Source organism: Chiroxiphia lanceolata, chromosome 12 (assembly GCF_009829145.1).
Source record: "Chiroxiphia lanceolata isolate bChiLan1 chromosome 12, bChiLan1.pri, whole genome shotgun sequence".
In the NCBI taxonomy this organism is placed as follows: Eukaryota; Metazoa; Chordata; class Aves; order Passeriformes; family Pipridae; genus Chiroxiphia; species Chiroxiphia lanceolata.
Genome location: NC_045648.1, coordinates 13,759,103 through 13,890,540, shown reverse-complemented (window position 1 = coordinate 13,890,540; position 131,438 = coordinate 13,759,103). Strand labels below are relative to the sequence as shown.

General features: G+C 39.8%; 3 protein-coding genes and 2 long non-coding RNA genes across 13 annotated transcripts; 4 read left to right on the top strand and 1 right to left on the bottom strand.

Moving 5' to 3' along the window:
* Positions 1–5,604: 5,604 nt before the first annotated feature.
* Positions 5,605–47,276, top strand: ZNF280D (zinc finger protein 280D). Of its 6 annotated transcripts, none has more exons than XM_032700143.1 (16): positions 5,605–5,666; positions 10,559–10,719; positions 14,667–15,022; positions 17,755–17,872; positions 23,462–23,571; positions 25,219–25,448; positions 27,446–27,603; positions 28,090–28,190; positions 28,287–28,433; positions 29,011–29,145; positions 30,594–30,838; positions 31,779–31,919; positions 33,553–33,615; positions 34,171–34,289; positions 34,466–34,502; positions 44,391–47,276. In XM_032700143.1, the coding sequence occupies exons 2-16, from the start codon at positions 10,566–10,568 to the stop codon at positions 45,025–45,027; spliced, it is 2,751 nt and encodes a 916-aa protein (XP_032556034.1). In that variant the 5' UTR covers positions 5,605–5,666; positions 10,559–10,565; the 3' UTR covers positions 45,028–47,276. The 6 variants fall into 6 exon arrangements, 5 of the variants coding, with proteins under 5 accessions (XP_032556034.1, XP_032556036.1, XP_032556035.1 ...); XM_032700145.1 differs by lacking the exon at positions 5,605–5,666 and adding an exon at positions 6,295–6,312; XM_032700144.1 differs by lacking the exon at positions 5,605–5,666 and adding an exon at positions 7,353–9,308.
* A 25,850-nt stretch (positions 47,277–73,126) lies between these two features.
* Positions 73,127–74,411, top strand: LOC116792660. The gene is made up of 3 exons (XR_004359218.1): positions 73,127–73,221; positions 73,382–73,496; positions 74,317–74,411. It is a non-coding gene; the product is annotated as an uncharacterized LOC116792660 (long non-coding RNA).
* Positions 74,412–76,061: 1,650 nt separating this feature from the next.
* On the top strand, positions 76,062–83,232 carry MNS1 (meiosis specific nuclear structural 1). Its single transcript, XM_032699800.1, has 10 exons — positions 76,062–76,217; positions 76,298–76,387; positions 76,576–76,703; positions 77,236–77,338; positions 78,153–78,382; positions 79,009–79,225; positions 79,306–79,413; positions 80,216–80,473; positions 81,227–81,352; positions 82,921–83,232. The coding sequence occupies exons 1-10, from the start codon at positions 76,077–76,079 to the stop codon at positions 83,017–83,019; spliced, it is 1,500 nt and encodes a 499-aa protein (XP_032555691.1). The 5' UTR covers positions 76,062–76,076; the 3' UTR covers positions 83,020–83,232.
* Positions 82,019–106,919, bottom strand: TEX9 (testis expressed 9). 2 transcript variants are annotated; one of them, XM_032699801.1, is made up of 12 exons: positions 106,854–106,919; positions 106,686–106,771; positions 105,822–105,885; positions 104,588–104,658; positions 100,846–100,903; positions 99,766–99,851; positions 98,112–98,290; positions 94,197–94,279; positions 91,701–91,874; positions 87,814–87,948; positions 87,237–87,371; positions 82,019–84,516 (listed from the first exon to the last, which is right to left on the bottom strand). In XM_032699801.1, exons 1-12 carry the CDS (start codon positions 106,902–106,904, stop codon positions 84,439–84,441), a joined length of 1,200 nt encoding a protein of 399 aa, XP_032555692.1. In that variant the 5' UTR covers positions 106,905–106,919; the 3' UTR covers positions 82,019–84,438. The 2 variants fall into 2 exon arrangements, with proteins under 2 accessions (XP_032555692.1, XP_032555693.1); XM_032699802.1 differs by lacking the exons at positions 106,686–106,771; positions 106,854–106,919 and adding an exon at positions 106,223–106,240.
* On the top strand, positions 106,838–130,946 carry LOC116792659. 3 transcript variants are annotated; one of them, XR_004359216.1, is made up of 5 exons: positions 106,838–107,095; positions 107,774–107,841; positions 110,467–110,688; positions 111,046–111,096; positions 128,229–130,946. It is a non-coding gene; the product is annotated as an uncharacterized LOC116792659 (long non-coding RNA). The 3 variants fall into 3 exon arrangements; XR_004359217.1 differs by lacking the exon at positions 128,229–130,946 and adding an exon at positions 112,421–113,758; XR_004359215.1 differs by lacking the exon at positions 128,229–130,946 and adding an exon at positions 121,104–121,208 and having other exon boundaries at positions 106,839–107,095.
* The last annotated feature ends 492 nt before the right edge of the window (positions 130,947–131,438 follow it).

The window sequence follows — 131,438 nt, the reverse complement described above, 5'->3', positions numbered from 1 at the left end:
TTTCTTTCTCTGACAAGGCTTGTGAGAGGGGGAAACCAATCTAGCAGTAGGACTCTTGCAGTGCAGCTGTTGTCAGTATGACCTGGCAATTGCTGTAAATAAGACATGACTGTAAACTTTACCCAGGAGTGTAATTTTTCAGCAAGAGTCTCCAGGTCATGGGATGCGTTGGTATTATGTCACCTTTCATGCTATTTAAGGCTTCTGCCAATATAAAAATGTCTGGCATCAACCCAGTGGAACAGTGTTCTTACTACTGAATTACTTAACTGAGTAGAAGGGGATGCAAAGGCTAAACCAAGTAGCTGTTTGCTTGGATTTTCTTTACTATGTGGATTACACACAGTACCATTTTTCTAAAATCAATTTCTTAAATAAAAACTAAATTATTGCAAGGCTTATTTATTTTATGTTAATCTACTAAATTTATTTTAACTTAATGTCACCACAAAAAGCTTCTAGAAATTAATTTTTTTAAAGAATTATTTTTCTTTTGCTTCCAAATAAACAAACTGGATTTGTGAGGGCTCTGTAGCCACTTTTACCCTGATACAGCTCATCCAAGTCAAACATTTCTTGTAACTTTAAGCAGTTTAGAATGTGTTCTCACCTGAGAGTCTGAGTAATGTTGACAGGAGAAACACATACACATTGATGAGACTGACTCTCCCAGGTGCTATTTTTTTATTATTCCAGGTGCTATTTTTTTACTATTCTCCATAATGATATATTGGAAGTTATTAAAAAGACAATGTATGGTTTGGGTTGGGGTTTTTTTCTTCCATTCTTTTAAAGTTTAAAAGACTGGAAGCTTATGCTTTTTTCAGGGTTGCATGTTTGAGACTTTTCATATTGTCTCAATAAGGATACTATAAACATGTTATATGTGCCTAACAAACATTATGAAATAATGTTATAAACAGATTAGATCACCCCTCAGTGTTTATACTTGTGCCAAATTCCTGAAGTATGATACTGTAACAACAAACCACAGCAGACTAAATGCAATCAATTTTACAAGCATACCTTATGGAATACTTCAGTAAACCACACATGTGTTGAATAGTGTTTGTTTTGCAGATGTTCATTTAGTATCTATTTGTGCATTCATAGTTACAGGCTTCCCATCTGAACATATCTATCCTAATAAAGTTTTGGCAGCAGCTCCAGTTGCACAGTCATACGGGTTGGTACTTGCTCTGTGTGCAGTGTCTCTAAGAATAACAAACAATATTAAACAAACCCATAACTTCAGTGCTAATGAGCAAGACCTCCCCACTGTCAGAGGTTTTGTACTGATGTGTAAAATCAGAACTAGACAATTGCACTCTGATTCCCAGATCACGTTTTAATAGTGACCAGACACAACATGGAGTACTCATTCAGTAGAGTTTAAAATAAAAATAAATTAAAAAATCATCATTAGGTATATTTGTCACAGTAGTTCAGTAGTGCTTCCCTCAGGTAATTTTTAACCTACAGCAAGCAATAGAAGCAGTTTGGACCATTGAGAGATACTGCAATCAATTGAGTTCTCTGGCACAGACTGTGTTTTTGAGGCAAAAACCCCAGAAACTCATGAGATTGCTGTCAATAACTCTCTGGGGGGAAAGAAATGTCTCTTTAGTAATTAAGTCACAGGCCAGTAGGTCTAGGATGAAGTAATTCAGACTAGTTAACTTTCAGGCTTAGCTGTACTGCTCCAGCCAAGAGTGCATGCCTGCAGGAAATACAATGGTTCTCTCAAATCAGCTGCTGCTACATTTCTCTTTACAGTGTATCACATGTTTGTGCTTTTCTCAGTAAGTTTTTTGTATTATGGGGACTATTTACTCTCCCTCATTAATTTGTGTTTCCCAGTTAGGAATGCTTATTAATTCTCACTCGGTAAACTTTGGCTTGCTTCTGTGGCTTTGTTGGATCGTGCAATCATGATACTCAAACCAATTTGTCCAAGGACTTAGGGGTTCTGCAGAACAGTAGGCAATTGTGCACCGTTGGAATGCACAAATTTAATAAAATCGGTGTGCAGAGTTGATCTTACTTTTGTTATTTCACACTCTTTCAATGTTTTACCTTGTAATCTTAATACTGTCTTTATATTTATCTTGCTTTAGAAGGAACGTAAACACCTGCAAATGTAGTAGGTAGTAGGTAAATTAGTAGTTGAAAATACGTGTTTCAAGCAACTGTACTATATCCCAGTCACTTGTGTCTAAAATAACTTGCACTCTCTGGTTTCCATCCTTTTGTCCCATTTTCTGCCAAATACCAAGACTATTTTTTTTTCTCCTTCCTTTTTCTTCCTTCTTTGGCAGAAGGGCACAGTTTAGTAATTGTTTAACTACTAAAGTGTAATAACCAAATTATTTAATGGTATAATCACTAAGCAGCAATTATTTAATTACTAATGTTGGGTTTTTTCTTCACTTCTCTGAGGTTCCAAAGTACTCTGGAAACATCTCAAGGCTAAAGATGTTAGTTAAAAGGAACAGAATATTTTCCAAGCTAAACACAGTAGTTACGTCTTCAGAGATTAAGTTCACAAGGAGAAGGACACTTCACTTATTCATATGAAAAAATATCTCTATTTGAGAGAGAATTCACACTAAATAAATTGATTATTTCTGAAGGCAGCTATGGCAGATAGTATAACAGTAAGTTGTGAGTAGCATGGGCTGAAAACGTTGAGATATAGATTACATATGTTTATGTACTTCTCCACTATTTATCTTCAGAATTCACCAGAAATATTTTCATATTTTACTAGAGGAAGAATCATACTTTGGTGTTGTTTTTTTTTAAATTAGGGTAGAATGAACAACAAAACTGAGAAAAAAAACATCTAAACTCGGGAGCATTCTTAGATGTTGGCCAGGGTGAGACAGCACTATGGACAAAAAGGTATGAGAAAAACTGAATTTCTTAGTCACATTTTGGTTCAGAGATTTTCATATGCAAATTCTGAGGCGAGTGAAACCGCAGCTCTTGGCAGTACTGTGCTACAGGGCTGTTTCCTCCAGCAACTGTGGCTTCAATGCCCAGGTAAGGCCGTGTCCAGCTGTTCTGCAATGTCCCACTGAAAATAATGGGAATGTTTTACTCAGCAAAGCTTTAGGACAGTTAATCACGTATTTGACTGATATTTAACCCAGAGGGTAAACAAGAAAACAGGTGCACAATGAACCTCCAGTCTGCACAGTGCTCAGTTTAGTAGCTCTTGCTCCAGTGATTCCAGCAGCACGCTGTGCGTTATATTGTCCAGTGTTTGTATTCGATGTTAACTCTGGGTACAGCTGTCCCTGGCTTTGTTTGGCCACACGGCTGGGGGGAGGTGCTGGTGATCCACTGCATGGTGAGGGAAAGGCCTGGCTGCCCAGCCCGGGCTGTGCCCGCAGGCCCTGCACAGCACCAGCAACTCATGGGGCACCACTGGGGAGAACAGTGCTGGGCCCTGCGGCTGCTGTGGCCCAGGTGTGTCGTGCAGGAATCCACTCAGTGCAGGTAGCTCAGGGTGCAGCTGCAGGTTGAGCTCTAGGGGGCAGAAGGCCAAGGCAAGAGGCCATGAACTTCTGACTCTTGGCACAATTAAGGGCCCAGGGATCTGCGGCCTGGCCAAGTGAGGGAAATTTGGAGATGCGGCAGGAGCTGTCGACTTCTAGACTTTCACACACTTGAACTGTGAGGGGATAAAAGCATCCCTCCTCAGAGGCATCAGCCTGAGCTGTTATTTTGTTATTTAGCTATTGCACTATGATTAAATTTTTTTTAAGGATCGGGAGACCAAGACTCTCCTATGGGAAACTTGAGGCCAAGCCAGTAAGGAAACCTGGTCTGACTGTGAGTATGGGGGGTGCAGCTGTGAAGGGGCTTTGGTCCCAGCTCAGGTGGTGTAAGTGTGACTGCTGGAGTGCCTCCTAGATGGTTGAGCAGGGAAGTTTCATAGAATCATAGAACGGTTTGGGTTGGAAGGGGACCTTGAAGATCAGCTAGTTCCAGCCCTGCTGCTGTGGGCAGGGACACCTTCAACTAGACCAGGTTGCTCAGAGGCCCATCCAGCCTGGCCTTGAACACCTTCAGGGATGGAGCATACTAAACTTTCCTGGGCAACTTGTTCCAGTGCCTCACCACTCTCATAGCAAAGATTTTTTTCCTAATATCTAGGTTAAACCTACTCTTTCAATTTGAACCGATTCCCCCTTGTCCTGTATCTACATGTTCTTGTAAATAGTCTTGTCCCATCTTTCCTGTGAATTCCCTTCCGGTACTGGAAGGCCACAATTATTTCTAGGCTGAACAAATTCAATTCTCTTACCCTTTTCTCACAGGAGAGGTGCTCCATCCCTCTGATCACCTTGGTGGCCTCCTCTGGACTCCCTCCAACAGGTCAGTGTCCTTCCTGTGCTGAGGACCCCAGAGCTGGGTGCAGCACTACAGGTGGGGTCTCACCAGAGTGGAGTAGAGGGGCACAAACACCTCTCTTGACCTGCTGGCCACACTGCTTTTGATGCAGCCCAGGACACGGTTTGCTCTCTGGGCTGCAAGTGCATGTTGCCAAGTCACATTCTGCCTCTCATCCACCAGCACTCCAAGTCCTTCTGGGTCGGGCTGCTCTGTTTTCCATCTGTTCATCCCCCAGCCCGTATAGACACTGTTTCATAGCCTCCTTAACAGTATGGTCCTGACTCTGTGTGCCCCCCAAGGCGGAAGGTGGGCAGTGCAGGCTGAGCTGGGCCTGCTGTGGGGCTGAGTGTGAGGCCGGCACACGGCAGCAGCACTGGACTGGAGTGTGAGGCCTGGTACGTGGCAGTGATGTGGTACCAGGGTACGAGGCCCAGCACATGGCCATGTGGTACCAGTGTGTGAGGCCATTCGCGTGGTGGTGGTGGTGGTAGTGGTGGTGGTGCTTTCCTGGGGTGTGAGGCCGGCACATGGCAGCAGTGCGGTACTGCGGTGTGAGGCCTGTGGTGTACCAGCGGTGCTGTACTGACCTGTGCTGCTGGCACGTGGTGGTGCAGTCCCTGGGTGGTACTGGGATGTGAGGCTGGCAGATGGCAGTGCTGTACCAGGGTGTGAGGCTGACACGTGGCACTGTAGCAGCAGGGTGTGAGGCCAGCACACAGTGGTGATGTGCTATCAGGCTGTGAGGCCAGCTCGTAGTGGTGGTGCTGTAGTAGAGTGTGAGGCCCGGCACAGAGCAGCGGTGCAGCATCAGGCTGTGAGGCAGCACGTGGCGGCGATGCGGTACTGGGGTGTGAGGCCCAGCACACAGCGATGATGTATGGGGTGTGAGGCTGGCACATGGCAGAGTTACACCGGGGTATGAGGCCGGCACACAGCAGTCTTACGCCGCGGTGCTAGGCCGGCACATGGCGGTGCTGTGCAGGGTGTGAGGCCCGGCACATGGCGCCGGCCCCGCCCCTCCGCGGCCCCGCCCCGATCTCGGGCGCCGCGGTGTGTCCGACCCGCAGTTCCCGTCAGGCAGCGCGCGGGGCCGCGGCCGCCCCCGCCTCCCGCCCGCGCTCCCCCGGCGGCGGCGGCGGCGCTGAGGTGGCGCCGCGCCCCGGTGAGGTGAGCGAGGCGCCTCCGCGGGCGCTGCCCCATCCCCCGCCGGCCCGGGCGGACGGGAGCGGCGGCCCCGCCGCGGCCCTTCCGATCGCAGCACGGTAAGGCCAGACCGCCCCGTGCTCCGGGCCCGCCCCGCCGCGCTCCCCGGGCGGCGGGCGCGGCGCTCGGCGGCGGCGGGCGCGGGGGAATTGTCGCCGGCGAGACCGGCGCCATCTTAGGTCGGAGCGCGGCCTGGCGGCCCGGAGCGGGGACCCCGCGCCTTGAGGGCTCCCCCGGGCCGCCCGCGGGCCCCGCTGGCACCGGGGGGCTCTGCCCGCGGGGGCGGCCCGGGCAGGGCTCGCTCCGCCCGGCCCCGGCCGTGCAGGGCCCGCCGCGGCCCCGGGCATTGGCGGCGAGCGCGAGGCTGCCGGCCCGGCCTCCTTCCCGCCCGCCGCCGCTCTGGCGGGCGGCCTCTCCCGAACCGCGCCCGCAGCCCGAGGGCCCCGCGGTCACCCGGCGCGGGGGGCGGGACGCGGGGCGGGCGGGCGGGAGCAGCAGCTACTCCAGCGCCCTCGGGACTCAGCTTCTCCCCCGGCCTGGCACCGCCGCGGCTTGGCGGTGTGAGCTGCTGGCGGGCTGGCACAGGCCGTATTGCCCTTCCTTAGGCGGAGCTTGTGCCTTCTCCTGGCAGGGAGGGCAGCGCTGGCTGTTGAGGTTTGGGTTTGAGGGAAGTTGTTTTACGCCGTGGCTTTTTACAACGTGCAGGTACAGTTTCATCTTGGTCATTGTTTCTTCGCTGCTGAAACAAATGCAGCGCTCAGTAATAGCCCAGTTGTTTGCAGACCCGGCGGTGCTGTGGATTGCACATCCTTTGATAACTAATGTGGTGCAAAGTCATGTGCCTCTGTGGGAAGTTGTCTGAGAAATATAACGTGGTGCCTACTGTGTGATCTATGTTGTAAATAAGACAACTTTCCTGGGCATTTGAAGTGTGGTTGTTAAAGAGGAGGAAAACCTTATTTGAGTAACTCACAGATAATGGCCATGTGAGGAGTGGCTGAGGTCACTTGCTCTGTCCAGCCTGAAAAGGAGACTGAGGGGAGACCTCATCCTCTTTCTTGAGAAAAAAGAGGAGGGGCAGACACTGACCTTTTCTTTCTGGTGACCAGTGATAGGACCCAATGAATGGCCTGAAGTTGTGTCAGGGGAGGTTTAGGTTGGATATTAGGAAAAGGTGCTTCACCAAAAGAGTACTTGGGCACTGAAAGAGGCTTCCCAGGGAAGTGGTCACAGCACCAAGTCTGCCAGAGTTCCAGAATAGTTTAGGCAATGCTCTGAGGCACCTTTGGGCTGTCCTGTGCAGGGCTAAGAGTTGAACTTGATGATCCATGTGGGTCCCTTCCAACTCAGAATATTCTATGATTTTATAATACTGTTATGGAAAGATGACCAGGTTAGTCTGAAACTTCCAGGTTAATGTAAATGTCCTCACTCTTTAAGCTCACTACCAGTTTCCTATCAGTGATATGATTTTGGTTGTTTTAAGCTAATCCAAAGTATTGGAAGGCTCAGTTAAGCTTAACAGTGGAACAGGTGAATTGCATCTGAAGTAATACATGGGGCATTTGCCCCATGATTTTCTGTAGTACTGACTTCTGTCCATCTTCAAGGCACTCTTCTACAGTTTATGAAACGTAATTGCCTTGATAAGGATGTCCTAGTTAGTGCTTTTAATGAAGTTGTTTCATCAGAAGTTTATTGCTGTTTTGTGTAATGATTTCAAATTTTCTCTCTGTCTTGTGTCAAGATGTTAGTTCATCACTTTTGTAAGAACTAAAATAGGGTACCAAGGATTTGTGTTTTTGCAGGTTGTTGGTTATCCGTGCCTGCCTAATGAACTTTCATGGCTACCCTTAGTTTTTGATGGAAAGTTGCCTTTTAAAACAGTATCTTCGTATAGTCTAATGACATTTTTAAAATGTTTTAAAGAACTTGTTCACAATTTTGACACTTTAGCCTACAGTAATGATTTCAACACTTTCTTTGAGTATATACATATAGCATTTCATTGGAGTTTTGGACCTCTCAGATCCATGGACTACCCTTAAGGAAATGTGTGTACAAACACGTGTACATGTTTATGCATATTAAAAAATGAGGAAGATGAAGTCTATTGTCAGTAGGTTTTACTTTTCTTATACTAGTGCCTGCACCTCCTCTGGGAAGTATTTGAGGAGAGTGGGGGAAGGATTCACTGTTGGTTTTGTCTTTGAGAGCGACTGCCAGCAGGATTCCCAGAATGCATTTTCTACATTAAATAAGCTAAAAATTTGGAAGCTACTTGTACTCTAAAAATGGATGTAGATATTTGCTTTGGCAGTGGAGACCGTTTGCAGGAGCTGTTCCTGCACACCTCCCCTAATCAAATCCGTTTCCCCTTACTGCAGTTTTAATTGTTCAGGCCACAGGTTTTTTGACCTCTCAGTTGTTAGATAGAACTGTTAGTGGGCCAGGTTATTTTTAACCTGCCCTAGTTCAAGTCAGAGTCCCGTGCAAAGTTGTGCTAGCACAACTGAGGAAGCAGTGAAGGAGCAGGGTGGGAACTCATTAGGCTGGCCTTCTTCCCAGGAAAAAAAAGTCAGTGAAAGCTTGGCTTCAAATTATAGCATTAAAATTTAAAAAAAAAATTAGGTTAGAAGATGCGAAATTAATCTTGATATTTGCCTTTTAAAAGCTGCCCTGCATTTTGATTCACCTTTGAGAATACCTTAATGTGTACCTCCTGATTCATAAAATGAAATGTGAGGTGTCACCAGTTGGTGTCACTTTCTAAAAGTCCATTCCTATTTTATCAAATTACTCTTAACTATATTTAAGAAAAAATTCAGCTGCATTATAGTGTAGATGAGGTTATCACATGTCTCTTGCTAGAATTCTGCTAACATACAGATTGTTTGTGCTTATTTTGTGTTTTAATATAAAGCATTGTCTGAGCACGTGTTATAATCTATTACTTTTTTTCCCTGGAGGTCAAACAGAACTACATTTTTAAAATAAAAACACAGCTCATTTATGTTGTCAGTTCCATAAAAGAAGTCCCTGAAATAGTCCTTGCTTTTGTGTTGAAGTCTATTAAACTCGGTGTTATTAACAAAAGAGTGTCTTTCTACAGAGAAGAAAAAATTAGAGAGTTAGGCTTGATTCTCTTTGCCAGACCTGGCACATGACCTGTGTTGTCTCTGTCAAGTGGAAATTTGCTTCATAATCTTCCTCTTTTTCTCAGTACAAGAGTCCACTTTAGTGTCCTGTTCTCTTTCCCAGCACCATGGCTAACTCCAAAAAGCTGATGGAGGAAGGAAAGGAGCACAGCTTTGCTACTTTATTTTATTGCAAACCTTAACCAACACCAGCAGCCCCGTTCTCTTACAGAGGATGATGCTGCTCCCTTGTGATGAGCTATTACAGACTAATTATTTCCACAGTCCATCACCAAATCTACCAGCTCATTACTCCTGTCCTGAAATTGTCTTCTCTCAGATATTAGACAGCTTTCTCACTGTGTCTGTGCTGAAGACTTACATTTTCAAACTGTTGATGGATAATGAGGGGTGTTCTTACTTTTGTGTAAGTACACTTTCAAGAAAGAAACTTGTCCAAATGTTTAGTATGTATGTTGCTCTTGAAATATTTTTAGAAAGGAGAAAATAAGGGGAAACTGTACAGAAAAATGTGTTCAATAAACACCCTCTTCATCTTGCAAGGTAAATATTTTAAGAAATATCAGCTCCTGATATGAATGTAATCTTGATTTTGTCACCTTATGTGAAATATTTGGTAGTCTTTGCTGACATAATTTTGTACATTAGTGCTGGTCTGATGCCCTGGCTATTGGGTTCAGGGAGTTAAAGGGTCAGAGAACTATCATTGCATAATAGTAGGAAGTGAAGCTTTGTCAGGTAAATATTGCATCACCACAAGAGTGAGGGAAGTATTGTTAACGGTTTTTGTTGGGAGTAGCCTGGTAGTAAGACTAGAAATATTCTTGTACTGATTGTGGGCTTGTAAAAGGAACTGTTGCTTGGATATTCTTCACTTTTTGTCAGAGCAGTCTGATGATGAATTTAATGTGCTTTACTGCTCATTGGTTAGAAGGAATTCTTGACAGAGTCACTCTTGGATTCCTCATGCAAAACTATATTGTTTCCCTCTGATTTACAAAAGGATGAAGACACTGAATTTTGTGAAGCTCCATGTCTTAGGTGAAGCAAACACTGTTGTTATTGGATCCTGAGCCTGGTTGTTGCTGAGACAGCCCTGTGGTTGTATGAAATTAGAAATGATCTTATTAGAAATTAGATTATTGATACGGTGTATAAAGAAACAGCACAGTTTCTTGTTTATTGTGTTGTTCAGAAATACTTTGAAGATTGTGTTAAAAGAATGTGAAAAGAAAGACGAAAACTTTATTGGCCATCACAGTTTATTTAAAAAACAAACTCAGTTGCGATAAGAGATGTGAAGATAATTTGTTAAATTCCAAAAGCTGCTTATTTTTCATTACTATTTTTGTACATGGCTTTTCTTAGTGCAAGAGGAAGTCTACAAGCATGAGGGACTCACTCTAATGACATCCATGCAATATTTTTATCAGGTCCTAATTGATAATGAGAACACTGCAGTGCATTGTGGGTATGGCTTGGGGTTTTTGCTGTTGTGGAGCTTTTTGTTGCTTGGTTTTGTTAATATTTTGTGGGTTTGGAGGAATTTTTTGTAAATTTTATTTACCACAAAGATGAGAATTCAAGAAATTATCAAAATGGCATCAATCTTTGAAGGTCTCCTATATGAGATCAGATTGAACCTGTACAGAACACGGAGAGGGAGGGGGACCGTTGTGTGGGAATTACTGACAAGTGCAGTGTTCTTTACTCAACAGTGAAACACTTCATGAAAGTAGTGAATGTTTTGGTATGTGTGATTTTATTAATTTTATTCTTTTTTTACTACCTAGTTCCAAGATGGCAGAATTATTTATGGAATGTGAAGAAGAGGAGCTGGAACCATGGCAAAAGACAGTGACGGAAGTGGAGGAGGATGACGATGATGACGATGATGATGATGATGAGCCAATCTTTGTTGGGGAAATCACAAGCTCAAAGGCAGCTACTACATGTAAGATAACTTTTTCATCATTTAAAAAAGAGATATTTTAAGGTATTGAAAGTTAAACTCAGTTTGAAAAGATAGAATTTTTAACAGTAAGACTTAAGAAATTCTAAATCTTAAAGCTGTACATCTCTGTCATGCTGAAAATAATAATTCTTAAGAAATTCTATCCTAAAACCCAGGTTATGGCCAGTTCTATTTACATCTAACCTTAGTTCTCTGGAATCAAAACAAGGACATTTGAAGGTTTTAGCATTAACAACATCATTTCAAAATCAGTCTATATGATGCTGAAACCATACATGCAATTGCTCTCAGTATAGTTGGTATTTAGTTACATACTTGAAAGTGTCTCCCCACTAAAAGAATGTGCATGAATTCAAGTTTTCGTGTTACAGTCACTTTTTTTTTTCTCCACCCCACGTTTTGCATGTTGGTGGACACCATTCTGACAAAACCTGGGTAACTGTCTTAAGTGTCTATAATAAAAGCACAATCTGGAGAAGTGATTAATGTGAAAATGCTAGAAGCCTGTCTGGGAAGTAGGAGATATTTATTAATCATTTTACTCATCCCTTGTGAAATAGGGAGGTTTTTTCATCAAGTTCTGTGGTTTTCTCCTAACGCAGTCAGTGCAGGGAGTGAGGTTAGGTGGTTATGCTGACAGCAGATGTGTCAGGATTCCACTGTTTGTCTATGCTTGGGCTTTGGCAGGTAAGTAAAGAAGAACTGCTTTTTTGTTAGTTTAATTAATTTTAGTAATGAAACTTTTTGATTTCTGTGTATCCATTTGGTAGTCAGTTGTTAAGAGGTTTGACCTGATGTTTCTCTAGCAGTCAAATACACGAGACGTTGCCTGGTGAGGTTTGCTGCTCTCAGTTTGTGCCTCATCTCTCCTATGCTTGTATCCAAGATTTCCAGAGTTGTTTTCTGAAGGTGTATAGTTTGCAGTGGGGAATCTCAAGACAAAAGGTTAAACTATGCTGTCAGTCACACTCTGCTACATGGATTTTGGAGCTGTTAGTAACTTTTCAGTCATTGTAGTTCACAATGCTTTCATCTTGCAACTTTTTTACTTTGTTGCTCACTGGGATAGTTTGTTGCTTCTTACACTGGATTGAAAAGGTGGACTATTATTTTTTAAATATTAAAGAAATCCTGAGATTGATATTAAAGTTCTCTCACCTGAAAATAGTTTTCAAGGGTGAATATTTTAAAAATATTCTGGATATTCTTAAAAATTTGAAGGATATTTTAAAATTATTAAAATAAGTTTTCTGCAGTTACAAACTTCTAGAAAGACTGAAAAATACCTTTACTGTATTCTGGAAGGTCTAGAGACCTCTGGATTGCTGTTTGTATTTGGCAGTAGGTCATGGCATAGAACAATTATTAGGGCACTTGGGCATATGTTGGATCAACAAGTATGCTAAGATTCATTGCAGTTGCTTTAGTCTCAACATCTTTTTGTAGTCAAAGGTTAGAAGTAGTTCAGGTGAAAACTATAATTTTGATATGGTTCTGTGAACTTTAAGGACTTTGGTAAAAGGTAGAGACTTGAAATGTTTGCATCTTACTCTAGCGCTGTCCATGCACAAGTAAAATCACATACGGTATAACTTTTTACTTTATCTCTTTTCCTTCCCTCTCCTCAACTTTCCTCTTTGTAATCTTCTACTTCACTATCAAAAACAGCTCAGGAAGAATGACCTCAGTTCTTCTCTGGCTTGTAAGTAGGACCACCTGGCAGCAGTCAGGCTTCAGTTCGTTATCGGCGACAGGCAAGACACTGTGAACTCAACTTGGCTTATCACTGCTGAGAGTGTACCTGAGAAAGCTCCTGTCTGATCAGATGAAAAACTGATGACAAATGGCAACTCACGTGTAGTTCTTAATTTTTTTGGAAGTATGCAGTGCATTGCATTTTCTTAACCTTTTCCTGACAGTGCAGTTAGCAGTTTTTGTACAGACTGGCGTGGCTAATTTGAAGGAAATAGTTAAAAAGCCAACTTCGACCTGCTGGCACAGTGTCATGTAGAATCAAGTGCCCCTTCTGATGTACTGGAGCATTGTTTTGACTGAGATGAAAAGTAATTCACACTTTGTTCCCTTTATCATTTCCTGCAACTGCTCCTTTTTCCTACATTATGCCTCTTTCTTGCTTTGGTTTTCATGATGTTACAAACCTGTAATTTGTTACTACTTTACAATGTTACTGTGTGTGTCAGCTTTCTGCTGCTTCAGTGCTCTTTTACCTAAGCAGGACAAATAACACTTTGATGGAAGAGGGAAAACGGCACATTGGGTCTATGATGAATCAGTTGAGTCATGTAAGAGTAGTTTATAATTTCAAATAACTGACTTCCTGAAATGTTCTTTTTAAAAGCAGTAAACTCTGCCTTTGTATTTTAGGATGTAAATTGTGTGCTCATCACTGTCTGTCTATACTATGTGAGACATAACTTTTAGGATAGCTTTTTTGGAGGTAGATGATGCTTTAGTTTCATTTCACTCTGGAATTCAAATGTGAGGTATAGATTTATTAACAATCACAAAATGTGTGTGTTGAGCTAAATCCAGAATTTAATCCTTGTTGGTAGTTACTGCTGTGTTGAAGTAAAAATGGTATTACTATTAGGGGATGAAATATTGTTCTATCTTAAAAAATGCAAACCTGTTTGAATTTGTTGGTTGCAGCTGCTTTTTATTAGTATGATCTAAATGCAGGTGGCAGGTGATCTAAATGATCTACATGCAGCTGTGATCTTCTGAGCTCCACTGCTATTAGGTTTACTTACCAACTGGAGAAGTGTGTAATAATGAGCTATTGCTCGTGGAAACAGCCTTAAGGTTGTTAAACACAGTGTGTAGATAGTCTTAAGATCTATTGTTTGAAAACATGATGTAACTTGACCCTGGTTTGAGAAGTAACTTCAAACCTTGGTGGTTAGATACTGGAGAATCAATCTAATTTCATATGCATATTTTCACAGGTCAGAGCACAAAACTGGTCAGCAACACTAATGGAGAATCTGGGAGTTGAAAAATATTTTGATTTGATGAATATTTTTGTAACTTTCTGGGATGATTGGAAACCCCAGACTAAGACAAAAAAAGTCAAGGAATATCGATGGCATTAGTTAGGGTGTAAACATCAAATTTGAAAAATTCCCAGTGTTTCTGACGAGCAGAGCTCTGGACACAGATTACCATGCAGGATATGTAAGGAAATTAGTTCTCTTGTAATGCAATTCTAGCATGACTCCTTTGATTGCTGATCTGTTGATTTTCCTTTCACATTGGAAAATGAATATCGTGAAGTCTAAACCCAAGTTTGTCAGTGCTGTATTTTCCTGTTAATACAGAAGCAGATTGTGTCATTACTGGTTTAGAGAAAATACTTCCTTTAGTGTAGCAGTTTCTGGTATTTGAGAACTTATGATGTATATGAGAAAGAGAAGTAAATAAATGCACTATAATTAGCAAATTTAAATGTTAATGAATTTGTTTGTTTGCACTCTTATTTGTGTGTTGTCTACAAGAAAAAAACCCCTGAGACTCTTCTGTGAACTAGCTTAACTGAAGAAGAGTGGAAGAACATACCTTAACTTGCACATATTATAGTTTGGCTTGCCAGGTATTTGTTTTAGGAATAGTATTCTAATTTATAAGTCAAATCTTGGTTGGCTTAATTAGTGGATATGAATGTTACTTTTAATTTGAAGAGCAATGGAGCTATTAATTTATTTGCAATTAAGATAAAGGTAACTTTTGACAGACAAATTGAACAGAGTCAACCTCAGCTCATCACGAAGGGGGGTACAGGATGGTGCACCCAGTAGAGGTACTTTATTGTCCTAATATGGCAATTAAAAGCAAAAAAAATCCACAACACTTATGAAACATTTGACTGTAAAATTGCATAAAGATAACTTTGGAATGCTTTGCAACAGGTCCAGTTACTACGTTCAAGACCGAGAGTCACCATTATGCGACCGCTGCCTCCAGCCCCAGTGCCGTGCCCGTCCCATCAGTCTTCCAGGCTGCACCCAGACCTTTGAGCAGCTCGGGAGCAGTGCAGCCACTGTCTGTACAAGTGAATGTTTCAGGAACTTCACAGACGCTGCAGAGACCAGTCGCTGGATGTTTATCAACACAGCAGCTGCCTGGGTCAAGTTCTGGAATAACACAGCCTGTAACCATTCCAGTGACAACACAGCCAGCATCAAGGAATATCACAGTTCCTGCAGTGGCTCAACCTGTGTCCAGGTCAGAGACTGGAACAGCACAACCTGTGATGCTCAATCAGGTAAATCTTTATTCACTTAACGGGTACCATTACTTTTGAATAGATTAATGAAGAACATACTGACTCAGTCTAGTGATTTGGAGAGCTGGACTAGGTTACAGACTGGCATTATGTAAAGCCATAAAGATCCTAGGACCATAACCTTGCACTAGTAAATTAAAATGTGTATTTGGAAATACCAATTTGCCAGACTCAAAGATGATAGCTTTAGTCACAGTAAAATGACATTAAATGAAAATTACATTAGAGAAATTAGTACTGTTTAGATTCTTTATGTTGTTTGGAAAAGTGATGGAAATCCATTCTCTAAATTCTGCAGATTTCTTCACTCGGAGATGGATCCTCTGTATTGATAAATGAATTTAATTTTTAAATAGCTTGCATTTGGTGTGTAAAGTAACTTAGTGGTTTTTCCACCTGTTTTTTACAGTACCTTGCTTGGCCTTTTTGGTTAAGAGAATGCTGCAGTGGTACCTCCTTGGGGGGTTTTGCATTTTGATTCGTGAGACAGTTGTGAAACACTAGTATGGTAAGGAGGGTTTAAGCAACCAAAAGTTGCAGGACCAGCAGGTGAAACAATTTGGCAACATATTTGTATTGCTTGAAAAGCCCCAGGGGGTAACTTTCCTAGATCACATATCATTGATCTTCCTGGATTGCCACAGAACCTTAGAAAGTTGGTGTGAGGGAGTCAAGTTAGATGCTGTTTTCGTTGCCTTATCTGTTGGACATATGTGAGAGAGAAAGAATGAGGATTAAAATTCCCTATCTGTATGAGGTGAACTATGATGTGATACCTTTATTGAAAAGAATTGACACTGAAACTGTTTAGACAATGTGCCTGTAATATTAGCTTCTACTGTCAGGTTAAGATGAAGCCTGACAGTGACACCATCTCCATTGGCCATGCAAATACACATACCTGTGGTTGTCCCAGCTGCCTGTCTTTTGGTGTAAATAAAAATCATGCAACCAAATGGATTCTGCTTAACTTTTCTAGATTCAGAACTGTATTTCCAGTTTCAGCTTTAGAATAATTTTTCTTGTTTTTTTATTGTTCTTGCCACTTGATTAGATTACCCTTTTTATGGAGAAAGAAGCTTATTTGCTGTGCTTTTTTCTTAGGGAGGTTGTATAGTTTAACTTCTTGGGCAAAGTTCTATGATTTTTAATTACTCCTGTCACATTATGTCGTTTACTGTTCCTAGAGTCATATGTATACAACCTGTATTTTGGTTCATGTCCTTGGTTTGAATTGTCTTCATTCAAGAGCTCCTTAGGTTTTTTTGGATTCCTCACCTCCTCCCTATCTAGTGTTTAGTTCACTTGGGGCTGCTTTTTTATAATGATGATTTTCTGTCTTGGCTTTCTGTGATATTTTAGTTCACGCATGTTCTGTTTCTTCCCAGCTTGATTCTTCCTAAGTGACAAAGGCTTCAAATAAGTTTTTCTGGGAAATGTTTGACATTTGAATCTTCAACTTCCAGATGTTGAAACTTACCCTTGAAATTAAAATATCATGTTATGAAGATGACTGTGAGGTGTGACTAGACACTGTGACAGGACTCCTTTTTAGCTGAACATCCTTCAGAGTGTCTTCTCATTCTAATAAAGACCAAGTGCCAATATTGTGCCATTTATACCTTAATGTTAAAATTAAACCTAACTCTGTTATGTTTTTCTTAACTGCTTATTGCTGTTCCTGAAAATATTTCATGTTTCAGTTTGTGCTAGGGTGAATGGCCTATTAAGATATAAGCAGTATTGATGAATCTTGGAAAATGTTTCTCCTACCTCACCCTCTGACTTTGAATATTTGTAAAGAGAACTAAATATCATGTTTGTTTTCCCTCAGAATGTTACCCACTGAGTGAAGCTGTTCAGCTTTAACAGTCTACAGTGTTAGAGCCAAGAAATGTGGACTATTGAATTGTGTAGGTTATATCTAGTACTAGAGGGCAAGCTGTTTAAACTGAAGGCTAAAAGAGTACTTGTACTTGGAGATGTGCAAAACTTAATTTAACAGGGTACTTGGAGACATGAACCAACCTTTAGGTTAGCTGTGCTTTGAAAAGAGAGTTTGATTATTATTGTTTTCAGAAATCCTTACAAAATATACTTTACATAAAAGAAAACAAAAAACTTAGTGACATTGGGAATTAGTGCTCTTCCCAGTCAACATGCTGGAGATACCTCTTACTTTCATTAAAACTTGACCACTTAGAATTTGAATTTAATATCATCTTGCTTTGAGAAGCTTCTGCAAATCTGTGCTACTTCTGAGTCCTGGTTTTTGATCTTTTAAAATGCAGCTAGCTTTTATGCAAGAGAAACAGGCAAATACCTAAGTTTAGGTTAAAGGAAGAAAGTAATAGTTTTTTTGAAAAACAATTCAAGTATAATTTGTAACATCATCAGACTTTTTGAACAATTAGCAATTTCAACAGATTAGTAATACTTCATAAAAGGGACTTTATGCCCAGGTCATAGGATTTTTTTTTTTTTACTGTTCTGATACACAACTGTGAATGAATTAAGAAGCACTGATGAGAGTTGCAAACTTATTAGAATGTCAAACTATTTTGGGGAGATTGTAATGGACTTGATTTTCAGCTGAGTACTTACGAGTGCTTTTAAGTGATCGTGTTTTTAAAATAAAGCTTTTGAAGTCTGCAAGTAAAAAGAAATATTAAACCTCCAATTTCTTTTCCTTCTTGAAAATACCTTATTAGGATTATATTATGGATTCTCCACCAGATGCACCAGATAATACATCTGATTTACTGTTTGGTGTGAGACAGAACTCGGGAGTTCCACAGTACCAGCCTGGGCCAGCAGTGAATGTAACAGGTGGGTGTAACTGTAGTTGTTGATAAGAGAAAGAAACAACCTAATGTCATTTCATTGTAGTGCAGGTCCTTTGGTTATAGCTTTAAATAGAATTTCTGGAACATAGTACAGCTGCTTTTTTCTTCCCCCCTGTGGGTAACTTTGTGTAATGTTTGATGAAATAATCTCTGGAGCCTTGTGTTGTCAGGCTTTGCTTTTCAGTGCTTTAGACTGACTGTAATATCAAGAGATGTCATCTTATAATGCTCTTATAATTCATCTTATGCATCTTATAATGGGAAAAGGCACTGCCAGATCCACTGTAATTTTATTGACAGGTGAAGGTTTGTTTCATCACTCTTTGGCTCGTGGGAATAGGAGTGACTGTGAACAAGAGAGGGGCTGTGAACAGCACCTGGAGAGCTGAATCTGCTGGGGGAATTCTCTGGGATGATGATCTGGGTTTCCTGACTGTTATATGCAGGACTTGGAGTAGATAGGATCAAAAGGATCCTTCCTGACAAGGAAGAGAAAGGAAAAAGAGTATGTAGTTTGACAACTAAAATACTTTTTTTTCAACGATCTAAATTGCATTTCAGCAGTAAAGAGTTAACCTACTTAAAAACAAACAAAAGGTGCCTGTTTTTTGTGTGTATGTCACAACAGATGAAGGAAATTTAAGTATGCAGTGTATTCAGTCTTAAACAGGCTGTAACCTGGGACTTCCCTCCTCTTTTTTGAAGGATTGTACTTTTGTAGTAACTGCCCAGAGTCCCATTATTGTGTCTGTAAGTCCTGGAGGACAATCCCTGCTGATTCTCCATGAGGTAACAGGTCATGTACAGGGAATGGCCTGACTGGTCACACTAACAAGTTATGTAGGACAGAGTGAGAGCTGGTTTATTCTGCTTCATGTGAAGATTTTGCATTTTTGGTTTAGGCATTCACTCCAGATACACTACTGACCTTCACTGATATATATTTTCTTGCCTGTGTCCAACTCTTTTCTTAGTCTCCTTGTTGTCTTTTTGTGTTAAATAGCTTGTTGTTAAGTAAGAAAAGGGTTTGTTTCTTGAAAATGGATCAGTATTCCAGCCCTTGTTCTCCAAAGAGCAGGTATTAAAGTTTAATTGTTTGCGGTTTTTGGGGTTTTTTTTAACTCAGGGGACTTGCTTGCATACTTGAAGATTATTTGTAGTAGTCTCTTATTGAGAAAAAATTAAAAGCATTAAGGATCGTAATTCAAAACATCTTAAATGTACCATACTTGGTCTATGTTTATTTCTGTAAAATGGCAATAGGACTTAAAATTTAAAATAAAAGTTTTTTAATTGTGGGTTGAAACATGAACATTTTTATGACACAGAAGGAAAATTTAAGATACATTTGACTTTGCAAGAAGGAAGTGTCTGTGTATTTTGTGGTTTGGCTTGCTTGGGGAGGTCATGTAAGGTGCTTATGTTCATGTTCATATGTGCCAAAGCCTACTTTGCCTGTATTGGTGCTGTGCTTCCCTAATTCATGTGCAGCACTGCAGGCACCAGACATTCTGGAATATGGTATTTAAAAGGAGAATCCTTTTGGGAACTGGCCTGTGATACTTTGCAAGACAACTTACGCACATGGATCATTAAAGACATTTTTTAGCTTGATATAGCATAAATGATTATTTCTGAGATCTGAGCAGGGAAAGGCTGTTAAATAGGTGGTGATAGTAGAGTAAGAGCATTGGTACCTGCACCTTCTCTGCAGGTCAGGTGGCACTGGGGTTGTATGTAAAATGTGGCTTTCTGGGAATATTTTGAGCACGTTCTCCCACAGACTTTACCCCCTTGGAGGAGCCAGAAGAAGCCATAACCAAAAGAACTGCTGGGTGGAGTTGACTGGACTGTATCCATGGATGCACAGCAATAGATTACTGGGAGATGTTGCTGCAGACAATGCACCAGAGGCCTGAAGCAATTTGGCTTTACTGTCCCTGTTCTGTTTCCACAGTACATTCAATGCTTTTATCATAGGTTCCTGGCTCTAATGCCTTTTTCCATCATTCATAAAATGGCACCAAACCAACACAGACGCACAGAGCAGCATTAAGGACTTCACAGTAGTGTTCTAATGTCTGTCCAGTGTGCTTTGGTCCTTCTTAACCATCACTTTGGATATGGTACACACTAATATTGTGGGTATGAGCACAGCCACCTGTTGGATAATAGCTACAAAAGTATCCACTAATAGCATAAAGTGACCACACAAGAATTGTTCAGCTGCTGCTTTTCCCTGCTGTCCTGAGCCCTCGGAGTCCCAGTGGCCTACTGGATGGAGGATTGGTCAAATTACTCTGGAATGTGGGTGATTCAAGGAATTCTTTTGTCCACACTGCAACTGAGAGAGGCACTTTTATGATAAGAGATGTCAATCTGATTTATACCAACTAAATATTAAATAATACTTGCAATTGGTGTGATTAGTTTTCAAAATAAGCCCAATTTTTTTACATGAGCAAACAACAGAATTAAAATGTTAATCAATGTATATTCTCCTAGTATTAATATAGTTTTCTGAAAGAGGGAATTTACTAACCAGAGTTGTATAAACTGAATTAAGACTACTCACCTTTATAAATATATAAAAGTCTTCAAAATTTTTATCACAGATGTGTCAAAATTTTAAAATTGAAATTATTAACAATTTTGTTAACGTATAAAAATAGTCCTTTTTTCCAAGTTGGGTTTTCTGAAGTCAAATAAAATACTTTACTGAAGATTGTTGTAAAATCAAGCTGGTGGCTGGATGCTCAAATATCCTCAGTGATACAGAAGAATGCTAAAGTCATACCAGCTCTATGGAAGCCTTTGCTGAGCAAGACATGTCAATGTAAGCAGCTCATATACCTAACATGTTGTGTGAGTATAAGTGAATTAAAACCCTCTAGCAGCTGTAGTATCTAAGGAATAACCTGTTCATTTTGTGTATGTGTGAGTGAATGAACCCTGGGCAAACAATGCATAGAGTGAGGCATTTGAGCTTAATATGTTTATTTACATTAGAAAGAGGGAAAGGTGTGCTGCAAAGGAGAATGTTAGGATGTTTAAATATGTAGAAAACAAGTGAATTATGTTTTCCCATGTATGAGGCACAGTGTGGCAAATTCTCCAAGATGCTCATCAGCATTCCCTGCAGGGATCTGCCTCTGTGCATCGACTGGGGAGACTCTCCAGAATGTTTGCTGGGTTTGGATAGTTCCCACTGAGTAAACACACTATGGGTGGGAGAGGGCTGGTTTGTTTCTACTCAGAAATCTGAATGATTTTTTGTGACACAAGATGTCTCTGCTTGTTGAGAAGACTTTAAAGATACTAATTCAGGGGCTTATTACACCCAAAAAGTCCTTGGAGCAGCTGTACCATTGGAAGGGGAATATACAAGAATGTCTTTAGCTCAGATCACTGTGTCCAGAACTGAAGTCTAATCCTTGTCATAGTTTCTCATAGTCTGAACACTATTTGCAGTCTGTGATTTTGAGAGGTTTACAAGACCTGTGCTGGCACTTCAGACTTTTTGATATGTAGCTGTGGTCTTTCAGGTCTACTTGAGCACTGAAACTTTAAAACACAACCAACCAGAAAATCAAGATGGCAAGAATTCTATGACTGCTGGATTTATCAACTAATTCTGATGAGATAAAAGAAAGGGGGGAAAAGTCATTTTAGCAATGCCAGGCAAGGCAGCAAGGACTCAGATTGTGGAATCTCCACCCTTGGAGATAGTCAGAAGTTGACTGGACATGGCTCTAAGCATCTTGATAAAGTCTGATTTACTTTGAGTGGGAGGTTGCACAAAATTACCTCTCAAGGTCCAACCTAAATTACTCTATGGTTCTGTACTTTGATTAACTATTATAAAGTGTGTTTTACAGTTTCCCCTTTTTGTGCAGCATTAAAATAGTAATGGAGGGGAGAAGGGAGATTTCAAAGAGAGGATGTTCCTGGAAAGATCTTTCCCTCTTTGCAAGAAGAGAGGTAGTCTAGCTGTTTTAGAGTATTTAATAATTGGGTGCATTTTTCTTCTGAACCAAAAGATGCTTTCCAGTGATTGTTATAGACAAGGATTCTTGACTTTTGATATTTCCACACTGTATTTTCTCCTATAATTTTAAAATGAGGAGTTATCTACAGTGTGATACTGATTGTTTGGAATCATTTCAGATTTGGGATTTTTACCTGTCTAATTTGGAGCTGGTTTGCTATCAGACTCTTTCCCAGCAGCCAGAAGGAAGTGGCTGTAGCTTGAATATTACAGCAAAAAAAATCCTCCGCCCTGTTTTGAATGAAATAGATATTGTGCTGCAGCCTATAATACAGAAAAGATAACCAAAGGATCCTGCTAAATGCAGTAACAAAGAAGTAGATCCTACTCACTGAGAACCTCATTTTGCTGAGTTTGTCTCTGAGCCATCCCATACTAGCACAGCAGTTTCTAGTCTGCCACAGAACCCGGTGCTGAAGCCCTGCAGAGCACGAGATTTTGCTGCAGAACCCGTTTGCTTCAGCTCAGTTTGCCCTTAGCTGTGATGTGTGAAAATGTTTCCAGACTGTAGTAACCTTATGGACTATGCAAGACTAATTCTTTGTAAAAATGTATAACACTGTTACATCGTCGTCTCTTAACTCATACTCTCATTCCCTTGTTGTAAGCTGGATGTGTTTCTGTGTTTATTTTTGTTACATTTTTTCGTAGCCCCTGACAGGGACTCTACTGTTGAGATGTTACTTTTCCTATGTTTAACTTTTAAACTACTTACTCAGTCTGGAGTCCTCCAGATCTGTGAATGACTTGAGAATGGAAGAGAATTTCGTCTGAAAAGTGCCTCTTGTTCTGATGGTTTTTGGCAGTTTGGAGAAAACTTGAAGCTTGGGTATATTCATTGAAGTTTTAGGCTGATGCAAAGTTTTAATACCTCTCTTTTGCTCAAAAGGTATTAATCATTTATGTTGACAAGAGAAGCACCATTTCCTTTCATTACTGGGAGTAATTATTAATTTAGAGAATTTATTCTCTAGGTTCTCCAAAGACACCTTTGCTCATCAGTAATGATACATTTGAATAGGCCTAGATTCCAACAACTCTCCAGAGAGAAATAGTCTCATGGTTGAGAACCAAATGCTGAAATATTTCCAAAATCAGTTATCTGAACCCTACTGTGATGATGATCAGGTCATAGCATATAACAGGCTTTGCATGTTCATTTGAAGATTAAAGTTGTTAAACCCATCAGAAATCCATCCTACCCAGGGTGTGATGGGGTGCTGGTGCACAGAGTGAATGCTTTGTCTCTGTCATGTTACCTTCACCTCCTCATATGTTTTTTCTTAGTTTGTTGCTAAGATTCTGTAGAAGTTGTTTATCAGTATATATCAAACAGAACGAACTCCAAGATGGGGGAAAAGGAAGGGTAGTTAAAAGATGGTTGTAAAACCTTTCTTGTGGTTACTACAGCTACGCTGATGGAATAGTTTTCATTTGAAATAGAATGTTTGGTTAGAAGAATAATAATGATAAATTGAGTATTCTGTTTGAATTCTGAATCTTCACATATTTTAAATTTTACAGGGACAAATGCTGCATCGAGCACCATTAAAAATGGAGGACCTTTTCCACGAGCTTGTCCAAAGTGTAATATTCATTTCAATCTTATGGATCCTCTAAAAAATCATATGAAGGTAAAATATTCTGGGGCTGGGAGACATTAGAACAAGCTCATGTGGGCTTCTGTTTGGTTATGCAAGCATGCCATATTTTGATATGAAGATCGTTTGGCTTCTGTCTGGGATCAACCAGAGCCAAATGCTCAGTCTCGCAGTCATGGAGAGGAAGACTGGAGCAGGGGAACTCTAAATCCTGCTCCTTTTTGCCTCATTTTTCCAATGTGATGAAGGTAAGTGTCTATGATAATAGACAGCCAGATGACTCACATCTGTGTTAGATCACTACTGACACAAAGATGACAGTGTAAACTCACCTTTTTATCTTGATATGTCACTTGAAACATCAAGATAAAAATACTTGATACTTGACATTAAAAAAGTTTAGTTGAGGGGAAGAATTTAATTTGTAGTTCATACTTAAACACTGTGAGAAACAAAACTTGTAGAAACTGAGCATCACTTTGATTATTAAACTACTTGTTATTGTTTCTGGAAACATTGTTTCCTGAAAAATATTTAATATCATTTGACAAAGATCTGTGCAATTCTCAGCCATATGTATTCCATTTCAGGGGGCAGATAGTGATTTTGCAGTCTATACAGAGTATGAACTACTGTGTAATAGAAATCTGTGAGGATCTGAATTACTGTTACCACAGATGGTTCTGATTTACAGGGTCACCATACCCTGAATGGTAGTTATTTTTCTCTTCAGCTCGGAAACACAATTAAGAAATGTAGATAAGTGGAAAAAAACCCAAGGGTTTTATCTTTTTGTAATCATTATTTGGTCAGAATAGCTTTTGGACTGAGTACATCAATGGAGTGAAAGAACCATTGAAGAAGTGTGTTTACTTAGTAGTATTTAGTTAAATTTTTAGTTGAACTATGTGGGATAAATATCCTGAGTTACATTTCCATGATAGGAAATTAACTCCTTACTAGTAGGCTTATAGAAAGTAGTCCTGCACAATAAAAACCATTATTCAGCAGGAGAAATTCTGTCCTCTGAAACATTCTAATTTTGTGCACTGTTAGTAACTTCATAGTACCTTCTTTATGAAGTACTTCATACATTTTAAGTGTTAAGTTTCATAGTATCTCTATTTGACCAAGCATTCCTTATGTATACTTGGACAGAAAGAAGTTTGAACAATGTGTACTGTGTGACTGAGAATTTCTGAATTTTTTAGTAATGCTGGAAAGAACTTTGGCAGGTTTCAACATATGTTCTCCCCTAAGAAATAAAAGATAGAACTTTACATTAAGTTCTCAATAAACTTATGCTTGTCAGCAAAATGCTTGCATAAAGACTGCTTTTCTCTTCCTTGTTAATGAAGTAGAAATTTTTCTCGTGAGCGAGGCAACACTCTGGTATTCTAGGGTTTTTTTATTAACTTTGTCTTACATGAACCTATGAGAATCATCCTTTTCCAGTTTTTATAATATGTAGTGGTTTATTACTTGAACATTACATAAAGATCAATTGTTTAAAATCATATGAAAATATGACTAAGGCTGGTATATCAGAGAACTGAGCTTTGCATCTAAGTCTAGTGAGTGCCTTCAGTTTTTGAAATGCTGTTGTCATTGATGCAGTTTGATAAGAGAGACTGACACCTTTGTCTCTTTCTGTCTCTTCTCCTCCCTGTTTGCCTCCAGTATTGTTGTCCAGATTTGGTAAATAACTTTTTCCCAGCAACGATCAAAACAGAATGTTTGAGCACAACAAGTAAGATTGCTGAATCTGAGAAAGGAAAATTGATTATGTTAGTTAATGACTTTTATTATGGGAAGGATGAAGGTGACACCCAGCAGGTGCAACAGGAGCAGAAGACTCATACGACATTTAAGTGCATCAGTTGTCTCAAAGTTCTTAAAAATAACATAAGGTATTTGAACTCACTTCCTTAATTGTTTTTTAATCACAGCCCATAGCAGTTTCATGTATTAAAAATTTGTGCCTCTGGAATAGAGTTCTCTTCTTCCTGAAGACTGATAATATTGAGTGACTGAACAGAAACTGAATTAATTTTTACTTTGCGTGTGTGGCCATAACTTGGAACATTTTACAGATTATAGTACAAATTGTAGTGGTGCCTAACATAAACATAGAGATTTAATGAGAGCAGTTGTAGGACTTTGGGGTTAGAAGGGGCAACACAAAGTATTTTACAATTTGCCATCTGGATTGATGGTGATACTGGTGGATGCGAGTGTTAATTCCCTCTAGGGATGCACAGTGACTAATAGTCTGTGGTTTACTTATGTAACATCTGTTATTTTGATGGAATAATTTTACTTCCAAATGCTAAAAAAAAACTTCAGTAAGCTGTTTTAGCAGGTAGACAAGTTTGTGTCATCGTTCCTTTGGAAGTTAAGGTCACTGAACTTTTTTAGGTGCATTCTTCAAAGGAAGCTGAAGTAGCAGAATGTAAAACTGAAAAATGGACTATTGCTTCAAAGGGCACAGTCTGCAAGTTAAAATGAACAGGTTTATGCTAACATTAGGCCCATATTATTGAACAAAACAGAAGTTTTGTGTAATTAAAACTATGAAATCTGCTATTAATCATTAAGTATTTTCTACTCAGCATTATATTGTAAGCTGTTGGTGCTACGGTGCCTGTGGGTTCCACAGCAAGTCATTAAAAACGTGTGAGCACTTTTTAATTTCTCTAGAGTTGATTTTACCATATTAATTTTTGCTGTAGCTTTGTAGTTGTACTCTATACTTCTGTAACTTCAGAATTTTTATTCCAAGGTGTATTTTGCACCTTTAACTATTTCTAATGGACGAAATAAATACATAGTACCTTTCCACTTCAAGTATAAGTTTTTTGGACCTTAATTCAGAAAACCAAAAATGATTCCTCATGGTAGTCCCCTGCTTTCTTTAAGTGGTTGAACATACCACTGCAATACTTTTCTGTTAAGGTAATATGCAGTAACAATGCTGGTTCCTTTTGCCTGGTTAGGTACCTGCATAGCTTCAATTGGCTTTTTTTTTTTTCTTCTTCCTTTTTTTTTAACCAGCTGCTTGATATTAGAAGCTTGAGCTCAAGAGACTATTCTCCTTGCTCATTTGTTTTTCCAGTTCCAAGGTTTGCATTCCTTTTGTGACTGTGACCTACATTTAAATGTTCCTCTGGCTGCACTGAAATGAAGCACATTGACAATAGAAGAGTTTTGGAGGTTTAACAGTAGTGGCTCAGGCAGCAAACCTGTCCTTGTGCTGCTCCACCAGTAATGGTGACCTGCTGTGCTGTCATGGGTGCCTGGACTTCTCAGCCAGGATAGGTTCCTACTCCAGACAGGTGGACAAATTAATGAGGAAAAGGTGCTAATTTGAAGCAGTAACATCCAGTTTCTCATCCTCTTTTGACATCAGCTGCACAATGGCATTCTTTGATAACTGTCCTTCATAATTCAAGTTCAGTCCTAAATGCTTTAGACAAAGAAGGCTCCTGAAACCCTGCCAGGTTTGAATGGGTGTGGTTTTACATAAAGCTGTCATGTCTAAATTGCAGATATATTCTTGCTATTTAGTAGTTTTTAGCATAGCTACAGTTATACTTGTTTCAGAATGTGTCTTTGAGACTGATGATGGTGAATGAAGTGTCAACATGTTGTGTTCTTGGTGTCTTTCCTTAATTTCTTTTATTTCAAGGCAAAAATATCGTCTAAGTAAACATGAAAAATGTAATAGATTGCTTTGTCTTAAAACATGTTTCACATATGTTTTATGCTCTTTAAAGTCAAGATTTCTAGTCAGCTTTGTCCTTACAGAGTAAAGTTTCTAAAGAATCCTGTACGTCTTGCTAGTGATATGTCACGTATAGCAAATGTTAAAGTGTTGGTTTTTGCACCTGTTCACTATAATTTAAAGGTTTATGAACCACATGAAACACCACTTGGAGCTCGAGAAGCAGAGCAATGAAAGCTGGGAAAGCCACACCACCTGCCAGCACTGTTACCGGCAGTTCCCCACCCCGTTCCAGCTGCAGTGCCACATCGAGAGCACACACACGCTCTACGAGTCATCCAGTAAGTTGGATCAGAGCCCGTTGAGTTTTTCCTAAGCCACAATTTTTAGGGATTTTCTGACTTTTACTTTGCTGGTTTGTAAGTTCAGAATAAAGCTATTGTACTTAAAGAACAATAATCTTGAGATTTCATATAGGAACTGAGCGCTCCTTCAATTTATTTTTTTTTTTTTAGGCAAGTGTGTGTGCAAAAAAATGTATTTTAAAAAAACTTTTGGGGTTTTTTCCTTGGTTTTTTTTTTCCCTTTGTTTTATTTTAAGTTTTTTTTAATTGAAAGCTTTACTGGAAGAACTCATGTTGTTTATGACCCCTTGCCCTCCTGGCTTTCTGAAACTGTACAGGGAATTTCTTCTAAAGAGTAGAATAATATTAGATTGCTTTACCTTTAGAAATATATACAGTTCACATATACATATGTGTCATGACTTATCTATTTATGACCCCAGTCAAATTTTGACTTTTTATCTTGTTTTTCACTTTTTCTAGCCATTTGTAAAATCTGTGAACTATCCTTTGAAACAGAGCAAGTTCTTTTGCAACATATGAAGGATAATCACAAGCCAGGTGAAATGCCATATGTTTGCCAGGTATCTAAGTGACTGTTTCCTATTTAGATTACACCACTCCCCTGTCTCCCCTGTCAATAAACTTTTAACAAAAACAGTCAACCTTTTTTATTTTAGGTGTGCAGCTACAGATCCTCAGCTTTTTCAGATGTAGAATCTCATTTTAGAACAGTTCATGAAAACACAAAACATTTGCTATGCCCATTTTGCCTCAAAGTAATTAAAATTGGAGCACCGTATATGCATCATTACATGAGGCATCAGGTAAGCAGATAATTTCAATCCTTAATGCTAGAAAAAATGCTAAATATATGTAAGGAATCTCCCTCTGAAAAATGAACCTCAACTGATTTGTATGGTTGTTACTGGATAAGAATAGTTAATAAAATATGTTAGAAGAATTTGAGAAGTCTTTAAGGGAATTGTTAGACTTTGTCATGTTCTTGTGTGGCAGCATCTCCCTGTTAAAAAAAAAATCTCTGAATATCCTTAAAAGAATCTTTTTGCTATTTGGGTTCTTCATTACATTGTAGTGATGTGTTCTGCTGTTCTGGAGGTTACTAGCAAACCTTTCACTAGCACAAATAAAGAAAAAGATAATGAAGTGTCATCTTGTAACTGGAATCTGATTTCTCCTCCTCTTACTAATCACGCTGCCTTGCATTTTCAAGCATTTAAATATTCTCTCTAATTCCAAACAGTATTTTGTCTTTGTACAGTATTGGAAGTTTGTTCAGCTGAAGGTTTAAAAACAGGATGAGCATTGCTTGAGACAAGCTAGTGCTCGGGTTTTGTTTATCATACCATCCATGCTTACTATAGCTTGTCTTATTTCTCACAGAAAAAGGGAGTGTACCGCTGCACTAAATGCAGACTGCAGTTCCTAACCTGCAAGGAAAAAATGGATCACAAGACTCAGCATCACCGAACGTTCCGGAAACCCAAACAGTTAGAAGGCTTACCTCCTGGGACAAAGGTAAGTGTCCATACAGGAAAATTTGAGGGGACAAAGAAGGAAAAAGAGGAAAGACTGGAATATAAGTATTTTTCTCCTTTTTTTTCCAAAGCCCAGTGTTTGGGATTGTTTTTTGGTGGGTTTTTTTTTCCTCACCTCCAAAACTAAAACCCTAAAAAATACTCCTGTTGCAAGAATTACCAGGCACAATTTATGGTTTCTTCTTGGTGATTCCTGGTGTTGTTTTTTGTCCCATTGTTCCATACATGTATATAGCAGAAGTCCAGTTAGAGCTGCAGCTTTCTTGAGCTGTTACTTGCCATTTATCCTTTCTTGTGCTAGGAGATGCTTCTGCATCGTTTCTAGTGAAAGATTTTTGACCTATGGAAAGGTGTTGGCAAAAAATGCAAGACCTGCTTTTCCATAGACAATATATGCTAAAAGCTGAGTTCACCAGGTCTTCTTAGCTTCAGCATTTGAAGGGGTTGGGGGAAGACTTGGGTCCCATCAGTAAACTTAAGCCATCTTTAAATCATCCTTTGATTTCTTAAGAAGAAACTACTTAGACTAGGATTTTCTTGTAGATTGTGAGAGTTTTTCCTGCAGTGTTTTAATGAGATGTTGAAATATATGTCCTTTCAGTCGCAAGGAAGAAAATTTACATTTTGATCAGCTTTTCATAGTTCATTTGCTGTAGAGTCAGGAAGGGGAAAATGACTGCAGTTGATGTTGATTGTGTTGCTTGGCAGAATGAATGTAAAGCACTGATTCTGTACTCTGTGACAAACCCTCAATTTTCTAAAGATTTCAGAGTCTTCATGATCTAGCAAAAGCTTAGGTTATGTTAAAATTTTGGTGTTAGTAAACCTTGACAGGATGCACATGATAAGACTGAAGAGCCTGGGAACAGGTTTAGAAGATGAGGTGCTTCTGAACCATGAACAGTACGACTGTGAGTGAAAACTCAGGAACCAAATTTAAGGGCAAGACAAGGGAGTTTGATAATGCCAGAAGAGAGGTCAGAAACCAGAATTAGTCCTTGGGGTTCTAGGATGAGGAGCAAAAATACCTGAAGGAAGTAGAGTGGCTAATCCTGAGGCAACAAGACACAGGACTTTTGTTAAATCCAGGCACTGATGGGATTGCTTGGTATTCTTCTTAGAGGGCTCATTGGCCTGACCCTTCTGCTACATTTTTTTTGTTTTAAGAAAGTAGGATGTAGCCAGTTGCAGGTCTGAAAAGTGTGTTTTTGTCATGGCTATTTCCACCAAAAGGAGCTTTTTAAGCACCCAGGAGGCTATGGAGGTTACCTGTAGTCCAAAAGTATTTTCAGTGTTTTGTGTTTTTCAAAGTAATCTTTACTCAGCAGAGTTTCTTATGCTATGATTTCTGTTCTTAAGTGTATTAAGCTTTGAGACAAATAGAAATGGGAACTTGAATCTAAATTTTCTTTTATTTCATACTTGCAGGTGACTATTCGAGCATCTCTAGGATCTCATCAGTCAGGATCATCAGCTTCATCTTCTGTTAGTACAAGCAGTTCCACCTTTCAGTTATCACCTAAATCTAAAACCACAACCACTAAAAATCATAACAAATCTAATACAAATAAATCAAGAGGAAAATCAAAACAAACTACATCAAAGAAACAAAATGCATGGACCAACAGCAAAAAAAAAAAGGAAGTTACAAATATAACATTTCATCATCTAAGGTAAAATATTAGCATTAAATCTATCTTTAAGTATACTTTGAATATAAATGATCATTTAATTGTCCTTTGATGACTTCCAGTACTGTAATACAGAAGATCTGACACCTCAGGTTTGCAGAAAAAACAGGTGCATAAACTTTCCTCATACTGGTACTGTGATTAGAATTCAGTATCTTCATTCACCGATTTTAGTAGTGGCAAACCACTTTGTTATGAAGAACAGATGTCCTGGAAACTTCTCTATGCTACATTTAGAATTTTTCTCTGCACAGAGCCACAGACTCTTGAAATACTGACTCATTAGGCAGATTTATGTTTAAAACTGACCTGTGGAGGGGAATACATCTGCCTGGGTGTTCTCTGGAAGTTTTCTTATGAAGGGAAAAATATTTTTTCTTGTTCCTTTTTTTTTTTTTTGAGTACCCATTAGTTAAAAGATTAAATCCTGTCTGTCCTAGGAGCTAACAAAAAATAATCAAGAAAGTAAGGCAGCATTTTCCCAGTAGCTTGTTTTTATCTTTGCAATTTTTGGGGGTTTGCTGTCCTTATGTTAATAATTACATGAGTGTTTAATGACCAGAATATAATTTCATTGTTAAGGTAAGTTAGCAGTTTTCTTTGTCAGAGATGTTGCTGACTTTCACAGTGTGTAGCTGCAGGAGACATCCAAAATCAGCCAGCAAAATTGGGGAAGAGTGGGATTACATTCTTGCTTTGTAGATGTTTCAAAGCTCGTGGGGAATATTGGAGTGACAGAAAAACCAAAAGCTTTTTCTTTGCAAAGTTTTGTGTGCAAGTGTAACCTCTAAGTATTTAGCTGATACATTTTTGAGTTCCTCATTTTCCCCTCATGTAGGGCAAGCTTGAAGCAAAAAGTTTGAAATAGTTTCTCATCCTGAAGTGTTGCTCTTCACTGTTAACTCTTCCATATCCCTGTCAGGTGTCATTCGGGACATCACAAGTGCATTGAGTGTTACTCAGAAATCAAGGATTTCGCCAGCCATTTTCCTGCCTACGTCCACTGTAGTTTGTGCAGATACAGCACCAGCTGTAGCAAAGCCTATGTGAATCACATGGTGAAGTAAGAACTCTTCAAAGGTTTTACTGGCTTAGCAAATACTTCCTAAAGTCGTGTAAGGTGGGCTAAGTGTTTGTTAGCTGAATTTTGAACCGGGTCATCAGAATGGCAGGGATCTGTGTAAGGTTGGATTTTTTACTTTGTGATGAAGGCCTAAACCCCAGGTTCTTGTTTTGCCTTAAAAATCCAGTGGTTCAGTGTTTTGTCTTTGCTTCAGAGTTTCTGTGGGATCTTCCATAATCACTTCAGCCTGAGTTAGGAAAAATGACTAATTATTGTGTGTTCTCCAGGTTTCAGATGGAAGCCTCATCTGATTTTACGAGTGCTGAATGCATATAGAGCACAGCTATTGCTAGTGAAATCTGTGCTCAGATGTAAAGGATGTCTCAAATAGCATACTCAAGTGGATGCATTTTGCTTATGTTACTTCTGGTCATCCACAGAAATAACATCTCATTTTGCAGGAAGTTTGTCACCGGTTGTGCAGCAGCGTAGGGTATTAGTGATGACAGCTGTAAAAAAGCCTGTTAAGAAAACAAATGCATTAGTTTTTAGAGCCATAGAGTTATACTGTGCAATAATTAGACACAGATCACATAGCAGTGACAGTAAAATAAAGTTTTGAAAACCTACTTGTTAATCCTGTGCCCTGAACAAGCCAGCTGTATTGTGGAAAAATCCTGAAGGCAGCTGTCTTTCTAAAGACATGTATGTATAAAATGCCTTGGCATTTGTGAGTGCTAGAATTCTTGGGTCTGTGACCTAAGTCACACTAACTTCAATGCTCATGTAAGTCCTAGGCTGTGATAGTTTACATGCCTTTATGCATATAATCTACTGTTTGCAATCTTGAAAAAAATAACAAAAATTATTGTGCTTAATGCCAATTGTTCAAGAAAAAGTTTACTTCAGAAGGGGAAAGAGAAATCTAAGGCAAACTGTTCCTTTTGTGGCCACTGCCCTGGCTGTTTGGTCAAATTCAACTATGCATTAAAAATAGCCAGTCTTTTGTCCCTTGTGCCCTTGATGCACTAATGCTTCTCCTACTTGGATCCTCTGCAGCACCTCTCCTCACCTCTTTGGCGAGTGTAAGGAAAAAGGAATGGTGAGGAGGGAGACTGTTGGAGGGTGTTTCTGCAATAGCAGCCCCTGTACTCAGCTGCCTGAATGTGTTTTCATGGGGGAGAACAGTGTTGACACATGTCTGACCTGCATAAGGGACAACTTACAAGTTGTCTAAAAATTGCATTTCTCGTGTAGAGCTGTCTCTTTTGGAAACACAAGTTTGGCAAAGCTTCACTTTTTTGTGGTGCACTCTGTGGCTGCAGCTATGGCTCTTCAAGCCCTAAATTGCTGATGGAAGCAATGTAACTGTTCTTACAGGACTGTGCCAATGAAATTAAACCTTTCCTCTCCCAAACTCGTTACTTACTTGGAAGACATTGTTTTAAACTAGAGCTGAGATTCACAAGCCTGTAAGCTTTAGGAATGTTTAGGAATAATGCAGGACAGTAATTCAACCTTCTGTTTTCATGCCTTGTCATAAGCAAATTGCAGGACCATGGATAGTGCAGGGGATATGAGGAGTAATGTACTCAAGAAACCAGTTTAAGTGGTAATGTTGTCATATATTTAGTTTTCACAGTGCTCGTCCACGTAAAAGATTTTGGATCTATAAGAAGCAATCAGAAGAACTACGGTAATGCAGCTTTTTTCAGTTACAGATCATTATGTTTTTACTTTCTGATGTTCATTGATAGTTGAGATTGTAGGCTCTTGAATTTCTAGGTTTCCACAATTTAGAAAGATCAGAGATATGAAACTTCCAATAGCAGTGTTCTGGTCAGTGACAAATATGTATTATTTGTCAACAATAATTATTTTTTATCTTTAAGTAGTTTTTAATAATATTTCTATTTCTTTATTTTTCCATTATTCATAAGGTGCAAAATGGGGAGGGGGTGAGGGAAAGAAAAAACAACCATGTAAACAAAACCCATCAAAACAGAGAAACTCATGCTTTACAGATAAATTTCTGTCTAAAGTCATGTTCTTTGTACTACATCCAGCATGGAGATGCCCTGGTCATTGATGGGGATTTCCTGATACTAGTTGCAGTAGAAAAAGTAAGAATATGTTTTTATGTGAATAATCTCATCTGAAGTTGAATGAATTTCTTTTTATGGTCTGTCCAGTTGCTGTAAGTTAAGAAAACTGTTGTGTTTATACTTCCTTTTTGTTTTTTCTTTTCTAGAGGCTTGACTGTAGTGTGTCTTAACTGTGAATTCCTGGCTGATGTTTCTGGCTTAGATAGCATGGCCACACATCTGAGTGAGAGCCACACTCATACTTGTCAAGTTATTATAGAGAAAGGTAAGCACATAGAGTCTCTTTTTTATATGCTATATAAATACTTAATGTGGATGTCTCTGTTATTGCAGTCCTGTTGTTAGTTGCATTATTGCTGTGTACTTGGATTTGACAGTGAGTACTTCTGTATTTTCACATTTTTAAATAATTTTAATTAAATGCTTTGTTTTTATTTTCAGTTTCTGTAGATATCCCAACTGCTGCACAAGTATCTGAGTAAGTTTTATTTTACTGCTTAATGTTTTTTTTCTGTTAATTTAGAAGATAGATGGTCAAAATTTACACTCTGAACTTGGATTTCTTTTGAATTTCATAGAATTTGAGATGTATGGATGAACACGGCCCCTTACTTTACTAGTGCTTTGTGCTCTTACCATGTCCACAATTACAGGAAGGAAGAGATAAAATGATTACCTATTGCAGCCAAAATCAAAACCAGCTTTTTGTTCAGTTTGGAGAGGCATAAATAATTCTTGCAGTGTTGGAACTTCTCAATCCTGACCTCTGAGTCTAGACACAGTGAGACTGTTACTTTAGTTTACTTTAATATTAGCTTTATTAAATGAGCATTTTGTGTTCTTTTTGTAATATTAATATGAGTACCAAAAGAAATGTCATTTACTGAAGGAGGACTAATTCAGTCTTAATATTTTATAAATATTTAGAAATTATTTTCGAAATTATGTTCTTTATATGACAAAAGTATACTGGTTTGTATTAACTTTTTTAATTCCACCTTTCAAAGAAAAATTAGTATTAATTAATCAGGGGGTTTTAAGGATTTGAAAAAGAACCTGCAGTATTGTGGAGATCATGTTATGGGGGGGGGGGTTTAAACCTTAGAGAAATCAGCTGTGCCAAGTCATCCCTGATTATTCTGGAACAGTTTCTGAGGCTTTATGATGTAGTTTGTGTCTGCTTATGCCTTAATTGAAAATTCAGAGTTGTGTCAGTTAAATCAAAGCATTCATGTTTTCTTCAAACCTTTTCAGAACACAGAAATAAAAATGTCAATTACACTGCAAAGAAAGACATTTTAAAAGATGGTAGAAGATGGTTTAACCCTTAGTGAGTCCATCCAGCTTACAGCAGGATTCTAAGAGGGATTTAGATAGGCTCATGCATGGTGAGAACTCTTCCAACAGAGCGAGAAGTTCTTAGGCCTCTAAGTATAAATCAGCTTTCACTGAGTATTGGAAATATCCCAAATAGATTATTTCATCACTATTTAGTATTTTCTTTCTTAGTTTCCATGAAGTTGCTAGTAAGAGGGAGTCCTTTAATAGTTTAGCTTTCAGTGAAACTCAACAATGAAAAAATAAAGTGTAGAGCTATGATAGGTTTGAAAACTTCAGCTTTTCTACTTGGAGATGGCTTTAGGTGTTGGGAATTAATACTTGCTGAAACAGGTGTAAGGAAAGGTTATAAATGTGTTGAATGGTGGCTGAAGATGTACAGCTGTGGCAGGCTGGTAGTACTGCAAAAGGATTTTTCTGTCTTGAATGTGTTGCAGAGATATATGGAAATATTTAAGAACGTTGTATATACAGTATGTATCAGATGGGTGAGCACTGAAAAGATTTGAAATTAAGTCAAGAATATGTGCAGGTTTGTTTCTGCAAGCTGTTAGATTAGGACAGATGCAGATAGCCATTATTTTTGAGAACTCTGATCTTGACATAAGATTAATTACTGGTACTGCGTGAAGTGGTATAAAATCTGTGATGGTGCTTTTTGAAATTGTCATGCTCGTAGAACTGGGTAATTTCCATGACTCTTGTCCTGTTCCATGTACTTATTCTCTGATACTTTGGACAGGAGTATACCATTGCTAAACCCAAGAGCATGAGTGTACCTGTGTGGCATATTTTTTGATTCGTTATTTTCAGTACAGAGTACATACAAAAACGTTCATCTTTTTGTGGGATGGTTCTTAACAGTACTCTGTGGTTTGCTGTGGAAGAAGAGGAACTTGCAGACAGTATTCACAACCTTTGCTGTGTAGTTTGTCAGTGATCTGTGTTTCTTCCCATTCTTTGACCGATAATTCAGTGAGGTGTGACTTGTTTATGGGGCTCTTCAGAATCACTTCATCGTTGGAAACAATGACTCACAATTACAATCTTGAACACTTTTGGATCTTCTCTTGCAACTCTCAAATGGTATCTTTTGGTGTCTTTCATTATATATCAGATGATCTGTATGTGTTGTAAAACTCATCTTTATTGCTAATGACCAGACATGTTCCATGAGCTCTGTTACTGAGGCTCTCTTTGGACCAGAATCCTGCCATTAGTAATACAGATAATCTAGCTGGGGATGTTCCAGCAGAAATTGCTCTTTAAATTTTTACATAAAATCACCTTGTTTATTTGGTGACCCACCTTGTGCTGAGGGAATAAGGCTTGATAACTATACCAGTACTCTTCTAATGCTCAACTCTGCTTTGCGCAACCATTAACATATTTTTAAATGAACTGACAGAAGACATTTTTGTTGCAGGGGATTTGAAAGTGAGCAGGTATCCTATACTGCCTTGGCTCACTGATACATCATTGTGGACCAGAAAATTGAACCCTGTCCAGCTTGGGATTATTTTGGTATGTAAGCAAACAAGGATCTGACCAGACCTTTTTGTTTTCCTTCATGCATTGAAGCTGTGGTGTTCTCTTCTTGCATCTTATAGACAATAGGTCTGGTCTTTTCTTCCAGTATTGTAGTCTGGCAAAGGCCCTTCTGTGATAATGTTCTCTGCTTTGCAGCATTGACTGGCAGCTTTCTGGGGGCTGTACTCCTTTGAAGAGAGGCTTACCAGGAGTTTCACTTACATGGTGCAGTGTTTCTCTGCTGCTCATTTGCAGTGTTTCTTCCCTGCTCCAGTCTATCAGTATCATCCCAAGCTGGAGTAGTGTGTAAATGGTGATGTAAATGGAGTAGTGTGTAAAAAGTGTGTAGGGTTGACATCAAACCCCATTTTGTTCTGAACTTGATGCCAGCTTCTAAAACTAAAGGGATTTGTCATTCTTTTTGGGTGTTCACTAAAACATACAAGTCCTGATCTATTTGATATTCAAGGAAGTTGCATTTTTGTCTGCCAGTGACTTTATGGTGTACAGTGGCGAAATGTGCTTTGGATGACTTCTGTGGCATGTAACTACATAAACTGAATCTTGGTCAAAGGAATTTATTAGCTGCTTTGCTCTCTGGTAGCTTCTTTTTCCTCCTAAATACTGTGGGAGGAAGAAAGCATGTAATGGAAGTAGATACATTTTTTTGAGCCTTGATTCTGAGGGTGGAGCAGCTACAGTTCCAGTTCATTCTCTCACCTTGTTCTTTTGGTATCATCTCTCATCTCCAAGGATGCTCTACTCAAGCTGCTGAGACATCTGTTTTTGATTTCACTGCTTCTGACTTCATCTTCAGTTCTAGATTATCTATGGCAAGTTTATCCATCAGCAGGTTGTCTGGATATGTGATGAGCTTTCCTTTTGCCATGCTGAACATCTAACGTTCCTCCAAACTCAACCTTCCCGCTTACAGTGGACATGTCTTGGTTGGATCTCTCATTTACTAGCCTCCAAGCAACCTAAGAGATAAAGCTACTCTTGCTCTTAGAGCAGGCACCATTATAACCTCCTAGTTATGAGACATTATTTTTGGTGAACGCAAGCTGTTCTTGATTTGCAACATTTTCTACATAATCAAGTGTTCTGAGATTAATTCATTGTTACCAGTATTTTTGTCCTCTTCACTTTTAGTATTCAAACAGTCACAGTTTTGGTGATAGTGAGCTCCTGCAGCCACTGTGGTATTGCTAATAATGGCAGGGATCGTGTCATCCATTGTCTCTTATGCATATTTTGTGGTTGAGCATCTGCACGTTTACTCAATAACTGTGAAGCCTCATTCCTTTTGCTACTTTTTTTCCTTCTGACAGAAGCTATGTTCCATCTTGAATGCTGCTGTTCAGCTTCAAGCATCACTTACCTACCACAGGTTTTTCTTGCAGGACTTATTTCTGTTTTGACACAGCAGCATTCAAAAAAGCATAGTGGGTTTGTGTTTTCATTGTGAACATGCTGTTGCATTTCAGAGGAAGTTGAATCTGTGATGTCTCACTTTCATTCAGATTTCCAGCAACAACAAAAATGGAATGTGGTTGCAGATTTTTGTGGCTTTCAGAAAAATTCTCTCAGTTTCCCAGAAATGACTCTAGGTAGACACTTGGATTTGGAGTTAACGTGAATTATACGTCTTTTGAATGCTCATTTGGAATATTATCCTGTGGTTCTTTTGCAGCTTTGCTACAGAATTTAAGTTTCAGATTCGCATTTAAAACACTTGCAAGCTACATACAGGTTTGACAGCTCTGTGCAAGTAGTTCCTGTAGGATCGATTGGCATTGTGACATCCTGTTTCCATTTGGGTGAGGATCTCAGAAAAGTTACTCAAGTGGAAAACTCATAACATAAAACCACGTCTAAACCATGCAAGTCAAACCTACCTGCCTGACTGAGTATTAAACCTCTCTTATGGTCCCAATGACTTACATAAATTATGCAACATATTGGGCCACATCTGCAGGGACAGAGCATGAATATGTGTGGTATAACCAGTTTAGCTTAGGGTCAAAGAATTAAGACTTCCTTTGTACCTTAACCTATCTCTCTTCTGCTATTTTTAGGATGTTGAGTGTCACTGCTTGATTAGCCAATTATGCCTTAACTGGTTTTTTTGGAAGCCTTTTCCATGAAGTAAATGTTTGTTTCTGTTATTGTGTTAAATGTAACTGTGAGCTTTGTGAGCAGTGACACTTCACTGTTTATGATACTAATAGGTTATTGTGTACTGTCTTCATCACTAACCCCATTTTACAGGTGAGAGGCTGGAGACAGAATCAAGTAACATTAATATCACCATCTTTCCTTTCTCCTTCAGTTGTTAACAGTGTAAAACACCTCAGCATAGAAGCAGCTTTTCTTCTAACGATGCATTCAGGTGTACCTTTCCAGGAAATGCTCATACAGTCAGATACTTGGGGGACAATTGTGCTTCATGAATCATAAACTCTACTTATAAAGTTGCATCTTTCAAAATAGGGAATTCCTGTTAAAAGGTGGGATTGATTTTAAAAAAAACCCCAACACCCAAAAAACCCAAACCCAATGACCTTTCCATGTATTTATAATGCTGGCTATGGTTCAGTTGAGTGACTGGAAGGTACCCTGAGCTACTTAAATAACAAAGTTGTTTTCTAGAAATTCTTCAAGCTACAGTCTTCCCAGAAAAGGTTACTTTTGGTTAGGGGTGGATAAAAAAAGAAATGTTGGCAGAGGATTCCAACTGAGTTTATGCTGCTTATCCAACAAACTTTTGGTTGTAAGAAAGCATGAGAGATTGATGGGAAGACTCAAACTCGTGGTTTGAGCTCTGTGTGTGCGTGCAAATACATACAATTTTATTATATAAATAACAGGGCAAACAATAAGACTGAATTTGAGAAATGAGAATACTCTTGTCTGTACTTGAACTGCATTTTAGAGTCTAGTTTTTGTCACTGACTCCAGATCTCTTTCATTAGTCCTGGGTGACTCCTCATCTGTCAGATAGTTTCAGATCAAACTGAATTTAGACTTCAAGGTGTCTAAATTAATGTTCTTACTTACCTTTTATTCTGAGCCTCTAGTTTTATGGCTAATCCATTCCATTGAGTATCTCAATCAAGCTGAAATTTTGTGCTCAGCTGCTACATTTTGACAACATTTTTTTGAAGGGATTGACAATTAAAGGGCTTTTTTTCATAGTTGTTAACTAGAAGTTTATTTTTATATAGAATAAAGAATCTTTGGAGAGTTCTAGAATGGTTTCAGATTTGCTCAAAATTTTTGGATCAACAGGTTGTACTTACTGGAGATGGTCAAAATCTTTGCTTTATTTTTATAATGTTCTTTCTGGGAGCACTGTAGCTTCACAGATGTAATAAAGTACATTGCCTTTGCTGACGTTTGAGAACTATGGGATTTAAGCTTTCTTGTATCATAGAAGTGTTGGGAACATCACAAGGTGATGAACATGAATGGTTTAGTGTCCATTCATGCAACTTCTGCCAACTACAAATTAGAAGGAACTGCTTTCTAAAACCTCTGCACAGAATTAAGGCTGAGAATATACTCTGGGAATCCGAGGTTTTGCCCTTGGATATACAATATCTGGTCTATTTGTACCCAAATTGTTCTGCTCTTAGAAGAGCGACTGTTTTTTGACAAAGTGCTGTTTCCAGCATGTTTAAGTTCTTGCATAGAAATCATTAAAGCAGTGAAGCTAAGCTAAATATTTGGTGTTGCATCATCTTTTACTGATGATGCTACTCATGAGTATTTAAAGTCCCTGACCCAAAAGATGTGTTCTCCTTTGATTTACCCTGGTAATTTCTTACTGTTGTTACAGTGCTGTCGTAAAAATGTTATTTTAAAACAATCCTTTTTTTGGTAGCTATTTTTCCCCACCTATTGTTGCAAATTAAGATGTAATAATTAAAGTAGTTATAAATGATTGTTTATGCTACATTTCAAGATTTTGGTTAGCTGCTAGAACATTAGTGTAAGAAGGTGCTCATGGTGTGCTGAAACTATGTGCTAAAATTCTTTAAAAGGTCTGGGTTTAGCACTGCTTTCTTGGATTTAGGAAAATAGGTCCAGTTGATATAGTATACAGTTTTCATAAAAGTTAAGTGGTAAAGCTGTTTTTTATGTCAAGTATTTTGTACCCTGTAGACAACCATTAAGACTCGCTGAGGTGGTGAATAATTTAATTTATGATTAATAACATTATTTAAGTATAACAAAGGAAGCCCCATACTTCAGCAGATAAAATTTGCCTTTAATGCAGCATCAACAAAGAAGATACAGGCATAAGCAATTTTGAGGGGGTTGTTTAGTTTTTCTTTTTTTTTTGTATAAGAAACCTTTGAAAGGTTAGATTTTATTAGAACTGATGACTTAACAAGGTTTTGTAGGAGACATCCTTGCTATTGCTGCGATAACATTTTCTTAGAGAAACAGAGAAAATCAATTTTAGTGATGTTGCGATAAGCTGCTTAATTAATGTGGGTTTACAAGTCAATAAATTTAAATAATTTATAGCTCATCTAATGTAGGTACTGTGCCTGTAAAAGGTATTTTGTGGGAAGTGTCTCCTCCAAATAATATTGGAGGTCAGGTGGGATTGTTTTACAGCTGTCCCAAAGTAAACTGCAGCTGTGTTGTGGGTGTTTGGGTTTTGGCAGACAAATAGAAGAAAACTGAGCTTGTATTGTGGAATGCTTCTGTCCAGTACCTTTATGCACCTCATTTAGCATTTCAGATCTTAAATGCTTCAGTCATGGTTTTAAAGGCTTTTATGGTGAGCAGATCATTCCTCAGATAGAATTGCAGTGAACATTGGAATAAAAGTAATGCTCACCCTCTTAAGACTGTTGCTTGTTGGTTTTTATGAGGCAAGATAACTGGAATAGGTTACAAGTTTATCTTATAATTTCTGTATACCCACTAAGAAATTTTAAAATTCTCAAACAAAGTGCATTTAAGCTCAGAATGAGTATCAGCTTCAAAAATTGGGTTCAGATTACCAGATTGCTTTCTAACTGTAAGTCTCTTCATCCTTATCTCTATTTCCACCATAGAGTATTTTAAAACATTGCATCTTAATTCATTATCCACTAGATTAAAGGCCAAAACCTGCATTAGACAGAAGGAAGCTAAGTTGGAGGTAATGTCTTGTCTTTTCTCCACACACAGTCTGACAAAGTCTGAGCTTTGTAACTAGTGGGAAGATGCAGGACAGTTCTTTTTTAACTGGACCTGTACTACTGGGTCATGGTGTTCAGAGGATGTGCCCAAGGTAGTCATGTTGATATTGGCCAGTAATTAGTGCTCCAGGAGCAGATCCTGTAGCTCAGATGAAAGCTGAGAATGCTGCATCTTCACTGTAAAGTGGTTCAGAGGTGTTATTTTAGAGCAGAGTGGTGTTCCCTGGACAGAAGGCTCACGCTGTGCTCGTGTTCAGAGCTGTGTGGAACGTCCCTTGTTGGTTTGGACTCTTGAGGGCTCAGCTCCATTAGGAGTTGGAGCACTTGTGGATCAGAGCTTCCAGTTCATTTTCCTTAAAAAGTAGTGTAATTTGCATGCCCTGGTACTGGTTTGTAAATCAGCCTAGTTATGTGGGAACAATCAAGGAATGTGTCTCAAAACCGTGGTGTTACCGAACTGTTAATGTAAATATATTATATAAATGCAGCTGTAATACAGGTTTTGTTACCTGGAGAAATACTTTCCACAGCCTGAAGGAAGGGGTGTTTGCACACACTTTGCAACTACTCTGTATGAAGGTGTGTAAGTGTCACTTGTTTGTAGTGACACTTCTTTCTTGCTGTAGAATTTTCCTCTGAATTATTTTTAAAATCCTGAGATAAAATGGTAGTGTAAAATAATAGGACACTCTAAATAAAGTGGAGCAAAAAAACTTGAGCTAGTGGGATTTTAAAACAATAAATGATCAGAACCTCACTTTCCTCAGCTTCACTTGGCACCTAAATCTTGCATTTTATGTACAATTCTAACCATTCACGGACATCCCCCTTTCTGTATAATACAGTTGTTCAAATTCTTGCATTTTCCAGTATTTTTGATGTCTGAATTTTTAGTTTTCTTACAATGTAACAATGGCTATTTGCCACATAGGGTAGTAAGAATACTTCTCATTCCTAAAATTGGATAGAAGGCTTTTCTTTTTCAGCTACTGATGCACTGAGTGAATTCTTGAAATACTTACGATTTTTCTTTTTATTGTGGCATTTTAGTGCATCACACTCACTAGAGTTTGCTTATTCATCTGCAGTTCTCAGCAGAGGTGAATTATTTCACTGGAGAATTGTTCTTTCTAAAGGAACTGACTGTTGTGCTTAGCAATCAGAAATATCACTGTTGTTTGTGGGTAATTGTGATGTGTTTGTGCAAAAACTTGTTTTATTTTTGTACTCCTTCATTAGTATAAATGACTCACAGGAAGGTATCTTCTGCACAAGAAATGAATATATATATATATATATATTTCTTTTTCCCTTCCCCACCACTTCTTGGATGAAGCTGGGATTTTTGGTTACTAGAAGGTGAGGAAGATGGTGATCAATTTGTTTTATATGCTAAAGGCAGATTTGTGCTTGGAGGAGTTTCTTGGTGTGAATCTTGTGTGTGTGTGTGTGTACACATATATGTGATCCATCTGGGTTTCCAGTGTGGAATACTGCTCTTTATGTGATAATGAGGCATTAGTCATCCCTTTATTTAAAACTTTTTTTTTTCTTTGCATATCTGTGTTCAAACCTTCCCACATAAAGCACAGCACTGTGCCCATTTGCTCTGCAAACTATATGTCGCCCTTCAAGCTGCTTGTTGAAAAATAGTAGCTAAAGGTCGTGTGTGTATACACTGTTTCGTAAGGATTTGACTGGATTTTCATATGAAAACAATTCTCAATATTTAACTAGTATTTATAGGGCTCTGTATGGCTGAGGTGTTTCTCTGGAATAGCTGAGGTCATTAGGAACAGTTTTGGCACGACCAGATATGTCAGCCACAGCTCATGGGGGCTTCTGAGTGTTGGCTTTTGTGCTGGAACTTAGTCTTGAGTTTTCCCTCAAGTAATACCTTCCCCCCCCCCTTTTTTTCTAGAAATTTGAGAGAGAAGAACTTAGATAAATTGTTTGTGTATTTGAGAATGTCATATACTCTTTAGCTGGTCCACTAAATGGAAAAAAAATCCCCTAACATTTTCTGTTTGACTGAAGTAGCAAATATAAGTTGTAATTTGGTAAAGAGCTTGGCCTTTCATTCATTTCTATTTTGAGTGAAAAATCAGTGTAACAGAATGACAATATGCTTATGACTACCTCAGTGAGCAGTAAGATTTCACCACTGAAGGATATCTCAACAGCCAAATAGGAAATCTTCAACACCACTCTTTTATCACTTTGCAGGGTACAACCATGTTTTGCTTTATTTTGTTTGTTATAAAAGTAACTTGTTTGGTTGTTTGGTTTTTTTTCAGCAAACAAGAGCACGACTCTTCAGATGAAACAAAAAAATGCAGTAGAAATCCAACTACAAAAGTTGCATCTGCTGAACAGAACGAAGAAGACTCATCACTGTCAAATACAGAAGATGTTCCTAGTTTTGAACTCCCTGGCAACAGCTCAAAGAAGTCTTTGCATGAGAAAAGAGCCTGTTGTGGTTCAGAAGATAATAACAAACAGTTAGATGAGAAACAAAAAGGTATTCATGATGAAAGTGAGTTGAAAAGGTGCCAAAGTTCAGGTGATGTTCTCTTGGATGAGCAGACTAAAGTCCGGAGCTTGGATGAAACTACACTGTCAGCGATGAACGTGAGGGACTTAAAGCTGACCTTGGGTGAGGATGTGAGTTTTGAGCAGTTCTTCAGGAAGAGAGATGAACCTGAGTCTGTTAGTTCTGACATTAGTGAACAAGGCAGTATTCATTTGGAGCCTTTGACTCCATCAGAAGTACTAGAGCATGAAGCTACTGAGATCCTTCAGAAAGGTAATGTCACACCTTCATCGAAGACGGCCGGACAGCTCACGGAACAAACAGATGAGGTTTCTAAGGAAAGCAATCCCAACAGAATGGAGACAACTGTAAACCAGACAGATGAAAATGAAGCAAGCTGAAATTGTGTCAATTTGATTGTCATGAACAGTGGTAGGAACACCATGGACCATTCCTGATGAGTGTGCTTATGGATGCTAAATATTAAAAAGGGGGGGGGGGAGAGGGAGGAGAGAAAGAGACACCAAAGGGAAGTTCTGCATATGGAGATAGCATGTATGTGTATGTGTGATTAACTGAACTTACAGAAGGTAGCAAGTTCAAATATACCTTCCTGTCTCTTGGATGTGATATATTATTAGATTGATATTTGAAAAGAGGTATAAATTCTAATTTTTTTATAGTTAACTAGCCCAGGATAAGGTGATTTGTTCGCCCAGAAAGTATTTTTTTAAATTCTTCAGTGTGAATATCATTGAACAGTAGAATTGAGTATGAACTTACTTCTGATGCTGAAGTGGAGCGCACTTGTCATCAGGGCTATTGGTCTGCTGATAATTTGGGTAAACATAAACCTTGGGACTTGGTGTCACATTCCTGTCTGTAAAAGCATGTAAACAGAATTATATGAATCTGTGCACCTCTGTACAGGTATAATCCTGCCAGGCTGTAAGCTTACCTTAATAAACTTTCAGTGAAAGTGGAATTATTACAATAAAACTATATATTTGTGGGGTTTTCACTGTGCAGTCTGTGCAGAAATACCGGACATAGTTGTATAAAGTAGAACATAATGTTGAAAGTACTGTAGCTGTTAGGCTTTTACCATTGGTTTTCTGATTCTTAGCCATAGACATGTAGGAATGGTCTGTAAGTCACACCAAAGTATGGTTTTAATGTAAAAATGGTATTAAGCAAAAATAAGGAAACCCCCAAACTGGAGACACCACTTGGTGTGTGTTCTGCCATTTTACAGCTGCTACTGGCTAACTTACAAACAGAACACAAGGTCAAATTGTACAGTTCAATTTCAGGACTTTTTGTAGTCTTAAGTTATGTACAGAAAGATGGCTGCTGGTTTTGGGTTTTAGGGATTTTTTTGTTTTGTTTTTTTTCCTTTGGTTTTGGATATTTTTTTTTGTCTTCTAGTTAGCAGCAGATATAGGAATGCATATGATTAACGGTAGCTTGCTCTTAGGATTTCATTGCTCCATTGGAAGCATTCAGAATGTGCTTTTGACTTACAATTTTGTTTCTATGGATGCTAAATGTTTTGAACAGCTGTTAAAGCACTGCTGTAAATTATTACTTTTTAAGTAAATATTTGCAACAAAAATTTGTCTTTGTGCATAATTTATGCTCAGCTCGAAACTTTGGCCAGAGTCTTCTCCCATTTTTTAAAAAAGATTTAGTGACAGTTCCAAAAAATATGTAACTTCAATATTGTGAATTTGAGACATATGTTTGGTTGGGGTTTTTTGTTGGTTTTTGTTTTGTTTATATAGAATTAAATGAGCAGGTGCCTTTGCATAAACATATTTTTGTACCTGTGTATTGTGGTATGATGTGTTAACCTTTCCAGACTACACAGATATTTTCTGGCCCCTCTGCCTGCAGCTGAAGTCTACTCTGTCTTCCTGAGTTAACTGGGCTCTGCTGCTAAATTAACATTTAGAGACCATCCATTGTTGGAGCCTCTAAATGAGATCAGTCTCAGCCTCTCAAAGTTGCTTCTCTGAGGAACTATGATTTACATTTTGAATTGCATCTTACTTTTCATCCATGCAGGTATAGAAGACTTCTAAAAAGAAAAGTGGAACAGTTTACATAGTCACAGCTCTTCGAGATCTGCCTCTTCAGGAACTTCAAATATCAAGATATGTGAAAGGGCTGAGAGCAATAAGTTGCATTATTCTTTTGTTCTTTAAAGGTCTTGGTGAAATCATTAAGTAGTAGTTAGATGAACCAGTCTGATGTTTTCATGCTTTTACATGTGGAACATAGTCATTGTGGTGTTTTATTTTATACAGTTTAAAGCACTTGATCAGCTACAGACTTGGATGTGTTTGTTACCAGGCGGGTTCCTGAATGCATCTGTGCTTAAACCCAGGGAAATCTCTGTAGTGTTTTGAATCTGATTGATGATCTTCCATGCAAATTATTTATTTTGAATAATGCTCTCATATGTGTTTTGGAAAAGATTGAGTTCAACTGGAACCAGTTGTACAATACTTGCTTGTAAATTCATCACATTTGTCTTTTATTATGCAATTACATTTTTAAAACATTTACCATTTTCATAGTTAGAATTCGGAAGGATTTGGCCATGTGCTGCTGAGAAAAGTTGGAAAATAAACCTCAGGTCTAAAAATCTGCATATTTGGGGAAGTATATCGATATAATCTCAGTTACTCAATATGTAAATCATTATTTGTTTCAAACCTTGTTGAAAATGCAAAAGGTAATGGTAGGTACAAACCACTCAAATGTCTACTGGTCCTTGTGAAGGAAGAGGTGAAAGAACTAGATGGTTCTAGCAAGTGCATCAGCTTTAAGAAATCAAGGAAGGTATATCATGAGAACACTGCCATGGTATTATCATGAAGGAGAAAAACTAAAATTTCTTACTGTTTTTCCTATATGAAGATTTGCTGACTAGACACTGTAATGGACTGCCTAAGTATAAAGATGAATTTCTCTCATGTTATTTGGGAGGTTTCCCAGAGGTAAGTTGAATTGATACTTTTGGCTGAAGCCACTCTGGAGGATCAAGTTACACTGAAAGCATTTGGAGTTGATTGAACATATTGCACATAATTCAGTTTGTTGTTTCTGAGTCATGTAAAAGTTGTTTTTCCATCCAGCCTTCAGTAGTTCTTTGCCATCTCTCTGTACTTAAAAAGACAGTTTACTTCCAGTTTTCATTGCCTTACCAAAAAACAGTCACTTAAGTTAATTCTTGGTGTCCATAGTAGAATCAGCCTTTCCCCTCATCTTAGGAGTTTTATCATATTTGCTTGAATAATCATTGCAGATTGTTTATATAGTGCTTATTTTTAAGGAAGTCATGTGCCATGTGTATGCTGTCTACATTATTGACATTTAATGGAAAACTGTCATTATTAGCTCTTGGTCAGTGAGTGTTCAGTCACTTGGATCTTCCTCCAGCACATCTTGGGAGAGAAACTTTGACTGACTTGTGGTTCAGGTTTTCTTAAACAGAATGGATGAGTAAACCCAGAAAAAAAAATCCAGTTGTAGCACATAGTGAATTCTATGTATGTTAAACAAGTTTTTATAACAAAACTATGTCCACTTTTCCTGGAGCAGAGAGAGAGGAGCCCTGGGCAGTATGTTAAATCTCATTTCCATGGTGCTTTACTGCTTGAAGGAGTCAGAAACTGAAGGTCAGGGGAAAGAATCTTGACTAACACTTACATTCTGCAAAACCTTAAATAAAAGATCTTAAGGCTTTTCTGCAGGCATTAAGCATTGTTATTTATGTGCTGGCATGTAGGCAGCAGGGGTTTTTTTATGTGTTAGGATATACTAGTACTCCACCAAAGATTATGGCCATGGGCTGTCACAGCAATTTTGTTACAGACTGCTTAGAAATTTTTGTGTAGGGGAAGTTTTATACCTGGTTGTTCTCTTTGTTTTCATTAGTGTTGATTTTTGAGGCTTCTGAACTGATTTTGTCTAGTTGCATCCTGTGGTTTTTTGATGTGTGCTTAATATGCCCCTAATAAAAAAAAAATCGGTAAGTATGTTTTATGATTACTTTGAATGATTTTTGCTTTTAATAGAACAGTTTTTTAATAGCTCCAGTTTTAATGTAGTTTAAAAGGACAGTTCATAGTTCTTTGGTGAATCCCAGCATGTTGTCTCCTTTGAACATTACATTTTTATGCATAAGTTTGACTCTAATTTTAATTCAGTGCTGAAAGGGAAAGTATGTTGACTGGTATTTCATATTAGTTTACAGACACTCTGCAAAAGTTGTTTGCTGTGTTCCTTTGAGTTTTGGATCACTGTTCTAGCTCTAAGACAACTAATTAAAATTTTGTGTTCAGTCATTTCATTGACCCAAATTAACGTTGTGAAGTTGATGTTTCCTTTTTGCACCTGAGCTTGAAAAAAAAAAAAAGGTGGAAAATGTTTAGCTGTGAAACACTTAATTTGAGGGGGATGAATGTATTTGTTGTGCCTGCAAGGTGCTATAAAGCTGATGTGTTTATTGATGTAAAAATGTGCTGGGTTTGTTGAGGTTTTCTTTACTGTTCAAACAATTAGAGCGGCTGAGGTTCTTCTGACAACCACAAGGATAACTGTGATTTTATGTGTATATCTGCAGTTAAGTTTGGTGAATTTATCTTCATATTATGAAGATTAAATGCCCAAATTACATGTGTGGGCTGTAATCAGACAATGCCAAATAAGATGAAGTCCATTTTCAGCAATAGTAACTTGTCAGCAACCAATTCTCCATTTTTAAGCGATTTTTAAGCAACATTTTTAAATCTAATGTAAATAAACTGCATTTCATATTTTGGTTCACTAAATTCTCAGTGTTAGGCATTTAATTCCAAAGAGCTGTTTTCTCCAAAAGTCTTGGTGTATGGGGTAGCATATAATGGTTTCTTTATGAAGAAAGTTGTCTCATACTGACCATGTGGTAGCCTCAAAAATGTGACTTTCATATGTTTTGCTCATAAATAGTGTAATTAATAATTAATCCTTTTGACTAAAGGAAAGTCACCTGTGGGTTTGTCCCTTACAACCTCTTGTGACTGTTTCATTCTGATCCTGTTGTGATATTGTAGCAACAGATCAAAATCCTTTTTTATTTCTCTTTTAATGCTGTAGAAGTGGAACCTGAATACTTAATCGTTTTTAAATCGTGTATATTTGAATAACCTGGGTGTTTGCTGCCTGAAATGAATTTTATGTACTGGTTTCTCAGGTTTTCAGATGAGATTTGTAACCTTCCACTTAATCTTTTTGGAAAGACATCACTGCTTCTTCCAGCAAGTTGATGGCACATGGTACCATTTCCCAGCGTATTTAGTGAAATCCAGTGTATTTGTTAGATATCATTTAAGTGGCTTCTTTGCCCTGTCACAATCAGTTGTATCTTGGAATATCTCTGACTCTTGATGGCTGGTGTATAATCAGCTTTTAAGCTGTTGGCTAATGAAGAAAAACCAAAAGACACTTCTACAGAGGGGAAGCAAAAGTAATTCCAAATTTTAATCATGAATAGCAATGTGCAACGTTCCGGGCGGGTTGGTAATCCTGCTCTATCTGATACAGTGAGGCTTTTTGACTGATTCCTAAAATTGCAACTTTAGGAACCAGAACAGTTAGGCACAACTTTAATGAAAGTTAGCCAAGAGCTTTAGATATCCATATAGCTCAGAATTCCCAAAAGAAGCCCAAGGCAGCATGTTTATGCTAGGGAAGCATTTTTTCTATCTGTGTGACTTTCCACTCTGTTTTCTTTCCCAGATAACAGATACTGGATGCCCTCCTGAGACCATAGAAAGGCCACTTATCATAGAGGAGACAGGAGTGCTTGTGATCTTTCTTGATGGAACCAAAAAGAATCTCTTAACACATGGCATGTAAGTTGGCTTTATGTTAGGACAGTAAGATGTGCCTTAGTGTTGAGTACTGGCATTTTATTAGTCTTTGCTAAACAGTGAAGTTCTGTCAGTTTTTCTGAAGGGTCCCTTAGCAATACAGTTCCAAATAAACATCCTTTAAACTGTAGCTTGTCACTTCAGTGACCTCTCTCTGAGATCACAGGCCAGTAAGTACCAGAGCAGAAGGACATCAAGGCAGGCTGTGTCACCTTCTGCTTTAAGGCTGATAATGACCTGGCCTTTCTTGAGGATAAACTGTGAAGTTTCTTCAAATTAGTTATAAAAGAAACTCGAATGCACAGGACTTCTATTGTTTTTAGACCTGCTTGTTACTTAATATGGATTTGATTTAAGCTACTAAGGCAAACTTCTTAAAGTAGAACATAGTTTTTAATATCATAAAATATATTTTTATTAGATAAAAGAAATCTGTTGTCTTCTGGGTTCCTTGGAAGGCAGTCATGATGGGAAAGGAAGTGAAAGCACAAGCTGTCTTTAAAATACAGTAAACATACTGAAGTTTTCCTAGCAAAAATAGTGGAAGTTACTTGTGGGTGGAAATGTATAATATCTGCTCTGTCCAGAACTCTTCTCAGTTTTATTCAGTGGAGTGAAAGATAACTGCAAAGGGAAGGGAGGAAGCTTTGTACCCCTTAGCATATTGAAAATACTAGCAAGGATGTAGTGGCAGTATTGAGGTTTTAACCAGAAGATAAAAGATGCTTGAAAGTTGAGTCTGGAAGCTAAATTTCAAACGTTTAATGGATATTAAAAATAATATTAGAAATAATAACCTGAATAAAAGTACAGTATAAAACTAAAACATACTGAAGTTAGAATCTTGGAATCATTCTTCGAGTTCATCCTTGGCTTTTCATTGTGATTTCTTTGCCCATCCTGCAGGGTTTTAAAACTCTCCTAGTCTCTCCACTAGATAGTCTTGTGCTCTTCACTTATTTAATTTGCCTTTTCTCTCAAATTGGGGAATTAATGGAACACAACAGAGCTCAAAGTAATTTTTGCAGATACATGCTGAGCTAAATCCCAGAGCTCTCAGGCTGAAAAAACCCCAGTGGCAGCAGCAGAGAACAGCATGGCCAGTTCAGGCTGTTCAGTTGCTGCTGCATGGGAAACCACAGCCTCAGAAATACAACTTTCAGAACAGTCTATAGGGAATTGTAAACAAATTCCTACTTTGCCGGGGGTGGAAAACATTTCCATAAGAGGAGTAAACACAGTGAGCTTTCTGTGTACCAAACAGCTGCGAGTAATGTAGCGATTGGATCAGTTCCTTTGGAAACTCTGCTTACTATGGCTGGATCTCCAGAGATCTTACTAGTTGTATATATTTCAATTAACTCCTGCCACTGAAGGGAAAAGCGTTTTTTTTTAGTGTGACCTGTACATCCGGCAGTGTAGAGGCTTAAATGTTAAAATACAACTTTTATAAATCACATGCATGTGATGTATGTTTTTAGATCTGTGCAAATTGAATGTATTTGGTTCATCCAAGCAGGCACATCGCAGTAGGGGCACCCCATTGCAATTACAGAAGACTAATTTTTAGTATAAATTTTAAAAATTCAAATGCTGTTGCATAGGATTTTAGAAAGTAGAAAACTAGTCTGCTACCCAGGAAGATGTTCACTGCTCACTTTAATTTTTAATTATTTATATATGAACCCTTATTACTCAGTAAACCTGGGAAGGAATGGAGGAAGTAAAATGAATCCCAGTACTTTGAGTAATTAGGAAGAATTCAGCCTGAAAGGAGAACTCTAAAAAACCTGAACTTTATAGGTAAGTGGTGACAGTGTAGGAAGTCAGGGGAAGCCTTAACTACACTGGACTGTTCCTGCATTCCCATTACTTTTCCTTGTACCCACACACACAGAGTTGTTTGTGCAACTACAACGAAAACACAACTTGGTTCTGTTTTCCCTGATGTGCATGAACAGAGGAATAAAGAACAAAGGGGCTTGGTTTTATCATGTTAAAAATGGGTAGAGTTCAGTAACAATCCTTAAGCTATTTTGAGCATAAAGTTGTCTAAACAGATTGTTCTAAAATTGCCATTACATTTGAATTAGAGCATCTTGCTAATCCAAGCACGCTTCTGACTAGGTGAGCTACTCAGTGGAGGGAAATGGGATTTCATCTACACTCTCCATAAAAGCAGGTGAGATGTGCACTAAGGAAGTAGGGCTCCCTGAGGGCTCTGGGAAGCACTTTCCTGTGCAGGGCAGCTGTGCCCTCAAAACTGTTGCTATGATTGTGCACTTCCACCAGGATAAAGCTGGCCCTTCTAGCACAGTTGATTCATAGACACCATTATATACAGGAAAGTTTATTCATTGCTGAAATAAAATTAAAAAAAAAAAAAAAAACTCTGCCTGAAACTGGACCTCTCTTCCTTACTCTAGACTAGCACAGAGTGATTTAACTACACTGAAACTGCTGTTTAGCAGTGGTATCTTGGAAGCTTTTAACATATTATTGCCTCTTAATTGCCATGTGTATTTTGGCAATAATAAAAATATATCTGTTGTCTTCTCACATAGTTTGTGGATTATATTAACATATTCTTTATTTAATGTCCGTACAGAGTCCTTACAAATATGTTGGTTCTTTCCATCAAGATAAAATGTATTGTTTGACAGAGCTTATAATGCACTTGCACTTTTATGAGAATTTCTTGGTCACATATCTTTTATGCAGGGTAACATAAATATAACATACAGGGAGAGGGAACCAGGAAAAGATGTTTTAAAGGTCAATCTCTTGCTTATCCTATAATTAGAGTGGGTAAAATATATCCACCCTGAACTGATTCCCTGCAATAACAGGAAGAAAAACTCTTCCTTATAGGTGATGCTAAAGCTGTTAGGAATTCTGAACAGACTCTCCAGGGAAAATACAAAGCAGCAAACAAAGTGTGTTGTTGGATTGTCACGATGCCTCATTGCAATAAAAGATCAATAAGAAGCAGCAGCAAATGGGAACTTAGCTGTGAGTGGAATACAGAACATGTACAGGCAAAATGCTTCTACTTTTAGCCCTTTAGTTAATGAGAATTTGGTTAATGAGAGCAGACATCTCTATCAAGGAACATGAGATTCTGTGCAGCATCTGATCACGCTGTTATCAGTCACTTCACAGCACAAAGATTTGACCTGAGTGCAAACTGATATTCTTGAGTACAGTCTACACCAATTAGTCAAAGATTGAATGAAGTTCACTTGGTCTGAACTCGAGCAATAGTTCCTGTCCCTCAAGAAAAATGCGTAGCGTATATATCATTGTCATATCTGGCTTGGGGGAAGTGAAAAGCACTTCCTGCACCTCACCTGTATTATCCATTTGGGTCTCTTGTCTTTCTTATCTCTGCTGGAAAGAACAGGCAGAGAGCAGGAAACCTTTATGCTTGCTGGAAGTCAAGGGAAAACCAACAAATACGTGGGTACAAAAATTTAAAAATTGTCTTCTCGGCAGAGGCAGAACACTGTGATTGTAGAGGTCATGTCACAGAGCCATTGATCAGGCTCCTCCACACAGTGCCCAGTGGAAGCTCTAGAGGAAGTTACTGAAGCTGAAAACAGCTAAAAAAAAAGCAGATTCATCTGTTTAGGTTTCACAGGAGTGTCCTTTAAAATTCTAGTGTGTTCTGCATCAGATGCTTGTATTTTCGTTATTCCCATCATCAGCAAGTTTAGTGTTGCAAATTGTGCATGACTAGAGAAGTTAAAAGGTAAAGGTTGATCAAAGGAAGTTCGCAGAAGAATCCTTTTGTTCCACATGCAGTTGTGTGAATAAACTGAATTGACCAGGAACATACACCTATCTAAGGAAAGGTACTCCATGCACGTGCTGAGCTGGAACAAAGACTTTAACAGCCCTTCTAGTGATGGGGAAGGGCTCTGCCTGCACCTGCTGTTCAGGTGAAGCACACAAGCCATTACTCTGTGTGTAGATGGATGGCTGCAGTAGTTGCCAATGAAACCAGAGCTCGTTAGTATTTTCAACCCTTTTATGGACTGTTCCAGTGTCTGCTGGGGTAAATGAATTGCAGGGTTAACCAGCTACAGTTGTGAAATGGAGACAGGCTTAACTAGATGTGATATGAGAGATTAGAGCTGGAGTCCCTACAGGCAGTCCTGACAATGATTCCTCCTATTACTGCAGAAGTTGTCTGAGTTTTTTTGTTGTTCAGGGTTTTTTTAACAACACAGTATCATTTTCAAATTATGGGTGAAAGTCTAGATAAAACTCTCTGAGCTTCAACTACCTCAGTAATGAGCTAAAACAGCTTGGTATGCAGTAGCTGTATTGGTGATTGAGTCTGTAACCACTACAAGAAGATATTAACAAAACTGAAAATATGAGTAATTGGACCACTTTCAGACTTTAAAAAGCTCTTTGCCAAAGGGCAGAGACAACAACTTGTAAAATATTCTGGTCTTCCTAAAACTGATTTCAAGGATCTTCTTGTCAATGGAACATGATAGGTTTATTAAATATGCTATAGAATGTTGCATGAGGAAGTTGGTTTTATGTGCTACAGTTTTTCTCCCTAATTTCAGCTGTATGTATGCAACTGCAGCTTCAAAACATCTGGGTACAGCGATTTATTTTTTTTTCTTTTCTGCACCTGCAAGTGTAAGTACACACATAAACAAAAAAGAAATTAAATCTTTCACAAAGCCAAAGAGAAAGAAAAAACCCAACCAGCCATGAAGCTCAGGGGAGCAGTATGACAAGTGCTGAGCTGTAAACAAGCTTGAGAGGGATTTAATTCTTATGACAAGCGCCAGTGGTAGCATCTCACATGGACTCAGCATATGCACACATTTCAGAGGAGGAATCACAGAGGACTTAATGCAAATATAAAAAAGCACAATGCACATCAGCCTATACTGTTCCAAAAATAGCCTCAAAAATCAGGATGAGCTAGGGTTGTAATTATCTTGATTTTTTTGGATTTCTGCCTCTTGTAGGAGGGCTTCTGTTTTATACTCACACTATAATTAGACTTTATGACATAGAAACTACAAACTCTTTAGGGTAGGGATTGTGTCATAAATTTGTAGGACAAGTACAACAAGACCTCATTGGGTGGTGTTTTCAGGGTGATAGTACAATATAGCTGCTGAGTAATAGCTGCTGTACTAAGTTTTAAAGAAGCTTATTTTAGATCATAAGCTTTTTGTTGTTGTTTGTTAAGGAAAGAGAAATAAGATGTAATTTGGTATCCAAATCAAATTTTAAAAGCCTCTGATGGGCACTTATTCCCTAATTACAGCCAGGTCCTTTCCCTTTCAGATATGCTTGTAGCTGCCTCCTTTCTGCAGCAGAAGTACACACTGCAACCCATCCCCTGCAGTCTGAGCTTATGGAGATCTCCCCGTGGCAGGTGATGAGTTAGTGCTGCAAGATGCAGCTTTTACCTCCCTTTCAGACAACTTTGGGATGAGTAGCACGTGCTCCCTGTGCTCCAGTCATTACATAGGCTTGACTCATTTACGAAATTAGGTAGTGCTCTATTCACTTAAGATCTTCAACCCAATGCTTTCTTTTCTGCTTTCCTCGGTCTGCAGTAAATGAATTTAAAGTTTAAATTTACTAGCAAAAGGTTAATAATCCCTGGAGGTCTGCAGGCTTAGCCTAATACTATTGTGTTGCCTTGTAGTTAGCTAAAAAACTGCTTTTAACCATAGTTTAGATTTCATTGCAAAAGGTGGCAGCCTCTACGAAAAGAACCTCTCTTGGACCCAGTCTTTCTTGCTCACTAGATGGTTGACAGTTGGAAGGACATGTTATTTCACAAAAGTTCTATGATATTTTAAAAATGCTGACTTTTAAATACCAGTTTACAACACTAATATTTCTGGATTCAAATATGGGATTTTTTTTGTGTCTGTGTTCAAGTTACCATTCATTTGTATGACGTAAATACTCAGTTTCTTAACGTGGTTCTGGATGTGTGTTTTGGACATTCCCTCTATTGCCTTGCTTTTGCAATTGTTGTGAAATAACCTTCGAAATGACAATTAACAGGCTTGACTCTACCAGTGGAGCAGTTTATACCTTTGGCATGGAAAGCTAAAGCTGCTCCTTCCTTCTCTTACAAACACAATATCTTCTGTTTTAAAATACTTTTTAAATTACTTTAATTTCTATAGTTTTTCTTTTAAGGACAAGTGAGCATAAGAGGAATTCATTTAGTTCTGAAGTGAGTATTCTAATGGTTTGCAGAACCTGTAATTGTTTACTGATCTAAAATTACCTGGATGCATCAATGTATGGAAGAACAGAATATCAGAATCCTTTTTACCAGATGACTAGAAAGCAAATTCTTTGCTGCCAGAGCAGATGGAAACTCCCAATCTGAACTGTCCATTATTTTCAGAAGTTTTGAGAATCTCATCTAGAGTTTCAAATGCTGAAGTAAGTTAACCAAGCATTAAAATCCAAGCATCTCTGAATTTTGAAAGCCAAATCCTAATGTAGTTTGGATTCTGTAATGTTTATTTTCTGTTTGAGTGTTACAGAAAGCCACATAGTTCTTTGCCCAAAATTCTGGAACTTTGGAGAGCACTTGTGTGAAGGTAAGAACGTGTTTCATAGTAGTGGGGAGAATTTCTATAAACAAGGCAAATATCTCTTTCTTAAGGAGGGTCTCGGGCTTTTTTGTAATTAACAGAAATTAAGTTCATAGAACATTATTGTTTGCCCTATTATTGAACCCAACTCACCTTTCTAGTACTGTAACTGAAGCAAATGAACACCAAGCTGCCAGTAGCTGACAATTTAAACTTTGCTTGTGCTGAGTTTAAGTCCTCCAGTTGTATTTATTGGTCTGAACACTCAGAATGTTAAAAATGCTACATTTACAGGATTTCTCTTAGTAGAAGACAGGCATTCATTTTGGATGAAGACGAGTTTTTCCAGAACACAAAATTATCCTAAACCACTGACTGAGTTTAAATCTTGCTCCATTAATTTCAACCCTCTGTCAATGCACAGGCCAAACATCAGTAACCTGCAAGAATTGTTAAAGGCTTCACTCTTCTAATTCCCACTGGGGTATTTTAATGTTGACAGCTGTTAAAATTCTCAGACTGGAGCTTCACATCAGTATTCTCTTCCTCACAGACACCTGTAATGGGATTCATCTGTTTTCTTTGTTATTCCCTTTGCTCATTTAAATGTAATGTGTATTTCTCATCACACCACTGGATTAGTTCTATATAAATTACTAAAATACACAAATACATGAACACACATACATTTGTCCCAGAAGAACAGAGCTTGGTATTTTGGTTTTGAAGAAAAAGATGCCCAAAGATAAATACATCACTATAATCCTCCTGCCTTTCTTTAACACAGAAGACATTTTTTATTATGTTGCCAGTAAGGTGTGGCCTCTTGAAACTCCTGGGATTTTTAACTTCCCTATCCCCTCATCGAGTGATGTTTTAGGATTGGAGAAACTCATTTCATTTATACTTCTGGTGGTTTATTACCGGTCACAGGCCCCTCCCCTGCCCCTCTGGTCCCTCTCTTCTCATTTATATGAGCTGGAATCATGGCTTTGCTGAGTTGTTTTCCTGGAGGGGTGAGCCATATATTGGGTGGGTATTGCATTGCTTCAGGGATGACTAATTTCCACGGCCTTTGTTCTGCAAATTATGTGTAAATGGGATGTGTTAATGGGTGTTTTAACCTGACGTCTGAGGTGCCCATTGAACCAGTCTTATCTGCCTTGGTTCATCTGCAGTGCGGGCAGTTGTGGCATCCAGGGATGCCAGCCTTGTATTTGCACATGAGTCAGCTCAAAAGAGCTCGGGTACAGCGAGCACCCACTCAGGGAGGGTGGCTGAACAGTCCAAGCCATGCAAAATTTTCTACTGCCACAGGCCGGGTTGGATGGAGCTTTGAGCAACCTGGTCTAATGGAAGGTGTCCCTGCCCATGTCTTGTGAGAAAAAACAGTAATGTAAAGAAAAGATGTAAAATATTCATCTGAACCAAACCTCTTCTAGTCTACCCTGACTTTTTATTTTAGTTACTTAGGGAACCAGGAATTACACACTGCTATGTTACCTGTGCAACTTTGGCCTTTTAATTCCAACCCTTATTGTCATTTGTCACTTCTCCTACAGCTGCACGCAGAAATACAACCCAGTGTACATGGTATAAATATAGTATACTTTTTTCTTACATAGTTATCAAAAAGTCCTGTAAGAAATTGGCAGTGAAAGGTTGGAGAAAGGAAGGATTTTATTGGATCAAAGTCTGAAATATGGAGAATAAACAACTTGCTAAAATTAACCCCATGTTTTCATTTACAAGGCCTTTCCTGAGCAAGTGACCAAGTTGTAATACTCAAAGTACAGGGAGAACCATCAGTCACATAGAGCAGAAGATTTACTTTGGAACAGTACAGATAACTTCAGTTACCAAAAAAAAAAATACCTACAACATACTTTGCATGAAGAATGAAGGTAGGTTTTGAATCTCATTATTCTTTTCGATGGTGTAAAACTCAGTCATTTTTGCATATTTGAATAGCAAGATTCTGATGTCCCATCTAAAGCCTTTTCCTGACATACCTTAAAAGCAGAGAGTAAACAGTTTCTAATAATAAAAATGTTTGCTCTTTTTTAGCAGGCACATCCTAGTATAAAGATGCTACCTGTGCATCAACCATAAAGAATAATGTTGTCTTGTTATAATGTGTCAAAATATTCTTTAATGAGGAAAGGTATATCAAATGTACAAAGCAGGATAAACCAGCTATTAATACCTTCATTACTGTCTGTCAAAAAATGACAGTCCTATCAGTAAATGAATGAGCTTGAAGGAATAAATGGACAGGTTATAGAAATTGCTTTCACGGTGATCTGTGAACACAGAAGATGCAGTTTTAAGCTTTCAAATTTCAGTGCAGTCATTTTGGCAACAGGAACATATGAATGTGTTAGGTGTCAAAAAAGGTTTACTCTTTATATTCCATAATTAGACTTTGTAGTATTTTTTAGGTTTAAATACTCGTTGTGAAATACCAGCGAGTTCTACCCTCTAAAATTGTTTAGCCACTGGCATTATTCTGGACTGTAGAATTCAACCTACTAATTATACTTCTAACAAGTGTAGCTGTTGGGGTTTGGGCCTTTCAGAATTAATGGACCTCTTTGTCTTGTTTGAGGCATGTCAGAGCTTAATACATGAACAAAATGCTGACCTGACCATTGGTTTCAGGACAGGATGCTGGGATGCAATATTTTTGAGGCTCATTCCCATAATAAATTACAGTTTTAATGAAGGCTCTGTAGCATATGGCAAACAGAAAACACTTTTCATAGATTAAACAATGTAGCTTCCATTAAACCTCTGCAACAACTAAACCCAGTAAATTGTTAACCACCTAAGTGTTTGTTGTACTTTGTTTTAATTATTTAACACTTTCCTCCTTCCTGCTCGAAGGTATAATAAGCATTAGAAATACTATTACTAATCAGGTTATCAAATCTTGAATCACATATACAGCTCCTGCTACTTTAAAACTGTACTGCTCCTGCTTCTTTAAAACTGCACATGATGTTTACCTGAGGAGCAGTGAAAGGAGACTATATTTCTCATAAATTAATTTATGAATATTTATATACCAGATGGTTTTTCAAGTGCTAGCCAAAACTGATGGTGTTTTAACCAGAGCAATTGAGAAAGATTGAAGGAACTCATGGAGATATCAGTGATGGGGCAGTACATTTGTGGCTTCCAACAGCCAAATTATTCATGCATTTGGAAGTACATTCTTGAGCTTCATGTTCTTGATTGTGCACCTGATCCTGTATTTAGCCTGGGCTTTTAAGAGCGTGCTTACTGCTGGATATAGCACGAGATTAGCAAAGGCTGAGAGTAGGAGGGCTGCAGTAACGTGAATATCTGTCCACAGGATCCCTCAGAAGGCAAATTCTGAGCGTGCTCACTTCAAAAGGCAAAACCTTTGTTGAGATGTGGGGGAAAAGGGAGCAGGAGAAAGGTGATGGTTAATTGTAAAAGGTGAAATCTAGCCTCTGCTTAGTTATATCTCTTTTATACAGGTTAAATGAGCTGAATTTCAGTACATTGTTTGATTTATTTGTCCAAACACTCTGTCAGTTACCGAGCAGTGTTTGTGTACAGACTGAATTTTGGTGCCATCATCTGTTGGCCGTGTACAATTGCAGCACGGGCAGGTTGGAATCCTGGAACATCCAACCTTACACTTCTTGTATTGCTTGTTTCACGTCCAGCTGCATTTCTCGTGCTGGCAGAAGTGTGTGGTGCTTTAAAGAAAACAAACACACACAGAAGTCTGTCCAGTGGAGCAGCCGTTGGCTGTTGGGTTGGATGTCATGTGAATGCTGAGGCACAAAAGCCACGATTTTTACAGGGAAATAAACTGGACAGTGTGAGCTCCAGAACTGCATCTGTAAAGCTGATTTTGCATAGCCACTTTATGTCAAAAACTACAGGTGCTCCTGAAATTTGGCAGCAAGAGTGTATATTCTTCTATCTGGAAACCTCTGCTCTTTGTTTTTGGTCCTTTGTCTGACCAGCATGAGCAACAGTATTTGAAAGTAGTTAATACTGACTTAATTCTGCTCTAGAAACTAGAGCTAAAACTCCAATTCACTTTTTTTGGAGTACAGTATCTTGCCAGTATTCTTTGTTCTCTTCAGCACTAGATTCTGCAGAAAGAATGATTGGTTTCTTTGCTTTACCGAAGTGGTGTCTTTACATTCAGCAGGTCATCCAGGGGAAGAAGATTTAACATGAGTCTTACTTGCTGCTAATAGATGTAATCAGGCTTTTCTAGCTGTGAGGTGTTGCAAGGATCCTCTCTACATTTGAGGCTCATTATCACTGGGTGAAAAACTTCCCTCCATTCAGTAGCCTCAGCCTCCATCGATGAATTTCTATCTGAGTACAGATAGAAAGAAATGAGTGTGAAGATGGAGAGATGTCTGGCGCAGGAGTTGCACCAGTCACAATGAAGAATGAGCCTTGGCTGTACCTCAGGGCTATATGCCTGATGTTTGTGGCTGAAAGTCATTGTCCAAAGATGTCTGTGTCTGAGCTGATCTTTTTCCATTAGCAGCCAGGCAGAGAGCTGCTGACAAGATCTCACCCTGAGGTGGATGTTTCTGACTGGCAGCCACACCTGCTTTCTGTCCATTGGCAGTAACAGGACTTGGGGAGATGCTGCAATCTGCACTTTGGTGAGATGGATCCCATATAATGTAGCCACACTGTCACTACATTTCTGTTGCAGAGAAAGAAGAAACTCTGTGATGAATATCTACAAAAGCTTGTCAACTGAAAATTAATTACTTGGAAAGGCCCTGAGCAACATGCTGGAAACTGGCCCAACTCTGAGCAGGGAGTCAGACCAGACAACCACCAGAGTCCAGCCCACCCTCTACTTGTGTTTCTGGGTTTAAAGCAGGTACCCTCTCTCAAGGGTGAGAATCAAGGGGAAAGCTTTCTCTTGTAATGTGTGCAGGATTTGTGTGCTATAGTTGATCCTTAGCAACCAGATATATAACATTTATAACTCAATGACAGATCTGTGCTGCACAGTAAGCTGCCCAGGTGGACTCAAAACTTGTCACTGATTTTTGCACTCTCTTAATCTTCCTGTTTATTCTGTGCTTCATTAAAGTCAATCTCTGCTGGACAGATTGTCACTCAGGCTAGGCCAGTCCTGCTGTCTGCACTCTCTAGGGATCACCCTTCATCCTGATAAATGGTCTATTAGGAAAGCACGTGTCAGAGAGAAACCCTCCGTGAAGCTAAATAGATTAGAGGCTCTTCCCTGTGAACAGTCTCAGTGGAATGGGGTAGGCGTGATCGTTAAAGAGGATTTAGAATGAGAAGACACTATTCCTCAGGACAGGAAATTACTCTGAGTTTAGAAAGGTACAGATTAATTCTAGTAAACATACAGAGTGAACACTCTCAGCATTGGCTCTCACCACCTGAATGGATGCAGTGTGATGGTCTGGAAGCTGCTGAATTTCCTCATGGTGCCCCCTTGGAAATGGAGGATCCAGCCTTTCTCTGTGGTTTTGTAATATTCTGTAACTACTGCAATTGCCAGCATAGAACACCAGTACTAAAAAGACATTTAATATTCTTGCAGTGCACTTTAGTGTTAGTGGGACCAGTATAATGACCAACAAACCTCTAGCAAAGGGAAGGGATTGCTGGTCCTTACAGATAGCTCATCCCCCAGCTTTGGCATTCTGAGTCATTGCTTCTCTGTCCTTGAACCTCTGAACACATCACAGTAACAAGGCCAAAAAATTCCTTACAAAAGAAAAACCTGCCCTTGAAACCATCAGTTTCAAGTGTGACTTGGTATGAGGTGTGGCACACCCAAATGCCTCTGGTTCATCTTCTGGTGCTGCCTTTTTCCTGCTGCAGGTTTCCTCAGGTGAGACATAGGCAGGGGAGAAAGGAGCTTGGGTTGCTCCTGTTCTCTTCTTTGTGGAATTTGGGTAGTGCTGGGGACAGGAGGATGAGCTCAGTTGTTGCTCTGAAGTTAGTTTAGCAGAGGTTGGCTCTGTTCTGCAGACCCTCAGAAGCAGCTTCAAGCTCTCAGAGCAGCTCTTTTTTTTTTTTTTTAATAATTTTTTCCCCCTTCACTTTTATCTTCCCTTTCTCTGTGTTACTGAGTGGGGGGTGAAGGGAAAACAGATTCAGAGCTTTTCCCCACAACTGTGTGTGTCCTGAGCAGCCATTTCCTTTGGCAGCACAAGCCTCCACATTTCTGATCTTCTGCCCTGTGGATGTTTGGTGCTGCAGGGGTGCCTGTGGGAAAGGGAGAGGCTGTACAAAGAGTAGGCAGGCGAGATCTTGCTGCTTCTTTCTTGCTGCCTGCAGGAACATGCAGAAGCTCTGATTTTCACCCTTGCTGGAGCCAGTCCAGCACAAACATCTCAGTTCTGTTGGCACCAAAAAGAGTGGTAGGTCCTCATTGGTGGCATTTGCACCAAAAAGAGGAGGGAATGCTGCCAGAAGACTCTCTTGTGTGAAGAGTGGCTATCACCCAGGGAGAGGATAGAAGAAGATTATGCTGAGGAAGCTAATTTTAAATGAACTAAAGGAAGATAAATTCACATTTTCCAGTAGAGCATCTTCCAGGAAAAGAAATCAAATAAAATAACAAAAGAGTTATAAACAGCAAATTCAACATTAGTTTTAATGAAGGACTAAGCAAATATTGTAGATGTTTTAATAATAGCAATAAAAAACTACAAGTATCATAACAATATGCATGTTGTAAACTCATGTCATAGCATGCAGTTATTGTTCCTAAACTGCATCTTGGTTTTTGCAACAGTAATATATTCTCTGTCTGCCTGGGAAGATTTGGTAGACAATGACTTGCAGTGATGGTACAAAAGTTGAAAGAGGTGATGTGGGGGAGTTCTGGAAGACTCTTTTCAGCTCTCTCTTTTGTTGTTATTTATTTAAATGCAAATCTTTCAGAAAAAAAAATGACCAAAATCTGATAAATATTCAATGGCCTTGGTGCATTCATGAATGTGAGGCTGAAGGAGATGGTGAGTCACACAGAAACTTGTCCAGGGAAACAAGGCACTTGTGTTAAAGGAAGAGCAGGGTACAGCAAACTTAGATTCAGCCAGAACCTAGGGTTTGTTTTGGTGTCTTTTAACAGTCCACTTTTAAAAGATGAGTTTTAAAGTATAGTGTGTATGAAGAGAGTCACTGTGGTCATCTTCATGCAGACCTGCATTCAGACAGCTGAAATCAGTGCAGGCCTCTGCTCCCAGGTCCATGAAGGACAGGGGCCTGTAAAGGCAGGTGATGTCACTGGTGGAAAAGCAGGTTATTACCAAGTGTGAGACCAGGTCATCCCACAACCTGGAGTCACAGCTGAGGTGCAGAGGGTGGTGTCCAGCAGTGTGGTTCTGCTGTGGATGCACCGTTTCAGGTTCTGGTTTGTGTCACCAGCAGAGCCCTCCCCAGGCCAGGATCCTCTCCCAGGGCTGGACACAGTCTGATGCAAACAGCTGCAAAAGCTCATTTTCCCTTTCTGTCTCTTGGTAAATCAGTGTTTATACAGTGTGGCTTTCACTCCAAAAATGTGCTCTGGGGATACCTCTCCTTTGCCAGGCCTGAACAAAGTATGAGAGACAGCTCCTACACTTGAACAACGTTTATGGAATGCTACAAATATGTTAATTCTCTAATTTATTAAGCTTAAAACTTACTTGACCTATTTTAAAAATGTCACTGTTTGCAGGGTATCAACAATAAAAAAAATACCTGAAAGAGACCTGCAGAAAAGCTTGGGTGCATGTCATAAATGTCATGTTATTCCATGGCTTTATGTTTAAGCATCTTAATTGCTGCCTCTTCTTACACTTAAAAGATTACCAACTAGAACAGCTTCAAAATTTTGTATAAATAAAATCTGCAGAGCATAAAAAGAATTCAGAGTAAACACCTTTTGGTGGTAGGTAGAGATGACACAAAAACATGTGGCTTAGTATTTGTTGTGTACTGGTATTGTTATTCTTTTCTATTTTTAATGTTTCTGCCATCCCTCATTATGAGTTCACTACAGAGCTTTGCCTTACAGTATGACATGACTAAGCTTATGTTTAGCATTATTATTATATCATTTGCTTGTAAACTCTGCCTATTTTATTGCTGACTTATACATTTTTGGCAATATTATTTAGAAAATAAGTGTCAACAAATGTGTAGGATTTATTTCTGGGTTTAAGCAGATCAGTTTAAACTTTTCAAATCTAAAATAAAATACATCTTAGTAGAGCCTTTATATATAACATTAACATTCATTTAGCACTGACTGGGACTGGCGAGAAAATTATTATTTAGGGAGGGCTTCATACACGTGGGGATGAAAAACAGCTCAGTTTTTTTTCACTGCTTCTTGAGGAAAAGGAGAAAAATTCTCCATCTGATGCAGCTGAGGGCATGGAGGGTGGATCTTCTACAATTAAGACTACTGCTACAACTAAGGCTGCTTAGAATTCCATGTTATTTAAGATGTATCTCCTTTATAGTCTACATTTCCACATCCCATTTTGAAGGCACAGTTTGAATACTGCTGGTTGTTTGTTTCCTTGCTTTCAGCTGGGGACAAGCTGCTACAAGGACTCAGGCTTGTGTCTTCAAGGTCAAAGCGTCCAGAGAAGGATTTGTGCCAGGGGACTCCCTTCTACCCCTTGGGTCTGGAGTGCCTTGGATGCCTTTCCCATCCCAGGCTGTGTGCAGAGTAACAGGATGCTTTGCCATGAGTTGCTGAGCCAGCTGGGGAGCCAGGCAAGGTGGGTATTCACTGCCTGGAAGGCAGAGAGAATCAGTTTTTCAAATATCAAATAGCAAAATATTGACATTCTAAGGAAGATATAAAATACAAATGTTCATTCCCTCAGGAAACAGGTACTTTCGTTTTGCATAATCAGTAGGTAAGAATGAACTGTTTTTTCAAGCCAGTTTTAAAAAGAGGAGAATATTTAGAAAGTGAATCTTGCAGTCTAGATAATTGTAACTTTGTTTTATGCAGCTGCCGGTGAAGAGTCCTGGTGCAGTGGTACTTGTAAGTCATAATCAATACACATTAATTATTTAGAACACACAGGATAAAAACGAGTGAGTATTAAACCAGAATTAATCCCACTGTATAAACACTAGGGAACGTGTATGAATTCCTAGCAAATTGATAGTGACATCCATTTGGCATCTCTATTTACATGCATAAAAAAGGTCTAAGTGGATATTTCATTATCTAAGTGTAAATAAATTATAAATAAATTTTAACTAAACTGCTTGATCTAACTGTTAAGGATCAAGTATCTTAAGTTAAAACATCTACAGTATATAAAAGCAGACATTTCTGGCCAGATGGTGTGAGAATAAGAAGTGACTGGATTTGAAATAGATAAATAACATGTTAAAACAACCTGGAAAGAAGAGGTGAGGCACTCTAGGAGTGATTGCTTTCCCCATGCAACTGGTAGAGAGAAGGTTTTAGCACCATTCCAAGGTGGAAGAAAAAAATCAATAGTAGAAATGGCAGCACACAAGAGACAAAATGATTTAGGGAATTTACTCTGCTAGACCTCAAATGCTTTTCTGAGGTTATAAGTGATCACTACAGAAATTATCTCAGATCAAGCACCCGTGGCCAAACAAATCCAAGCAGTGAAAAGTTTCTGTGTTGGAGGAGCAATACAAAATTCTCATTTAACACAGATTTTGTGTTAGTCACACTTTTTGCTTCTTCTGTCTGCAGAAATCAGATCCCAGTCTTGGATCCTGGAGAAATCTGAGGAGAGATGTCTTTCCAAATCCACTGACAGAGGAGTCACCCCAGGGAGAGGAACAGGAGTAATAATACATGTCAATGAAATGAGGCAAGGCCTGAAAAATGCTTCACAAAAGAGAAAAATGAAAGCCAGGAAGTAGGAGTACCCAAAAGAATACTTAGGAGAACAAACACCTGTGGGATGAGAAAAAAATACCAAACAGGTAACAGAGACAAGAAAGAGGGTAGAGATAACTCCTCTGAAAATACTGAAATGAGGTTCTTAACCTGCAGTTGTATCTCTTCAGTATATGTGTAAATAGATATGGGGTCAGGAAACTGTTATTTATAAGCTAAAGCAAAACATAATATTGGGGGAGTAATTTTTTTGTTTTCTTGTTTAAGCCAGAAGTGACATGCATAAAAGGGGAGTGAGACCATGACCCTGTTTAGGCAAGTGGCAAAATCCTGTTGACTCGAAGTCACAATTGAGGCTTTTTACTCAGCTCCTGGTCACTCCTCACCATGTCACATCAGCACTCCCTCAGTGTTGGAAGTCAGTAGAGGTTACACACACACATCTGCAAGGGCTGTGTGCTCTGTACACTGAACTGTACGAGGCTGAGTCCCATTTTATTGTCAGAAAAATGTAGGCACAGGGGGGTGGAGGTAGGACTAAGGCTCCTGATTTGCAGCACAGCTCTCTGTGGCTGGAATCATGTTGCTCTGAGTGTCCCTGAGAGCCCAAACTGTCCCAGGCACCTCTGGGGAAAATGGGCCATCACCTGTTCCTAGAACTTGTTTCAGTCAGAGCGTGAGACCAGTACTGCTGTGTGATTGGCAACGAGCAGAGATGCTGATGGCAATGATTTCTGGGGAGGTGTGAGTGCTGATGGCACAGTGATGGCCTTGAGGAGGTGAGGATGTTCTCATTCAGGTGCAGCACAGGTCTGATGTGCTAATCCCTGTGGAGCACCTCCTGTGTAAGTAACAACAAGCATTGCTGCAGGCATGCAAAAAGGCAGTGAGACAAAATAGTTTTCTGGATGCCATGCAGCAAATTAAAAGACAGAATGCAGGTCATTTAATCCTCAGTCTGTGTCCAGTCCTACTAATTGCTCAAAGTCTCTTTGCTTTTGTCACCTACAAATAATTACCTATTCGAAAATGTTCCCCTGCTAGTTGTTTGGAGAGCTATTAAAGAATCCACTTGCAAGGAATGAACAGAATGAGACTAAATTTTCTTATTGTTTAACAGAAATACAGGCCTGGCAAACTCCATAACTGCAGGGTTGTGATTCTGAATCACAGAAGAAAGACTTTCATAGCAACATTTAAAGTGGAATTGACAAACCTGAGGTAAGAAAATTAATCTGAATAATGCAGCCCTTCAGTGCTTTAAACTTGCATTGCTTTCAGGGTCTGCAAGATTAGCCCCACCTTTGCAAAGGAAAAGCTTTACCTCATGGGCTTTTGAGCAATGTTCCTCTTTGAAGAAATAATTCAAACCACCTGTTCTTTCTAGAGCATTATTAGAGACCTTCATCTCTGTGCTGCAGTTATTGGTTTCCTTGTGCATGGAGTGAATTAGTGCCACGTTTCAGCTGGATTTCAGGATTGTATTATTCAGTTAGTAAAATCTATTAACGACAACACTTTGAAATGCCAACCTGTTGTGGATGCAATGTCATGCAATGCGGTATCATTGCAAGAAAAAGAAAATGTTTGCATAGTGGGCTGCTTAGCTCTTCTTTGAAACTGCACTTTTGGACAAGCAGGAGGAGGGAAAAAGTGAAAAAAAACCAACCTGAAAAACTCTGTGTGGGTGGAAGTCTCAGCAAATTACTTAACCATATTATTTACCTCAAAGGCAAAAACACACCATGCCTTCCTTCTGCTGTTATCCCGCTGGAGTCCATCAGTTTAACAAAGTTTTTAAAGCAAAGAATTAAGGCAACTTGTACAACTCTCACACTGGGCACAGAGCATTGCAGAGGCAGAGCAAGCACACTTCTGCTTAGCTCCCTGCCTGGTTCTAACCCCGATCCACCACCACCTTGCACTTGTGTCTGTGTGTTTTGCTGATAGACAAAGTGTGTGCTTATTCTCTTCTTCTAGCACCACTGTAGTTTAAATTCATAAACTCAAAGTTCCTTCTCCTCTTATTTCCTTAGCTTCCTCTCCTGTGATACTTTTAAATTATGTCTTGCCTATATTCAGGAGTAAAAGAAGCACATTGGTATTGCTTTCAAACATACATGTTATCTAAAAGGCAAGCCCATGTAAGATGTTTTCCAAATGAACTTGGTTAGAATTTCAAAAGTGGGTGGTTGGGAGTGAGAATTTCCAGCATATCCGACAGTGGAAGAAGAGTAAAACTGCTCATCTCCACATATCCTATAAAATGCTGTAGGTCACCAGCTTCAGGTGATGTGTCCTTATTAAAGCACCAAGAATGTTTCTAGACTCGTCACAGTGAAACTAAAGTTGTTCAACAGCAGTGTTCTTCTGTTAGGGCAGCCAAGTGATTGTTGAATGAGTGACAGAAAGGTTAAGTTAGAGATCTTCCAAAGGAGGACATTTTTAGCCACAAGGGACAAAAGGAGGGGGGGGAAAAGGACTGACAAAAGTTGTATACAAAGAAGCCATTTAATGCAGATTTGCCATAAGGCAGGATAATAGTGCCTGAACATTATGAACTCCAGAAACTGCATGAACACATTATATTTTAAACACTTAATCTGTTTTACAAACTATGTACATTCTTCTGCTAAATAAGATGAATTGGGATTCAAGAAGCAGCACATCCTGACAAATCTCCTCCTAAAGGCATCCATTAATATAAATCAACAGTAGCAATTTTGTTTGATCATTTATTTGCAAGAATCATTAAGGTTTATTAGCATAATTATTCCCTGTGGGACTTCATGTCACATAAATGAAAAATGGCATTATCAATATTTAAAAGATAAGTGCGTAATGTTCAGAGTACTTAAACAGTACTCTGCAGGTGGTGTCCAGCTGGAGCAAATTAGATTAGGTTTGATTTCTGAAGTCTAGAAATATAATTTCAGTGCAACTGTTTATTTCAGAACTAGGTTCCTTATTTTGCAGGGCATAAGCACAGAGCCAAACTCTGTAGTTACTGTACATGTATGTGCAGTTTTCTGATTTCAAGTTAGAAACTTGTCCTAAGATATCACAGGGGAAGCAAATTTTGTTTATGAGTGGAAATCCTTCCATAATCTTGTCTTTTTTATGTTAAAAGTTCTATATGATGACCTGAAATTTTCTCAGTGAAATGAGAGGACTTTCTCCCTCATCTCAGTGGAGACATGGAGATGCTTTCCTGCAGTAGCTCTGAAAACAGAATCAGCTGGTGCCTCTGTACCTGCTCTGGGATCATCTTGGTACTAACAGTGAGCTTGGCTTACATGAGCACTTTGAAGCAGACACAGGGACTGATGCACAGCAGAGCCTGTGGGTAAGACTGTGCCAGTCCAACCCTGAGCAGGCAGGTGCCTGCAGTGTGGCACAGGCACTTCCTCATCTCTGAAGGACACTGTGGAGGTCAAAGTTAGGAATAGAGTACATGGGATATCTGCATGCAATCCTGTGCCATGTGCTCTGGGATGACCCTGCCTGAGCAGGGAGCTTGGACCAGATGACCCACTGTGCTCCCTTCCAACCTAACCCACTCTGTGATGCTGTGAATATAATTATGACAATTTGAGGGAGGGCAGATGAGTGAACTGTGTGTCAGCCCTGGCTTAGGGAAACACTGGGCATTTTTGGGTCCCCTTGGTGCTGCCAGAGCAAGTGCTGAGCAAGAGCACACGCTGCTTTAGGGAAAAGCTGCCAAAGGTTCCTGCACAGATGAGTGACCATCCGAGTGCTGCTCCAAGTGAGAGCAGAGGGAAGAGACTAGTGAGAGAGCAGCTGTGAGGTGCAGGGCAAAGGCAGCTCTCAGGACTGGGTGAGCCCTACTTTTGGGCAGCAGATCCCAGGTGTGCAGAGCAGCAGGGAGGGTGGCACGGAGCCACAGCCACTGAAAAAAGCCTCTCCCTGCCTGTCTGCAGCCACAGCTGTGCTGTGATCCCCCAGCTATGCAGTGCCACACATCGGTGTGCCCTTGGGACACACCTGGCATGCAGGGCCCCAAAAAGTGAACCAGGATGAAAGGTGAGGGACTGGGAATGCTTCACACAGGAATCTGTGGGCTTTGTCTGGTCCACAGCAATACAGAGGCAATTCACCATTTCACTGTTGAATTTTTGTCGGAGCACAAAATTTCTGTTTTATCAGCACCGAAATGTATCGGTAACTGCTGTGTGCTCTTCTCCTCTCTAAAAGCTCTTGAATAAAACAACAGGGATTTTACTAAACATGCCCCAGGACTCCTCCAGACACATCCCCATGTGGGGCAGGGAAGCAGAGCCTCCACCAGCCTGGGGCTCATGACGGGGCTCTGCCGAGGCTGCCGGGCAGGGGGAAGTGCCAGGGTGAGAGATGGATGCAGGCAGCAGAACGACTTTCACGTTGCTCTCAGCCCTTTCTGGGACTGATGTTTGTTTTCTGTTATTGCCCTTCAGTTGCCCTTTCCACTGGTTGGCTTAAGGTTATGGTTACAGATTAGTTTGTTTAATACTCTGTTGTTTGCCAATGGCATCTTTCTTCCCAGTTTTCTGCACTTTGCTGAGCTCCCCTTTGGAGCTCCTCAGCTTTTTAATTATTCACTAAAGTTAAACTGAACTCTTTGGGATTGTGTTTGGTGGTATCTTGTAGGAATGAAATCTTTGCTTCCAAATTAAAAACTACAAATGAAGCTTGTTATTTTGAGGGGCAGCTCACATGTAGAAATCTGAGAAAATAGATACAACTTCTTTTAAAACCTTTTACAAACAGAACTTTTATACCCATAAACATTTAGATTCTCTGCTAAAATCATCACCATTCACTTTCCTAAGTAAGAACTCAGTCCTTTTGCTTGAACTTACGATCTCTGTTCTGTTTCACGAGGAACAAGAGTTTGGTTAGGATAGGTAGATGGGTAAAGATCTTGCTGCAAAACCAGAAGTGTCATCATAGCATTAGTTTTACACCATTCTTTACGTAGAAGAAATATATTTGCTGTACCTAGATCATATGCATAAAACAAATTATTAGAAGTGAAGCAGAAAGCCTGGTGCAGAAAGCAGTTGTATTCTCCCCAGTGTTTGCTAGTTGAATTAAAAAGACCACGGTGGTCATGGCTCTCTAATTGTTTTGAAATCACCAAATGTGGTGCCAAAGTGGTGTCAAACACACAGGAAAAGAAAACTCAGTCCTACAGCTAAATAATTATTAAACCCACATTTGGCTCATCAGGAACAGATGTGTTTTTGTTGAACACATTTGAAGCACTGAGTATTTTTGTTTCATTTAATATTTTTGTTTACAGTCCATAATGTCATGAGTAAAAGATCACTTCTGCTTACTGCTGCTATGGGACATATTTCCCTACTACTTCAGGATAATTAAACAAAAAAAATTAGTGCTAAGGCTTTGTTGACAGTGATAGCCCCTTAGCTGCTAAATCTGCTCTCCCATCCATCACTACTCTCAAGCAAAGCAAGCATTAGTTTCTCTGTGACTTATCTAGGTCTTTAGTAGATCAATAGCACAGCTCAGATGTTTCAGACTCTTCCCTGTTAATTCACATTTATCTTTTCATCCAAAGAAGGTAAATTACCTCACAGAGAAGCTGTGTTATCCCCAATAGTGGTTTATAATGTTGCAAAGTCAGCATGACCTACATATCTTATCTCAGCTGGAACGCATTTGTCACTGTCTCCTGTTATGATCATCTGGTAAAACGCCCTAGAAAAGAGGTAAACCTGCAAAATGGCTTCACCACTTTCGTTTAATGACCTTTTCTGCTGTGTGCTCCTGTATCACCTTCAGTTAAACTGCTAAATAAAGGGAACTTACTATTTCCCCTTAATGCTCTATTCCATGGGTTTTATCATTAGCATTCCTCAGCAGTCTTCACTTCTGGTGTTGGGAGCTCTTCAGTAGCTGCTGATACTGAGAACTGGTTCATTTATTAAGATGCTGTGTTCACCCTGAGAAAGGACTGCTGAGTTTAACTCTACATTTGTACAGTGGGCTGCTGGTCACCTGAAGCTTTTCAGGCCCTGACAGTGTTTAATGCCCTTAGGAAAAAGAAATGAGAAGCAGGTCACTGACCTGTGAGCTGTAACCAGGCTGCTGCAAGAAGAAATGCTGTATGGAACAAGAGTTTGATGGCATTTGGGACTCATTCCTTTCCAAACTATGGTAAAGTAGATATTTCATTATATACATGTATTAATATATCTCAACATATATAAAAATATATTCTAAAAACTTAATAAAGAAAATTTAAATGTAAATATACTTCTAAGGAGTCTGATCCAGCTGGTTGTTAAAACAGTGCATTTTTACTCTCTTTCCTCAGATGAGTGGAGCAACTCTGCCTGGACTGAACTCTGCTCTGCACGTGTGAAATTCTTAGGTCTTTGAGAAATTAGTTGGTGTCATCAAGGAGCTCTGCTTTTTGACATGACAAAAAGGTAGGTCTGTTTTCAACACAGTGCTTGATCTTTTCCCAAATAAGAGCGAAGGAGGGGAGGCTCCTCCAGGGAGCAGCGACTCGCTGTGACCGCCCGGCTGGGAGGAGCAGCACAAACAGGTGCTTCCCCCTCAGGTGGGCGAGGATCCCCCGGCTGGGACGACCTTGGGGAGGAGAACGGGATGTGCAGGGACAGCCCAGCACAGAAGGGCCTGCCCAGGTGCACTGCCCGTGTTCTGCACCCCTGGGAAACGTGCAGAGAGCACGGACAGGGAGGGGGGGCACGGGAACAGCCCCTGGTTGCTGTGGGGAGGGCACCAGGAGGACTGAGCCGGGGTCTTTGGTGTGGGGAGGGCACCAGGAGGACTGAGCCGAGCTCTTTGCTGTGAGGAGGGCACCAGGAGGACTAAACCGGGCTCTTTGGTGTGGGGAGGGCACCAGGAGGACTGAGCTGAGCTTTTTGCCGAGGAGCACAGTCAGAGTCTGAGAGGGCAGTGGGTGCAAACTGAAAAAAGGGAAGTTCTGGCAGGATGGGGGGTGAGAGGGGGCAAAAAACCCCCCCAAAAAACAGATGCCCAAACTTTAGGATAGAAGCCTGCAGTTCCTGGGGGAGCTCTCAAGAAGAGATGAGACCAGCAGTTGCATCTGAATTGAGGGAAATTATTGTTTTCCCTCTCAAAGTATTCAGTTTAATGGGAGAACAGGGTAAGGGTATATTGGGTGTTTCTATGAAGTTTTTTAGGTATTTTCCCCTCCCTGTTCCCTACATGGGCTGACTGTATGTGCTGAAAGGTTACTTCCCTTTCTTTGGAAATCTGCAGGCACAGTTTGTTTCCTGAGCTGTCCCTGGGGCTTAATTTGTGTTGGGGAAAACCATCAGGGCATTAAAGGTAAGAGTTTCTGACCACAAACTGCCATAAGGTGTCGAGGATAAAAGAATTCTCTGGTTGCATTTTTTTTTCTGTTTTGTATTTTAAGCACGCTGCAGAAAATGTAGAATATACAGGAAATTAAAGAACAATGAGGCTCCAAGGACTAGAAAAAACCTCAACATATTTTTCCACTGGGAATCTTTCTGGATATTATTCTGTGTTCTGTCTCTTCTGTGAAAGGTACACTGCTCACAAATAGTTTATATGCAAATACAAGCCATCTCTTAATTTTTTGTGAACTGACTCCTTGGTCTCTGATATGTATTTTGTTCAAGCATTTTTAGTCCCACTTTTCTGTCTGAGTGCCTTGCTGTCCTGGAGACTGAACCAAGGTGTGCCTGTGCTCTCATTTTAGAGTGTTGCTGTTCCAAAATGAACACATCATGGAAGCAAAGATGGAATTTTACATCTGAAGGCTGTTTGCTGTTATTTCCAGAAGTGAAGTGAGTGGACTTGATTTTGTTCTTTTGTTTGGTAAGAAGGAAAATTCCATTTATTTCCAGTGAGGCACAGAGCTGTTTACTGGGGAGAAAGGGCAGCAAAAACATCTTTTGCACCTTTATCCCACCCAGCCTTGCCACCTCCAAACCTTGAGCACTGAAAGTCACTGCTGTGCCAGAGTAGTTAAAAGCTTCCTTCTTTCTCAGTCAACACCTTGGAATCATTGGGGGATAGGTTTTTTTGACATTTATGTGTTTCTTTGCCTACTGTTGAAGAAACTGTTGAATTTATTTTTTTTTCCTAAGGAAGAGAGCTGTAGTGGTAACACCACTTGGAAAGAACAAGTAGGGAAAGTTTATGATCTTTTTCTAACTCCTCTCTCTCTGCTTGTATCATCTTATTAAAGGCTTGGCCTCCTGTAATTTACTCCCCCTTGTGGGAAAACACTTTTCTCATTAAAAGGGCAAAGAGTAACCAACACATCAGAAAGAATTCCACCAATTTGGGAAAATTTGTAAAAGATCAGGAACTGGTTTAAAATAATGAGTGTACTTATCCCACATATGTAAGATATAGGCACATCACACAGCATCAATACAAACAAGCGGACTTTTTACCTAATTCTCAAAGGTGTTCTTCTCTTAAGATTCATTAATTTTAATTAATTTTATAAAGTCGGTGACAGTAATGAATTTGAAATGCTGCTTTAAGTAAGCTTAAATGTCTTTAGTATCACATAACCATGTAGGAAGGAAAATAAAGTTGAGGAAAGTGGGTGGGCAGAGTTTGGGGAACTGGAGGCCTCAATGTTGGTTTTCTTCCTGGGGTGAAGTCAGTCCAGAGAAACTCTGGAGTGAACAGTTGTTCTCCAGGCAAGGTCTCCCTCTAGAAAAATTAAGGGCTGGGTTTTGCTGGTTGGGTTATCCAGGTTTGAATAAAGCACGCTGTGTGCCAAGCAGCGTTACAGAATCGTGTACAGTGATTTGTTCTGGTGATGTTTGTGGTTCATGTCCGTGGTTGATGTTCTGCCTGTGCCTGTACCTCCCACACCTGTTGGGGCCCCACCGTAACAGAGAGGAAGGAGAGCAATTCTTAGCTAAACGCCACCACATGGGTTTTGTGGGTATTATACGTGGGTCAAGTGCATTAATTTAACGATTCAAGAAATGCTCTTAAATATAAATTTCTAAAGGTCTCGCGGTGACGTCATGCGGCGCTGGCCCCGCCCACCCCGAGTCACGTGCAGGTCGCGTCACCCTCTGGGCCAATCAGCGGGTGGCGATTCACCCCGGAAGTTGAACCCATTCCCCGGCAGCGCCGCGCGTTACCACGGCAACGGCGGCGGGATGGTGAGAGCGGGACGGGAACGGGGAGCGGGAACGGGATAGGGAGCGAGCGGGATGGCGAGCCTTTCCCTTGTCGCCCGCAGGCGTCCGAGGAGCGGGAGTGGAACAAACGGGCCGCCCGGCTGCGGGCCGAGCTGGAGCGGGAGCGGCGGCTGGATGAGGCGCTGCGGGCGGTAAGAGCAGCGGGGGCGGCGCCGGAGCCGCGCTCGGGGAGGCCAAGGACGGGCGTTCATCTGGCCTTACCTTCACCCGCCTAAGGCTTTCTCCTTTAGCAAGCGTTTGCTGACTGGTTTAAGTGCACAGTCCCTGCCTCCCGAATGTCTGTGCTGAGAGTTGTTACGGGGTGGTTTGTTCTGATTAGGCAGAGGAGAACAGAAAGCAGAGGGCGCTGCAGCTGGAGCGAGAGCAGAAGCTGGCGGCGGAGATGGCCAGGAGGGACCTCGAGAAGATGAAGGACGAGAAGCTCAGGCAGCAAGTCAGAGCCAACAGGTATCGCTTCAGAAACCTCCGGGCTGTATCAAACTGGTACCATGGTTTGGGGAAGTTGTAGCAGAATCGGAAATGAGTAGGACCTGGAAGGGAAAGTTATTTTGAGGTCAAGGTATGATAGAAGTTAATGTTAGGCAAATTTTTTCTCAATAAGAGAAAAAACTCTGATCCACGAAGTTTTCATTTTGCACACATATTTATGTATATATATATATGTCATATATGTTACATGCTCTTAGGCATATCTCTGAGCTCATGTGTATGTCTGTATACCTGTACTTATATAGTTAGATGAGAAGTGTGCAGAACCTATATTTCTACATAGATATAGAAATATAGGTAACTCTTGTTTTAAAATTAATTTTTTTTCTTTTTCTACCCTTTAACTAGAGCAATATTTTTCATCAAAGTTTCCCCTGAAGTATGGTTGGGGTTTTTTAAATTGTGTTTAACAGTGATGGAAATTTAATTTTCTCCCCCTAGGTACTTACCTCCTTGTGATAGGATAAATTTTTTTTTTTTCCCTTTCCAGTCTTGAACTTCGAGAGTTAGAAAGAAAGCTAAAATATGCCTATATGAATAAAGAACGAGATGCACAGATGGCTGAAAAAAAAGCTTTTTACGATGAGAAACTGGTAATTAGCTCCATAGTGAATCCCAGCACCCAAGTCCTGCAACTCTTTGTATGAATTGTGCTGAAAATTTTTCCTTTGAAGCTGACCTTTTTAGCAAAAATAATGGTTAGGCATTCAGTGTTATTGAAAATACCTTTTGTGCTATGGAGGATTAATTAACCAGTAATAACTAGGTAGAAGAAAAAGGTTTACTTTGCCATTTCAATGAAAGGAGTAATGAATTAAGCTGTATGACTGCTTGTAGCTGTTATTTTGCTAGATTTGTAGTATTTATCCAAGTTAAAACTAGGTGCCCTTTGTACAGTAAGTGCTTAATGCTTACTATGGTGAATCCTTACCTCAGAGTCCAGCTGTTGAAAACATTTACTGTTGTTAAACAGGTATCTGGATAACTTCAGAAAGAATCGTGAATTTGTATTGATGTACAGAATAATATTGGTGATCAGGCAGGTGATTCTGGTTATGTTAATGTCTTATGCAGAGTTTAGTGTAGGCAGGTAAAGAACATGCTGTAGGGAGGATATTCTCTGCAGTCCAACCTCATTCCAATCATTTTGCTGATGTGAGCAAGTCCCACTGGTGCTCAAGGCTGCACTTCTAGTGCTCCTCAAGTTAGACCCTGAGGCTTCCCTTCAAGGGTACCACTGACTGCATTAAGCTGTTAAGCATGTTAAGGCTCTATATTTATGGATTGAGGTGGAAAACCTTCCTTTCTGGTAATGCAGCACAATTCCTTTCCATGCTGTGTGCTTTTTCACTGCGTGTTGTAGAAGTGGGAGTAAAAAGGAATCTTGCTTTGGTTTTTCCCCCCCAGAAATGGGAGGATGAAATAGCCCAAGAGATGAAGGAAGAGCACGACAGGTTAATGCAAGAAGAACTTGCTGCAGAAATGAGGCGCAACCAGGAGAAGATAATGTACCATCAGGAACTGGACAAACAGCTTGAGGAACAGGAGAGGAAGAAGCAGAAGGCCTATGAAGAGTTTCTGAGAGAGAAACTCATGATTGATGAGATTGTAAGAAAGATCTATGAAGAAGACCAAATGTTAGTGACTTTGAACTTGTATTATTTGTTAATTTAAAACAAAACAACTTCTATCATTCTGTATAGGAAGCTGATTTGTATGCATCTGTTCCATAGAGACTAAGGCCCATTTTAGTTTTCCTTGGCAACATTTTGCTGACAGGAGACTGACCTGGGTGAATTTTTCTGTTGAAACATCAGAATGCTCCAGTCAGTCTTGTGTCCCTACCCTGCCACCTTTCGCCACCTCTCTGTTTCCCTGCCTTATGGACTGGGACAGGGAAGGAGGTTTCTGAGGGCAGAGTGGTGTGTGGGGGTGTGTGAGAGAGAGTTTAGTGTAAATAAAAAGTTTAGAGGTTGTGTGGACTTCCTTCTCTTCTTTCTCTTTGATGGAGTGTGTGTAAAATGCAGTATTAGTGAGGACCTGTGTGAACAGTCTGCACTCCTGAAAGATGCTAGACATGAGATTCCCTTCTTGGAGCAGCTCAGTAATAGGTATTTTAAATTTAGGTGTCTAGTTTCTAGCTGACTGTTTAAGGAGAGTCATTTAAATCTTAATCTCTGGGATATATTAATGGTGAGGTCAGTTTAATGTTACTCTACAGTAACAGTAAACTATTTGAACACTTTTTTTCCATCTTCTACAGGGAAAAACAACGAAAGTTAGATAAAGTGAGAGAAACTCAGACATATATTGAAGAATATATAAAAGAACAAGCTATGTGGAGGAGAAAGAAAAAGGAAGAGATGGAAGAAGAAAATAGGAAAATTATGGAGTTTGCCAACATGCAGCGACAAAGAGAAGATGATTGGATGGCTAAAGTTCGAGACACTGAGGAGAAAAAACAGAAAGTTCAAAACATGGTATTAAAAATTGAAATAGTAGAAAAAAAATTGTTGTATGTTTTTGTCTTTCATTTGGAAACCTTTCCTTCCTCTAACAGGTTGCTGAGACTATGGAAAGAGAACAACAGAAGCGTCAAGAACAGGAACAAATCCGCCAAGAGCTGTATCTGGAAGAACAAGAGGAGATGGAAAGGAAGAAGGAGATGGTAAGTGCTGGCAGGTGGATGAAGGGTTTTATTTCACACTTTGGATTTGCTAAGTCTGCAGTGTTATTTGTGACTTTGGGATGGTTTTGAGGGACTCCTTGAGCCCATTTTGAACTATTAGCTGTCTCAAAGCAAAAGGCTTAATTCTGACATGGTTTTAGGAGTATTAAATGAATTTTAATTGTTTTCGATTCTGTTCTGGCACAAAGTATTAATTTCCAGCACTATTTCCTAAATGTTCTTAGTCAGACAAGCAGTTTGTATATTAGTTTAGGTTTTGGAGAGAAGATTCTGTTCTTTGAGTTTCCTTTTCCATTCCTAATTTTATTTTCAACCAGGAAGACAAGTGAAGGTTTTGAATACCCTTATACCCCTTTCTACATTTATCTTGTGAGGGAGTAGCTTTCAAGTTCAGGTTTAAGCTAAGGAGGTTAATTAACTGCTTTTTTTCTGCATGTCTATTTGCTTTTCCTGTGGGCCTGCCCACACTCTGTCTTACCTTGCTGTGGGTGACAAAATGTAGCACAGGTTGAGATACCAAAGTGGTTCTCTTGTTGAGTCACTTTGTGCTAGTAGGGGAAAAAAAAACCCTCCTTTTGTTTTGGACTGAGTTTTGAGAATCTTGTGACATTTGCCAAACTGATTAATACTGGAGAACCCTGTCAGATATGGAATGTTTGCTCCAGTTAGTTATGCTAACTGGAGTAAATTTATTCCAAGAAAAATCCAGTAGATTGGCTGATGATGGTGATTTTTCAAAGTCTGTTCAGTAACACAGCATTTTACTAAATTCCTTTTACAGGCAGAAATTGAAAAGAGAATAAGGCAGCGCCTGGAGTTAAGGCAAACCTATGAAGAGCAGTTTGCTATGAAGGCAGCAGCACAACGAGCTCTGCGGGAGGAGGAGGAGGCCTTCCGGCAGCAGATGTTGGCCAGGCTGGCAGAGGAGGATCGGATCGAGGAGCTGAACGCTCAGAAACGCAGGATGAGGCAGCTGGAGCACAAAAAGGCTGTGGAAGAAATCCTGGAAGGCCGTCGCAGACAGTTCATTGCAGACAAAGTGAGAATTTCACACACGCCTTTGGTTTGAGCCACGGTGTTTCAGTGTGGGAACACTTGTGCTGTCCTGAGGGATGTGGCTGCTGTCACTAGGGAAAGGTGACAGGGGAATTGTAGACAAATGTGTGTGGGGAAGGAGGCCTTTGCTTTGGTTTGATGACAAGAAAAAGCTTTTAGAGCCAACTTTTTTTGTAGCTTGAGAGGCTGGGGTCAGCAACATGCCTGGACCCGTGTACCTGACGTGCTCTGCAAATACCTCCTCAGGAGCCATGGGAGCAGTGGAACAACTGCTGGCCAGTTCCCTGTCCCTGGTCAGCTGCACTGTGTGAGGAGGGGAAGTCCCAGCCTTGCTTTTAGATTAAGTCTCTTGAATTCTGATCTGAGGAAGAAAAGGTGTAAGCTGAAAACAGGTCATGGAATCCTATACTGCAGTTTTCAGACCTTGTTTATGGGGTATAAATCACATATGTAATGTGATTTGTGATTTCTAGTCATCAGCATGAGAATTCATGCCTGTTGCTCTTTTTGTGGGATTAGAGCAGTAGGACAGGAACAGACTAACTCGTCTGAGAGCCACAAAGGCAGAACTGGACACTTAATCTGCTTTCAAAAGGGCAAACACTTGGAGAGCAGACTCACCCCAGGTCCTGCCATTCAGTCCTCTCTTTTGTCTGAGATTGTTTTCCAGTTGCCAGACATACACTGTTTAAACAAATGTTCACAAACTGAACTTAGGAAAACTTGTTTACTGTAGGAGCGTGAAGTTGAAGAAAGAGAGTTAGAGAAGAGAAGACAAGAAAGCATCCGTGCAATTGTTGAAGAGGAGAGGCAGAAACTCCTGAAAGAGCACGCCTGGAAACTGCTGGGTTATCTGCCTCGAGTAAGTGAAGTGTCTTGTAAATGCTTTGTGTCTGTCCTGGAAATCACTTTTCTCTTGGATAGTTCAAGGTGAAGCAGAACTGTGTAAATTCCTGGAGTCAGTGGGTGTCCTTATTGTGTCAGCTCACCTGCACTCAACCTCTTACTTTTTGGGTTGGGAAGCTCTTTACAGAAATGCTCTTTGGGCTCCCTGGCAGCATTGATACCTTGTGCAGGACTTGCTGAAAGCACATCTGGTGCTTGGAATGTGAAACCCGAGTTCTACAGCAGGGCTTTTCTAGCTAGAAAGGGGTCCACCACATCTTACACCCTGTTTCCACCACATTTCTCAGCTGGGGTTTTGGGAGCAATTTTGGCTGGTCTGCCAAATATTCCAAGTTAGCATGGAGGCAAGGCCTCCCCTCTGCTGCAGTGCAAGGAACTTCAGTGCTTACAGAAGCATTTCAGAGCTCACTCTGTTCATCCCTGGGTTTTAAAAGTTAAAAGGATGGAAGCAGTTATTGCAATAGGAATAAACTACCATTTATTTTGTATTATGCTTCATAATTGGAAAGATCTCCTGACAGTACACAAATGAACAGAGCTGCCATAGGGATGTAAAACTACATTTAGAGTAGGGAGAGAATTATCCCACTAGTTAAAAGAAATTCTGCAATTCTGGAAAATGTAAATAGAACAGAGTATAATTTTTATTCAGACATTAATATGATAATTGGTGCAGGAATTTGTAACATCTGGAGTGAGTTGTTCTTTAATGTAGATTAAAGGATAACTCATATTGAAAACATTTTGAATATACTTTGCTGGTTTGAATTTGCTGTTGTGGGAAGCCTTGGCAATGTCAGTGTCCAAGGCTCACCCGTGTGCCACGAATGATGTCCTACTTTGTTCACTGTGTCTGACTTGGGTGCTCCTACATCACGTTACTTCACTCAAAATGGTTCAACAGCAAAGTGGTACCAAATTTGAAACTTTCCAATATAAATGCAGTTTGTATTTTTTTTTCTTTTCTAAATGCTGCAAGGTATGCTCTGTGGGTCATGCATATTTTTAGCTGTAAAATTAATTTAGAATTAATTGTAAATTTAGATTTCTGGGTTCCCCTGCTTCCCTTCCCCCAGAAAAAGTTTTTGATTAAGTTGTCCAGTATCAGTTTATTTCCCAAGTTATTCCTTTGTAGGAGCTAATGCAACACAGCTAAAGGGGAAGACAGAGCCCCAGCCCAGCCAGGGCCTCTTTTCACTGCAGTTTCTTAATTTTTACTAAAGCTGCACCTGCTGTGCTGGGTGTTACCACTTCTGTGAGAAAGAGAATGCAGCTCAGTGTTGTCTTCTGGTGGGTGCAGAACAACAGAAGTGGCTCTAGGTTGGCACCAGGTACACCACTTTATAACCCATCTGTTCAAGTTTTGTGATGCCTTTCAGGCTTGAGTTTCAGGTTTGTTTTAAAGGTAACAACGGTATTATGGATACAAACTATCCATTCTCTTGATGGAAAATTGCAGAGATCCATAGAAATCTCTCTGCTTTGTTTTCCCTTCTAATGTGTGTTTCTTTCCCGTTACTGCAGGGGATACTCAAAGACGAAAATGACATTAACATGCTTGGAGAAGATTTTAGGTTGGCTTACCAGCAGAGAAGAGGTAATGAATTATCAGAAGAGAGCTGAACCCTTCCCCAGCTCAGCTCCTGCTTTGCCACTAGGTGTCAGCTGATTCCCAGTGAAAACTTCCATTTGCTGTTAACAGTGAGGAGCTCCTTTTTAACACCATTAAAAGTCTCCATTTTAAGACCAAAGTTCTCAGCTGATGAGCAGTTAGTTTTATAAAGCTGTGTGCTGCACTTGCATTTTTCATCAATAAACTGTTCTGAGTTCTCAATTCTTCTCAGTTAGTGGTGTAGCAATGTTAGAAATGTTTTCTCCAGCAGCACAGCAGAAACCAAGCTGGTGTAAATACACACATGTATTCCCATTTGGACTACAGGATTCTCTTCATGCACCAGTTCTGGGGGGAATGGGAAGATTTGGCTGTACTGGCACTACACTACTATGATCCTAATCCTCCTCAAAGTGGTAGATCTGAGATACTTTGCTGGTAGATCTAAGGCAGAGACATTGTTCCATTCTGAGGTCAGAACCACTTGTCTGTACCTTTCAGTGCATCAACTGACTGTTTTTGTGCCATGTTCCTATTCACTTACCCTGAGGGAGGAATCCATTGGAATCACTGAGGTCTGATAGGGCTTCATGGAAGCAGCACAGGCTTGTATTTCTCCTGTTCATTAGTGTACACATGGTATGCTCAGCTCATCTACCCTTAATCTTTTACCTAGTTCTTGATTCCAGTGATGACTGGTGCTTGTAGAGCACCTGTGAATAGTCACAGCTCCTGACTTATCCCCAGGCAGCAGCTGATGGCCAGGGAAAGGTTTAATATTTTCACCTTGACAAAGGAGTCTGTCTGGGCAGTGAGGGGCAAGTCTCATGTGTGGTTATGCCAGCCAGGGGGGAAGATGTAATGACTAAAACAAGTTATGATCATTTCTATAAAAGAGCTGTTGGTGCTTAAATTAGATGCCAGACCAACCAGCTTTGAGGGGAGATCTGTTACAGAGAACAGACAAGGCCAATTTTCCAACCACGTGTTTTAAAAAGGACGTGACATTTTCTTCTCAACTGGATCACTGGTTAATTTATTTCTGTTGCAACAAGGAGTTTTCTGAGACTAAATCTTGCCTTCTTTGGATTGAATATTACCATAGATAAGGTATAGTTTTAAATGCTAAACCAGAGCAAACTCATTAACAAAGTTCACTTGTTGGACTATTCCTTGCACGGTCTGTGCTTCTCTGCTAGTTACAGAATGGACAGTTTGGCCTGACACTGCAGTAGAAATTTGTATTTCATACAACATTACAACCCAAGCTATCAGGCTTACAAAAGTTAAACAATTTAAACATAAGCAAAATCAACAAAATCAATTCGCTGGGATATACAGTTATTGACTATTAACAAGGATTCATATACAGTCCCAAAATAATGTACCATCGGAGTTGTCTTTCAAACAGAAGCTGTTTTTTAATGGAATCAATAATTTCCCCACTCAAGAGCTTTCATGAATTCCTCTTCAGTAAAAGAAAGCATCTTGGCAGCTTCAATGTGCATCTTAAGAAAAAACAAAAAACAATTAGGAGCAGAGGTAAAAGAATGTGCGTGACCAATACAAAATCTTGGATAACTGGGATAGCTCAAAGGGGCTTCAAATCTATATTTTGATGTTTTTTTTTTTTTTGGTACTGTGGTCTGATGGATGTTCACCTGTTCCAGCTGAAGCTACTAATCATATTTTTCTGCAAAAATTTATAGTGTAGGGATGTGATAAATTTTATGCTAAACACTGTAAGTTCAGCCCTAGTAAAATAGGACTGATAACTTTTCCTAGTTCCTTATATTGCTTTAAAAACGTCTCGGGTTTACTGAGGCATGGAAATGCCTGAAAATCTAACAACTTGTGATCTCTGAAGAACACATAAGGAAACTGGTCCATGTTCTCTCAAGCTGATCTCATTCATTCAACAAAAGGCCTGTGTGAAGCAGACTTGAAGCCCTTCCACTGATGGTTAATATTGAGCACATGGGACCTTCAGCTGCCCCTCTCTGGTGCCTCCTGCCAGAAGCTGCCGGGGCAGGGGCTGCCCCCATCTCCTTCAGGTTCTTCCAGTCACAGTCTGTTTGGAAAGGACAACAAACAGGATCCCTCTGCTCTGAGTAAATGACATTTGTTTGGAAGACAAGGTAAGTGGCTTCCTCACCTGTCTCCAGTTCTGACACAGCATTTGCAGTTGTTTAAAAATATATTTGGTGCATTTTTGTGATGTTTGTCTGAGACTCTGGGTTTGGTTCCCAGTCAAACAGAAATGCTGCTCTGTGACACCATTTCAGTGACTTCACATTCCAGGGGACAATGAGCTGCCTCACATATAGAACATATGTTGAGTGAATGCTGTATAGTTTTTCTTCTCAAAATAAACTTGTAGAGCTAGAAGGGTGAATCCTGGTATCTCCCCAGCATCCTGTTACTGCCAGGAAAATTCTCTTGCACTGGAAATGCATGAGCAGCCTCACTTCCTCTTACTCCAGTTACCTGTCCTCCTTTGCCCTGTGTTGGGCAGGTATTCCAGATTCAAGGGTGTATTTCCATATTGCAATTCCCAGTTCGTGGGATAAGTGTGTGTATTTTGTTCTCTCAAGTTGCCACTTCATACTGAACTATTCTTCCTCTAGGGGCTCAACAGCTTTGAAAGTGTTTACAAATTGTCTGGTGATCACTGCAGGGCTCAAAGGGTAAATAAAATGTTCTGGTTTTCATCTCTAAGGCTGGCCCTTCTTAAAGGGGGTTCTGCTCAAAAAGCCACCACACATTGCTTGCTTTAGCTCTCTTACAGCTTTGGTTTGAGAGCACAAAAAGTGCACTGACTTTATCCCAAAATTAATGACATGAGTTTCAGCAGAGTAGGATTTGGAGGTGATCCACTCTGTGGTGTTTAGATCCTGCCCAGACAGCTCTGCAGCCCACAGCTCTACATGTCTCATGCAGCCTTGGAAGGGAAACTGATACAAATGATTGCACACATCCCAAGTATTTGTAAGTGAAAGGTTTGATGGAACTAGTAAGTGGAAAATTGTTTGATTTGGGCAACATCTCCCAGTATAGAGTCCTCTCACTTTAATTTCCTTTCATGTAAACTCACAATTTCTTTTAGTTTGCACCATCAAAGTTCATTTGACTGGTCTATGCTGAAAATATATTTCGAGAAATATATTTATCCACTCTGCAATGTCAGAGGTTTTTCTTTTCAAGTAAAACACCCCTCCTTTTGGGAACATCCAATACAGCTTTACCAAATATGATAGTTAAATACACTTTGAGCTGTATTCCTTCTGCAGTATTAATCTACTTCTCACTATAGCAGCTTTCTCTGGAAGCTGGATCACCAATCATTCAGCATGAACTGGCAGAACTTATTCTACCACCTCTCCTCCCTTCAGTCTCACCTTCAGCTGCTAAAGACTCTGCCCACCCTTCCATGCCCTGAGGGAGATGGGAAATGGATGTAGGATCAAATGACTTTCAGAGTAAGGCTGCAAGTGCAGTGTGGATGGGAACACCCTTGCAGCCAATGTTACTGCATTGTGTGTGATTCAAAGTATGCAGGATATTCCAGGAATTACCAAAGGATGGAGCTCAACTCCCCTCTTTCAGTTGAGTAAATACACACCTAGGTTAAGTGCTCTGTCTTTTAATTTTTTCTTTTTTTTTTTTTTTTTTTGTCTGACACACAAGGACATATGCATCTGGACACAACTGTACGTGTCCAGAACACCTCAGCATTTAAATAAGAAGAAACAAATGTTCATAGAGAGGGACACACTTTGAGAACCCTGGAAGAATGCAGGTCTAAAATGCAGTGCTCACTCCTGAGGGGTGGCACTGTTAGAGCTGCTGATCCAACAAATAATGTGTGTGTGGGGAAAAACTAAAAAATCTCACCTGCTCAAATGGGTCCTACTGACACAGCACAAAGGGAGTTGCTGTTACTACCTGCACAGTGTTTGTTCTTGAACAAACAGATCTCCTCAGTCAGTAGTAACCTTTAACCATGACAGGATCCATTCCTAGTTAGGAATGGGGTGAGTTCAAAAGCAGAGCAGCCTTTGCTAGAACACAAAATGTTACCAATAGGCTCTGGGAAAAGTGAGGCTGCTGCTCTCTTGCACTGAAACTTCCCAGTGCTGGGGCTCCAGTTCCAGGATTACCTGACTTGACAACAGACACATTTAGCTAGAGGTTGTTTACTGAAATGCACCTGTACTCTGGTCCTTACCTTTTGTCTCTTCAAAATATCAATTAACTTTAACTGCTTTTTAAAACCTGTAATTAGCTCTCCTTTTTGTTTCTGCAGTTTCTTGTTTTCTGTTTTTAATTCTTCAATTGTTTTGAGTTCTTGGTTAGCTACATCCTGCCAAGGGAAGAAAAGGAGAAATGTATTATTTATGAAAGTGGTGCTTTTGCCAATGAAACCTGGCTTTACATAAGAAAGTGAGGAACAGTAGCCACCCCTGACATTTCTGAAAAGAAATGGGATTAATCAAAATATTCCCACATTAAAACTTGAAAAAAAAATGTCAAAGATAACAGCCCTGGTTTGCCTGTGTATGTATTAGGTGTGTATGTGTACTTCCCCCTCTTTCTAAACACATCTTATTTTCACACAAATGAGGAAAATCAGAAAGGCTTTAACTTTATTCTGTACGTTTCTTGCAGTAGCATCATCCAAGGTAACTTATCCAGGCCTTTGGTGACTTGCTCCAAGTTAATTTAGGACTGCCTGGGAGAGATATGATGCTTCCAAAGCTGATCAAGCTTTTTGTCTCACTCATTGTTTTCCTAAGCCACTGTACCTTGTTGCTTTGCTTCAGTTTGTTCAGCTCCACTTTATACCTTTCCACCTCCTCCAGGGCCCTGTTCAGTCGAACCTCTGTGGCACTCTGACTGGCTGTGGCCTGCTTTTGTACCCGCTTTAGGTTCTCCAGTTCCTAATTAAGAAGCAAAGATAAAAACAAACATGGTGAATAATGGGTGTTTTAATGAATCTCATATCAACAGCACATGTACAACAAGGCTCACCCTTGAAAGCTGAAGCGTCTGTGGAGTTCTTTGGCCTGCAGATAGAATCTGTCTCAAAGACAATTCTACCGTTAAAACATCCCCTTCTCCTTTGAAATCTTGAAAAAGGATCTTTCCTATCTTGGATTGATCATGGAGCTGAGCATGTAAGACCACAGGACTGACTGAAAAACCCTGTATGCTCAGAAAGAGAAAAAAATGTTGCCATGTCCACTCTGTGGCAGATTTTGGAACGGTGGCTCGTGTTCCCAGATGCTTCTTCCCACCCGTTCCTTTTACCTCTTTTCCCCCAGAGATTCCTACATACAGTTACCACCAAGAAGTTAAAGGAGCCCACTGAAGATGGCTGAGGGGAGTAACTATGTCATCTGGCAGAAAAGAGTTCATCGAGTGTTTATGGCACCGAGCAAAACAGCTCCCTCTTGACTCTGCTGACAGTGTTTCATAGTGCTGTAAGTGGGGAAATGAGAAGAAGAGACCAGGTTGAGGAACAGAATAGTCAGACTAAAGATCAGGGAATACAGAGAACAGCCAAAGTAAGAGAAATGAGCAGTTCTGGCAGAAAGAGCACATCTTGTCTTTTATGAAAAAGAAATAGACTTTTTTTTTTTAAAGTATCAAATATTTAGTAATGGGCACAGAAGGACTTTTTTTAACCAAATCAAGGTAGAGAGGGGCCTTGTTGTTAACCTTTTAACCTCAGACTGCTTCAGTAATTGTTCTATTTTCTCAATTCCACACCTGCTCTATGGTGGTTATTTAAGACTTCCACATCATTTATCCAAGAAATACATACTAATTGACCTCTTTGTCTTGTATCAAGATGATGGAGCTGTGAATAAAGTCAACTAAATCTTTCATGCTATGTATTTTATTCTGCATTAATATGAAAAGCTTTGAAATACAGTCTTTCAAGCATTTAATGACCAAAAAAATAGTCTGCATGCAATGCAAATTACTTATCAGCTAATCATATCATTTAATGAAAGAATTCTAAGAATTCTCTTAGGGCTTTTTGACATTTACTGTCACACATAATACCTTATCAAGGATTTTTTTGCAAGTCATCCAGTGAGGGTATATTGTTAAATGTATTTGACTCCCGAGTTTTTAATCCTAAAAATACCTGAAATAAGTGTTTTATTTTGTAACTAAGCAAGGTTTCTGCCAATTCTTCAATACTTAAGAGTAAAAGCAGGATTAATTTTCTCATATGCTGTTTCTCTAAGAGGTGGGGATAAACTACTATGTTTGAAAAATGCATCCCATTTCAATTTCTGGATTTTCTCCACTGCTCTGGCATGGCTGAGGCACTTGAGTAGCAGCAGGGACTGTGATGGCACAGAGCTCACCCAGGAGGAACCCTCCCAGTGGCCTTCTGTCCTCCCAGTAGCAGCATCCACAGCACCTCTATCTTTAGGAAGGCTCTGCAGCACCTGTCCTCCCCAAAAAACATTGGAGAGGGAACTTTTACTTAACATCAAGCCCTTCTTAAAGGGAAATTATAAACCCCCTGCACAAAGCCTTAGAAGGAGTAAGAGTACAGCTTTGGTGTCTCCCTGACCATTATCTAACATTATAGCTTAGACTGAATTAATGAGTGAGAGAACACAGAGGAAGGAATGTTCTTGTAGACTGGTGGTGAAAAAAAGACAGGAAAGGTGATAGAATTTATTAGATCAATTAGATAGGAAAAAAAAGAGGAATGCTGGAAAGAAAAGGAGGGAAGTTTCTGGGAGCATCAGAATTCAGCTGCTGCCTGAGGTGGGTGTTGCAGCAGAATGTTCACAGAGACCAAAGACCAAAAGAATTAAATGTAAAAACAACGAAGTAGTTTCCATGTTTCAGGTGAATTGTGAAAAGCAGATGAGACTTTGCCTAAGCACATACAAAAAAAGGACCTGAGGGATTAAGGAAATTGCACAAACGGTTGATAAGGAAGTTTGGGGAAACTTGTATCACAGCCAAAGTCTCCTATCATCTGTGTTGGAACAGAAATCACAACCAAAGCAATAAAAGCCCCCTAATCAGAGGTTACATTTGTGCTATCTCAACTACACAGAAAACTTTCTCTGGACTGAAAGTATGAGTCTTGAGAGTTTAGCAGCACAGTAGCACCAGTTCAGGCCTGTGTTCACAGGAAATTGCTTTTAAACGTGTCTAGAATTAATCTACACTACATTAATTATATAGTGTTGAGTAATACTTCAGACCTAAAAATTAGAACAGTTTTCAGACTCCCAAGTCCACAGGAGAATTAAGCAGTTACTGCAAAATTATTTTTACATGCATGGCTTTTGCAGTTAAATAATTTCTTATAGCAGAAAAAATATGTAAAGTAACTTCTAAATTAGCAAGGAACCATTCATTACATATACTTGCCTTTTTTTGCTGCATTCTGGATACAGTACCTGTACAGCAGAAGTGCATAAACTTTTCATCCCAACAGACATTTCCTAAATACTTTCTAACTGTGACTTTGTGCAAGAACCAGCATTGACTGTCTAAGGAAATGCTGGAAATTGGCATCAATTTAAAACTTTTGTTTTAAGAAGACTTTAAGTGCAGGTCAAACCAACTTAAGTCCAGGATGGTTTGGATATAACCTGTCCTGTCTTGCTTTCAGAGAAGGGACTAAATGACTTTGTAAATCTCTTGGCCCTGTTTACTGTGAGTTGATGAGTAGTGTAAGTACTGCTACTGAATATTTTCCCTGACAGAATCACCATCAGGGTACTTATTTAAGGGAACTTAAAACTTCCAAGTATCTGCACAAAAAACCCACGAAGACCATTTTAGCTGTAAAATGCCAGAACTACAAAGCATTAAGACACAAGCAAGCCTACACAAATGCATAGTGTGATTTAACAGAGGTATAATGAGACTTTGTTAGGCTAAGTTGTGTTCCATTTTGCCCAAATTTTTAAGTGAAACATTCTCATTGCATGTACTACACAATACTCTGTGTGTTGCATGATTTTGAAGTCAACCTCTGTAGCTCTGAGTAATTAAGGAAAAACACATGCTGCCCTTAAGATTAAGTTCCAAACAAACAAAGCTGTGTGTGCAGCCATCTGCTGCCCCGGGCACGGACACCACTGTGCCAGTGTGGGTGCAGCAGCAGCCACAGTAACTGGGATTCAGCCACACTGGAGTGGCTGGTTTTCCAACAGTCCATTTTCAAGAACAAAGACACATCCCTCCCTCTACCTGCATACTAATATAAGCTGCAGGTGCTTTCTAAAAAAATGTTCATTAGGTTCTACAGTTTACAATAGAACTCCTATTACAGAAGTAATTTTTTAACAGTCATAATTAAAAGCAGAAAAATAAAACTTCCTTGTATTTTTTAGGATTCCTTTGTGACTTTGACAGCAGTTTCTGAAAAGGTTGTTTTGTCTCTTGTGGGTCTTTTATACAGGAATTTAATTTTAAAATACAGGAATATGTGATTGTAGAAGCAGAAGAAAAGCGGTTAGCAAAATATATTATTTCTTCCTTTAAAAAAATTGATTAGACCATTTAAAAATACGGTTTCTAAAACTGCTAACAGAGATCCAAACACTACTGGGATCATTCATATCAAACTAGGGTACAAGGGGTGATTTGATGTGGGGTTTGTTCCCTTTTGTGAGATAAATGAGAGTAATATCTGCAATACCTTTTCTAGTGCAATGACTTCTTGTTGTAACCCTTCACTTTTTTTGTTTGCTTCCTGTGACAACATTTTGTACTTCTCAGTGTGACTCTGCTGCACGCTGATCGCTCGCTGCAGTCTCGAGTTTTCTTCTTCAGTATCTTTAAGCCGAGTTTCTAAATTCTGATTTTGATCATCCTGTTTGGCAGTCAATAGCAAAAAAACCCCACAACTAAATCATTGCAAGGAAGCAGGAGGATAATGCAGTAATAATGTCTTGTAAATAAAAGGCAGTAAAAATATACACACTATAGATACAGAGATAAGTTTTTAAACATTACATGGTGACAACAAAGAAAACAAACCACTATTTTACCAGCATAATACTTCAAAAAACAGTAACACTTCTTTCATTTAATTTTCTACAGTCTTTTACTTGAAACTGTCTTGTAACAGTATGTAAAACATTTAATTTCTCATAGCTCAAAGGTTTTGAGAAATATCAAAGTGTTACGGAATAATATGAATAACAGTGGGACATAGATATTTTGTGACATTTCTGTGAGAATAGTTAAATGCACACATTAGGAAAAATTATGGGAAAAAGAAGAGAATATAATTACTGATAAACCAATCCATTATGTTTTAGGAGATTATCTGCTTTTGACTTAAAAGCAAGCTAATGATCCAGGATACATCAAGTATTCAAATTTAAGATTCTCTTAACATCCAGTGAATCCCGTATTCGATTCATGACCTACTGGCAATTACATCCCACATTAAGCATTATAATTCAAGGCATTTTTCTTTTATAACCTTTGAAACTTTATAAGTGAATACTAATGCAGGTTATTTCAGAGACACATTATGCCCTTCATTTCTTTATGAAAAAGAAATCAGGGCACACACACAGAAATGGAGTCTGTGAAAACAAGTCTCTTCCTGTTGTTCTCTCAGCCCCTTGGAATACAAGCTTCTCACCTGGGAAATCCATGTGCTTTATCTGAGCTTCCTGTGACCACCTGCACCTCAGAAACTCCCACTTCTTTACATTTAAAACAGGTTTACTCCTTCCTTTTAACAACTGGACTGTGAACTGGAACCAAACCCAGAATCTACCTCAAGGCTTTGCCTAAATGAAATTTTTGTGACCTTATGAATGTAATAAAGTTATTTTCACACCAGAGAAACTAGTGCCCAGAATGATACATTTACACACAGAGTGCTATGGGAGCAGCATAAGAACAAGTACAAGGTTGTCTTCTGTCATCTGCTACAGTAACTGAAGTCTGTAGTGGTTTTGGCATGGAATGATGAAGTTCAATAGCTACTGACAGAATTGTATTTGATTTGAAAATGAAAATGCCTTTAAAATCAAATGTAACAACTTCCTTCTGATCACAGCAGAAAAGTATTGAAATGCAGAAGCACCTGTGTTGGTAAAAATGAAATAAAGTACAGATTTAAAATATCAAAATGTAATTACTTCTAAAGATTTTCTTCATGTACTTATCTCAAAAGACTCATTTAGTATCATCCTGCTCCTCAACTCTAAATTAAAAGCTTGAGAGAAAACATATAGGTGTTTTGCCATATGTTCTGAATGTCATCATCACATCTGGGCCTGAGGAATAGGTGGAAAAAAGCATTCTGAAGTCAAGAGACCACAACTAAATAATCCAGTTATGGAAAACTGAAAGTTAGTTCAAAACCCTTGCTTGATTACAAGTGCATGAATCAGAGGGGATCCCTCTGGCAGACAAATACAAGCTATTTAAAGTTTTACAGTTCAAGAGATGTTTGAGCATCACTTGAAAATAGATTGCCAGACAGTGCAGATCATAAAACTCTAACAGTGAAATATCAGTGTAGCTTCACTATGCCTCAAGTTCAGCCCGATCTGCCCAAATACGTAATTCCAAATATTGTCCTCTGCATCAACTGTACTCTTGAGAACCGAGAAAGCCTAATTGCTGTGCTGATTACAACATTCCACTTAAAGTGGATCCACAGATCAGCTGTTTCCACACTTCTACCCACTGATGACACCAAAAGCACCCAACTATATTCCTCAAGTTTTTGTTTCTCACTCTGCCCTAAACATCCCTCTCATCCCATCACCTGCCTCTGGGCACCACTTCTCTGTACACCAAAATCTGTATTTCACTGCTACTGTTTCCTCCTCCTTTTTCTCAGGCTCTGGTAACACTGCCCTTCCAGCAGTGGTGGTTTGGGCACTCTGCAGCACCAGTGTTCCTGCAGCTGGGGCATGTCTTCATTCCCAGTGGTTCTTTCCTGCCTCAAATTCTTTTTCATTAAGTGTATTTCACAAGCTTTTAGCCCAAGATCACATTTATACAGAAATTACTACCCTTGACACTAAGCTTTTAGTATATTTTAAAAAAATAGAACCTTAGCTCTTAATACTTGAAAAGGAAAGGTTGAGAGAACTCTGTTTTGTGATTATTTGTTGAAGGGGAACCTATGCCGTTTCTATAGATAAGAAAATCCAGCTCTTACCTTTTTCTTGCATTCAAACACTACACTTGCCAGGTCTTCCTGTGTAACACGTAACTTTGCCTTCAGAAATCTGATTTGAGCTTCTGTGTACATAAAAAGTTACATTTAATATCCACAAGTACTCATTATTCAATGCAGAAAAGAAGCAAGACTGATGTTAGAACTCACTTTCATGTTCTTATTTTTAGAAACACTCGACACTGTTTACAATTATTAAAGAGAAATGGGCAAATGAAAACTCAGATTTCTAAAAAGATTTTGCAGGTTTCTCATTCTCAGGCAAAGCTTTGTATAGATTTTTTTCTTTTGATGACTGAACTTGACATCTTTAAATGGTAAAAGATGCATAATTCTCAGAATTGAGACTTACTGAAAACTTGCATCACACTGTGCTGTACATTACAGCATTTCTTGAGTCTGAAGTCAAGAAAACTGTACTGGAGGGCATGTCTACACTGCAATCCATCTGTAGCTGCAACTTGTGTAGTTACAGCCAAAGTCATTTTAAACTGAGCACAAGAAGAATTCAATGTCAACTGCAAAGCCCTCTAATAGGTGAATACCCCTCCCACACAGTAGTCTGTGCTTTCTTAAAGCACAGTATTTAAAATTAAATCCATTTAATCAGGTGTTTTTTTCCAAATGAAGTACTTTCTTGCTCTTGGACAGCTAGAAGTGGACTGTTAGGACAAAACAAGCTGTGTGTGAACAGTTTGTTCTTTCACTTCCTATTCCCCAGATCATTCACAAGGAACTCTCCCTGAACTTCCACAGGCATGAAGTATGGGAACAGTTTGAGGATCAAGTTGAGTAACACAGGAATAACCATTATTCACAGTAGTTATAAGGGCAGAAGAATAAAGTGGAGGAGGAGTATCTGGAGCAGAGTGGATGGGTACATGTGTTCATTTGCTGCAACAGGAGTTCTTTTAATTTCACCCACCTTCCCTTAAGAACTGTCAAATGCAGCTTAGGCTGTAACTCTGCAGAGGCCAATAATAAGTAGAATTTAGGGAAAACTCCATGAAAAAATAAGATACAGACTGATTTTTATTCCTCCTGTTATATCCTTGCCAGCTTCTGGTAACTGGTGTCTGTTGAGATGGAGACCATATTGAAGCCCCTGCATTTAATCCCCTCTCAGGTACTTCTACACTATTAAGTTGTTTGATTTTCTTCAGAAGACATACTGTAGTTTGGCATTCACAATATCCTGTGGCTAATTTAATTGTGCATTATGGGAAAGAGAAACACTTCGTATAGCTTGCTTTAAATCCAATTTAATGTGGCATTTACTACTGTTTGCATTACAGAAAGACAGCTTTCCCTTTCCCATTACTGTTTTCATTACAGATCTTTCATAATGCCTTTAATTGTTTTGTTTTCAAACTGAAGATCCAAGTTCAAGCTGTTCTACACTTCTAATTGCCTCTGTACACACTTAGCTGTATCTTTGCTGGTTCTACATCCTGGGTCTGAGATGGAGTGTGCAGAACTATGTTCCATACTCACCATGGGGCAGCATGGTGACAGTACAGTATTTTGGTTTTGTTATCTTCTGAAGGATTTGTAACAATTAATTTGCCTTTTCCAGTGTGAACATGGAGTAAGTTTATGCTTTTTGGAAATGTCATAATTAGCCATAGCAGGTGTAATTGGAGTTATGCCTCAGGTGTATGTACTGTGAAGTAGGTGTAATTGGAGAGTTGTGTTTTCTAACAGTGTTCCTTTGCACTCTTTAGTACAGAATATAAACTTGCACTCTATCACCTCATTCGGTACCGTGAGGTTATTGTGCAATACTTCAACACCAGTTTTAACTATTCTAAAATCACTGTTTCATACATAAATTTCTTTACCAGCTGTCATTTAGCTGTTGTGAACAATGTAAGCTCCATGACAGATCACTCTAGGGCTATACCACTACCTGTCAAAACTGCTGCTTTTTACCATTTTGTTTCCTCTTTTACTCAGCTATTAGTCCACAGACAACTTCTGCCTTAGTCAGCTGTGTGTCATTAAGAGCACTTAGTAGTAAAACCTGTGAAAATTCAAGTGCACAACTAGAACCAGATCAGTTTTGGGAAGTGCCTGTGATCCAAATAGGCTTGAATTCTCACAAGAGGTAAAGATAATTAAACAATTAGCTTCCTAACTGGTCAATTTTAGTCACCTGATGAAGCTGATAAGAGGGAGGAGTATCCCTTTATAGGATGGTCTTAGGCTATAAAGTAACCAACACCCTGGGGGAGGGAATTGGAAAACAAGAAAAGGATGTTTGAGAGGCTCTGATACCCTACAAGAAAGAATGGACCTCTTGAATTCCTGGGATAATCTGAAGATTAACATGAAGTGCAACAATACATTCAGGTATTTTGTTCCTATGTCTGGGGGTATATTAGATAAAAATAGAGCTTCATCTTCAGCCTTCTGTATGTCTGTGTGCTTCTGTCATTGCTTGTTACTTCAGAGTTGGGTTATAACCTGAGAAAAATAAGGTGTAAGCCCCTGAGAAAAATAAGGTGTAAACTACTGTGTTAGCAGCAAAATGGCTGCACTGTGGTAACCTGTAATTATGAAATAAAGATGTGGAGCCCAAGCCCAGGAAGAGCACTGCAAGAAGCTCAGGGAAAGGACAATGCTCTGGAACCTTATCAGCCCACTGGCCTAAGTAGCCAAGCAAAGGCATGTTGGCCTAAGGAATCTCTTACAGGAGATTCCCACTGAGGGATCAGCCCTGTCTGTAACAGGAACTGCTTAATATCTATATCTGTTCCTTGTGAACACCATAACTGTTCTGTGAGTCTGACAATGCTGGAATGCTCTGCAATAGCTTATTTAGTATATTAAGGAGGCATTCAGAGTGTGATAAACAGCCAATATCACATGTAAAAAGCAAAAATCAATCCAGAGTATTTTCATTTCATCATTAAAGTTACAGAAACAACTCTCAATACTCAAATATATGGCCTTGGTCAGCGAGACCTGATTACTTGGCACCAGTAATAACTCTTATTGAGTTACCTTGAATTGATTTGGTGTAAGCTTCCAGTGCAAGCCAAAGCAATTTTTTTTTAGTTCAAGGAGAATGAACTATAAAAAAAGACAGCTGAGGGTGTTTATAGGGAGACTTGGTAACTGCAGATGTGCACAGAATTACATGAGGTTGGAAATCTAACTATTCCTGTGTTGGAATGTTGTAGACATCAAACTGTTAGATTAAAAGGAGAGGGCTCAGGCACTTTGTGCTACTGTGGTGAACCTCTGACTTCAGGCTTGCTTTAGCATTGTAAGGAACCACACAAAGTCACTTTTATCACACCAGAGCCAAAAAGATAGATGCGCATTGTTCCTTTAGCCTCCCTGGCAATCCCCTTTCCTGTTCTGTTTCTAGGACAGACAAAACCACACCATTTTGAGTGGGAAAGGATCTGGAGGCTTCTCATTCTGGCACTGTAGCTGAAACATTACCTTGTTTAAGCCACTTTCTAAGATCCACAGCACTGGTCTGAGGAAAGGCTTTTTCCTCTAAAGGCAGAATCTGTGCACGGCCTGAATCTCATCTTATTGGAAATACAAGCTTAGCATCATGTACTTCTATTTCCCTGTAAAGTGAATCAAATGTTATGCACATATTCAACACATGTAACCATCCAAACATCTCCCTACAAAGGTGGAAATGAAGATACAAATTCACTTTTCCACAACAGAAGTTCCACAGTGATATGTGATCTGATCTTCCTCTAGGACTATGCAAAGAGGAAAAACCTTCTTTCCCGTTTCCTTTAACTTGAGGGCTTTAGAATTTTCCCTGTAATTTTTACAGAAACTCCTTTTTTTTTTTTTTTCCAGGAAAACCCATTTCCAACAGTCACAAAGTAAGATTAAAACTACTAACCATTGAAGGAAACTTACCTGCTCCCATTTCATTTCCAACACTTGGAATAATGTCATCATCTGGACAATCCGGTAAGACTCCTTTCTTTAGTTTTTCTTCAACTTTGCTTATTGCTTTTGTTAAAGAAAAACCTATGCAATCTTCCAGTACTGCAACACCATCAGCACTTTGCACTTCCATGTTTCTTATTTTTGAACTAAAAAAAAGATAACCCTAGATTTTAAATTTATAATACAAAAAAACTAAAAAAAAATAATGTATTTGCTATTTTTAAGAGTGTACAGTTATTTACCTAATGCAATTTCATTACCTGCATTCATATGAAAGACACATTGATGGCAATTTCTCTCTTCTTGTGAATCTCACCTTTACCATATTCCACATAAACAAATTACAGGATTTTACATACTATAATGTATAAGGCAAAGAAACCACTTCTGTTTTCTACTGACAAGATTGTGGCATGGTCTTCTCATGCAACAAATTCATAACTAGATCAGAGTAAAAGAAAGAAACGGAGGAATGTTCTATTGGCTTTAGATATTATCCTGTTTTCATTTCTGCTATTCTCCTCTCCCAAGAGAATTTGTAGAATTCTGTCCTCTGTGGTTCTACTCCTACTTTGCTACAATTTCTGCATCATGATGTCTGGCTTAGGGAACATCACTGATCCTAGCAGTTGCATATCAAAGTTTTCATAAAACCAAAACACAAGGTAACACATCACCTACACAGGGTATCTCCTCAGCTTTCTTTTCTGCAAAGGTGACATTAGTTCTCCCAGGATCTAAAGCTCTTAAGTTATTATTCTAATATATCCTCATCTCAGTGAAGCCTCCAAACTCCTTCTAGCTCCTTTCTCCCACAACTCTGGGTTCACCACACAGGGTCTGTATCTGCACAGTTCCACTCCCAATCTCATGAAGTACCAGCATGACAGCCCTGCCTTGACCTGCCCAAGGGAGGTCCTGAGGGTCTACACTGACTTCCAAGTCCTGAAGGACAGCCTTGGCCTCTGTCAGGTCCATGTTCTGCCACCTTGCAGTCAATCTTCACCCTGTTTTGGTATTATGCCATATCTTGTGGCAGTTTACATTTGCTCCCAAGGATCTCACGCGTTTCTTGACTCTTCTCCCTCAAGCAGATCTCCATTTCTTGGTTTTACAACCTTGAATTTGCAATCTGCAGAGCCAAAGCTCCTCAGCCTAAAGCCCCTGAAAGCTGTGGTATGTTACTGACCCTCTCCTGTCCTGAGATCCCAAGATTAACCAGAGCAGAGGAGGCCCCTGAGGGCCTCATGTTTCCCACACCAGCCTGCAGACCTAAGTGTGCTCTCTCAGGCTGCCTCAGGTGCTGCATTTCTGTATTTCTCCCCTGTCAGCTCACTGGGCCTCCTTTCACCAAAGGGGTTTAGAGACTTGAGCTGTCAGCCTTGAGAGGTGACGAAGTAGAAAGCAGCAGTTTCACTGTTGTAATATTAATCACATATGTTTACTGATAATTTCTGGTGCAAGTAAACAGAGACAGCCACGTGGTGGAGCTGACTGAGGAGGACCAAAAGTTTGATACATTTATTTATATAAATATAGAAGCATACATGAATAAAGTAACCTGATAGACAAAAATAGCAATGAAAGGATTTTAGAAAACCAGAAGAGATGTCTGATATACCTTGAAGTTGTTCTTTTTCCCTTACTTCCAGAATACTGTCTGTTCTGATCTGTGGGTGCAGCAGCACATTTCTTCTTGTTTGTTACCTACAAATTTTTCAGAAAGGAGTGATTTATTTTTTTAATTTGATAGGAATTATTTTTTCTAGTGTGTATTTTTTATTTTTGTGGTTTCTTTTTCATATATGCAGAATCAAGGATATTTTTCAAAGGGTGCTTTTCAGACTTCCAAAAGAACAACTTTTCAGTTTTATTTGCACTCATCTTTATCTTGCAACTTTTATGTCTGTATGCCCTAATTGTAATATATGCAGTAGTCATTGGCTTGTGGGAGTTTTTGCACACATATTCAGAATAAATCTATGCACAAGCAAGGCTCTGAGCTGTTATCAAGGTATTAATTATTGCACTGTCATCAGAGTGCATTTATTTGAAAAATGCTTATCATACCTTAAAAAAATGCTATTTTATGCATTATTTTCATCTTATAAATTCCCTGTAGAAGAAAGTTCTAGCAATATTTCTGTTACTTCACCCAAATATCCTTCAAAAATTAGAGGGGTTTCTACTGCATTCTGATAAATAACTGCAGATGATATTTTGGAAGCTTTAGCTCACCTTCCAAAAGATTCAATATAGTTGTAATTAGAGACTATTGAGTTTGTTCCTAATCTCAATCTCATTTTTCCACTGTTTCCTATTACATGTAGATGACACTAGTACTGCCTTTACTATTATACAGCTGAGGGAGGGAAGGGAAAAAAGTAGGAAAAGAATTATGTTCTAATATTCTGCACTTGGAATTCTTAATTTGATGTTCTAAACACTGAACACTCCTATCAAGACTTTTATAGAAGAGAAACTTAGAGTACAAAAATCAAACATGATGTAAGTCCACTCAACCACCAGTGGCACTGAGAAACCCTGGTAACACTGTCCCTGTAGCACTGCTTTGGGCACCACTTCCTTTTGGTTTCCCACCCATGGAATTCCCCAGTGAAGCACAGCCACAAAACCAAAAGTTGTATGTGGAAATTTATACTAGAATAAAATGTAACCAGGATAGCTTTGGCTTTGATACCTTGGCATGTGAGTGTGTAGGAGATGAAACTTCAGGACTGGAGTGGAAGAGTGGATCTCTGTGGAAAAAAAATTAAAAAAAAAAATTCACTGAACAAATATAATAAACACTTCACAATTAAAATTCAACCTCTCTGTCAGAATAAGGAGAATAACATTTTACATGTCCAGAATAAACAATACAGCTAAGGTGGGAACATATCCTAAGTTCAAGCATAAATTCAGTCTGATGCTGTCTTTCCATTCTACTTCATTTGCCACTTAAATCACCTGGTGAGTCTATGATATCAAAAATGCAACCCACTTGATCTTATCTCTTGGAATGCAGGCTACTGGCTTCTTAGATCCATGATTCCCTGCACCAGGGAGTACTCAGCCAGTGTGCAGAGTTATCAGCCTCAACAAGGGAGACTGACAGTCTGTTCCCAAAGCTCACCACCAGCTCCCTGGGTAACACACCCCAGACAGACAAATCCCAGAGCTCACACACAGAAAATGAAGACACAAACCAGTGTCCTCCACATCCCAAGAGGAGTCAGCTCACCCATCCCAGTAGGCTCAGACTGCCTGTTGTCAAATCCATTGACAGGGACTATCAAATGAGAATGAGATGGAGCAATATATAAATTAAGCCTCACAGAATTTTCTCTGAAATAAGTATTACAAATATTGTATCTGTTCTACAGATGGGGGTGGGGGAAAACCCAGGAATTAAAAAAGCAGCTTTCTTATCTGCTTATTTGGCTGAAAACTGTGCTTCTTAGTAAAACTGAATTTCAGGTTAAATGATTATTCTTCAAGTCTGTTGAAAACAAGCAAGAAGTTTTAGCATGCTGTGTAATATTCAGGTCAAGTTTCTTGTCATATATATATATAATGTTCTTGCTTGCAAAATGAGCTATATGAATGTGTATTATTGCACTGAAAGGCTACTTTTTTACTACCCTTTATAATTTTTTTACTTCAATTAAAATGCTGGCTTATAAAAGATTAAGAATAAAATTTAAATTTCTGGCTCATCAAGTCACCTAATTTTTTTGCCAGGCTGATTTGAGCAAATGTTTAGATCTTGCCTTTAAAAATCTCACAGACATTCATCAACAAGAATTATCTGCACAAAGCTCTGTATTTTATTAATCAAAAAAAAAAGGAAAAAAAACCTGGAGAAATCATCTGTGTGTGGTTGGCAACAGACTTCAAGAATAGGATGATTAGTTTTTGTCTATTTACCCTATTTTCCTCATGCTTCCTTCCTATTGGCTCGCTTTAGGAGCATGCAGAAGGTGAGGATTTGCTGCCACAGAAATAGCAGTTATGTGTTATTCTCAAATATAGGAAAATACAACACTCTATACTGAGGAAAACAATTATGTTCTTTCCATCAATAGGCTAACTTGTTCCTACTGTATCTGTTGTCTTATGGCCTTCTTTAAAAAAAAGAAAAAAATCAAAATCACAAAACCCTACAAACAAAGCAAAACAAAAAACTCGACCTCATGGTATCTCTCAAATTCTCCCAGGGTTTCTTTCCTCTTCCCCACACCTGACAATCCATTTTCAAAAGCTGGAATACGATTCTGTGGTGGTATGATAAGTGAAATCAGTGTGTAAATCCTGAAAAGGTGCACAAATGAGCGGGCAGAGCATCGTGGCAGCCCTTGAAACAGAAGCTGGCGTTGAACAATTCCATCGCTGCGTGTAAACAGGCGCTGTGTGCATGAGCAAACCCTTTGTGCTGCTAATCCCAGCCCAGGCCGTGCCTGCCCATGCGCGGGCCCTTCCCAGCGCCTTCAGCCTGGCAATGGCTGGAGAGGGAAAGTGTAAACAAAAGCTGATTTCAATGCGGTGTCACTGGAGCTGCTTTGTTGCTAAGTAATTCAAGTTTCCCTGAGAAAAATATGCTGCAAGAACTCCGGAACAACTTACTTTAAAATACACGCTGACTCGGAGAGTGACTTAAATATTTGTTGGGTCTTTTCCTACACATTTGGTTTTCCTTTTAGTTTGTCTTCCCCCCCCCCCCCCCCATGATACTACCTCTTTCTTTGCTCCAATTCCTCCCTTTCTTTCCAGTTGCTTTAGTGTTCATTCTGCTTATAAGGAATCAATAGAAATTTCAAAGAGGTATTTAAAAAATGTATCTCAAGTGCTTCCTTTAGATTTATGACCTATGTGCTTGCACAATTTAGAAATAAAAGAATTTTTAATTAAATATTAAGTACTCGGAACTAATCTAATTGAATGGCCTCAATGTTCACTCATGGATAATCAGTGTGCCTAATTCCTAGCACACATTTCTAATTTTTTTCACTACAGCATGGGATTTCAGATCTTCCCTCACATTCACAGAAGTGTTTACCAGAACACAGGCTGTGGTTGCTTTAAGGTGTTTTAATTTATGTAGGTAATTGTTAGATCAGCTGCTACTCTAACAGGCTAATTGTATTTTTTTTAATTCTTCCAACACTCCCCCATTTATTTCTAATGCGCATCATCAAAGCTATTTAAACTCCCTTTGTGGAGCTGGATCCTCTGATCACATTACTTCATAAAACAGCCCTAAAACTCAACTCCAGTTTGAAGTTTTTAAAAATCTTCTACCTAATGTTCAAAATCCATCTAATGGAACATAAACCTAAAGTGAGATCCAGAATTTGTTTGCAAAGCATGATTATACTGATAACACATTAAGTTTCTTGCCCCCTGATCCCCCAGCTGTCAGATATGGCTTTAAAATAGCTCAGGAATAATTTTAACTGCAGTTAACTTTTTCTGGTAGACAGGCTTCTATCACAGAAGCTGTGACTTGCTGTCACACCTTCTTGTGTACTGAAAACCCCTTTTGCTTTCATAAAAACTCCTTAATGATGTCACTGCTTTTATCCTGCACAAAAATAACTATTGGATCATCTCTATCAGACTTCCATATACACTATTTCAAAAGTTTCCCAACTGCAGCTTAACAGTTGAGGCATCTTGTAGTCTGTCCCTGTATCTTTCTTTTTCAGATTAGTGGCATCATAAATTTAGGAACCTACTGATTGGATCCTTGCTAAACTGTGTATCAGTCTATCCTAAATTCACCCACACTTCCCACACTATCAATATACAGTCCCTTCAAGAACTAAATAAGTAATAATGCCCCTGAACAATTAAGTGAACACAAGCCATGTTCCCACTCCTGATCCAAGGGGTCTGAACACCCAGCCAAACCCCACAGCTCCATGTGTGTTCATCCAGGCCAAAGGCACGTGGGCCCCAGCAGTGCAATGGTACCCACGTTCCAGAGGGTGGCAGCTCAACGTTTGCCTGTCTTAGGGTTTTGTGTTTGCTTTTATCAAGCACTTCCTGTCCCAGGAACATCTGGGCCAAGTTAAATGCGAACCATTATCTGTTTCTTTGCTTTCTCAGCCAAACTGTTAAAAACCATCCACTGCTGAGTGTCTGCTGTTTGGTACCACAAAGAAACCTGTTACTGTACCTTGCTTCTTTACAGAGGTCAGCAATACTTAGTACCCTAGATAGAACATTCCAGCAAAATTAAGGCTTCCTTGAAATAACAAGGAACAACGCTTGCTTGGTATCATTTTTTTTTTCAAATGATAGGAAAAAATTTAGACTCTACCAATTCAGTATGCCATAAAGACAGATAAAACAGGAGCATGACTAGGGCACAAGTCAGGGTGTGCAGGAGCAGTGTGGGGTTCCCCACCAATTATACATAGCAGTTGTAAAGCACATACCTCTGTCTGTCATCTTCAGGTGACTTAGACTGTACTGAAACTGGTCGAGATAGTATCTTCTGTTGGCCTTTCTTTATTAAAAAAGAAAAAAAAAGTAGTCAATGTTGGGGGAACATAATCCATTAAAGACAAATTACCCATTTGTAAATCACAATAACTACAGCCTACTATGGAAAAGAATGGAAACTATACTCTACTGTTGAAAAGAACTTTCCAAACACAGGAAAAGATGGCTAAAAATGAAAATGTCGTTGCTATTTTGTTGTTAAATGTATATCTCTGCAATCTGGCACTGCCATGTGGTATATTAAGTGTCCTAAGAATATTTCATCTTCTGCTGTATTTAGAGAAGGGGGAAAAAAAAAGTGGTTTTGTTGTTGCTGTTTTCTGAAGGAAAGAGACTAGATGCTATTTTGGCTGTTTCAACTGCTTCTGTTCAAATGCCAAGCAGCTACCCTCAGCTTGTCGCTGCTCAAAAGAAGAGCATGTTCACAGGCCATAAAAATGAAGTTTCAACAGTAGGAAAAGTGCATACAAGTATAGATTTCCAGAAGAATTAATAATGTGCTTTTTAAGCCTTATTTGTTTGAATGAGTGCATTTACAGTGAATATATGTAATATGCAGAACACCTTCTCCAGACTGGTTTGGGTGTAAACCATACCTGCCCCATTCCCTTTTTATTCCTTTGTCCCATTTTTGTATAAATCTTGACTCTTACCTGGCACACAGCCACACCAATGTTAAAAGATAATACTGACAATAAAAAGGAGCTTTTTCTAAGAAAGTTTCCTTCTTACTAAATTCATGTTTTCTATTTATGTTGCTTATTCTTTGTATTTCTTTCAGACTGAACAATGTGTATCCTATTTCACTAGGAAGTTATTGCAACACGATCTGGTTTTCAAATACTAAATTTTATTTAGCATTTAATACAGAAGACCACCTACAGATCCTTTTCTTAAAGTTTTTTTTATGTGGTTTTATGTCTATATCTGCACAAATGCTCTATGCATCTGTGTGAATACCTACCTGATGAAATTATATTAAAACTAGTTTTGCATGTGTTCTTAGTAGAAGTTTACAACTTTGAAAAAAAATAAATTACAGCTTATGTTGCATTTGAGAGCAAAATAGTTTTAGGACCCATGGTCTAAATAATTTCTTTTTAAGCTTGACCCTGTGTGCCTGTGAATCAAGGCTAAATCATGTAGGAGTCTGTATAACATACTCACCATCAGCTCTTCAGCCTGACGCACCAGTTTTTCTGTTTTGGCTTCTAATTCTGCATTCAGTCGCCTGAAAGAGTAAGAATGCTCGTCACTGAGTTTTTGAAAGGTTTTAAGAGAAATAAATGTAAGCGTGACAGTATTTCTGCCTAAACTAGGTGATATTTTAACAATTCCTATAAAGGAACACTGAAATATACTTCAGGGTTTTAAGAAAGTTATGTTTCAACAATTTCCTGGGTTTCTGGCAATCGACAGTAATAAAACACCTATACCCATCAAGCAGCAAGGTTTAGGCTGTAATTCTGAGATGTGAAGGGTGTCCCTGGTTTTGGACGTGTCACTGCTTAATACACATTTTATGTCTTTATTTCCTTGGTGCTTTGTGTGTTTACCAGAGTCCTTACCTTCAGCATACCCAGCAGCAGAGGTCGGGGGATGTATGGTTGGGATGTATGACTACACTGCTTAACCACCTAATTAAAGACGTGTTGCTATGTATCTGCACAGGTTGCAGTGAGCTGATGTCCTTGCATGGTTCACGGTACAGTTTCAGACGTGGCTCTCTGTGCCCCCTCAACACTCACAGGGGCCGAGCGCCGACAGGTAACAGAGCGAGGGCTTCCATTTAAAAGCTTTACAGCTTTTAAGCTGTTTTTAACTGGGTTAAGCTCTTATATAGTCATAATTTAGAGGCAAAGGCAGTGTTGGAGGTGCAGAGAGCCCTCATAGCCAGGCCTAGAGCCCGCCTGAGGCAGCGGTGTCCCGCGGCCGCGGGCGGTGCCCTCAGCCCCCTGCGGGGCCCGACCCGCGGGACCCGGGCACGGGGGACCGTCTGTTCGCCGGGCCCGAGCGGGGCCGCCTCCTTACTTGTACTGCTCCTCCTTGGCCAGCCAGGCTCCGCTCAGCGCGCCGGGCCCCGCGGGCGGCGGGGGGCCGCCGGCCGCTCTCCGCACCTGCGGGGGGGACGCGTTAGTGAGCGGGGCGGGCTCGGCACGGCCGCGCTGCCCCGAGCCCGAGCCGCCGCCGCCGCCTTACCCCGGGCGCGTCCCCGTCCTGCCGGGCCCCGCCGCTGCCGCCCGCCGACATTTTGTCCGCGCGGAGGCCGCTGTGGCGTCGCCTTCGCCAGGGCAACCGGCGGCCGCCCGCCCTCCGTCCCACCCTCCGTCCCTCCGTCCCTCCGTGTCAGGGGCCCAGCGACAGCCGCGGGAACGGGACCCTGAGCAGGGACCGGCTGGCTCCCGGCGTGGCGCTGAGCTGCCACGGGTTCGGGGCGAGTGGTAAGGGCTGAGGTGGCATTTCGTTTATCGTTGTCATAATTATTTGTTTCAGTTCTTCTGTAAGAGCCTCTTGGCCTTCGATAAGTGTTGTCCTGCCACCGTCCCTTCGTTTCAGCCTAACAGCAGCTGTGCCACCCGGTGTGCAGCCCTTCGGTGCTGTTGTCCCTCTGCATTTCCCATTGCCAGATCTCTGTGATTGTCACTTGTTTTTAGCCTTGTTCTCCACCACGTGTTTGAATCCCTCCATTATTTTTGTCCCTCACCCCCACACAGTCTGATTTTGCCACATTTCTCCTTCCAGTCACCCACGAGCCCGTTTCCCCTCTCGTCCCTCATGGAGTCTGAGAGTCACAGGATGGGTCAGGTTGGAAGAGACCACAATGGGACCATCTGGTCCGACCTCCCTTCCCAGGCAGGGTCATCCCAGAGCACATGGCACAGGACTGCATCCAGATTGTTCTGGAATATCTCCACTGAGGGAGACTCCACACCCTCTCTGGGCAAACTGTGCCAGTGCTCAGTCACCTGCACAGTAAAGAAGTTCTTTCTCATGCTCAGGTGGAACTTCCTGGGCATCAGTTTTTGCCCATTGCCTCTTGTCCTGTTGCTTGGCACCACAAGAAGATTGTAGATTACTTACCCACTCACCTGCTCATTCACTCCAATCTCCTTTCCCAGGTTTCTAATGGATGGTGACCCTCAGTGTGACAACAGCCCCACCGTCCTCCACCCACATGGGTTGCCAGGTATCTACAGAGCAAGGATAACATAGTTCTATACTGAGTTACATGGGCTCTATGTGATTTTAATTAAGATATTTGCACAAGGGAAATCAGAAGGGCTTAGCTGGCTGGAAGTAGAAGGTCTGTGCCTAGCTGAAGGATTTCTGCAGAAGTATTAGTTTCAAAACAGAAGAAATGCTTGGAGATTTTGAGCATTGAGACAGGCAGCATAATGGGATAAATGGAGGTGAAATGAAAGACAGGACAAATGTGATTAGTGGGAGACAAAAAATAGAAATATCGATATAGAAAACTGAAGTTCTTAACACTAACGTTGATACAAAGGTATTGACACAAAGGAGGAAAAGAGTGAGCCTGTGAGACACATTGTGGAGATGTTGAAAAAAATTGTCTATCAAGAAGTCCATTTCAATAACTTTTGAATTTTTACTAACAAAAAAAGAGGTTAATGGTGGCCTTTAAAAAAAAAAAATCAGAATTTAACTCCATCAGTTATGCCTTTGGATTAGAGAAACAAGAAAGGCAAGGTCAGTAGTAGAAATATAACCTCCACAGGGGAAAAGATAGATTATGTTGTAGATTCCATGAGATGTTAACACATCATAACCAAAGCCACATTTTAAAAGCCCCTCTAGTGAGGTTCTGGGGGGGTTTTAAGGGAAACAGAGGAACTAGAGAAGGGAAACAAGGTTGGCAGGATGAAAGCTATGAGGAGAAAGATGCTCTTTCCAAACAGCAACTTTTTTTTCCCCAAAAATACTATTTCTTTTTGCAGAACTAAAATATGATCTTAGTAATAATTTTACTGTTTTTAAAGTTCTTGCACAATACAGCTATAAGAGCACAACACCTCAAAAATGCCAAAAGTATTAGCTAGAGGATCTCTGCTAGTTAGATACTGAGGCAACAAAATCACTGGTTGAGATTAGAGAGATTAGAGCCACTGGTTTTCTAGCCAGCTTTTATCTAAGTCTTAATAAACAAAAGAGGGGTAATTTATTATATCATAAATGATTAAATATGTTAACAAACACAGGAACACAAGGTTCTTTTTCTTTAGAGCCTTCTGGGAATAATAACATGTATATATTAGGATTGCAGATTTGCACAATATTTCTAAGATCCACAACATGGTGTATTTAATATTATTTATTTTATTGAAATATTATATCAACTGGATTTAGAATTCAAGTACCTATATTTGAAATAATATGAAAAGATTAGTATGTTTGGATAAGTATTTCTTAGTGGATGTTAAAGTATTTCTCCAGAGATGCTGAAAACAGAAATAAGAGATTTTGTTACTTTCTTGATCCCTTACTCCATTAAGGTTTTATCACTTTAAAGTTGACCTGATGTGACCTGATGTGGTTAATTCTCTAATACATAGTTTGTAACTGGGTAGAGAATAGGCTTATATGAGAGACAACAACCAATAGCAAGATACATAAGGAGACAGGAAAATGTATATCAGTATTTATCTGGAAAAAAAAGAAAAGCATTTGAAAACATAGCACTGGTATGGTATAAGATTTAGCCAATAATATTTGTTAGCAGATTTCCATTTTCCATTCAAATATATTTTTTAAAATTGACTCAAACATCATGACTGTAAAATGAAAATGTTTTTGTTGCTTTGAAGTGTACAGTAGGTTAGGTGCAGGTTTTAACTAGATCAGTGTTTATGACCATAATGAGCTGTATTGGGACCTTAGATTAGAGCAGTATTTTTTCAAGTGTTTCAATTTTTGTTTTCTGAGGATCATAAGATCCCAGACTTGAATTACTCTAACAGAAAGGTCAGACTCAAAACGAAGTTGTTCACTGTGTTGCCTTTGTTTCTCTTCCAGCAAAGGAGGAGGTAGATCACAGAACAGAAGAGCTCGATCAGTACAGCTGGCAGGAGTGGTTGGGACAGAGGGATGTGTGTGGCTGCTGAGATGTTACAGTAGTTACTGCAGAAGATTGCTCAGAGTCAATATACAGTGTTTAACTTTGATTAGACCAGAGCACATGTGTTATTTAGTTGTTTCCTATGGCCCTCTTCCTTCTATAGGCACAAATTTTTGTGTGATCTCTGTTTCCTCCCCCAATAAAAATATAAAAGCATGAGATTTTAATATGAAGCTATTATCTCTACACTTTTAGACGCATTTTGTGTTCATAATAACTACTTATTGGCTTAAAGATTCATTATACAGAATTTTCTGCTCTTCTCATAAAAGTTGTGATATTTAGTAGAGACCTCAAATACTATCAACAGCCAACACTGTAGGATGGGACAGGATTTCAGTGTATATCACATTACTTGTCAGGAACAGGGGAACAGTAGTGGTTTGGCACATTGTTTTCTTCCATAAAAATCATTGCAAATGTATCAGACCAAAGAGACAACAGCTGATATGCTGGCTCAAGCTTTTGTTCTTTTTGGTTTTTTTGTAAGGCCCACTGTAAGCAAATAAAAAGCATCATACTGATGCACAAATGCTTACCATTTTTAGACCAAGAATCATGTTAAGAGCCATATATTGTCTTCAGTGTGTGGTAGAGCTAAAGTCAATTAAAATTCTGTTACTACAGGCCTCTCTCATTTATCTGTATTTCCTCTGTTGATTCCACCTCTGGAAGAAAAAATCTTTTACAGGACTTGCTGCTGCCTGCCATACCTCCATCCTAGGAAAGAGGGATGCTTCACTGAGGCAACGTGACACAAAAGTGTTTCATTCTTCCTTGTCGGTGAGGTTGTTTGCCCAGGGCCATCTGTGCTGCTCAGATTACCCTGCTCCGGGTCAAGCGGTCACGGAGGGAGCGTTTCCCGCCCCACATTTACACTCCTGGGCCTGAGCACAGGTACTTTTCTCGGTCAGCACCCCTGTTTGTAGGCACAGGGCTCTGCAGCAGTGCCCTGCACCCTTGCAGGAGGTGTGTGTTGCCCCGGGGAGCAGGGCATGCACAAACCCCACAGCCTGGGCAGGCTCAGCCCAGCCAGGAGGAAGTAAACCAGAGACAGGCAGCACTAGCAGATGAAGGCAAGTAATTTAAAGCTACCAGGCAGTTGTTTGTTTACTTATTTATTCTAAATGTGCTAGAGAGGATGTCAAAACTTAAATCCAAAGCATATCACTGTAACCTGAGCAACTGTAACCATTACAGCCTCTTCACACTTGAATAGTTTCTCTACCTTAAATTTCTCCTTCCTTTTTCTAGTTCCAATTTTCTGGAGGGGAGAGAGAGAAGAGCAGAATTTTGGAATGAATTGTAAGTGGAATTTAATACTTAGCAGCTGTCTGAAAACCTGGATTTTATTTTTTTTTTTAGCTTTAAATGCTCATCTTGCTTTTTACTTTAAAAGATACAATTGCCATTTCATATTCCTGTTGTGTGACATGTATAACAGCTAACAGATTCACCTAAAAATCAGACTAAAATACATTATGATTGTGCAATCACAGGACAAAAATAATGTAAACTCATGTACAACATTTTCAAACATTAGTAGAATCATAGGATCTAGACAATATGTAGGTATTAAATCAATAATCCAGACATTGAAGGGAATTCCTCAGACAGCTGTTGGATTTTTCCCCCTAATCAGTAATAATAATCCAATGGTGTTTGAAATGGCATGATTGTATATTGGACTGTATTTTTGTGCTGATATTTTCTCGTGCATCTCAATGACTCCCTAAAATACAGAGAAGACCAAGTATTATTCATAGCCATGAATGTCCTGTGAAAAAGCTGCTGTTTGGATCTATGAAGTCTGTGCAAGATCTTTAGCCCTTACTGACAGATATCCCTAAGCTGGTTTACCACCAGAATGACCTGGTATCTCTTGTTTCCTAGCAGAATGACCCTGATGGATGTTAGTGCTTGTGCCAAGTTCTGTGTGGCAGAAGGTGTGTGGGAACCAGGCCCACAGATTTTGAGGGACAACAGGGCTGGGGGATGGGCAAGCTGACCTATTAAGTCTCTTCCATCTCCAGTGTCTCCAGTTTTGCTTTCATATGGATTTCAGTGCCATGGAAATGTTTATTCTGTTTCTAGTAGCTGTGTAGACATATACAATACCTAGTTTCTAGGCTGGTCTAAGTTATTTTTTTATATGGCTATAACCAGCATACTTGGGCTATCCAGATTCCTATTTAAAAATACAAACATTTTTCTTTGTTCTTCTCTGCTTCTCTGCACTATTGGGGCTTACTTATTTCAGTGTCATCCTTCCTAACCTAATCCAAACAATAACCTTGGCTCAACAATTTAAACATATTGAATCCCCAACCAGAGTAGTTTTCCCTAGTAATACTCTGATTACAGCAGCTTTTATGTCTGAACAGGAAAGGACCTTAAACACTAAATCTCATCAGCACTGTAAAAAATAAGTGGTGAGCATCAGTCACATTTTCTTGAAATACCACAAGTCTTTCTTGAGGCCTAATCCTTTAATCTCTGGATTTTGGGCACTTCTGTTCTGATTACTAGGGATCAAAAGGTTTGGCAAATACTCTTCAGACCACTCTTCAAAGTGGCCACTGTAATATTACCAGGTTGTTATGACAATTGTATGATTTTTTTGTTGTAGTGGTAGCTGGTATTTTTGGAAAAAACAGAGGAATTAGTTTATCTCGCATTGAAAATTAATAAAAAAGCACATGGTCCTCCAGTACAGACGGTCAGAGGATTTGAGAACATGGCAATGTTGAAGTAAAGGAGAAATACCTTTCACTGATGATGGAATTTCCTCCTACTGTGTAAGATGCAACATTTCTAATGGAGGGTACCCTTAAAGGGCTGCTGTAACATATACAAGTGCTGTCTCCTAGCTTGTTCCCAAAGCTACAGAGAGGGATAATTCATTTTACTGCAACTGGAAATCTTATGCCACTTCCTGCCTGAAATACTGTGTGAAGTTAAATGAGAAAAAAAGGAAAGAGTTTTACATGTCATCCGTGGACCAAAATCAGTCCCTTAGGCCCTCCTACCAGACAGTTTTGTTCAGTGTTCATTGGTCTGCTCTGGAAGTATACAGTTTTTTCCTAAATGAAATAATTTCCTCATCCTGTTTTAAACAAAGGCGGCATAAGTTGAAACAAATCAGTGACTCCTCCTTCACAATTTTTATTTTACTTATTGCAAACTAGAAATAAAATTGAGCTGAATATATTCCTCTATGTTTGAGCACTGGGACTCCAAAAGACTGTCACTGTACATGTTAGATCTCCATCTCAGGAAGACAACTCCACCTCACTTCTATTGAAGAGAGCTAACAAGGCACTCGTTTCCAACAGAGAGGCATTCTATTGACAGGGCAAAGGAACAATCTTGTCACCAAAATGCAGGGCCCTGCAGTTATAACAGGAGCAAGTGCAAATCTCTCCATTCTGCTCCTGTTCATCCCAGCCTTCATCACTGGGCTGCATTTGTTGTTCGTGTCCCTGCCGTTGTCAGTAAGAAATCCAGTCTGGTGTTTAGAACCAGAACCCCAGAGCCTGAAACAGCCAAATACTCTTCTGCTCGTCATGAATATTTCATTTGCGTAGGTGTGTCAGCACTTGCATCCAGTTCCTCTTCACTTGGAAGATTATGTTCTGCTACAGAGCATAAAATTCATTAGGAAAACACTTTTTTATGTGGGGTTTGCCACACTATATATTTGAGTGTGCATATCAAGGGTGAATGCAGGTGAGGGCTTTCAGAGTTACTTTGCTGTGTTGACAGCACCACAACAGGTCTGGTCTTTACTATCAAATTGCATATTTTTATTAATTTTTCATTCAATGCAGAGTAAAGCATATTGGTTTTGAAATATTCAGTGACTATAGTGTGCTATCACCAAGCAAATTAATATGATGTAACAAGTACAAACAAGTTATAATATTTTAAAATATCCGTGTTGGCATTCAATGGTAGCCTTAACCTAGTATAACACATGCTTATGCATATTCTGTGTTGCTTGATAAAAGAAATGCTAATTGAGTTTGTAGTGTCAGTTCAGCCCTTGGCTTCCCTGATAATGCCTGCTCTCTGCTAGAAAACTTGTGCTAGTGTCAGAAAAGGAATTAAAAGTCAAGCTCTGTGCCCCTGTGTAAACCACCAGTATGAACACACTTGTTTGTGCATTAAACTGCACTGGAAAATTGCTTCAGCTTAGAGGAGGTATGAAGTTTTTCTGTCACTCCAGTAAAAGATGTGTAGCTCCGAGTCAGCTGGGGGAGAACTCTGGTTTGTTATCTCTTGCCTGTTTTCATAAACAAATGCCGACAGCAATTGTTGTTTTTGCAGAGCCAGCAGAAATTCATAGGAGGTTTCTTTTTGTTGTTCTGCCACACAAAAAAAGAGATGTTATTTTAACAACAGAATGTTTGATAGCTTTTAAAAATACAAAGCCTCATTTTTAGACATGCTGAGCCCCCATAATTTCTCTTGAAGTCACCTCTTGCTGCAGATGCCCCACAGCACTCTGAGGAGTCCCTCACATTCAAGATCCCAACAACATTAAGGAACGTCTCTGATGTGAGCACAATCACCAGGAAAAGCACAGAGGCTTTGTTTTCTATACACTAACACAAATTGGACTGAGTCTTTTGGAAGGTACATATGTTGAATGTGTTCTTAAACTTTGCCAAGCTCCCATCTCTGCAATCAGCCTTAGTAGTAAGGTGCAAGTCAGCTTAAACTAAAGCAGGGTGTCAGAAATGGGAATCACTTTGTGAGAGGGAATGCAGAGGTCAGATTGGACATTGCTGTGGGACACTTGGGCCCAGGGAAACATCTGACTATTGAAGAAACTCTCTATGGCAAAAATAACCCCAGACACTGGGCTCAGTTCCCAGGCCAGGCCCATCTGAGAGAGGTTTAAAGGTTTCTGTTTTGTGGTCAAAGTGGTTTTTTTCCCTTATTGCAGCTAAGGTTTTGCTAGGATTCATGCCTCATCAGGCAACAGTTAACAATACCAAAACACCTGAGATGTCAACTCCCTAACAAAAACAAGCAGATAAATACAGAATGTATTAGTTGCATATATAGACAAAGTAAAATGCCATTGCTTCCATCCCATTGCTCCTTACTGTTCTCTTTCCTAAACAAAGTTTAATCACTACTTAATTTAGGTATTGTATATTCATTGAGTGTTACAGAACAGATGTACAAGCGATGCAGTGACAGGTTAAAGGCTCTTCAGTCATTTAAAATTTCTTGTCAACTGGCTTATTAGCATTTTTAAGTGAATATCTGTGTTCAAATGTTCTGAACCTTTAGTTAACAAGGTAGGAAAGAAGAAAAAACTGGCTGAAGTTAATTTTGAACAGATCAGCTTTTATGCCTTTGGCTGTCCTGAGTAAAAAGAGCACTCCAAAGGCATTTAAGTTCAAAGACTGGGTTGTGGGTTCTTTTCACTAGAAACTGATGAAAAGAAAAAGATCCATTGGAACAGCTATTTTGTTTACTTAGATTTGGACATTCTCCTTCAGTGCTGGCAACTCAGATTCTGTAAGATCGTGCCACTGCATAAAAAGCAGCAAGTTGAATGTAGAGATAAAAGCAAATGTTTTCATCAAAGAATTCTCACTGTAAAAAGATAACTTGAAATGTGGAAATATTAATTGTAGAATTGTGCTGGTATCAGTAAATTGAAAAATTTACACGTAAGTGTAAAGTTGCATTTGATAATTTTTTTGATGCAAGAATAAACATGTAAAAGCTCTGGTTATAAGCATAATTAGGTTGTGCCTCTTTTCATTGTAAACTGAGTCTTAAAATGTACTTAAATAGAATTAAAACTCAAAATAATAAATTCTGGACTGAGATTGTCATAGACTGCTGTCACACCTCCAGAACAGTGGCTTCACTTCTGTGAGGATCACCTGCCTATCACTGCTTAACCAGGCTGAACTAACAGCTGTATTGCAGGAGATAGCCTTAGTGCAAACTTAGTCCAAAAATGCACTAAACCCCCCCCCAGCTGATACTGTGAAGCATGAAAAGCTGCTGCACTCACTGTAAAGGCACTGTTTATACAGGAAGGCATTATCTCTGATGCGAATTTTAATGCATTCAGTGGCAACAAACATCGAGGCTTTTCTTAGGAACTGTCTAGTTAAAAGGAATGTGTGATGCTGGTCATGTAAGGTTGCTGAAGTTTTTTAATTAGTCTTTTTCCTTGTTTTAAATATTAGAAGATTAATTAGTTCCATTAGAAGTGGAATATTTTAAACTAAAATCAGGTTAAGGAGATACTGAAGACAATAAAATCATCTTCCTATTTCCTAACAAGCTAACTTAGCAGCACGGGTTTCTGAGTGTCAGACTCTCAGGGGTTTGCTCACAGCATCCCTGGTGTCTGTTCTCTTGCAGTGTAACAACTTTGCAGGAGGCCTGAGTTACTCATGTTCTTCTGCTCCATTCATTGGCCTGAGGCACAGAACAACACAGTCTGTCCCATGTGCAGAGGAAATCAGAGAAGGAACTTTCGCTGGCTGATTTGGGAAATGATGCTGGAGATCACACAAAGTGAGCAAAAGGAAAACAGATCCCCAGAAAGCTTTGTCAGAGCTCATTTAACCTTGGTGAATGATCTAAGGAAAGGGTCTCCAAAGCCAGACTGGAGCAGTGAAGAAAGAGCTGTTAAGAGTTCACCACATTAAGTTGTGAGTGCAGTGAGCAGAGTTAGTGGAGGTTTTTCTGAGGACTCTTTAAAGTAAAAAAATATGGAAGGCTATAGAGAAGAAATCACTTAACCAGCATACAATGGGAAATTAAGGACTGGAAAGATCTTTGTAACATATCGCTTGTGAAAGAGGAAAAAAGCAGGGAATGGCAGGGAAAATAAGTTCATTTTTCCTTTTTATTTTTGAAGTCAGTACAGCATGAACAGCAATTGTGCATCCTTCCCCTGTGCTCCTCTGGCACCATGACCAAGTGCTGGCCTGTAGGAGAGAAACCACCTCCACTAAAGTTGGGGTTTATTTTCATGCAGCCTATCCAGCTGTGTTGACATTAGCCATGAAGCTGCATGGAATGTTGTTCCATGCCATGTACAATGTTGTTTTTCCTTATGTGGTCAGCTGTCCAACAGGAAATGAAAATTAACTACCTCCTTTCTGGGTTGCATTGAACAGCTGTTAGGTAAGTGCCAACCACTTGTGTGTCTGAGCATTCAGTGTTTACAGAGATTTGAGTTTTGTTGGAGATACATTCTAATGTTGGAATTCTGTTTCAGGAAAGTGATTAAACTCATATATAGTAATAAGCATGTTAGCTGTTATCCAACTATGTTGCTGAATGAAATTTCTCAATTTTTTTCATCTCCATTTGAGTGGAAATCAGTCCATCTCCTGAAATATTGCTCATGCTAATCAAAACATATTTATTTTTCCTACATGATTTAATATTTGCCTTTATAGTTTGGTTTCTCCTGGCAGAGGGAATAGTTTAAATTGTGTCTGGGCTACAGTAGAAAAAAATTTCATAATGAATATAAAAGAGATGGAAGAAGCATATCTAGTTCCTGCAAGTAATGTGAGGTACCCTATTTTATTGTTTTAACTATGGCTGTGCTGCACTGTTTGAAATTAGAATATTTCTTCTTTTGCTTCAAATCTGTTTCTAATATTTCAGTCCATCAAAATGTTTATCCTTTAAATTAGTAACATGATGTGAAACAATACTGTGTCTTGCCAAGTTCTTTTAGAATTTGCTTTTGTTCATGCTTTAGCTCCATTTTTAAAAAAGTGTTCCTGTTACCAGTTTCCAACCTGCACTTCTTCGCTTGCCTTACTGATTTTTCAAGTTTTTCTATTCTGTACCTTATTTTTGTGGCAGAGACTAAGATGCAGAGACCCGCCTTGGGATGGGTGCTGTGTGATCTGGAGTCTCTGCAATGCGAATTGCAGTCATTGACACAGAGTAGACCTGAGCTCACTCGCTCAGCTTTCCACTCATGCTGTGATATTTGTGTCTAGGTGACTTTAACCTTTCACTCTTAAAATAGCTTCTTGTTGCCACCGCTGGTTCAGCTCCGTGAGAGCACCAGGCTACAGACACTGCATGTAACAACTAAACTTTCGTGTTCTAGGTCAACAAGTGTTCAGACATTCATCACAAAAGCAGATGAAACAGTGGCAGAAGTAGTGAGAAATTGCTCCTTTGGCTGAGGGAGAAAAACTGAAGAATGGAAGGGGTGTTTCGTTATCTCAGACACCAGAGAGTGCTGACATTGCGAGTCTGTTGGCACATGCACACGTTTGACAGTAACAGCTATCATGCCCAAATTTCTATGGCATTTATTCATAATAATCCCTCCTTCTCAGTAAAAAAGCAAGGTTTTGGTGACCTTTCTAAATTTGTTTTCTGCCAAAGACTATGTATCTTAAAATTTGGATTCAGCTGAACTCCCTGGCTGGTCCGTTTGTTTGTTTGTACTTTGACCAAAGGATTACATTGACGGTTTCCCAGGATCCAGAATTGTGTTTAATCTGTTTACAGAGCTACATATATTATTTGAATAAGAAAGAGGGAAACGAAAGTGGCCATATCTACATCAGCTGGTAGCTGTTCACAGGAAGCAGCAATTACTGTCTAGCCTTCTTCCCAGGAAAGCCCTCCCAACTGCTTCCCATGCCACGTAACTGTGCAGTGCACGGGCACACAGAATATCAAAAAAAAGCATCAGAGAGCAACAGAAACTAGTATTTGAGTAGATTAATAAGAATTAGAATAATTCCTGCATGAACAGAACTGAAGGTAATTTCTGTTGCAGTTGTCAAATGGAGCTAACCTGGCGAGGTCAGGAGTGTGTGTTTGCAGTCAGTAGCTGTGCACTTGCGGCAGGGGAGGGACTCTGTGGCACACTTGGACAGTCTCACCTCTTTCAAATTCGCTCAGCCTGTGCAGTACCCTGTGTTTTTCCTCTTTGCTTTTTTTGGTCCCAGCTCGCACATTTGTGAATCATTCAAGGGGAAAGTTTGAGAGATGCTATGTGTCAGGTCAGGCCAGGTTCATCCACTGTATGTCCTTAGAAAGCCAGAGACACTGGTGTGTAAACAAGGGGGGAGGGGAAGGGAAGGTTTAACGAGACAACCAGCGTTAATCTTTTCTTTCAATATTGCGTATAACTCGGTTTTCTGATCACACACTAAACTACAGTTGTATTTTCTTTAATTCAGTTATACAAACACGGCAGCCAATTCATATTCCTGCACACTATGTGTTGTGAAGGGTGCACAGAGGAAACCTTTGTTATTTGTCTGGTGCTAAAGGAGCTGTTCACGTTAAACCATATTCCTCTACACAGCAACAGCAAAGTAAATGACAGCATTAATTCAATCCAGAATGCTTGATAAATTGAGAGGGGTTGTTTACCTAGTATATGAAAAAGTCTCTTGGGGAGGGGTTTTATTGCGATCTGCATAGTCATCCATCTTCCCATACTGTCTGTGCTCATGTTTGTGAGTAAAACATATACAGTAATTTAGCATTCAGATAATCCCACTGCTATAATCCAGACAGATTTAGCTCAAATTTCTCTGGGACTTCTATTATCTAGATTTAGCAGTGTGGTCTTGACTGGATATTTTAAATTGCTGCAAATGCTTTTTTTCTGCAATAAACAACATATTTTGATGTTCCCATAATTGAAGCTGTGGATTCTTCCTGGCATTAACCACATGTAAAAATGTATCTTTGTGAGGACAGTGATTGCACAGCTGGAGCATGGTTTTAATGGATTCCAGCTATTTGACTCCATACCACATAAGATCATACAATGTTTATACGAAAACCAGTATAACATATGTGAAAATATTAATGAGAATAATCTGAAGAGCACTTATCTGCAGACATCATCTATTTCAAAATGAACTCAACTGCTTCAATTTTAATAATATTTTATTACAGTATATTAGACAATATAATAATATAGAGCCTGGCTCTCTTACAGCACTTTTCCTAAGCAGATCAGAACTTTTACTGTTTTTCAGTTTGGAGGAAAAAAAGGAAGTCTGGGGGGGAAGAGAGCGTCATTATCTGCATGAAATGAGGGGTTATTAAGTCCAAGTGCACTGGGCACCTTTCACAGCAGACCACCCTTTGTCATACATTCCTCTGATTAATTGCAAATGTATTCAAGGGAGCAGAGCAGACACTGTAGAGGGGGTCCAAATGTTCTTGTACCAAAAATGCCAGCCCTCCCACACGTGCTAGCACTGGTGGAGCTGCAGGAGTAAGAATGCTTGTGTGGGAGATTTTTAGGAGGGAGGTGTACTGTGGGAAAAATTGTAAAGCTGCTGCTTTTACCCGAGTAGCTCGAGTGAGAGTGTCTGAATTGAGGCAGACAGGCAGAGCAGGGCAGTGCTCCTCTGTGCTCCTGCCTTGTAATTGTGTTGTAAATGCACCAAGTACATTATTCACCCCCAGGCCAGATCTTCTGGGAAGAGGCTTGTGCACACTTGGCAATAATTTGATGCTAAGATTGTGTCATCCATAAGTGTCTGAGAAATTCAAAACAAGTAAACCACTTGGAAATGTTTGGAAAACAAACTATTTGGAACCAATTGTGGGATTTGGGATGCTGTGTGTCATATTTTTGCTCCCTGAACTGGAGGATTCAGACACCAGTTCAGTGGGTGATTTCAGGTGTGCTGCCCCTGAAAGCACCTCCATCATGCTGTGTTCCAGGTACCTTCTCTGACTGTGCATTACTGCCAGCCCAAATACCTGTAAACTTCTTGAGAGATTTTCAATTTGGAAAAATAGAGAGGATGCTCATTTAATCAGTTGAGATAAAGCTGGTCCAGGTATAAAATTTGTTCGCTTAGTCCCCAGGCTGCAGTTTTGCAAGAATGATAAAAAAAAAGACAAACCCAGAAAGCATGAATGAGAGACTTTTATAGCTGACAATCATGCTTTTGGGTAAAACCCTTCTGAAAGAAATGTGCTGTGTCTATGTGGCAGTACTTTTGGTTTCAGACTCGCTCTGAGTTATTCTTTGCAATACAAGAGCAGTTGGGTTTCAGAAGCAGCAGCTCTTACGGACTTGCCACAAAAAAAAGAGTCTGAGTGTTCACTCCCCTCGTTTCAATGCCCCTGAGAAAGCTGTAGGCCTGCTCCTGCTGCACTAACAGCCCCCACTTCTGATGTGAGAAATCACATTGATGGTGAAATAGCTATCAATATCCATGTTTGATCCCCAGTAAGTCAGAACTATGAAGCTGTAATGCCAGTGAGATGGAAAAGCAATCTGATAGCTCTTAAACTGCTCTTTCTTCCAGACGGTGCCTGGGGCACCAGCTGTTGTAGATGGGAGTTTTCAAGGCCCAATTTGTTTCTCAGAAGAATCTCCTTAGACCTCTAAAAAAGTGATATCAAAACCTGAGATAAGCAAAAGAGTTTAAAATGGACCTGACGTAACTATGTATTAGCTGCATCTTTATTTGGACAGAAGTATAAATCAATCTAAATGTTTACAGTCAGGATCTGAGGGAGGTGACAGTGCACTCACAGACCTTCTCGTTGCTGCACACTCAGCTCGACTCATCAGACTCACCAGTTGCAGTGTGGTCACCTGCTTTTTTTTTTTTCTTTGCTTTTTTTTTTTCATCCTATTATATCCTGACCCCTCATTCCGCAATTATTTTGATTCATGCTGAGGACAGTTTTACTCACTGCCTTTGGATTTTCACTTGCTAATGCAAATGCATCTCAAAATATCACCTTCCCAAGTTATTAGATCCAGGGTTTGATGATGCTTACTGGGCTTAGTGGAAGTATCAAACCAGCAAAGAAAGACCAAGAAATGAAAGAGCACCATGTAAATATTGACAGATTGTTTTCATGACTAAGCTATGATTATCCTTCATTAATTTGTCTATGCTTTCAGAAAGGGAGGAAATTGCTGAAAAGCATAGTAGTATTTTTTACAACAGACAACTGTGTACTGTGATTGTTGAAATTTCTATTCAAGAAATCCCTCAGAATGAAAACAAAATCAGAAAAAATCCCCAGTCTTACAGAGAGGCAGGTCTTGCATGCTTAAAAGTAATACCAGCATGTTCTATATGCATCTGTAATATGAGATTAAATACACTGTGGATAAGGTTAAAAAAAAAATCTTTTCTAACCATTTACCAGGCATTTATGCAGTATATTGTTTCCTTTTTGACAGTTAAATTACTAGTAATAAAGCTCTGTAACTCAGCCGTGGCTGTGTTTGTCCTCTAACTTGACTGTGCAACTGCATCACCGGCACAGTGAGGGCAGAATCTGAGCCTGTAACATTTAGTTAATCACAGTGTGCTATTAGGAGAGCTGATACCTTTCTACCCCCTCCCTTAGCCTGGTGCTGGAGAAATAAAGCAACTCAAACTAGCCAATTGCTGCAATTCTGAAAACAGATTTTCTGTGCAAGAAGTTGCCATCTGCACAATCATCCTTTTCCTCTTCAAGTAGCAAACAACCAGAAGGTACCAAGCCCCCTCTCTGTGTTGCAGAGGGAAGAATCCCAGACATGGCTTTGGTAGCTGTGCCCTGCTGGCTTTTTTAACCCATTGAAGTATTTTCTAAAGATGCTCTTCTTTCCATGTGCTTGGCTGGTGTTATGGTGACCATGAGTGAGTATATCAAGTTACTGGTATGGGAGTAGCCCTTCCAGGAAGCCAGAGGGCATGTTCAGTGCAAACTGTTTTTAGAAGCCTAAACAGGCACAGCTCTAAGTTGGGTGCCTGGTAAGTTAATAAAAGGACTAAACATTACTTCTCCTACCTCTTGCATGTGGACAGAACACAGCCTGTATCTGAGACAAGCCTGGGTTGATATGACATTTGGGTAATTGGCTCTTACAACATGGTATAAATAGCAATATTCTGAAACTGGGGTTAGACAGTCGGATTTTTGAGCTTGGGTTCTGCTAGAATTCGACTTTTTAAAAACTGAAAGGGGAGAAACGAAGATAAGCAAATGAAGAAATTCCCCAACGTGGGAAATTTGTATGAGCAAAATGTGATCAGCTCATTTTGGTGTTTAAAGTGAATGAGCAGAGTGAAAGCTGCCCCTACTTCCCTTCTTCCTGATGCTTTCCTTGCTTCATGAGGGAAAGAAAATTATCTGTCTCAGGGACATCAAGTTAGGAAGGTGACCTACCAATTTATTAATTTTACTCTTTGCATGGTGGTATAAAACATCCAGATGCAAAGTGCTCTGGTTTGTAAACAGAGCCGCTCTACTAGAGGCTGTTCACATTAGAACTGCTGAAAAACCATAAGCATCATCCCAAATAGTAAAGTCCAGGATTTTATTACTTATAAGCCCCCCACTTTCCTTCTATTCCCAGATCATACCAGTTCTAAGATGGCATCTTTTATCTAAATTGCCATAATTTCACACATTATATATATTAAAAAGCTATTTAAATACGAGTCATCTCCAAGGTTCATTTCAAAACAGCAGAGGATGTGAAGTGCTCTCTTGTACTGAGGTTCATACCTTAGTTTCTTTTTCTTTTGAATTATTAGAGCAATGTTAGAAACATGACAGTGTGGGAACAGCTGTATTTTGGCTGTATGTGGTATTGATTTGTAAGAGTAGTGATACTGTAACTGTTCAGCTAATTAAGACATTGATAAAGCATCTTGATAAAGGATGCCATTCTTCTCCTATCTAAACTTGATACTGGGTTTTTTGCTAGGTTGAGCATCCAACCCAAACACTTTGGTTAAGACCACAAAGATGCCTGTGGGTGCTGAGAAGGCTGTAACCACCAGGGCTAACTCAGTCACTGCCATGTCATCTGACATGGAAACTGCTACCCAGCCTTTCCCTCCCACCCCCATTCACATGTTGTTATCTGCCCGTGGACCAGGTTCCCTCAACAGCTCTCTGGCTTCATCCCTATCTCAGTGGGGACCTCTCTTGATAGCCCAATTTTGGCTCTGAGCTACATCCACTGCCTAGATAGGATAAGTGTACGATTTCAGCTAGATGGAATTTTGGACAACATTTTCTTTTCCACATTCTTGGCTCCAACCCCACAGAAGATTGCTTCAGCCCAACAGAACAAAGTCCCATCCTTCAGGCAGCTGAGCCAGTTGCCTTCCTTTGCCTTCAGTGTAATTGTTCTGTGTGTTCCACAGAGCAGGGCTTCTGTTTTGCACCTGGGATCTGAATGTGCTGCTGACATCAGGACCACACAGTGCCTTACAAAGGCAGATGAAGGCATTAGGAATCTGGACCTTTGTATGTATCATAAATAAACCAATTTTTCTTTTCTTATATTTCACCCTGATAAGAGAAAATAATGTCTGTGCTCCAGCTCTATGCTGGTGACTGAAATTCTGTGTGAAGCTTATAAATTCATGCAAATAGCTTAATATTACTTTTTACCACCTTGATTCAGATTATAAATTAATGAGATTTAGTCCACCACTCCTTACTGAGGAATTCTGCAATCACATATTCATGCTGAGGAAAACTCGTCAGTGAGATTGTTTGCAGGGTAAGTGTTTGCCAGCTATTGGAATTACGACCATTGCAGAGACACTAACATTTTCTTGCTACTTATCAAATGCATCACAAATCTGCCTAGTATGTTTGTTAATTATTTAAAGTGTAGCAGACAAAGATTATATTCTTAGAATTATAACTGGAAGAATTTATGATCTCTTATGAAGTGAAAGTGATTTTGATACTTGAGCAGCATTGGGAGGAACTGCCAGTGTGAAAAGTCAAACCAGACCTGTGTATGGAATATTCTTGTCTCGCAGGAAGTAGTGGGGGTAATATGTGAAAAAGAGTTGTTCACAAATCAGGATCCTTAGGAGCTCTCTAGATGACTTTTCCTGCACTTTTTGATATTCTGCAAAAAGAAACTTCCTCTTTCCCCTTCTTGAGCCTTTTTATGACACAAAGTGTGCACACAAAGCCACGTGTGTAACAGCTCACACTGGTTGTTCAGCAAAGGATGTAGAGTAGGATCAGGTACCAAACAAAGGTTCCAGCCATGATGGTGCTTACGACTACAAATCTCAGTGCAAAATAATGATAATTGTTAAAACAAAGGTATTCTTAAAACTCTTTCCACTGTTAAAGGCTGATTTATCTTTCCACACTACAGTGAGATGAATACCACACAAAGCCTTTGCATTACCTTCACTCACAGCTTAATTGGAATCACAAAGTTTTCATAATGAAGTGTACAGCCTGCAGAAGATTTGTATTCCTAGTGTATGTGTATGTTGTCCCAGGCTGTACTGCTTTCCCAAAGTGAGCACTGACAAGCTCCTCAGTATGTTTATTACTGTACAGCACTGTAAGCCAACTGATGTTTATTATTGGCTGTGCAATAGGTCAGTCCAGAGTTTCATCACAAGGCATGTTCTCAGGGGCTGTGCCTGAAAGACACTGTCCTTATGGATCAGCTTAGTGGGGAGAAGAACCTGCATCTTAATAGGGATGTGCTGAGTTCCCACCTTGGCCTCAGGGAGAGTAGGTAAAGTGACAAGTCCTGTCCTTGTATTCCCCAAACAGAACCACCCTTGATTTGTACCTGGCCTTTTTCCAGGGCTCTGGGATAGAGGAAATCCTCATGTCCTGCTTCATTCCATATAGCTGCATGGAGGTCAGCTGCAATTACTGGTATGTGTATTGTGTGGAATAATGAAGTCTGTGTAAGATCATGAAAATGTGTGTATTATACCTTTTGTGTTCACAGAGCAAAGATGCCCCCATAAATATACGCACCAGACTGCTCTGTGCATGGAAGACAGATGGTATTTATTCTATATTAATTAATTTTGCACGCAGAATTTCCTCCCTCTTTAAATATCTTGAGCATCCTTTTTCAGAATCTAAATATATACATACAGATTCTTTTTACTTTGACAACTGATTGATGTATTTTATCTCCAGTCAACATAGGTGGCCTTGGTTGTTCTTATAAGTGCTATCTTGTGTATCTTCAATCCAAATGTCATTATTATATTTTTTCTTTCTACTTAAATCAAGTTAATCAATTGATTTAATCAATTTAAAGATGGAAAGCAAACAATGGTGCAAACCTTCCTGAAATTTGGAGAGTTAATAGGTCACCTTTGACAGGATTTGGATTTGCAGGTGTTGGCTTCACTGGCCATCACCTTTTTTTAATAGTTTGTTTTTTCTCAGTCACTTCTTTCAGAATAATATTACACGTAAGGATGAAATGCAGCCACTGCTGAAATTTTACTGTTCATTGTAACTTGTTCACAAATACTGCTTCAGACACATGATCTTTGCCACTGTAGTTTTACGCTGGAACATTTCTGCCTTACAACTACAGCCACACATAGACGTGGCTAAAAACAAAAAAGCAACAGCACCATCATGGATATTCAAACCCCATTGCTTTAAGGGATACTCTAAAGGAAACTAGGCCAAAAACTTGACCTATTTTAAAAGACATGGCAATCTGTTCTTTTAAAAAATCTTTCACACTTCATTGAGTTCTTCTCTCTCTCTCTCCTATACCATGAAAAATATTGTACAGTAGCAAGATTCAGAATTCTTCTCTCTGTACTGTTACCCATACAAATATTGCATGCTGAAATCTGCAGTTTAACAAATTTATTTTTCTCCATCACTGATCTTGAGAAAGAAATCATCCTAAAAATTACCAAATGCATAAATTGAACTAATTAGGTGTAGCTGACTAATATTACTACATCACTGCACTTTCTCCCCAGTGTTAGCTGCAGTGGATCCATTTGGCAACCAAGAGGTCTTAGGATCCATAAAGGATTTTTGCTTCTAGGGACTTCCACGTTTTGAATTTGAAAACCAGAAGCAGTGAGCCACATTTCTCAGTTATTTTGCTGTTTGAAATCTGGCTGTGAAACTCTGTTTACTTTGTGTTGGACTCCCGCCAGAGGAGGCCTGGTTTTAGCAGATGGTCGTGGAGCGGAGGCCAGACGCTTCCTGCTGCGTCCTGATGAGGCACTGATAGCACTGCTCCCAGGCACGGCACTGATGCCTCCAGCAGCCACCCAGGCTGGAGGGGCAGGCACTGCTGGCAGAAAGGCTGTGAAGAGTCCATGCAGCAGCCATTGGGGCAAAAGCCTTTGTGGAAAAGAGGGTCCTGAAGTGGTGCTCAGAGGTGGTGGAGCTGCCAGCCGGAAGATGAGCAGGGGAAGGACTGGAGTTTTGACCAAGAGGAACTGAAGGGTTAAAGCCACATGGGCATAAACCAGTAGTGAGGAGATGTGATTCAGGGTGGTGTTGGGTCATGGGTTGGACTTGATGATCTCAGAGGTCTTTTCCAACCTGGTTGATTCTGTGATTCTGTGATTCTGTGATTGCTTTAGTCTTTGACAGCACATCCCACTGTCTTGTGAGGGATAGAGAGCTGAAAGAAGACAAAATGGAAGGCTACAGCATCACACTGTTGTGTGTATTTACCTGTCTGCTCTACAGTCACCATGTGCAGGTAGCATTTTCCTTTCCCCCATTTCTGGGGGCAATTTCTCTGAGAATAAAAATCCTTAATGGGTCCTCAGGCTGGTGTTTGATCTTTCAAGATGCTGCCTGCTCCCAAGATGGGAATCAAAGAGCAATGCCACAATCGCAAACGCTTGTGTATCGCTGCTGCCTCACCAATTTGCATATAGGAGAAAATGCAAACAAATTTCTCAGGAGGCTCTATGACTTGGAAATTTTCCAGAATTCCTTCAGGCCAGCAGTAAGATTAAGGACACCCATAGTTTATCTGGGGATCCAGAACTTGGACCAATGTAGCTAAAATTCATGGTTCCTGTGCCATGTGGCTCTGCGTTTGGGAATTTGGTGCTCTCTCACCCTCTGCTATCAGATACCTGCCGTTACCATGTCAGGCTTATTTGGGTCATGATTTTGGGCAGGTGGCAAGGCCCCTGCAAACTGCAGCTGGCCCATTCCTTGCATTCAAACCATTCTGCAGGTAGGCAATGTTGGATTCTGAATGCTTGTGCTTTTCCAGTTTACTACTGGATCTCAAAAGGGAAAAGAATCACAAAAAGACCAAAGGGTTGATTGCTTTGTTACATGACACTTGCATATACTTCTCCCTCCTTGGCCATGATTCTGTCAGAATCTCCCCAAAACCAAGTCTCTGAGTCAGTACAAGATACATCTGACAAGATCAGGCATCTGCATAGGGGTCTGACTGTAAATATTTTCCCCCCTAGCTTCTACCTGCAGTAGCATCAAATATTCAACAACCCTGAAAACTGAAGGATGTCCAGTTTCTCCTGTCAGTTGGGATGATGTCAGTTTGAAGGTTTCCCAGGTAAACTGCCTTTTTTTTTTTTTTTTAAGAATTGAACCGATAAAAGCTGAAGTATTCATTAAAGTTTGTTGGGTGAATTACTAGTTATTGCACTTTCATTTTACAGGTGCTACACATGAATGGAGATAACAAAACAAAGAGAACCAGAGGGAAATGTCTTGGGCATAGCTCAGGATACACAGAGACAGACATCCCTAGGGAAGGAGAGTTGCAAAAAGGCATCAAAATGGAGTTCACTGAACTGCCTTTGAAAGCTTTTGGAAGTGTCTTTTTTTAGCAAGCCTTTAAAGTCAATTATCCTCCCAGAATGTGTTTCATGTTTGTCTTGAGGATAAAGACAGTGAGAGTTCATTATTTATCTGCCTCATACCTCAGCTTGGCCTCTGAGCGTGCAGGTCCCTGGCCCTGTGCTAGACAAGAGGCAGCAGATGCCTCTCCATTGACAGGAGAGCAGGAAAAGCACCTTCCCCTCAGTGCTGGCTGTGAGCTGGAGAAAGGCATTCCTCCTTGGAAGCAGGAGACACCGTATTCCCTGACTGTCAAACACAATTCATAATGGAAGAAAAAACAAAGCCACGCTGAAGTACAGTAGGGAAAATCCTGGAAAATAGTTTAGACGGTATTTAAGCACAACTTCTTCCCCGCAAAGAGGGCTTGTGTTAGATCCCAAGCTCCAGAAATGGAGGAAAAATGAACACAGTTTTTTAGAATTGACCTGGCAAAATGGAGTTGGCTCCTGCCTGTCACAGGACGACACAGTGGAGATTGTCCTCGTGCAGGCAGCCAGGCCTTTCGTTCCCCAAAACACCTCTTCCATTCTGTTGAAGATCATCCTCAAAGGAGTGTATCTGTCCAGCACAGGAGACTTCCAGTGTTTTTGAGTTAGAAAAGACAGGAATTTTAGCACTAATGCAGCAACATCAGTTTCTAGACATGCACAATCTGTCTGCAGAAGGGGAGAGGAAGCCCCCAACCTACCTGCTCTGAGCTCAGCTGCTGCGCTCTTCAGTAAGGACAGACGTTTGGAAAATGGGAAAGAACAAGAAAGATCTCGGTCCTGCCAATACTGGTCGTGTTTCTGACATGCTTAAACTTTCACACATGCCTTCATTAAGAGTAATGGGACTTAAAATTAACTCCTGTGTATTACTTTAGGTGTGTTTCTTATACACTGCTGACAAGGAGCTCAATCCCTGCGTCAAACGAAGGTTTTCAGAGCCATTAGGTACAGGAACTGCAGCAGGGTCCTTGAATGATATTCCTTAGATGATATTCCCTGGAGATGTCCACTCAGTCCATCTGAGTTCAGGTTCATCTCACAGCTGTTAAATAATTCCCCTCAGTATCTTCGAGTTAGTTCCGTCAGCACTAGTTCTCTGTTTACACAATAATTCTGGATCTGTTTGTTCTTTGCTGGAGTTATGTATGATCACATAATCTGCATATAAGTTGCCACCTTTTTTGCCCGTTTTGCACAGGTGCAGAAACTACAAAACAAGGCAAGTTCAGGTGGTTGTGTAGGAGTCAGCCAATGTGGCCTCCATTTATGGGCCTGCCTACTGCATAAAGGGAAATATAGAGCGTGGGCTTCTGTGCTGTAGTTAAACACAACACAGACCCATTTCTTCCAAGTATCAGGCTGTGAAAAAAATGTTAAATTCTACTTTACTGCTACGCCTGAGAAGGAAATCTCTTCTTTAGACAAAATGGGACCCCGATCTTATTTTAGGCCTTTGTGGAATCTTATTTTAAGCTTGCTAGGAACAGGCTTACAGTTGAAGGGCTTCACACTCAAAAGGCACAGAAAAAAAAAAGTTTTTTTTTTTTGAAGAAGAAGACTGATTGATGATGAGATATGGGAGCACAGACGTAGCTTCTGAGGCCCACAGCCCACTTTCACCACAAAAATGCAACCTGGGAGTCTGGCCCTCTTGTTTAATCTCTCTCAGTTTAGTCTCATTCTGCCTTAAACACCTGGTGTGATTTCAGGGTGGCAACCCTCTGGTGCCAGCCCGGCATGGCATAGCAGATTTTGCAGAAGAGAATTCACTAATTATTTTTTGTTTGTCCTATGATGCCCACACAGCTGTAAATAAACGTGATTACAAGCTGACATGGCTGGGAACTAAATTCATGAAGAACTAAATAATAAACTGGTCTTCCAGCTGCTGGTTTAGACTGCAAGCAACAATGAAATGATACGTATTTTTGCCATGTATTGTCATAGTCTATGATCCTGCAAACATGATGCACATCTGTTGAACTTTATTCTGATATGTAGGGCCAGCGATTTCAATCTGGGACTGATAGATATTCAGAATGCTTTAATGGCTCTACAGGTTAAGTTTTGGCCAGGCAGATGTGACAGGGTCCAACAAAAGATCTCAACAGAGGCAACCCTGGCTCTGTTAATACAATTGATAATAAGTGAAAATTGCCACAAAACTAGAAAATATCACCCAGGACATTCACCTTGCCAGTTTACCTGCATACTGATGTAGTTTTCTTGCAAAAAGCATAGCAGTTCGCGATTTTAAATTGTTGTTGGACTGGGTAGTTCACAGTTTACTTCTGATTACAATTTTTACTTGTATTTTTCTCTTCTTTATTTTTTGGATGACCTTCAGAAATTTTCAATTGATGTTAAAAAATGTTTTTAGTAAGAGGGAGGAACAAAAGAGCTTATTTTTTGTGGATCTGATGAGAGGTTTTATAAGGGGAAGATCGCTGTCATTGTCATCGCTATTAACGTTCTGATTTTGGAGCAGTGGAAACGTAAGCAAAGATTTATTTTTGAAAGGCCTCGCTTTGGTTGATGACAAAATACTCACCTCCTAAATTTAGCAATGCTGTGTCTCCATGTGTATATTTACATTATTAGTCACCTTTAGGCCCACGTTTTCTGTGATCAGCACAGGCTTGGAAGTCACTCCTTCATCCTTGTGTACCACTGTCAGAGAGGGCACTTGGGTGTCCTTGCCCCTGCCCAGTGGGCTGAAGCTGTGAATTCCAGTGGGAACACTACCAGAATTGGAGTGACTGGGAAAAGAGGGGCAACACAGGGGCAGCTTGAGCTGTCTTTGTTACCATGACCATGGTGGGAAAAGAAACAATAACCATAGAATATCCAGAGTTGGAAGGGACTCACATGGATCATTCAGTCCAACTCCTGATCATGACTATAATAACTTCCACCTTGTATCATAGTCCCCGAATTTGGGTATTTATTCCCCCATTGCCCCGGGTTTTGCGGTTCCTCTGGCTTTTTCATGAAAAGCCACGATGCCAGGAGCCAAAATACAGCTTGTGCCTGCAG

Bases quoted from the DNA above. Each gene is read 5' to 3' on its own strand.
- ZNF280D (XM_032700140.1), top strand. From the start codon at position 10,518: ATGTGTGATTTTATTAATTTTATTCTTTTTTTACTACCTAGTTCCAAG. The intron at 15,023-17,754 runs GTAAATCTTTAT...ATACCTTATTAG, and splicing joins AACCTGTGATGCTCAATCAG to GATTATATTATGGATTCTCC. The intron at 30,839-31,778 runs GTAAAATATTAG...TATCCCTGTCAG, and splicing joins ATAACATTTCATCATCTAAG to GTGTCATTCGGGACATCACA.
- MNS1 (XM_032699800.1), top strand. From the start codon at position 76,077: ATGCGGCGCTGGCCCCGCCCACCCCGAGTCACGTGCAGGTCGCGTCAC. The intron at 76,218-76,297 runs GTGAGAGCGGGA...TGTCGCCCGCAG, and splicing joins ACGGCAACGGCGGCGGGATG to GCGTCCGAGGAGCGGGAGTG. The intron at 77,339-78,152 runs GTAATTAGCTCC...TTTCCCCCCCAG, and splicing joins CTTTTTACGATGAGAAACTG to AAATGGGAGGATGAAATAGC.
- TEX9 (XM_032699801.1), bottom strand. From the start codon at position 106,904: ATGTCGGCGGGCGGCAGCGGCGGGGCCCGGCAGGACGGGGACGCGCCC. The intron at 98,291-99,765 runs GTATATCAGACA...TCTTTTTTTTAG, and splicing joins GGAAAAAGAACAACTTCAAG to TTCAAAAATAAGAAACATGG. The intron at 87,372-87,813 runs GTACAGTGGCTT...TTCCCTTGGCAG, and splicing joins AACTGAAGCAAAGCAACAAG to GATGTAGCTAACCAAGAACT.